This window comes from Dipteris shenzhenensis, chromosome 19 (genome assembly GCF_047967505.1).
Source record: "Dipteris shenzhenensis isolate YYH24624 ecotype China chromosome 19, Dip_SZ_1.0, whole genome shotgun sequence".
In the NCBI taxonomy this organism is placed as follows: Eukaryota; Viridiplantae; Streptophyta; class Polypodiopsida; order Gleicheniales; family Dipteridaceae; genus Dipteris; species Dipteris shenzhenensis.
The window spans coordinates 54175924-54320102 of NC_141614.1; the positions used below are offsets into that span (position 1 = coordinate 54175924).

The window sequence follows — 144179 nt, forward strand, 5'->3', positions numbered from 1 at the left end:
GAGCTACTGAACAATACAATGGAGAAGAATGGTTTTAAAAAACCTGAATTCTGTGGATTCATGGCAGATGGAGCAGGAGCAAATTGGCTGGCTGTCCACACTATTTACAATGGTGGACCTGAAAATGTGATGGATGGTAGAGAAAGAACTTGTGTTTTCCATTGGGAGATGAGCATGGTTGAGCACACCAGATGATGCATTAAGCCACAATTTGAGGAGGAGAATAAAGTTCTATGTCGGAAGTGGAGAGAGGCATTAACTTCAACTTCTGCAGACCAATGCAAACAAACATTGAATTTGTATTGGTCCCCGACTCATGTGAAGGAGGGTGAGCTACCAACATTGCATACGTGGCTTGCTTGGTGGGATGTTAGAATCAACCAGTGGGGGGGAATGTTCTTGCGGCAAGAAGAGCACTCTGGATTTGTTCCTACAGTGAACCTTTCAGAGACAAAACATTCTAGCATGAGAGTAGCACATGGATATGCAAAACACATAACATTGTATGATGCTTGTGCAGCAGATCTTGCAATGAGTGTCCTTCAGAGTGCCCACTACAATGCCTTTATGAATGGAAGACACTTGGGTACAGGACCAAATTTGGATGCTCTCCGGCGAAGAATACTTGATGGTAGTGGATCTGGTAAAGGGGACAGAAATAGGCTTGTGGATTTATCACACACAGTGATTGAAGAGGCTGGGATACAATCTCCTGAGATGAATAGGCCAATAACAGGACCGATGAGCATAAGAAGAAAGAGGGGTTCAAAATGTTCAACATCGGTCCATGGAAATGATAGTCATCGACCAGAATACATGATAGTGACAACAAGGAGAGTGATAGGAAAAAGAAGACAAATTGATTTTAAAAGTCCATCACAGGACGTGGTTTGTAGAGAGATACATATTCATGAAGCCAATTGGGCAATTAGGAGAACCGAACCACATAGCGTTGTCACATGCTTTGGCTACTTGGTAGAGAGCTGGAGACGATGTGGGGCACTAATCAATTCACTTGGTAGAAGTGCAAGTTATGGTGTGCCAGCCCCTTGTTTTAAGGGAAGAAGGCAACATTCTCATGGAGTGATAGAGTAGTTTGTATGGTTTTGTAATACTTCTATCACCCATACATGGAATGTGGATAAATCCATTCAAGCTGTTCCTGGGGTCTCTCCAGGTGTATGGAAGGTTGCAAGTGGGACATCAATGCCTGTAGATGAGAGGGGTGCCGTTGTAAGGGCAGGGTTCGTATTTAATAGTGATGATTCTATTGGTGTGATGGGACCTCCTTATGCACAGCAAATCCATACACCTAGCCATGTGCGCCCTTCTTAACGTGATGGTAAGCTTGTTTCATGGAGAAGTAAGTTAAATAAAGATTTCAAGGAAAGGATACACAAGGCAGTTACAGAAAATGGGGAGGTGGTGAGAGAGAACATCATTATTCCACATGAGGTGCATGTATTCCATGTTCGTACAACAGGATCAATGTCTAAGGGGCTAACATATAGTGTCTTGATTTCAGAGTCTCCACGTTACATATGCCTTGATTTCACAGAAAGGGAAGCAAGAAAAAGTCCCTACATGCCTTGCAAGCACATATACTTTGTGCTTATTGTTGTCTTGGGCTTAACTGAAATGGTGCATCAGTTTATGCATCAAGCTGCATTGACAAAAGTTGAATTGTTTCAAGCTCTGGGTGGTAGAAGAAACCCATCAAGTATGTAGTGTATGGCTTGGATGCCCTTTTTTTGCATTTCCTTTAGAATCGGATAATATATGTAGGTGTGCTTCCTTGCATGAAGCTGCACTAAGTTGTATTTTTTGAAGGTGGAAGAAACCCATCAAGCATTTAGTAGGTAGCCTAGATGTCCCTTTTTTATATTTCCTTTGGAAGCGGATGATATACATAGGTGTGCTTCCATGTTTTGGCAATGCATGAAAAAACATTTTGTACAATCATTCCAAGGGTTGGAAGATATTTTGAAGCATCAAATTTTTATATTAATTTTTTTTTGTATGACATATGCTTTTTGTGCTATGGAGTTAATAACTTTTAGAAAAAAGGTGTCTTCTGACAACATGAAGAGCAGTTAATGTAACATGTTACCATTCTCATTATTGAAAGCATTCAATGTTTTATTTTATCATTACTTTTTCACAACAAAGGAAACATGATTTGAACATGTACTTTTGGAAACATGCCAGCCAAGATGCAGGCGAGTGGGTAAGCTTTCTTGGAGCATAAATTGTGGTAATTGGCTGTCCTGGATGAATATGATGTGGCTGTTATTAAACAGATAACATCTTGCATTGTTGTTTGTCCACGCTCGCTTATTTGGCCTCGCTCGCTTTTCTTCGCTCACTTTTTGGTAATCCTCCTTCTAACCCTGGAATCTCCTTCTAAACGTTAAAACTCCTTCTAACCTTGGAACCTCCTAAACTTTGGAACTCCTAACCCTGGAACCCATTCTGAACCTTGGAACTCCTTCTAACCCTGGAACCTCCTTCTAACCCTTAAACTCCTCCTAAACTCTGCAACGCCCAATGAAGGCAAAAGCCTTCACTACCTCAACCATGATGATGCACCTTCCTTTTACACATGCATGCACTATGTTTGCTTAGCACACTTAATCCTATGTCTCTCAATGGAACATGACTCGAGGTCCTAAGGTACACGTATACTACAAACGACAACCCCAATATATCTGTAGGTGATAAAAAGCCTTGGAATCTTGCACACTGAGAAAACCCTACTCTTCCTATGGAAGCCATAGGCCTTGAACTATCGTTGCCTCGCCCGTTGTGGACCATGCAATAGGTTCTTGTGACACCACTCCCTTTCTAGGAGTAGGTACTTGGGTAACTACTACCGATGCATTCTTTGTCGGTGTTGTAGAATCAAACTTTTAGGGTCTCCACTCTAACTATTGTGGCTATAGATGGATGAAGTTTCCCTTGAGGCAAACAAGAGAAGGTGGGATGTTGTATTTGTTTCACTTGGGGATCCACATTGCTATTGTAATATCCTTGAGCTTGCAGTAGTTTCACCTGATCCCAACTTCTTGTACCCTTATCAACAAGTACATCCTATCCCATATCCCACTTCCACTATGTCACTGTAAATGTAAAGTGGCATATGTTCTTTGTAGCAAATGTGAGTAAGACCGCAATGTGTTAGAAATCTTCTAATTTTGTTGAGTTACCAGGAAGGTAATTCCTCATTCACATTGGAAGCTTCTTGTGTGACTTCCACGATATCTAGCATGGTTGGTGTGATAGGTTTTTGTGTAGATGCCATGATGAGTGATGTTGAATTTTCTACTAAGCAAGGTTCTTGTGTATCTTCCAAAGTAGATTCGATTCTTATTGAGGTAGATTCTTGTGTTATTGTCTCTATTTTCGAGACAGGTTCTTGCGTAACTATTGTTTGCCTTAAAGATTATGCAATGAATTCAATGGTGTTTCAATAGCCTTTTCATCAAACAAGTAATTGTGTTACTGTATCTTTTTTTTAAGACAGGTTCTTGTGTACTACTCTATAGGAGGTAGAGTATGTTCTTTTTGTGTGGCACTTTTTCCTTGTCCTTGCGAGCATGTTTTTGTGGTTCTACCTTTTTCAAGGTAGGCACTTGTGGTTCTATTCTCCAATGTTTTCCTTGATTCTACAAAATCTGTATGCCTAAATTCGATGGTTTCCTCTCATTTGTTAATGATGATGATTTTAGGGCTTTGGCATCCATTCTTTCACATTCCTAATAGTGATGAGCAGCATTAGATATAACCTTGTTCTCATTGTCGCACTTGTTAGTATCATAGACCTTCAATCTAGATTCCATCTCACCCTCTAGAATGTCCTAGAACAAGTTGTCTAGTATGAGTCTAGTACACGGTAGAGCTATGACGCGTGCAAGCTAGACCATATTCTATCAATCTTATATAAAGTATAGTGCGTACACGTTGCGCCAAGATTCTAATTAAATAAAAAGGGGAGAAAAAATCTCTTCGAAATCTCATTACCTCCCACTCCTCCATAATCTCTATCACATTCATTGACTTGCAGTTGTGATGAACCCTTGCTCCAATACGCTAGATATTGGAGCTATGGACTACAATCTTGCTGAATGAAGAGCGCTCACAGCTTTTGCACACTTTTTATAAGGAAAAATAAGGTAGTCCATATTACGATCAATGAATTCTATAATACCACGGTATTTATCATAATTTCTTTACTAACGGAAAAATATTGAACAATGCTAATGCAAGTAGCAATAAGATTGACATAGTATCTTTACTTAAAAAATGTTGAACAATGGCACAATGATGTGGTCATATTAGATTGCACGGGCATGCTAAAGTTTTTTATACCGAGATGGTTATTACGAAACATTTCACAATTCATAGATTTTTTAACTTACCATGCTCTAAATCCTTTTTGTTTCCAAGGTGCATATGATTATGCTAGCTTTTGAAATCCATGAGACTTTGCACATCACTTCTAAAATCTAATGGGGCATTGCTCGAGCTTGTAGCCCAAGTGGCTAAAATCCTCACGTCTCTTTTGGAGGTCTTAGGTTCAAGTCTTAATGGACACCCAATGGTCAATGTGTCTTAGGTTCAAGTCTCAATGGACACCCAATGTGCCTTATAGGTTATATGGATGCTTGCAGGCCACCATGCCCATATGTAGGTCTTCGTCAACAATTGCACAAGGTTTCATCTCGTCTGCCTTGTTAAACATCAATTGCTTGATGACTTCCAAGCTACATATGCCTTAAATCACAGTCTTTGAGCTCCCAAGGGACATTTGACTTCGACATCAAACCTCTATGGACACGACGTTTTGATTGGATAGCTAACATGTCATGTAGGGGGTGTGCCAGACATTGGTAATGGTCTTGATACATCGCTTGGCTAATTGGCAATAATTTGGAGGGGGATACCACTCTAGTGGTATCATGAGTGATTGATGGGTGTGCATGTATGAGTGGTTGTGAAGAGAGATCGCTTGAAGTTGTTGGGAAAAAGAAACACCAAAGAGAGCACATGCAATCTTCTAGTTTACGCTTTGTGTACGCTTCAATGAAATGCCAAGGGGGTGATTGTTGTCATAATCCTTGGTAGACAAGCCTCATGTTATAGGAGCACCTACTAAGTGCTCTTTTGGCATCCTCCACTTTTGTTGGGAATAGGTGCCCACGACATTGGAAATGGGCATTCATATTAGTCACGATGCCGAGTTGTCCAATTAACCTAAGCCAAGGAGCGTTAATTAGCATAAGGCCGAATTATCCTAAGGTCGTAGGCTCGATTGAGATTAGGAGAGATTAACAATATATATTTATAGCTATTAGAAAATATTTCAAGTATGCAAAGCTTGGACGAAACAATCTTCGTAAGTTGATTTTGTGTTATCAAGACTTGGGAACACAAATTTTAATAAGTCAATTTTGTGCTATCGTGCGAGTAGCATGGAGCTTTATTGCCATGGACGATTGGATCTATGAGTCGATAGAGATTACATCTCCAAACAGAAGTAGCCTCTCTAGATTAATGATAGTGAATATATTGATGTGAACATATGGGAGAGGGCATAACATATTGATCTCTCCACCTTAAATCATTCTCGTACTTCGAGTTTTGTTGGCGAGAGTGGCCTTTGATGAAGTTCCTATTGTCGTCGTTAATATAGGCACCCCTATCATCCCTGCATTGCATTTTCCTTTGAGATCATCTTTCTTTGGGGTTTCAAATTGGTTGGCTCCATCGATCGAGTTAGCAGCTATAAGGGCTCTAGCTGTAGTCCATGTGATTGGCCATTAATCCCCTCAAAGATGATTGACCCTTCACTCCTTAATTGGTGGATCTTTGTGAGTTTAGATTTGGAGACTAGGATCTTGTCTGAGGTTTTGTTGATTTGTGCTTTAACATGTCGATGTGGGCTTTCAATTTGGTATCCTTGCTCTATACAACTACTGTATGCATGTACTGCTTTGGTGTTGTTCTTTTCACTGCTTGCTCTAATGTTTGGTCTTTTTGAGCTCATCCTTCAGTGCCTTGGTCCTCTTTCTTGCTTTGTCTTCTTTGCAAATGGCTAGAGCACGTTCCTTGATTGCCCATATTGCTTCCACCTGCCATAGCTTTCGATTATCCTCATAGGAGACTTTTGTTGCTCATAGCTATTTGTTTTCCTTGATCATTTGCCTTGCCTTATATTCTATCACTCCACGAGGAAGGAAGCTCTTTTAGACATTGAAAAGTAAGTTAAGTGCTTATCGAATGGCGAGGCCAAATTTATCGCAATACTTGCTAAACTCCTCTTCCATTGCAATCATCACATTGATTCTCCTTTGATTTTGTATAAATTGCACTGTCAATCTCGATTTTATGTGTAACAGTTCTTTGTTATTGGTTCCCATGAGTGTCTCTTCATGGATATCTCGATGAATTCTATGCCAACGAGCTACACTTGTGGCCAAAACAATTTGATCTGCATCCCATTGATTTGTTTTGGTAGGTTCATTTCTTGCTAGGTCTTCCAAAGTGATGGTCCCATTCTCGGAGCACTTCTTGATTTGATATGGCCCTATCAACATCAAATGGAGGCTTTGCTTCATCCCCCAATGGGGACTTGTGTATTGGGATTTTGTTGATGCCATGATGCCAGCGGCAATAGTAGTTACGATATAGCAAGCCATTGAGTATTATTGGTGGTGGAAACAACATTGAGAAGAGTGAGTTCTTTAAGACCCAACTCGAATATTTGGGACATGATCTCCAACTTATTTATTGTGTCACCTTATAACTAAGGACAAATTTTTACATTTCATTGTCAGGACAAATAAAAGTCATCTCCATCATCTAGCTGGCCTTCCCAAAAGTATGTGAGTAAAGCTTTGCATCCTTGAAGCTACCCCCAACTAAGTCTACAATTCCAAAGCTAAATGACACCTTACAACAAATCATGTAATACATGGGTAATTCAGAATTCCTACAAATTAGTGTCAATTTATTGCACCTTGGCAAGGCACAGCACATAAAAACTCGAATGATGCCATACCATGCAGCTCGTATATGTCCCTCCGTTGATGACATTGTGCTAATACCAAATCCTCAACTTCATGAGTACATACCACTCAATCCTTTTATATAGACCTATGCAAGTTCCATAAACAATTCGGCATGCAATTGAGAGCATGATGGGCAATATAAATGACTATGGGCCATCACACTAGAAGTACAGTACAAAAAATCATGCCTGGCTTTGCCCTCTTCGAACCCACTCACCTAAAGACTAATGCTCTATGCTTGTTTTCAGAGACACCTGAGATAATTCGAAAGATACAAAGCAGATAGCATGGCTTCTGCACAAGAATGAGACACAGAAATAGAGAGAGCGTGTAGCCTATGACCGATCATATAGATATTAAAGCAGCCGGAAAACAAATTGAGATGATGTCAGCCACAGCACACAAAAAAATCGTGTTCCCTGTTCAAGGAACTCAGCTGCTCGTTCTTGACCGATTCATTAAGTACGTGAAGATTACTCTTTGAAATAACAACTTCGTACAACCACAACGCCTACCTACAAATACCTGAAGCAGAATACGCAATCTGCCTAGCTTAATCCATACCCATACTCCATGTGACACATCTCCAAAACCTGTTTAAATGGTTAACCCTATTGATGGGATTAGAAGTCATCACCATATTTCTATACATTGTAGCCTGAGCTCTACCCTCTAAACTTGTCAATGTTGATCCTTACATTGTCCTGCTCCTCAGTTAGCAAAGAGTCTTAGAAGCAGAAGCACCTTTCAACAAGAAAATCTCAACGAAACGTTGGCACCAGTGTAAGACCACTTACGATCCAGACAAGACATAATCAATAAATGATATCCTAGATGTGTAAGGCCATTTAAAACAAGGCAGCCCTCAAATCTCACAGGAGATGTTCCACTCATACCAGGAATTAAATATAAGATAACCTCGAATGTTGACAATCTAATGAAAATTGGATTGCACATAGTTTCCACAGCTGAAAATAAGGTATTCACATCGCTATTAACAACTCTTGAGAACAATATAGTACAACATTTGCCAACATGCACGGGTTAAGTCACCTTCAGCATCTTGAGACTTTCCAATCATGTAAGAGAATACATTCACCAAAGACCAGGTGAATTGTTACAATATTGAATGTACTCTACACTTCATCGAGAAGATGAATTCAAAACCCAAGAATGGGCTTCTTCTGATAGAAAGTCACTCCTTAGTGTAAGGACCTTTTCAAACTGGAAATACGTAGGCAGAAAACTTAGGTTTTCCTAAGACTCCATTGTCAAGTGCACATACCGACCATCCTGAAGAGTGTAGTTCCAATACCAAGTTCCACGAGGCAATGAATCTGCAGGCAGAGGATCTAAAACACAGGACACACCTGCACACAGGGACATACATTAAGATTACAAGGTGATTTGGTAAATGAAAGAACAAATGCTACAAAACACCAAATGATACAGGAGCAACAATGAAATAATACAAAAATTCCTTTCAGCACATTCCTCATCCCAAATCTGGTGAGGTCATTTGCCCGCCAGCTCTTTCCACAAGTAGCACCTCCTGGAGGATAGCCCTTGGCAAGTAGTCCATTTGCCTTGTCATTTGCCTGGAGGTCATTTGCCTGCCAACTCTTTCCACAAGTAGTCTATCCCCTTCTGCTGAGAATAGTCCTTGACAACCAATCTTGCCTTGTACCTGTCAGTGGTATTTGTGTTCCTAGCTAGGCATCTGAAAAACAATAGGCTGACTCCACTTCTTCATGCAAATCCTCATGAAGAAAGGCTGCTCTTATTTCCAGCTAATGTACTTTCCAACCAAAATGAACAGCCAATGAAACAACACACCTCATGGTGGTCATCTTCGCAGTGGGGGCAAAGGCTTCATCACAGTCTATCCCCTTCTGCTGAGAATAGCTCTTGGCAACTAATCTTGCCTTGTACCTGTCAATGGTACCATCAGATCTTCTCTTGATCGTGTACATCCACATTGTCCCAATAGCGTTATTCCCTATGGGCAAATCCACTAGTCCCCATGTATGGTTCTTCATGATAGAATCCAATACTAACTACATCGCCCTCATTCAATGCTCTTTGTCTTAAGCATCCTTAAAAGTGCTTAATTCTTATGTACCATACAATGAGCTTAACGCAAGCTGAATCAACAAAGTTTGCTCCACCTTTCCCTCTTGCGCCAGCCCTTATCCTACTGGAGAAAGGCTGAAAGTCTGTTGTCCTGCAGTTTCAACCTGCTGTCCTGCAGAGTTTGTAACAGCCGTCTAGGGACTGTTCTAGCTTCTTATGAAGCAGACCCTCACCTCTCTGACAACCTCGTACACATCCTCATGTGTGATAGGCACAATTTTCTCCATACGTGTTACCATACAGAAAACACATACGGGTACGGAAGTATGATTGGAAAATGGTTCAGCCCCTGGGGCCAAATCATACCTGATCCTAATTTAACGACAGACAAAAAACAAAGAAAATATACATGTTATATCTTAAATTGACATAGAGTTACAGAACTTTCAATTTCAAACTTGTATCAATTTTAAAGTCATGAAAGAGTCCAGACTCATCTGATACATAGTGATAGATCAATTATCAAAGTAGCACAATGCAGTGGTGCACTACGGAGTCAAGTAGTCTCTCATCATCCTTCTCCCGATTGATCATATTCAAGGTTCCTTCTATTTTCTCAAATTCCATTTCCTGTTTTGGAGATGAGATGCAAACTAATACGGATGTACACTAATTTCTCTGTAGAAGAATCCTAATCCTTCTTTAGTATGGATAAGAGAGCATGTGCTCCATTTCCTCTCACAAGTCGAAGCCCATGTACCTTGCGAGAGTACTCGAAGAGCCAACTACTACATTGGTGGTGTGTGAATGTCTCCCACCATTTCACCCCTTGGTGCATCCTCTTTTCATCCTTTACAATTGCACGAGCAAATGTGCCTTACATGGTCTCATAAATATCCAACTCATCACATAAGGTGCCTTGGTTCTCTACATCATACTTCATATATTGCTCTATACCATCCATCCACCCATCATGCATCTCCTTGTCACCAGTTGGATTTTTCTCTCTGAAAATAGGATGGAGAGCAAAATCTCTTGCATGCTTTTGAGAGTGCATAATATCCCACCTATCAACACACAAGGCTTTGACATCTGCCAACTTTGAGGAGTCAACCCCAAGTACACTTTATTCACACACATTGGCTCCATGTGTGGTAACCTCGTCCATTTGATCATGCATCTAGCCACCTCCTTCAAAGACCTATCTTCATCTCAACAACACCATTTTACTGAGTGTATGAGCCTGTATATTGACGCGTAATTCATCTTTCCTTCAAGAATTATTTTAAGGCATCTGACATATATTTCCTCCCCTCTGTCCATTCTCAAAGTCTGCACTTTGCAATAAAACTCATTCTCAGCCATAGGAACAAACTATTTGCCACAATGAAAAAAAAGTGATTTTTCTTTTGGGAGATATACCCATGAAAAGCTGGAAAAATCATCTATGAAGGTAACAAAATATAGATGGTGTCCTCATAGGACCCCACACATCACCATGTATGAGCTGCATTTTACTCTCAGCTCTAACATATCCATCTCTACGAAAGGCATTCCTGCACATTTTCCCCAATCGCACCCTTCATAGACATGCCTTAGAGGACTGGAAGGCATATCACCTACCATCTCGTGTCTCTGCAACAGCTGCAAACTGCCATAGTTCACATGGCCAGATCTTGCATGCCATAATTCTGCATTTTTTATTCTGCAGTCACTGTTGCCACACCTGATTCAAAGTGCATGTTGTGACTATTTGATAATCATTTTCTCTATTCCTGACAATACACTTCTCATCTACAAAAATGACAGCAAATCCTCTTTTCCCAAAAGAGGACACAGAAATTAATTCTTCTTAAGCCCTACCACATATAGGACATCTCGAATGCATAAATCAGTCCCATGAACTCATGACAACAAAATCCTCCTAACTCTTTTCACAAGATACAAAGAAATGTTGGCACAAGACACTCTTTGCCATAGAAGCAAGCTGCAGATCTGCAACTAAACCATTCCTGGAAGTAATGTGACTAGAAGTATCACTATCAAAGTGTTGGAATGGTCACCTCCCCATCTGTAAGCCCCCAATCGAGGAGTGCATCGGGGGGGTGAACCATAGGTGGAATGGCCTGCCACATGGACAGCATCATGGCTGTCATGTGGGCAGGAGACTCATGGTGGAGAGGGGGCCCCCAGGGAAAGGGCTAAGGGGTCGCCACATGGGCAGCACAGCAGCCTGGCAGAGGTAGGCTGGTACGGGCCGCTAACAAAGGCACACAGGAGGCCGGGCTGAGGCGGCATGTGGCGCAGCAAAGGCGCACACATGTTGGCAATACAGGGTGCCGGAAAGGGGCGCAGCAGAGGCGGGTGTACCAGCAGGGTCGGCCATGTTGGAGGGGCTGGTTGGGCTGGTTGGAGCCAGCCAACCTAGCCTTTTATAGGCAGACAGAAGGGGCTGGGACCCTGCCTTGAAGTGAGGGCCAAAGCCCTAGTTTTGCGGGCCAGGGACCCTTGTTATGACTCATGAGAGCCCTTTTAGGGCGGTTTTGCAGCAGCCTAGTCGGCCTGAATGGGTCAGCCAGATTGAGGCTGCTGGTCGGTTTTTTAAGCAAGGCCTTGGGCCTATAAAAGGAGAGGCTCTAGGCCTCATTCATCATCCAACTATCCAGCAAGAAAAGGAGCAGACAGGAGCAGCCAGAAGACACCCCCTTCGGCCTCACACTGGAGGTGAAGGAGAGTGGAAGGTGAGCTGCAGACTGAGTTCCCTAGAGGCCGGACCTAGGGCAGCAAGGTGTTGTGATCATATCTTCTGGAGCAGCAAAAGACAGGCAGACAAGAGCAGCAGGAGACCTACTCTTGGAGCCTATTCCCAGAGGACCAAGAGAGAAGGAAGAGCTGCAGACTGAGCTTGGAGGGCTGCCTACCTAGGCTGACATTAAGGGCGGCAAGGTTGAGGAGAACACTCTAGACAGAAAGTCTACATACGCTCGAGGTGGAGCACGCGGGCTCAGAGATCTAGAAGTGCTTGACATCTAGTAGGAGAACTTGTTGGTATTGTATCTTGCCCTACTTTGTGGACCGACGGAAATATAAAGAGTTGCTTCTATATTTGTTTCTAAGCATTGTCTATTTACTGGCTTGCACATCTATGCACAAAGTTTAAGAAGTTTGTGATTCCACACCCCACACCACACTGTGTGAGCTCCTAGGCATCACACCTAGCATTCATAACTAAAAACCCAAAAAGACCAATCTTCAGTAGCAAGGTGTGTTAAAGAGCTACTCTTGTTTGCATTTTATGCATTGCAATTTCATTGTCATTCCAGCTTCCTTCTTTTTCCTTTCTTTCTTTTTGATGCTGAGCTGAATCAATCCTCGACTCAAAAACCACCAAAATTAGGCTTATTTCTACCTTTAGCCAACAAGTCTTGATCACCATCATGCATATTGACAAACATATTTTTCCTTGTTCATTCTCCTTAAAATAAGAGCCCCACAAATTCCTAAAGAGTAGGTGAACTTATACTACCCCTCATGGATGAATTCAAAGAAGTGTAAGAAGACAAGTCTTTTGCAAAGAATTTAGAGTTGTGGATAAGCTAATTGTCATGTATAACTTCATCAATGTTCAACAGCAATTGTTCTCTAAGATCCTGGATCTTTAGTCAAATGATCTGAGGGTTGCCCTCGTTCTACGTACGGAACGTTCCGTATTGTTTTGTAACGTCCAGTATGTTCTGTTTGAAGATCTGCGAATTCGATCATTGGGTGCCAAAACAGACCATTATGTGATCGTCTTTTGCGGATTTTTTCACAGTTTGTTGCCCGTTTTGGGCCTCCCTCTCCACCAAATTTGAATTCTGTACCAAGAATAAATCTCTGATCCAGGGCAGCAAAACCCGTCTAAAGATGACTGTATTTGCTGATTCCTTGACTGAAACTGATCCAACACCTCTAACTACAGTCAACCTAGTCAAAACAGTTGATATCAGTTTTGAACTGAAAAATGCACTGTTTGATCAATATAGAATGAAATCTGTCCCAAATAAGGCAATGCTTGGCTCAAACAAAACACAACCCCTCAGAATTCTGTGTGTACCAAGAGTAAATCTCTGATAGGGCAAAACACCTCAAAAGGTCATTGTATTTGCTGATTTCGAACTGTTTTCTTGACTGAAATTGAGGCAACACCTCTGACTGAGATCACACAGTCAAAACACTAATTCAAAAACCAAAAATCGTGCCCAAACCAGAAAGCTGTTTTCAGAAGGAAACCAAGTCCAGCAAGTAGGCAGCTTGTTGTAGCTGAGGGGCGAACCCCAAAAATCAATCAAAAGCCACTCCAATTTCAAATCAAAGGTGTCCTGCTAAGGACAGCAAGTACAGACTTGAAACTGTTGGAAATGATGACTGTATTTGCTGATTCCTTGACTGAAACTGATCCAAAACCTCTAACTACGGTCGACCTAGTCAAAACAGTTGAGTTATTTAAACTGAAGAATGCACTGCTTGAACAATATAGAATGAAATCTGTCCCAAATAAGGCAATGCTTGGCTCAAACAAAACACAACCCCTCAGAATTCTGTGTACCAAGAGTAAAATCTCTGATCTAGGGCAGCAAAACACCTCAAAAGGTCATTGTATTTGCTGATTTCGAACTGTTTTCTTGACTGAAATTGAGGCAACACCTCTGACTAGAAGTATTAAGCTGTTTTCTGAAGGAAAATTAAGCTGTTTCCTGAAGGAAACCAAGTCCAGCACGTAGGCAACTTGTTGTAGCTGAGGGGCAAACCCCAAAAAACAATCAAAAGCCACTCAAAAACTGGTAGGCCAACTTTAAATCAAAGGCGTCCTGCTAAGGACAGCAAGTACAGACTTGAAACTGTTGGAAATGATGACTATACCGGCCTTGAATGCTCCCAAGAAGCTGTACGGTAGGCAACCAGTAAAAACAGCTGACAGAAACCCGAATCAGTAAAAACTCTGTCAAGTCTTGGTCGACCACCTGTATGGAAGCTGCAGATGAAGGCGGCCAGGTCCAGAATAGGAGCATCAACCAAAAACAGGTTGAAACTAAACTGCAACAACTCGAAAGCAGACAAAAACCCTTCAAAAACAGGTCATCTAGTCACAAAACAGCTCCAACGGCTTATAGACAGTTGGTAGCTGAAAAAAACGAGCTGTCCAACAAGGTTTCTCGCGACGAAATTGAAGTTCTCCATGACAAAAGAGGGCAGGGGAGGGAAGGGGGAGCAAGGGACAGCCTGCTTTGATAGAAGTGGAGGCAAAGGGGTAATCAAACCGTGGAGCTATCCTGAATTGAAGTTGCAAGAATGAAGTACAAAGGGGCTGTCAACATGACAAACCCTAGATAAACCCTAGGGTGAGTTAAAACTCACTGAACCACTAACCGTGGTTGGGGGGAAACCTTACAAGGAAAAAGTGCCCCGAGCAACCACTTAATACATTGGCCACCACCTTAAATGTTACAATATTTTCCACAACACTAAAGTACCAAACAGCATTAAACATAAAATAATCGTAGACCTCAATACATCAAATTGCAAGGTCTAGTACTGCTGAATTTATCCTACCAAAGGGAATATCTTTATTACGAAACCTTTTTTTTTTTTAGACATTTACCTGAGCTGCCCTTTGTCACGCACATCTTATATCCATCAGGCACCTCAAATGTGTGAGACCCCTGGAAACAAAGCATGTGAATGAAAAGCAACCAAGAATTACATTCACACTAAGGCACCCTAAACACATTGACTCATCTTGCAAGACGTATTCACTGAATGCAAAGCTATAATTTAAACATTTTAAGAAAACCTAAGGCAGTATTGAACATAAAAAATCCTACCTCCAACACCACGTCATAAGCCTCAAACTCTGAATTCCCACGCAATATGATTTTTAATGTTTCTAATCTGTGCACTTTATGCTGCCAATACACATTCTCCTTGCAGCTCCAGTCAACACCTTGGTTGCTAATTTGCACTCTTTCCAGCCTACACCGTCCACAACTAATAAAAAGAATACAAGGGTCACGTTGGCACTTGTGAAACATGCTAAGAAAAGAAATAAATCATTACATTGAAGCCACAACAGTTTCCAAAAATGTTACCCTTCTCCATAATAAAGAATATTCTCGCCATTCTCGCACTTCTTAAAAGACCCTACTGCATTTTCAGCAAGGATCAACATGCTGCCATCTAGCTGAGGGGATACATAAGCTATCACCCATTAGAATACTCCTAAAGCAACTACATCTTAAATTCATAATGCCAAATACTGTAACATGCAGTTGAACAAGCAGACAGAAAACTGACAGACTGGATAGCCATTAAACCTGCACATCTCGCCAACATATTTCAGCAATCTCAAGCTGCAGCTCTGATCCTTTACTGATGGAGCCACCACATATCTGCAATCAAAACGATTGGCCTTCTAAATAACGTTACAGGATGTTTGAAAACCTACCGACTGTTCCAGATCTTAACACTGCAGACACTTGACACTTGAGGGTCAAGACTGTCAATACCTTCTGTCTCACAACATCCCAGATGGGACCAATGGCTGGATGCAATAACACAATGAAGGGAGGCCCTGAATCAATATAGCACTCTTTGCTTTCCATCTGAAAAGAAAATAAGTGGACGCTTCATATGAAAATGTGGAATGCAGAATAACAAGCAAAGTAAAATTCCAGAGTCTCAATGAAACATCATTCAAACGAAGAGCTTCAATTCTCAGAAGTCAATCACATCGCCCTATCAATAAAGCCATAGCTGCCCTTGCAAGTTTTGGAACTGAGTCACTGATGTGCCTTCCCTTCAGGCCTCTTCCAAATTGCTACATAAGGTGATCCTGGCTTTGCAGCCTGCCCTCTAGTATTTAATATAACAAGGAAAACGCCTTGTATTATGATTTTTAGGTCTTTCTTTGTCAGCAAAGGCTAGCCAAGTCTGAGATATGATGTGACTGCTGTTCCAGGCACAGGCATGAGGCTGACTGAATCCAGAATCTTACTGCTAAGGATCGTCTAGTTTCATTAAGGGACTTAAGATATTTAATCCATGATGCACCAGCCTGGGTGTGCGTATTTCTTCCCTAGACTTTGATTCAGAATAGCGATTGGAACGCAAGATATTTAGAGTGGTTGACATCATTTGGCTTCACAGGGACTTCAAATGATAGTGTTCATGGAGTTTTAGTTCATGAAAAAAGACACTCGATCAAAATAGCTCTTGGAATTTTGATAAAGCCTTGATAGATAGCATGCATGAACAGTGAACTTTGGACAGTGAAATTTAACAAAATCTCATTATTTGAATTTTGAAATCAAAATAAGAGCAAAACTGACATCTAGCATTACCTCAGGCATATCTACCATACAGGATAAAAGCAGGTCGTGGGCGTTCCATGTAATATCAAAGAAGGATCCATCTGGTGTCTGCCAAATCAAGTATTTTATTAGCTTTCTACATAACGATTGAACATTTTGATTTGATGAATTCATTGGAATCTTTGCTCCCACTCAACTTTATAACCACAAAAAAGGCCTAATAAATCCTTAAGTTTCCTCCAAATTGCCCATTAGAAATCTTCTAATGCAAAAAAAGTTAAGTAGTCCATGACACAATCTGGCAGGACCAGCTCATATGATCGTGAAGACAGAAATGCGCAGATAGTGGAACTCAACTAGAGGAGAGACTTTTGTACATATTGTCAAACAGGTGAAGAAAAGATGAGGCTCACAATTTCTCTGATTTTGTGCCTACTAGCACATCGTATAGACACACAACTCCCACATCTTGAAACTCAAAGACTTGCACAACAAACCAAACAGACTAGCCTACTGAAACATCTTAAGATAGGTAACTACCTTGGTCCGACTAGCCCTAAACTCATAGACACTTTCTGTCTATATTCTAGATACAACCATGGCTGCGATTTCAATGATCTAGACCAGCTAACACAGACCTGTGTGGTTGCAATTGAGAATTTGACTGTAAGAAAGGGAAATGTTCAGCCAAGTTAGCAAGGGCTAGAAATATTTTGGCTGAATTTTCGTAGATTCACTTGTATAGTGTGTTGTGTTTGCAATGTTGTTTTTGTTTGACTCAGACTTCCTTCTTCTCATGTCTGCCATTTTCCTACGACGTTCCAATGCAAACTGACCAAGTTTCCACAGTAATAACAAGGACCCTTCTTCTTGGGCTTTTTGTGTTCATGATTATCCTTGTAATTCTGTTGACTTTTGGAATTACTATGTTCTTTCGACTTTGGACAATTGAAAATTTCATGACAGCTTTGTACGGCCTCCTGCAGATTTCAAAGCTGTATGAACTCCTGCAGATTTCAAAGTAGATTTTGCACAGCTGCAGAATCACAAGTTCTAAACCAATTAGATCTCATCGATGTACATTGCCCTACACACCTCAGCAAAACAGTGGCGCTGAAAGAAAGAATAGACCTCTCATGGAGATGGCAAGATGCATGGTGAAGGGTCAAGTTTTGCCTAACAAGTTTTGGTTGAAGGTAATGATGTGTGTAGATTATGTGCTGAACAGATGCCCTACTAAAGCTTTCCAAACAATCACTCCTTAGGAAGCTTGGTTTGGTATGAAGCCCTCAGTGGCACATTTCCAAGTGTTTGGTTGCCTTCCATATGCTCTTGTGCCTGAGCAACAAAGGAACAAGCTCAACACAAAGCGGTCTAATGCCTACAGACTCTACCATCCGGCCAACAAGCAGATTTTAGTCGATAGAATATTGTATTTGTCGATAAATATATTCAGCCTTTGCTGTCGTGCATAAAACAGCAAGTGGTATGCCCCTAAGATGTGTTTGATTCTTTTCTGCATCTGTACAAGATGAGTCAACCAATTGATGAGACTTCAGGTGTCAATCAGGGTGTTGCAACAGCAGAAAATTGGCCTATTTTGACTGATGTTCAGCCAGCTCTTATGCTCACACACCAGCCTACTTTCAACATCTCTACCACCCGTCTCACAGCACCACACACCCCGCCGACCACATACACCACTTATCATGACATACACTTTGATCATGACTTATCATCCACTTAATCTGCACGGCTATACACACTATTCACATACTATCATGTGCATGGTGTACCTAGGGTTGGATATCAGGTGAACATGGGTTACGGGATAGCATAGGGCTGGATGGCTATTTTTAGCCGAGATTGCTATATATAGAGATTGATTCATATATAGTGCTCGCTTTATATGGAGGGAGCTATTCATAGCATTGTGCTATCTATAGCAGGTTTCCTTCTATATAGAGGGAGGGCCAGTGCTATTGTGTAGATCAGTTGAGCGCTCCTCAATTGATGGATGGGGCTTGGACCCAGGCCGGGACTCTGGCCATCTACATGGCGGATCATAGGTGGTGTATCGAAGGTCCTCTGGACGGGCTCAGGTGGTATGGGACGCCTGGGTTAGATACGTGCCTATGGATGAGTCCAGCTGTAGCCCACGTGCTCGGGGGTGGTCCGGAGGATCGAGGCACTTGCGCTATGATTCTGGTTGTATCGAGGACGAGATTCTAGGTCAGTGATAGGGTCAGATCCTGCAAGGTCGTGTCATCTGGTATCACAGCCGTCCTATCACAATTGAATTCAACGCGAGGTATGCAGAAAAGATGTCTTCCAGGTACGCTTTTTGAGATTGCTTTTGCAAATTTGAATTTCCGCTCATGTATGGGCTAAATCGTTGGCTGATGATGTACGCTCATGATTGGGAGAGTTGTGGAGGATATAGAAGTCCATAGGCTGTGTGCTCTCTCTCGGTTGCTACGTGTTTGGAAATCATGATTCCTTGAGAAGGGTAGGCGATGAGAAGACTTGCTGCTTTCAGCAAGAGATATGAGGATGGATCGTTTCTGACCTATAACTACCCACGCTTGGGTTGTTGATGTGATTGGCTGTGTGGGGACGCGTGACAGTAGGCTGGTTAGGGAAATAATTCGCTTTTAATGGCCCTTCCTGGCTATTTATATACCCAAGATTTCTATCTCTTTCTCACTTCAGCACTTCAGCGCATGAAGGCAAATTTCCCACCCTCTTTCCATCTGAGATCAGCCTATCAGATTCCGCCATCTTTCTTGCTGTCCTCTACTCGCCTTCTTCCTTGATTCCACGCAGCCCCAAATTCTCTTTTTGTTAGTGTGAAGAGCATGCGTTTGGACGCAGTCCCTCTCCCGTGCGAGATATTTTCCAGCCATGGAAGGACATCAAAGTAATGAGATACCTACGTTGGATTACTGTTTTATTGAGATGGAGGATGAGGCTACATCGGAGATTAATCCTCGTAGACCTCATGACCTGCTACGAGAGATGGATTCCTTGATGGATGAACTCTAGGCAGTTCTTCACTACTATAAAACCCCTCAGTACTAGAAATATATTGAAGGAGGCTCATGCTGTTCTAAATGTAGACAGCTTGTTTTAGAGTCTTTATACTGCTTCCGAGTTATTGAGAAGCGATGAAGAAGTTGAAATCCTCAGTTTTGACCGACACCTAACTATTTTTTGGCTCGACTGGATCTTTTGAACCACTCTTGGTTCAAGAAGCTCCCCAATTTTGTATGAATTGTAAACTGTCTTGTTATTAAATTGACCAAGTTTTGGTTAATTTGGGTTTGATTTGTAACTAGTGGCATTTATAATTTGATTGGTTTTTCAAATTATATAACGTGCACTTTTGTTCCATATATCTTGCAGTTTTTTAGATATATGGTACATTGAGGATGCCTAAGACTTTGTTACATCTTAAATTGGACTTAACTAAGACAATTGGATTTCCCTTTCTCGAATCTTGGTGCATAAATCCTGTTTGGTTTCTATTTAAAGTTTTGATCTCGATGTGATTGTGAGTTATGGTGTTTCTTTGAGTTACCGTTTGGACATATGAAGGTTCTTATTGATTAGACCAGGATGAGTCTTGTTGGATACCTTCTTTGAATATGTCCAAAGGCGGGGATTCTTATTCTCACTCTTTTAGCCCGAGGTCATGGATAGTCAGGATTCAAGAGTTGTTAGGGATACTACCTACTGGGTTTTCTTCTTTGACCTATTGGTTGGGGTATTGTAACACAAGGGGGTGATAAAACCACATTAAGAAAAGGATTGAGAACGGATTTGCCACCCTAACTCAATCTAGGATGGTCTGAGTAAAGAGGGATTGGCTACCCTAATTCACTCATATTGTCCACCGAGTTTTTTATTTGCAGTATACTTTGGTCATATGGGACACTAAGGTATGTTATACTTAAGATTCTTTGATGTGGTGGTATAATCTAGCGTGAAATAATACCCGAGGACCTCTAGGGTGAAGTACAAGTAGGCTGAATTGAATTGGGGGTAACCTGATTAGATTTTTTACGAGGGCTGACTAAGATTCTTTACCCTGAGAGAAGCCATGTATTTTTTGGGTTCAACCCTGGAGCTCCATAGTCTAGACTCAATCTCAGCGAGGGTTACCACATCTCTTCTGATGATGGTCTGTCAATGCCTTGTTTGGAACTTGATGTTCCTAGATAAGAGATCCTAAGAACTGGATGATCCTGTGATCGGAGTGGATTATTGTGCACAAGTTTATATAGGATCTTCGATAGTGGATCTTATTTTTAGAGATTTCGGATTGTATATTTCCGTAGTCTTTGGATCACACAGGATGCTATTCCTATGATGGTTGCCTATATACATGTCTAGAACAGTATCATTGACTAGATATAGCCAACTGAATTTTTACTATTTATCCTCATATAGGGGCATTTCGAGGATAGATCAAGGGGCCATATCTTTGGTCAGGATTTTGCCCATTGAGACTTCCGTGAAGATTCTTCCATCATGAGTTATGAACGGACACCTAATTGTTCTGCGATGGAAAGTCTGTCATGTATTTCAACCCAAGAATTTGAATTACAAGGGTATTCCGTTGAGGGATTTTTTTAATACTAAGTAATTCAAGAATTAGGGTTGATAGAAATTGCAGCCCAAAAATTGGCCTCGAGGGGTTCAACTGATGGGGATGTTTGAACAATGATTCCTCGATCTTAAACTAAGATTTTGACTTCAAGGATACTCAATAGATAAGGTTGATACACTCATTACCATGCTTGTGTATGGATATGTCAACGGAACTAACTCTGTGGATTCAAGCGTTACTTGATTTCTCGAGGAGAATACTCGATGATACGTAACCTTGTTTAGATTGAGAGATTTACTTTCCTTGGGTTAGTTACTAAATATGGAGGGAGCTATTCATAGCATTGTGCTATCTATAGCAGGTTTCCTTCTATATAGATTGAGGGCCAGTGCTATTGTGTAGATCAGTTGAGCGCTCCTCAACTGATGGATGGGGCTTGGACCCAAGCCGGGACTCTGGCCATCTACATGGCGGATCATAGGTGGTGTATCGAAGGTCCTCTGGACGGGCTCAGGTGGTATGGGGCGCCTGGGTTAGATACGGGCCTTTGGATGAGTCGAGCTGTAGCCCACGTGCTCGGGGGTGGTCGGGAGGATCGAGGCACCTACGCTATGATTCTGGTTGTATCGAGGACGAGATTCTAGGTCAGTGATAGGGTTAGATCTTGCGGGGTCGTGTCACATACAATGATCACATACCCCTACTAGAGGACAGCGCCACCCTAGTTAGCCGCTCACTCCACAAGGCTTCCCTATACGCCTTTCCATACACCACACGTTCCACTAGACCTCCATCTCTTGGTTCTGTGCCCTGCAATAGTTGGTACGATGAAGAGTTAAGGCTTTTCACTGACATCTTTGACTCAAGGCCACATATAGCCTTCCACGTAAACTTGACACGATACGCGAATATCGTCATCTAGTACACCCGAAGAAACAGGCATTTGTCCGCCAAAATGAGGAGGAACTACTGAACACTCTGTTCAACAACAACTCCCAAGGATTTTTTGTGCAAGTTCTTTGAGCGAAACTCACCCTTACCCCTCACTAACACTCGAGTCTGGCACACCTACGCACATATATTGTATGACGTTCCCAACCAGCCCGCCCCGGACTTGTCACTCACCTGCCCTACCACTTGCACTCTATTCACCAGCGGCGATGTCAAGGATGAGACATTGAAGCTCCACGACGATCGAGTGAAAGATCACAAGGGGCTATGCTTGACTTTATTGCATATAGGATTGCTGTCCTTGCCTTGATCTTAGCAAATCTTTTCAATGACGCAGTTTGCCTTGGCTTCCCACACACATGGAACCTTAACACTATCACACCCATTCACAAAGCAGGAGATCCCATGAGCCCGAAAAACTACAGGGCCATTATGATTGGGCATGTCATGTCCAAGATCTATGCATCAATACTCGGCACAGAGGTCAGCATATTTGCAAAGATGCAGGGACTTAGGGCCGACAGCCAAGCAAGATTTCGGCGCGACCACGAAACCATGGATCACGTACTTTCACTCAGGGTGTCATAGAGGAGGCCAGAACACAGAATCAGAAAGTATACTGTTGCTTTGTGAATTTCCGCAAAGCCTTTGACATGGTCTCACAAGCTTGCCTCATCAAACACCTGCAGACGTTGGGATATGACCAGGAGATCATATGGGTTGTTATGGCACTCTATGAGAGAGTCTCAAGCTGAGTTCGGACAGGTGCCGCATGGACGAAGGAGATTATATAAGCACCATTGGGATCAAACAAGGTTGCCCACTATCACCAACCTTGTTTGGCCTCTACATAGACGAGCTCGAGAACTTCAAGGGATCACGAGGGGAGGCATGTTGCTCTCTTGCCGGTACTCTGCTTCAAATTATGCACTACAGGCTTTTTGTGAGTCACATGATTTGAAGCAGGGTTGCCTACGTTTGACGTACAGAACGTTCCGTACGTTTTGTTCCGTACGGTCGACTGTTTTTTTAGGATTTCGGCCAATTAGGGTTTTCATTTTCTACCTGTTTTTGACCGTTTGGGGCCGGCGTCTTCTCCAAACCTGCATATATACCCCTCTCACCCCTCCTCTCCACCAAGCACTCTTCCTTCTCCATCTCCCTAGCCATCAAGCAGCCCGCTACCCACCTTTCCATCTCTCTTTCCCTCCCCCTCCCTCTCTCTCTCCATCTCCATCTCCCTCTCTCCTCTCCATCTACATCTCCCTCTCCCTCTCCATCAGCCTCCCTCTCCATCTCCATCAAGCTCCCTCTTCATCCCGCTCCTCCATCACTTCTCCATCTCCATCAAGCTCCCTCTTCTTCAAGCTCTATCTCCATCAAGCTCTCTCTCCATCTCCCTCCCGCCTCGCCATCAAGCTCTCCCTCCATCTCCATCTCCCTCTCTCTCTCCATCAAGCTCCACCTCCATCTCCATCTCCCTCTCCCTCTCCATCAAGCTTCTCTCCACTCCTATCACACAAGGCCAACCAGGTTATCCGTGAGGATCTACTACAGCTACACACATTCTGAACTTGGTTGGACCCAAGTGATCTTCCAGTGAAGCTGGGCTTCTACAGAGATCACTTCTTACATATCACAACGGAGGGTTTCATTGATCCACCAGGATACACGCAGATTCACCTACCCCACTCGCTGAGGATCTCTCTTGGGCAGCTCTGAGTCTCTTCACAAAGACTTCGTATCGAGAGTGGTAGAGAAGAGTGCTTACCCAAGAAGAGGCGCATATGCACACTGTGTGACATGCAGAAGGTTGAGACAGAGGAGCATTTCATCACGGAGTTCTTTCAACCAGATCACATACACCCCCACAAGACGAGACCTCGACATGACCGTGACTCAGCCTGTGACCCGACACCTCAGACAAAGGGTTGACACACAGATCATACTTGGGGACATCCCCTCCTTGTTAAGGATCAAAGCCCGACCGGCGAAGGTCACAGTGGCCCTGGTTACCGTGGCCTTGGTTAGACGCAAAGCTACGACAAGGAGACGTACCAGCACTGCACCCTTGAGGGGCCGACAGTGCTCTATTGCTGACCTCATGCCTCCACTGCCTCATTCATCCTGATGTCCTACTGCTGATGATGAGGATGAGGATGAGGATGAGGATGATGATGATGATTATGATTATGATGATGATGGTGATGACGATGATGCTGAGATTGATATATAGTCGACTATTGACATGACTATGTTATACTATGTTCTACTAAGGACTTCGTACTGCCATTTTACATTTTTTGCATTCTGCATTGGTGTGGATGCTCATTTAGTAGCTCCACTACCATAACTCATTGTATCAAGTTTTTCACAGTCTCATAGACCCATCGGTCTTTCGAAGACTTTAATAATCTTTCTTTCTTTCTTTCTTTCTTTCTTTCTTTCTCCATCTCCCTTGGGCCTCTCCATCAAGCTTCCTCTCCATCTCTCTCTCTCTCCCTCTCCATCAAGCTCCCTCTCCATCTCCCTCTTCCTCCCTCTCCATCAAGCTCCCTCTCCATCTCTCTCTTCCTCCCTCTCCATCAAGCTCCTCTCCATCTCCATCTCCATCTCTCTCCCTTTCTCCAAGCATCAAGATTCAAGCCTCTTCGTCCTTCTCTCTCTCTCTCTCTCTCTCTCTCTCTCTCTCTCTCCCCCCCGCTGCCTGTAATGCCACCAAATATTCATGAAGCCTTTTCCTTGCATTGTGGTTACTTTGAGAGAGTAAAAGAGAAGTCCAATGTTTACAAGGAGTTGCAAGTATTACCCAAGGTCCAAACTAGTAGTGTGACCCGCCTTCTTATCCATTTATCCATTTGTGTAAGTTGGGTGGGCAATGCGGACCATGCACGGGGATTCCGATGACATTTTTCAAGATTGATGTGAAAAGTACTTACCCTTGAAGCGAAGGAAGAAGATCTCTATGGCACGAGAGGAGATGGTGTGCCCGGACATTTCCTCATCCGAAGCGGAGGATGAGACCTCTCAATCCGTCTCCGTTGCCTCTGTTGGGGTTGCTATGTCCTCCGATACCGCATCAAAGAGAACGAAGACAAGTGATGCACCAAGGAGGAGGCTTGTCCATGAGTGGCCTCTCCGGTCCATTGTCATTATTGAAGGAGCGGCAAAGACAAGCTGAAATAGAGATTGACCGCACCGTCATTGAGTGCAATCTCTCTTTCCATGTGCTCCGATTAGAACGGTGGCGAAGAATGGTGAAAGCCATAGCCTCGGTTAGTCCATATGAAGGGTGGGATGGAGTTAGCTACAACGACATGCGTACCAAGAAGCTAGATGAAGAGAGGGAGAGAATCAACAGGTCTCTTGAGCCCGTGTGTGCCGGGTGGGCCAAGTATGGATGCTCCATTCTCTCCGACGGATCGTGTGATAGAAAGAAGAGACGCATCATCAACATTCTTGTCTCTTGCCCTCTTGGCACATACTTCTTGCGGGCTGTGGATGCGGGAGAGAAGGATAAAAAAACCACCACCTCCTTTATCTATCGTCACATTCGGGATGATATACTTAAGGTAAGTTAAGACTCGAGAGTCATGTAGCAGCTAGCTTCTTTCTATTTTTTGATCTCTATAAGCAAATCTACTTCTTCTTCTTGAATCTTACAAGCTGAAACTTGTCATGTAGGTCAGTCCTCCAAATGTAGTGCAAGTCGTGACGAACAATGCCTCCAATTGTAGGTCCATGGGTCACATGCTTGAAGGGGAGTTTCTCTCAATAGTGTGGACTCCATGTGCTAGTCATTGCCTTGACCTTCTCATGGAGAACATTGGTAAATTGCCGTGGGTAAAGACCATTCTGAGTGACGCTTGCTCCATTGTGAGCTTCATCAACTCCAAAAACAAGCTTCTTGCCATCTTTCGTATCTACTCCAACTTGGAGCTCAAGAAGCCATCAAAGACACGATTTGCTGCTATGTGGCTACTTCTTGAGCGGTTCTATGATGTTCAAAACAAGCTCCAAAAGACGATCGTGTCCGATGAATATAAAGAATGGCTTGAAGGAGAGTCGAATGCAACTCAACAAGATGCTAAAGACATTCAACAGCTTTGCTTGAGAGAGTCTTTTTGGCAAGGGGTATTACGCATGTCGGACATGGAGGGAGTTACTGGGGCTTCTCCATCACTTCATGAAAGAAGCCATTGCAGAGATTAGCACCTCCACCGTTCTAGATACGGCTATTAGTCGGTCATGGTAGCTTATAAACCTACAATCCTAATATCGAATCTTGTTTCGTTGATTTGGAATTTTAATAAATAATCTCTCGAGTCCAAACTCTAACTTATCGTTATTCTTTGAACATTAGTAATATCTTGGATACCACATCAAAGCGGGATGATATACTCTTTCATGTCAACAAGAGGTAGAAGTGGATGAAACGACCCATCCATAGTTTTGATGCCCTCATGCATCCCGCTTTCAAGGCCCCCTCTCTCTTTACGGACTCGGAGTTGGCCTCCGATAGAGATGCATATCTTCCTAAAGCATTGCATGAGGACAAGCACGGCGCATTTCTTCAAGAACTTATTAACTACAATGACCAAAGGGAAACCGCATTTGCTTATTGTATCTGTGTTCTTTTTGTTGGAAAGGTCACCTCCCCATCTGTAAGCCCCCATATGAGGAGAGCATGGGGGAGGTAGACCAGGGGATATTGGGGCTGCCACATGGGCAGCACGCAGAAAGGGCAGAGGCTGCCACATGGACAGCACACAGTCTGCCATGTGGGCAGCTGTCAAAACAGGAATCCATGGGTCTGCAAAAGAGGCGCACAGGTGGCGGCATAGGCAGGCTGAAGGCGCCTGCATGGCGGGCTGACCGGCAGAGGAGATGGCGCAGAAGCGCGGGGCAGACCAGCAGATTGGGTCAGCCACATGGAGGCCAGGTGGAGCAGCAAATGGGGCTGCTAGTGGGCAGTGGCATGCCCTATATAGGGCTGGGCCCTTGCCTAGATTGGAGGGCCAAAGGCCCTAGAAGTCTGGGCCCGGTTTTAGAGCCCTTAAAGGGCTGGACCAGCAGCAGACTGGTCGACCAGAATGAAGCTGACTGGTCGGTTTTTATGAAAGGCCCTTGGGGCCTATAAAAGCAGAGGCTCTTGGCCTCATTTATCATCACTTGCAGCAGCAGTTCAGGGAGCAGAACAAGCAGCAGAACAAGCACCTGTAGGCCTCTATCCAGAAGGATTCAAGTGGGCTGTAGAGCTGCAGACCTAGCTCAGAGTGCTGCCCACCTAGGCTGGTGCAAAGACAGCGAGGAGGAAGGGATCTAGACGGAAAGTCTACTTACGCTCGAGGTGGAGCACGCGGGCTCCAGTCTAGAGATAGCCAGCAGATGGGAGAAGTACCTTGTGGTAAGATCAGAGGACCACACCATTGGTGGGACTCTGGATCTATCTCTTTTGTATTGTGTCCATAGTTTTGGACGGAAATATATTATTTTGGTGGTTTCTCTATCTGGCTGGTTCATTGTCTATTGATGAGTCTGCACATCTATTCTATGCACATTAAGTTAAGAAGTTTGTGATTCCACACCCCACACGCACACTGTGTGAGCTCCTGGGCATTACTATAAGTCTTCCGCTGTGCGTACCCTCTGTTGGGTCATTTCTAACATGGTATCAGAGCCCAAATAGGAGGCTCATAGGTGTGGGAGCTTGAAGGCAGGACCTTCCTGAAGGACGACCCTGATTCAGAAGCTCTTGGGAATCGACTTCCACGACTAGAGGATTGTGCCCTTGCGAGAAGGAGGGTGACTCAAGTTCAGTCAGGTGCGTTCAGAGTTCTGGTCTACTGAAATTGAGTTTGGTTGACTTTCCTGTGTGGTATAAACAGCAGAGATGTCGACCTCAACAGCCTCCTCAGCCCCTGCTCTCCCTTCCTCCTCCCCCAATTTTCTCTCTTTCACTATCCCTAACTTTGGAGAGTCTGGGAAACTGGACGGGACCAACTACCCGATCTGGAAAGTGAAGATCCGGAGTCATTTAGTGGCTCGAAAGTTGTGGAAGCTGACCACGGGAGTGGAGGCGAGGCCGGAGGACATGGTGGACAAGCAAGGGGAGATAGTCATGGCAGTAGACAGAGAGAGCTCGAAGCTTGGGAAGACAAAGATGCCCATGCCCTCGCATTAATCATAGGGACTACGGCGGACTCTGTTCTTCCACATATCCAGATGGCCAAGATGTCAGTAGAGGCATGGGTCACTCTGAAGGATCTGTACGAGATGGACAACACCTCCCAGGTTTTGCTTCTTCAGCATCAACTCTACAATCTTGATATAGAAGAAGGAGATACGGTACATAGCCACTTGACAAAGGTCAAGGTGTTGAGGGATCAGCTGGCAGCAGTTGGTCAGAAGAAAAACTCATGCCATTTGGCCTTGATGGTACTGAGGAGACTACCTTGGAGTTTCAAGAGCATTGTTACGACTGTGACAGCAGGACAGAGGACCAAACCTCTGACGTTTGAGAAGTTGGGTCCATTACTGCCACAGAAGGAAGCTCGAGAGAAGCTCTACAATGAGGACAAAGATGACAAGGCGATGCTGGCGAAGGATTACGCTGGCAAAGGAAAGGGCAAGCCTAACAATGGCAAGTCCAAGAAAAACAACTCTGACAATGAGGAGACTTCGAAAAGGAAGCAGAAGAAGAAGTGCTTCTACTGTGATACGCCAGGACATTTTGCAAAGGACTACAGAAAGAAAAAGATGGATCGGAAAAACAAAAAGGAGTCCGACTCAGATTCAGAAGGAGAGGCCAAAGCAAATAAAGAGTTGTTCCTGGTGACATCACCGAGATGGACCTGCGCACCAAGATGGTGTGCGGAAGCAAAACCAGACCTAGTGGAACAAGAGCCACTGGATAAAAAGCCAGGAAAACATTTCGACATCAAAAAGTTCCAGAGGACTACTACGACCAGGGAGTTACTGGAGCATCGTCATCGACGTGTTGGCATTCGGCCTAGATGTGTCGGTGAGAGAGGGTGTTGGAAAGGTCACCTCCCCATCTGTAAGCCCCCATATGAGGAGAGCATGGGGGAGGTAGACCAGGGGATATTGGGGCTGCCACATGGGCAGCACACAGAAAGGGCAGAGGCTGCCACATGGGCAGCACACAGTCTACCATGTGGGGTGGGCAGCTGTCAAAACAGGAATCCATGGGTCTGCAAAAGAGGCGCACAGGTGGCGGCATAGGCAGGCTGAAGGCGCTGGCGGGCTGTCTGGCAGAGGAGATGGCGCAGAAGCACGGGGCAGACCAGCAGATTGGGTCAGCCACATGGAGGCCAGGTAGAGCAGCAAATGGGGCTGCTAGTGGGCAGTGGCATGCCTTATATAGGGCTGGGCCCTTGCCTAGATTGGAGGGCCAAAGGCCCTAGAAGTTTGGGCCCGGTTTTAGAGCCCTTAAAGGGCTGGACCAGCACCAGACTGGTCGGCCAGTATGAAGCTAACTGGTCGGTTTTTATGACAGGCCCTTGGGGCCTATAAAAGCAGAGGCTCTTGGCCTCATTTATCATCACTTGCAGCAGAACAGGCACCTGTAGGCCTCTATCCAGAAGGATTCAAGTGGCTGTAGAGCTGCAGACCTAGCTCAGAGTGCTGCCCACCTAGGCTGGTGCAAAGACAGCAAGGTGGAAGGGATCTAGACAGAAATACTTACGCTCGAGGTGGAGCACGCGGGCTCCAATCTAGAGATAGTCAGCAGATAGGAGAAGTACCTTGTGGTAAGATCAGAGGACCACACCATTGGTGGGACTCTGGACTCTGGATCTATCTCTTTTGTATTGTGTCCATAGTTTTGGACGGAAATATATTATTTTGGTGGTTTCTCTATCTGGCTGGTTCATTGTCTATTGATGAGTCTGCGCATCTATTCTATGCACATTAAGTTAAGAAGTTTGTGATTCCACACCCCACACGCACACTGTGTGAGCTCCTGGGCATTACTATAAGTCTTCCGCTGTGCGTACCCTCTGTTGGGTCATTTCTAACACTTTTAGTCTCATAGACCCTTTGGTCTTTTAAAGACGTTAATAAACTTTCTTTCTTTCTCCCCAAAATATGTATTGTGCCGTGACAAGCACCAAGCCAAGAAACTACAAGGTCATGATAACTGTTCTGGATCTGATCCCCAAAAACCAAAAACCTTGTTGAAGCATTAAAGAGAATCTCAGACATAATATGCGCATGTTACATACTTGATGTAAAGAAAAATCACTCGCTTTTCTTTTCCGTTTCGCAGAAGAAGTGACCTTGCGTCTTTGATTGTAAATCAAGAAGGTGTCCAAGTTTTCTGAAAAATCATGAGCAGATTGAAAGAAATCCATAACTGAACTACTAGCCAGATTCTTCAGAAAATGCCATAATCAAAACCAAACTAGTTGAAATCAATCATGAAAACATACCCAAACCATCACATGTACCAACAGCTACTTAAACATACCATATTCTGCAGAACATAATCTTGATTGAGTTTTGTTCAAAAGCAAATCTGCAACATTTTGCATCGTGCATTCAATTCTACCTGCATAAGTACTGCTCCAACTTGGGATCAGATCGTATCAATTTCTTGGCTAAGAATGTGTAGTTAGTACAACAACTTGACATTGTCAAAAAAGTCCAAACAGGTTACTTTTGTGATTCATCTGCTATTTTAATCTCACGAACAAGAACAAAAACTCATTGACAACTGTTCATCCTCATTACAAAATCTCTTATAAACAGATGAAACAAAATCAAGAACGTGTACTTCTACCTGTGTGTAACTCCAAGGTGATCTTCAAACACGATAGGCTTCTTCAAATTCAAGATCATGCCAGGGAGAGATGCTGAACTTTGAGCTGAAGCAATGTGTTCCACAGAAGGCAGATCAACATATAAAACATTTGTATTTGCTGGATACTGAGCCTGCATGCTGGCATAAACAATTCTTGAGTCAACTGTGCAAGTCATCTCTCAGAAAAATTGAAATAGAAGAGAATTAGATACGAGTTGTGGCAGTTTGGAAATGAAACGATATAATTAGTGGCTATGAATAGATAGCTTGTTTATCAGTTCAGGTTTTGGTATGGTTGCAAAACAGAACATAAAGAGAGAAGCACGTAAGATTAGCGAGCTTGCATCTATAATGAGAACTTTATAACTTTGTATACAAGTTGAAGTGAAACAAACGAAGATGTAATTGATTGGAGAACACCAGTTGCACAGCCAATAAAATAGCAGCGGAAAGCTTTACGATCTGGCAAGCTGGATGTGACAAATTACCCTATCTTAAAGGTGACAAGGAAGTTTTGAAGTATGGCCAAGAGCACAAAGTTGAAATCCAATGTCCAACTGAAGTCCACTACTAAGGTAGTGATACCAACTGACCCAGCAAAGGTGGACGTGAAGCCAGATTGCAGCAAAACACAGAGATAGGAGAAACAGGGTTCAATCAGTTTAATGAGAAGGAAGCTAAAAACATGCAAACCAAAAAGTAAAAACAAGTTGAACATCCAAAAGGCAGAAAGTTAAAAGGAGAGGTCAATCCACCACTCTGTAAAGCGCAATTCTGTATGAAATACTATTATCACAGGACATTCAGATAGAGAGATATGGAGAAAAGGACTGAGACGGAGATGAACAGGGAGAGAGGGAGAAGAATATCCATTTTTACCCTCTCTCTCTTCCTACAGTTTTGATGGCATGGGCTTGAGATAACTTGAAGGTTCAATGAACCAGTTTGTAATTGGCATGGTCCATAATTTAAAATTCCAAAGGTCAACCAGGCCCGAAAAGAATATTTAGATGAGCATAATTTCATCACCACTGAAGGTCTTTCATTAAACTCGACACTATTTTCAAGAGCGCACTATAGATCCTATAATGAGTATATATCCATATGACAAACAGAGTAAATGTAAACACACAAAAGCACACATGCACAGACTTTCCTCAAGATGTGAAACTGCCCAACATTTTCTTCCAAAGCTGCTATATTGAAAACATCAAGCTTACACGATATCATCCAGCAGCATCTGAATGACTCTAGAAATATAGAAATATGTCCAAATAAAGGGACAGTAAACGAGCTCAGGAAAAACTGAAGATTGACTTTGTTAGTGAGCAACATTACATAAGCACTCATATGTACCTGCCCGGAGAAACTGGAACATCAGGGATACCCAGCTTACTGAATTCAGTATACTCAATGCACGTCACACAATACTCCCAGCCATCCTTTGTGCTCTGCTCAACAAGGACATTGACGCCCTCGGCAGCCCCAACATTACGCTCACATGATGCAAAGCCAAACTTCTGGAAAACCCACAGGCAGTCGTGCCATTATAATTGTACCTCACCAATTTTATATTAGCTATAATGTGTCTGCTAGAGTTAGACTTGTACATGAAGTCAACATGATCCAAGCACTTCAATTTTTCTGGCAAAAGGAAAACCCTTGTACTACAAAATGTCACTCGACTCAGATTACATGCAGTATCACAAGACACACACATGGGTTACTGGTATCAAACTAGAATTCCTTATCAAATTCTCTTCTACTTTCAGGATAATTTCATTTCATAGGGTTAAATTGAGAGCTCAAAGAACAAATCCAACTCTGTGAAAATGTCATATTAAGTGTAGTATTAGCATAACGTCAAACATTATTCTGTTTTTAAATATTATATAATCACTGCCCCGTAATTTCCGATCTTAGGAATGTCAAGTTCTTGTTTACTGAGCATTGCCAGTTCCCAAGCCAGTTCCCAAATTCACAAATATTACAAAATTGCAACCTATGGGTCTCATGTATGCTTTCTGTCACTTCCATTTTTCTTTGCGCAGATGTAAGATTGTTTATAGCTTTACCACAACACCATTACTAACCTTGTTGTGCCGATGCCCCACCCCTGCTAATGCCAATAAAGTCACATCAGTGGCTGCGATGGGGTTGCTGCATACACATGCTACAGTCTATCAGAAGAGAAGTGAGAAGACATGGTGACAATATTGGTTTTGTTCTCATCCTATCAAATAAACACCACTGAGCAACACAAACGAGCTACAATATCAGTTTATACATCAACATCAACAGACAATGTGAAACAAAAGCGATGAAACCAAGTACATTTGGAAAGAATTCTAAGATGTCCCCCTCAAAAAGATGCTCACCTAATCTGGCGTACAATAGCAGCCTTGCGGCCTTTCCTGTAAAACCAATCAAACACTCCTTTGTCACAAGCCAGCTTCCATATAACACCATGACCTCCAGGCTTTAAAATTGGCAATAGAGGCTCTCTGATCAGCCAATGGCCATCTTCTGCTCCTACTGCTGGTATTAAAGGCTGAGAAAGTTGTCAAAGCACAAATTGAGGGAGGGTGCATTATAAGAATCAAACATTACTAAAAAGTAAAACATCCTGCTTTCAAGAGCCAATATAAACGTACGAATTCTCCTCAAAGAAACTTGCAGTTCACAGGGCTAGTTGTTCCTGCTCACCTGCTCAAAAAGACAGAAATTTGATTTGCCACGCCCAAACCAACCATGACTTTCACAAAGGCCCGTAACCCGTTCATTATTTTTTTTGGCAGCACTTGTCATGATGGCAACAGGAGTGATATGCTGGTGCCCAAAGACCTTGAAATGTAAGTATTCCCTTGCCTGAAGCACACACCTATCTTCATCAGGTGTAGGTAACAAAGTATGTACGTGTCAAAACAAAGGCCTTTATATTATTTCAACTCTTAAAACTTATGAACAGGAGCATCCACACAGTTTGGTTATTGAAAGGTCACCAGCCTCAATAAGTTGAGGTGTAGATACACTGATTACAGCAAGAGGTTTTCCAAAAAGCCTCCAACCAGGAACCCTTTGTAAAGTGCGCTTTTATTGCTAGAATGCTAGAGATTTAAAAAACATGTACCACATTAGATGTAGCAATTCCATGGACAGCAATATCTCCATTTCGAGCAACTTATAGTCACTTATTTGTTTTTTATCGTCTAATTTGTTCAGGAGCGGACTAAAGCAATTAGGTACTTCAAAAAGTGTTCTTGAGGCCTTGCCTCCAAGTATACATCGCCCCATTAAGGAAACTCTTCCTCTTCTAGCGCCTTAAGCATACATGTTTTTTGCAGCACCAATCTAGCATGGCATCATAGCACAGCAGCCAATGAGATTTTGAAGCATGGAGAGACCTCTCTAGCAAAAGAGGGCAGTCAGATTTTGGAGCATGGAGGAACAACTCTCTAGCAAAAGAGTCCAAGGGGAAGCCACCCTGTTAAACAGATGTACAAAGAAAATAAAGCACTCCGCATCACCACAAGCTACCAGACAAAGTGTGTATTGCAAGACTTGTATGCATAAAGGAACATCATTAACTAAACACCAAAAAAAGGTGTCATATCCAAGAGGGTTGCTGAGCACTAACACTCATTAATAATTAGACTCTATGCCCTTCTATAATAAGGAAATAACCCTAATTGCCCTAGGAGGTGGGTGACCACTCTCACATTTTAGGTCTTGAAAATCTTCAAAATTGCCCCACCTTCAAACATAAATTCAAACATGACCAAGACCAACGTCAAATTAACTCTTTCAAATCCTCATATCTAATAAACCCATGACATGATTCAAAAGACTTAAGATTCATCCTACTTATAGCACAAATCTCAGCATCCTTCAAATCAACTATTAGGATAACACACGGATTTGTTGAGGAACCCATCTCAACATCATATGTTTGATATGTGCATAGCACTAACCCAATAGAGTGCTATAAAGGAAAGGGTTAGATGCCCTAATCCTAGCCCTAAAAGGGTTTGTATATATCCTACATTTGCAACTAAATCTAGTGTACAGTTTAGTCATTTGTGGTGTGATCTCTAGCTGTGCCCTCTCTCATCTCCACTCTTCTCCTCTCCTCTCTCCATATTTGTTCATGGTATCAGAGCGCAAGGTTTTGCCTTCCGCTGAGGCGCCATTCTATTGAGAGTGTGAGAGGAATTGTGATTGAGAGTTTCTTGAGTGTTCTTGTGAGAGTTCACTTTCGTAGAGAAAAATTTTTTGGCCATGTGAGAGAGGTTTTCATTCTTTGTGAGAGTTTCTGTATTGAGAGTTGACTGATTTTCTCTTGTGGGAGATCCATAGAGAAAGGTATAGAGTGTTGTCTTCTTGAAAGAGAGAGTGTCTTCTTTTCTTTCCATTTCCTTCTTTTTTCGAAAGAGATAGAGAAAGTTTGTCAAGAGACAGCATCCTTCTTTTCTGAGAAAAAAATTGAGAGAAGTCTACCTACATACTCAAGGCGAAGAAGTAACACAACTCCACCTGAACGACTCTACAACAAGCTAGTAGCTTTTACAACTATGCCAAGCAAAGCTTTCAGCCAATACTCCAGCAAACTAAGGCTCATGCAAGTAGCCACAGCTTAGAAGCAACTACGCAACAGCAACAATGACCACTAGTTCCTACATGGTTACGCAGCTCTGGTCCTAGTGAGCCAAAAGGCGAGAGTCGACAACAAGGCTTCAACAGGAAGCAACCACGACAGCCCACTACAAACAACACTTAAACACCGGCCGAACAAGCTTCAGATTCGGTCTCACAATGGCTAACTCTTAGCACTGCACCTCTCTACATCACAACGACATGCACACCAGACGGCTCCACAACAGCCAACCGAGCTCCAACGGAACACAGCAAGGCGCATCAAGCGCCTCATCCCACAACACTCATGCGACACGCAGCTCCATAGCAACGACTTTGTACACATCAACGACAAAGCCTCGACTCTCCAGCCAAAACGGCTATCCAACCAACGTAGCCGCCGACCATCAGCAAACGCCACCAACTGAGCACCGCTCCACTGACAATACCGGCTCTCCAACCAACTGCGCCTCCTACAACAAACTCTACAGACGGCTTCTACCTCAATCCACGCTACAATTGATGACCCGCTCCAACCGCTCCTAGCCTCATAGTGCCACCGCAATCTCACAGTCCAATCGACCAAACAACCGACCCGGCACATACGAGCCAGAGACTCACAGCAACGACTCCACCATAAGAACGGCCAGCAACAGAATCCTGAAGATTCCATGCGGCATCTTCATGATTCCGATAGCATCTTTGTTAGATTCCATCCTCTCACAGCTTGGGTCACGTCTCACCCTGTGGCACCACCACATAGTTACACGTGGCACTCACAAGCTACACCTTATCTACACGTGGCAAACCCCATCTACCGTGCAAGCATTATTTGCCACGTAGGCACCGATGCCACGTCAGTGCGTTGAGCTGCCTCCCACGTCATTTTCCAGAGGCCACGTCACTCTATGTAGTCATCCTACCAACTCATCCATGCCACGTCTTTAGTGACAACTTAGCTGCCACATCAGCACTGCCACGTGAAAGTTCCCTGTCAAGCACACATCCCCTCTGCAGGCACAATGTGCACACTGCATGTGCACCCTCTTGACACCTCAACAGTGCCCTATAGGCACACCCCTTGGCAAGCACACCTCTGCATTCGAACACAGAGACCACATTACTACCACATTATCATTTGCAATCTTTTTTGCCCCTCCATCTAGATCAAGACATATCTCTTGATCCAAGAAGAATTTGAGACCGCTTTCAAAAAAAAAAAACACTCAATTTTTTGTGCTCTATGCGCTCGCCACATCACGCGCACATTTTGACGCAAGTATCACATACTTTTGAGCCTTGGCTAAAAATCCGCTTCTTGCATGCACATCAGCCTCTACATCGTGCATCTAACCCTACACCTAAAACGAACAAAGAAAAGGAATTATTTACTTCTTTTTCATCGCTCGACCGTTGCTCTAGATCTAGTTCAGAGTACATTAGATCATCCATAGCGGAGAGAACTCCAAACCAGTCAATCGTAACCATGCCCAAAAATTCCTAAATAGTTCCTATTTGGAGTCAGTCCCTACACTCACATGCCGTTTTTCATCATTACATTTCTTAAAACCTGACCTTTCACAATTCAGTTAGCATACTTCATAGTTTTTCAGAATATTGGCCGATTGATCAGAGAGCAGATTGCGCATGATTTGATTTTACACACACATGCCACCATTATAAAGCCTATTTGGCTATTTTTCGGCATTGTGCACATTATTTAAGCCTTGTAGAGCCTCTTGGCCATTCCCGACATCATTTGCCACAAGCCTTGTAACAGATTGGATTATATATTACAGTTCTATCTTCACCGACGGTTTAAATTACACTCGATATATTCAATGTATTGCAATTGATTCAGACAGTGATTTCAAAGGCACTTTGAGTACATTTCTTGCACCATGTCTACGACTAGCAACCTCAATTTAGAGGCATCTGCTAAGCTAGACAATTCCAATTACGGCAAAACATCAGCATCAGCATCCAAGAGGAAATCATTCCAACAGAGGAAGATTCTAAGGACGAGAGAATGCATCCACCAACGTGTCAAACAGTCACTACAATTATTGCCATAAGTTTGGACACTATGAAAGATATTTCCATAAGAAGTAGTACGAGCAAGGCGGTCAATCCAGCAGCAATCGAGAGAATTTCCATGGAATAGAAAATCATCACGGTGGATATTCAAGTCACAGTCATTATGCCAATGAATCTGAGAATGTGTTTCTTATAAGCCAGAAGCGATTGCCACTGCAAACTACTTACTTAATCAGCTTCCGACCGAACCGATTCAGGGTATGACACCTTATGAAACATTCACTGGACACAAGCCACGCATTGGGCATCTCCGCATATTTGGTTGCATAGCATATGTTCACATACATGACGATCATTGCAGTAAATTGGATGTAAAGTCACGTAAATGCATAATGATTGACTAAAGTGAAGAAAGCAAAGCAAACAAGTTGTATGATCCCATCAACCGAAAGGTCATCATCTCCAGATATGTAATCTTTGATGACGAATCAGAATGAAAAACCTCAAATACACAAGAGATAGATACTGTCATGGGGGCGTGAAATTCTAAGTACTTTAATGTACTACAAGACCGTGACAACTTTGGTCTTAAAAGCCCAAGCATGGGCTTAATAATGTGTAATTGAACGTGGCATGGTGCCTAGTATATAAGCGTAATTAATCCCTAGGTCCAAAGACATTCCAAGGAATTAAAAGAGTGGTTGTTGGGAAATGATGATGTGGCATTTTTAATGGGCCCCCTAGAGGGCCATGTACCTTTAGTGGCCCCCCTAGAGTTCCAGGTGGCTCTAGTGCCTTCTACATGCTCCTTTGTCATTCTTAGACCTTCCTAGGCCTTCTAAACTTCACATGTGTGGTTTTCTCTCTCATCTTCTCCCTTTGTTGAGATTTTGGACTGGTTTTTCAGCGTCCTTCGGTTGAATTCCGTTTTTCTTCATAACTCCTCACCCGTTTCGATTCCTCGACTTCCGTTTGGCCCGATGGCTTCCCCTCTGCCACCCCTTCGCAGTGATATGCTTTTCCCTCCGTACGTTTGGTAGAACGCACAGAGCTAAGCACTTCTTTTGCTGGTCGAATTTGCAAAAGTGGCTTTTTCTGGACCTTTTTGCTTCTACAGCCTCCTGGGCCTCTCCTCTTGCAAAGCTACAGCTTTCTGTTGAATTTAAGTGGTCCCACGCGCTGGTTGACTGGTTTTTCTCTCGTTTGGAGGACTTTCCGGCGATGAAACTTCTCCAAAACCTTCTCAATGCATTCCTCTCTGAAGCATGCTTCTTTTGAGCCCAAGAACTCCCACTTCTTCGCGACAAAAAAACTTCTTTTCGCATTTTTCAGTGGAATTCTTGCTGATCGGCTCTTGTAAATGCTCTTTCTTTATGCCTTTGTACTCCTCTTTGGCTGAGAATGCAATTGGGCATTGGCTACTATGTCCTCTTGGCGATTAAGGACTTGGTTCGAGTTTTCAAGGCCTGGTGAGTTGTGATTTTGCTGCTGCAATTTCTTTTTGCCATAAGCTATTGGTTGGCCTCCTGTGCCACCTCTTTCATGGTTCACAAGTGCCCAAGCAGTGCTACATGAGTCATTCTTTGGTTGGGTACTTTGCTGATTTTATTTTAGAGCTTTGAAAAGCTTTGTGAATGCCATCTGGAAACCACTCAAAGAGAGTGCGGCTGGGGTGCAGTGTGATTGCATCTGGACAATCAATGGAATTGCACTCGGAAAAGAGAATGCCTTTGGGTTAAGCCTATGGGTTAAGTGCACTTATGTGATGGTGTTCTATGCTTGGAAGCCTTGCGAAGGCTTAGTGAATTGGGGCTGCATGCTCAGTTGCAAGGAAGGTCTCCCAGATGCAACTTGTAATCATTTCACTGTGAAATATAAAGAAATACCGAAAGGGACGCCACGGTGTTTGGGGCCAATCGGGTGTACTTGTCTATGTTTGTTGAGCAGGGGCATTCTAGCCTCCATCCCTTTTTCAATGGTTTTGTTTGTGAACAAATGGGTAAATGCCAAATGGTGATCATGCAATGGTTAATGGTTGTGATATATGCTTTATGAGTTGTAAATAAGTGCTGAAGTGATTAAAGGAAGTGATTAAAGGTTTAGTTCCACTGCCCTACTCAGTCACCTAAAGAAAAGGTTGATGAAGAAGAGTAAGAATTGCCAGAGACACCCGAGAAGAGCAACAGCAACTCAGACGGTCTACTAGGGAAAGCAGACCACCAGCCAGATTGACATAAGCTCAGAAAGGCAAAGCACTTCAGGTTGAAACTACGGATTGCGCTCTTATGACAACCATCATGGTTACAAAAGATCCAATGTACTTCCAAGACGCAGTTGACAAGCCAGAATGGCAAAGTACTATGAATGAAGAAATGGAAGCTTTGTACAAAAACAACACTTGGGAGTTATGCGACCTCCACCAAGAAAGAAGGCCATAGCAAACAAATGGGTATACAAACCAGATGGAAGCATTGAAAGATACAAAGCCAGACTAGTTGCAAAAGGTTTTGCACAGCCATATGGTCAAGATTATGATCAGACTTATGCTCCAATAGCAAAGATAGATTCCATACGGTTCTTCATATCACTAGCGACACTCAGCAGATGGAATGTGTACCAGCTAGATGTTAAGAATGCTTTTCTCAATGGTTACCTAGACGAGGAAGTCTACGTGCAACAACCAGTAGGTTATGTCGAACCAAGGAAAGAGAATCAGGTTTGCCATCTCAAGAAAAGTCTCTACAGCTTAAAGCAAGCACCCAGAAGTTGGTATAGCAAAATCGATAAGTATTTTGCCAATATGAGACACATTGAATGCAATGCAGATCATACTCTCCAATACAAAGTTCATCACTATTGCAGTTTTGTATGTAGATGATATGATTGCAGCCTTTGAAGAGCCTGAGAAAAAGCTATGCTCCGATCTTGTCTTTATCTTGCCAAATCTATGCAGGCCCTTTGCTGTCCAATGTGATGCATGTAGGAACAGCATACGAGGAGTGCTTATGCAGGATGGAAGAGTGGTTGCATATCAGAGTAGGGTGCTTAGTGATGCTAAAATATATTTGCAGATTTATGAGAAAGAGACGTTGGCTGTCATATATGCTCTTTCTACTTAGAAACACTACCTTTTAGGTGCTGATTTTTATGTCCAGACAAATCACCAATCCTTGAGGTACTTTCACACTCAGAGAAAGATGTCAGAAAAACACATGCGCTGGGCAAACTTCCTTTCCATGTTTGTGCATGTGCTTGGCAAGAAAAATGTTGTTGCTGATGCACTTTCTAGGGAGTGAATGCCCGATGCGATATCCATAAAACAGCAAGTTTCAGCTATCAAGATTACACTGAGATTGATGCATGAAGGAAATGAAGTTGACATTGCAAGGATTTTTGATCAGCTGGCCAAGGGCCAAAGACATGAGCACTATATGCTTAAGAATGGTTTTATGGTGATGCATGGCAAGCTTTGTGTCACAAAGCAGCTTAGGCCAAAAGTTTTAACAGAGAGTCATGCCCCGCCATATGTAGGACACAGAGGCATAGATGCTACAGTCAAAGCAATGGAGCATTTCCTCTATTGGCCAGCTTTGAGGAAACATGTTGAGGCATATGTGAAAGCATGCATCAGTTGTCAGAAAGTGAAATATGATAGGCAAAAGGTACCTGGATTGCTACATCCACTACCTATCCCAGATAGGCCTTGGCAGAGCATTGCCATGGATTTTGTGTTTGATCTTCCTCGTACTCCAACTGGACATAATGGGATCTGGACAATCATGTGCAAATTCAGCAAGCAAGCCCACTTCATTCCACCCAGGGAGAAGATTTCAGCGGATCAGATGGCGAAAATATTCTTGCATAGTATCTTCAAGTATCATAGAATGCCTCAATCCATTGTCAGTGATAGAGATCTGCGTATGACCAGCCTTTTCTGGAGAGGTCTCTTTGAAAACATGGGCACTAAGCATCCTCTTTCCACCCACTGTCAGATGGACAGTTAGAAGAGGCAAATTTCTACTGTCTTGGATCTTCTTAAATGCTATGTCTCTGGACAAGAACAAAGAGCTTGAGGCTCTGATCCAGCTTTTCAGGTCGATCATAAACCGCCTTGACTGGAAGTTGCCTACACCGCCATGCAACCGCCTATTGCATGGTCCAATCACGTTCAAACTGCCAGCATCCATGATAGAAAAATCGTGTGCCACTAATGCCTCCCTGCGAGAGTCGACTCCAACATTTTTCCTGGACAAGCTCTGCTTTTCCTAGTCCACCGGATTTTAACCTCATCCATGATACCTCTAGTCTCAACCTTAGGTTCTTTCATCCCCCCTTTTATTCTCATACCCCCCATTATAGGTTTTTCTCACATGGTTTCTTTGCTCTTGATGACCACTTTTGCATGTGGATGTCGCAGCTCAACTATGTATGTCCTATGCTTCGCTACATGTCATGTAAATATTTTCTCTCCCCTTTTGTAAAATTTCAAATGTAATTTTTTCCCGAAGCTTGCACCTTCAAATTTTGATAATAAAATTCTTACAAAGCATGCACCTCGAATGCTATGCACCTAAAGACTTGTACAACCATGGATGCCACATGGGTAGATCTAGGTGGAAGGTATGATCCACATGGCTGCCACAGGATCCATTGTTGGAGGTGGGCAGCAAGGATAGCTTGGAAGACTGTCAGAAGTTGACAATGATGTCAGCACCAGCCTGGAGAAGTAGAGTCTGTAAGGACAGCAAGTTGGAGCTGTCTGGGTTATGGCAGAAGGCTGCAGACCTGCTCAGCAAACTAAGCCCTTGGAGATGTTCATGCAGCAGACAAGTGAGGACATCAGGGCTGCCCCACAGCTGAAAGGTGTCTGTTTTGGAGCAGGTGGGGTCCACAAAAGCAGGCCAGACCAGTCTGTAGAGTGATCGGCCAGTCTACAAATGGATAGGGCAGTTAGCTGGGCCTCCAGCTCTATAGGAAGGGCACCAAGCCCTTGTTCATTCTATCCATTTATTTGCCTCACAATAGGCTGTCCAGGAGTGCACCAAGGAGGTCAAAATCCATAGTTGGTGAGCCAGAGAATTCACAGCAGTCTGCAGATGCAAGAAAGGACACTGAAGGATCACGAGTTTGGATTTGAAACAACCCTTACCTGTAGGAGCAGTTCTTGGTGCATATCTCAGCTAGTAGGAGAACACACATCTCCGGGAGGGTGCTGTCCAAGGAACCAGCACTATATGAGGTCACTGAAGCTCACTGAGGAGCACACAACAAAGAGAGTGCAAGGACAAAAGTAAAAGCAAAGTTTGTGCTCACTACAGAGCAGTAAAGGCTGTGGTGCTTTTGGGATCTTTGGTGAAGCGTGTTTGACTCAGATTTCTGCAATATACTCTGAGGCATTTTGAGAACTGCTCTACCATTGTCTCTCTCACTTGAGTTTGGTGTTTTGCGAATTCTATCTTACGGACATATGAAGTCAAAAGTTTTGAATTTCAGCATTCCCTTCTTCTCTCAAGGGTCTTCCGTTGCACACACAATAATCACATGGAAAGACTAGCCACAAAGACTAAATTTTTCCTAACAACCAGATCCTAGCTTTAACCCAAGATCTGACAAAACAATAGAAAACCCTACGAATGTCCTGATATGATCCACAAAATAGGAGTCAGAAAAATTCCCTCTTGTGAACATGTATGCAAACGTAACCCCCTCCAAGAGGAACTTTTAACAGAAGTGCATGCCTTTTACAAGATGATACCTGTAAATCTCTAATAAGGCCTTCTAGCAGAGTCCGGCCACAATAAGGAAGCATCGCTACAGGCAGACATTCCCCAGTTGCATCATCCACAAGCCCAAGTCTGTCTCCAGCACCACCAAGAGGGTATATTTCACCCATCTCTGGCAAAGCCTGTAAAATATTCAATATCAACCGACAGTGAGCCGACCCTTCTCAGCTCTCCAGCCATCTGCAATCAAGGCAATTCTGCAACAAGGTCCATATGCAGCTCACCTCAAGTCCCCAAACTGCGGCCTGCGCAGCATACTCCTTGTCCTGTGACAAGTCGGGACCTGCTGGAACAAAGAACCGCTTGGAAGTAGGACCCTTGATAGAAGAGAATCTAGGCCTCTGTCTTAAGTGGGAAAAATGTTGCTCACTCTCTGAATCTTTGATTAGTTGCAAAGCTGCTGCTTGATACCTGTGCAGAAATTATAATCCACTTGTATGCCAGTATGCTTGACAAAGAGAGAACAAAGAATTCTAATTTCACAAAATATTCGAGCAGATAAAATATGCATGTAAGACCTCGTGAACAAAGATCAGAAAGTTCTTGATTTAATTTAAAAAATAAGGGATAGTATCTGATTTAGATTGTACCAATTTATGCACGCGCTATGAAGAAGTGCAATCGACCCTTAACCAAGTTATTGCCAACAGTCGTAATCAAATGGCAAGTGCTCCCAGAAAACTGGGAGCGTTAACAGAAACATGCGAAGGCAAACCAACGTCACTGACTGACAATTCAAGGACGTAGGATGTACCATGTCAGAACGTTAGCAATGAATGACTCTGTTCAACTCCTGATTTTCATTGAACCAAGAAAAAGACCAACGCCCATCAGGTGCACAAAGCCAGGACAGGCATGGTGCTAGCATCAACAAGAAAAGCAAAGCTGGATAACACTCAACACAAACTAAACACTGGTGACTCAGGCTTCCTGGTTCCAACACATTACTATTGACTTAACATAGCTAAGCAACCAATGGGTTGAGTATCTCAAACGTTTCAACCTGCTCTGGCGAGTCAATAAAGTACCTCATATGACGAAGTCATTGACAGTTGTTGAGTATGGCAAGTACGCATTCATTCATTCATCAGTGTATGCATGTGTAAGCGTGCTTGTTGATCTTCATGGTCTCACACTCAAATCACAAAACAGTAGGGAATATTCCTCACCCAATAATGCCACCGATGCTGTCATAGAATGTCTCCATTTCGCGAAGTATCTTGATCAACCTTTCCAGGATGCTACTAAAAATTTGACGAAGTAGCTCTTCGTGAAAAGCTCTGCTCACTTCGTATGGTTTGGCATGTCCATCACTGGTTGATCCATTCCCCGTGCTCCCTAATTCTTTGACGATCAATCCATTACTGTGTGGAATGTGGTGAGGTGGCGACTCCTTATCTGAGACCTTCATTTGCTGCAGTCCGACAACATCGATGCCTCCTATTAGGTTGAGAAGATTGGAGGACGCATGCCTTAACGTGTTTTTGTCACTAGGTTTAACACCGTTTTGCAAGAGTGTTTCTTTCTCCAATGATTTCTCCAAATGCTCAAACCAGGCTGGTGCTACGTCGAGTACGTGCTCTTGACCTCCAGCCACTAAGCACTTTAGCAAGTAAATGTCGCCATCTCCCATGGTTTCCAATGCTGATGCAATGATCGGTTTGGAGAAAAGGCCAACCTTCCCTATGTTTCCAAATACTGCCCTTACTCGGGGGTTGTTATTTAATATCTCAAGTTTCTGGTCCGAACTCTCTGCGTGATTGAGGGCATCCCTCAGTATCTTGAGCTCGCGCAGCTTGTCTTCGAGCCGCCAGGGCTTAACCTCTTCCTCATCAAAAGCAAGGCGTGCAGCCGTTGATACGGCTGCGGAAGTGGAGACATTGCTACGCTTCGGTGTAATGCGCTGAACCCAAGATAAAGTATGGAGTTCCTCCGGCCCACCATCCTGAGTCAGATTCCCGACACCATCGCTTGTAGATTGATGGCAGGCGGCAATGCCCTTCCAGCATGAGCTTTTTTGTTTACCAAACACTCTAAGTTGCTCTAATTGATGACCGCAGCTAGCAAGTTTGGAGTGAAAGGGCTCCTTGCAAAAGCTGCCACTGTCAAGTACAGCGGCGTCCGAAGGAAAGTGCAGTGCCATGATTGGAGCCAAGTGCAGTAAGCGCTACTGCAAGAGCAGGTGGGGGGGAACCAAACCACATTCCCGTTTCTAGAGCAAGGGAAACGGAGTGCAAGGCATCAATGCGAAAAATGCAGACCTGGAGATGAGCTGCGGGAAGGCAAATACTGTTGGGAGAGCGATCTGTGGATGCGAAAAAAGCTTCGATCGAAAGCTCCGAGTGATTGGAGATGGCGATGGAGTCAGGAGGAAACCCTAGCTCAGAGGAAGCAGAGTGACAGGACGAAGCTGAAACAAAGCATTTGATCAGACTCAACAAAAAAGCTTTGAAGAAGATGGCCACGTCATTTACGTACACGTGGAATATCCATCACGTGCTTGCCAGGCTTGCCAGCTCAGCCTTACAACCCACCCGTGTAGCATATGCCTCCTCTACCCCTTGGTATATCCTTGGGCTTTATTTTTGTTGGTCAGCCCTCTTTATAATTTCCTATGCCTTTCTTTGCTATACATGCGTGTAAATGTGTAAAGTAACTCTTATGGTTGCTAACATAGACACACGCCTACTTTGCAACATTGTACAATTGTGTCAACAGCTTTTAGGCCATGCGGTGCGTATGTGTCAATGCAAGCCCTAGGGCACTCACGGTTCTATCTTGGTCACCCCATCTGGGGGCGCTATTGGCACTTCCGATTTCAGGACAACGTTTTTTAGCCTAACCCCTAGGGGTAGCCTTCGCAACATTGCAATTTGGGCAAAGCAGAAATTAGGCATTTTTAGAATTTTTGGAAGTGCATTTTTCCTATTGGACAATATGTTATATGTGGCTTCTCTTGTTCATTGGACTTGAATGCATACTTTAAAGTGGTTGACTCTCTCTCTCTCTCTCTCTCTCTCTCTCTCTCTCTCTCTCTCTCTCTCTCTCTCTATCTATCTATCTATCTATCTCCTCAAGTCTTCCTACACACCATCTCCACCTTTTCTGCCTCCCCTCCCAACACCTCTCCCCCCCCCCCCCCCCCTCTCTCTCTCTCTCTCTCTCTCTCTCTCTCTCTCTCTCTCTCTCCTCCTTTATCTCATGCATTCTTCCTCCACACCATTTCCAGTGGATTCCTTTTTGTTTGCTTTTTTGGCCTGCCCTTTGGGTAGCCTTAACAACGGTTCGATTTTTAAAAATCCTAATTATCTATATTTGTTGGGGTGAGAATTTCCTATTGGTTGCTAGCAGCTTTGGCAGGCTGATATTTATGACTTTGGTACAAAGCTGATTGTAAGAGGCTTTAATGCATGCATTTAGTGACTTCGTCCTCTCTCTCTCTCTCTCTCTCTCTCTCTCTCTCTATCTTCTTTCTCCCCTCTCCCCTTTCTCTTCTCCTTTTCTCTCTCCTTTCTTTCTCCTCTCTCTCTCTCTCTCTCTCTCTCTCTCTTCTTCTTCTCTCTAGGCAACCCCCCCCCCCTCTCTCTCTCTCTCTCTCTCTCTCTCTCTCAATGAAATTCATCTTGTTGACTTTTGGACCATTTGCATTTACTACTCTTCGTACACTCTTTCCTTTTCATGCCTTTTATGCTCTCTCTTAAGCATTTCACTTACCCACAAGCAGGCCTACTAAATGATAGATATATATCATTCACCTTGTTTAATCTTGGGTAGGCCTTATGAATGATTAAATATCATTCACCTTGTTTTCTTTTAAGTACAATTGTGGAGGTCTTTCGACTAGCATGGTTATAGCATTTTGTGTCCCAAGGTATCGAGGAGGCCTGTTAAAGATGAACTCTAGCATGATTATAGCATTTTGCATCCCAAGGTATTGAGGAGGCCTGTTAAAGACGATGAATTTTGGGAAAATCTTGCTGAAACAAGAAAGTAGATAACTACTTCCTTGAAATTTGATGCTCTTCTATCACCTATTTCCCTACTCCCATGATTATGTGCTCGATGAGAGATTTGTGCCCCTTTGGCTTGCCATTGTCCTTGATAATCTCGAGTCATCATCATTGGCTCTTGTAGGCTTTCATTGCCATGGGAACTGGCACAAGAACATGCTCTAATGAAGGCAAGATTGAATGTGTTTTAATGATGTTTTCATGGATGTTCTCAGTTTGAAGAATTTGACTTTTGTTGACCAAATTTGAAATAATAATTCTCGATCTCTTGATTGTCCATACCAATTTCTTTAATAGTCAATCTTCTTTAGATAGAAGTAGATTGTTTATAGGGTGCATAACACCATGGAACATTACCATAGTTTTAAAAACTATCACAGTTGATTATAAAAGTCATCATAGCTCCATGATTTGTGAAAGCCTCCTCCCAATTTAATGATGTTCAACCCCTAGAGTAAAAAATTTTCAACTTGTCTTCTTTTTTGGGGGATTTGTATGCGAAAATGTTGTTTTTCAAGTTCATATACAAAATCATTCTTTGCATGAAACCAAAAACATCTCTTACTGAGTGGGTGATAAGTATTTAGAAAAAAACAAATTATAAATATAAACCTCTTTAGGAGGGAGGCCATGTTAGAAATTACCTAACAGAGGGTACGCACAGCAGAAGACTGATAGTAATGCCTAGAAGCTCACACATTGTGCGTGTGGGATGTGGAATCACAAACTTCTTTACTTAATGTGCGTCACATAGATGTGCAGACTCATCAATAGACAATGAACCAACCAGATAGAAAAACCACCAAAATAATATATTTCCATCCAAAACTATGGACACAATACAAAAGAGATAGATCCAGAGTCCCACCAATGGTGTGGTCCTCCGATCTTACCACAAGGTCCTTCTCCTATCTGCCGACTATCTCTAGACTCGAGCCCATGTGCTCCACCTCGAGCGTCTGTAGACTTTCCGTCCAGTGTGTTCTTCTCCACCTTACTGCTTGTGAATCAACCTAGGTGGGTAGCCCCTGCCAAGCTTTGTTTGCAGCACACAGGTCCCTGTTCCACTGCTCCAACCTGCTTGTGAATGGCTGCTCCAAAAGGTATGATGATCTCAACACCTTGCTGCCGTAGAAGACAGCCAAGATCCAGCCCCTTCCTGGCTAAGTCTGCAACCCTTCAAGCACCCTCTCACCTCCTGAATATAGGTCCAGAGGGTGGCTTCCTGCTGCTTCTTTCTGCCTCCTGGAATGCTGGCTGCTGGATATTAAATGAGGCCTGAGGCCTCTCCTTTTATAGGGCTCAAGGCCCTTTCAAATGAACCGACCAGCCAGCTCCAATTAGGCCGATTGGACAGACCTAGTTGGCTGGCCCAACCAACCTAGTTGGCTCAGCCCAACCAACCCTATATAAGGGCCCTAGCCAGCAGGCCCTTTTGGGCTGCTGCTAGGCTCCCCTTTGTTGCTGCTGGAGACCTGCTGCACGCTGTATACCTGCCCATAGACCCCCACTATGCTGCACTATTTCTTGGCTCCCTAATCTACCCACACGTGTGTGCCTCAGCTCCGTACCATTCCGTACTGTTGCCGACATCATCCATGAGCTAATGGCCTCTTCTCTTGGGTCCCTACTGTTGTCCTCTGCTCTGCCTTATGCTCCTGTAGATCAGCTAGGTACCCTCCTTCCTTGGAATACCCCACCAACCATGAATGCTCCAGATCTATCCCAGATCCACACATCCAGTTATTCTCTCTTTGGGCACATCCTGCCCTAGGTCTCCCTCCCCCACGCTCTCCTCATTTGGGGGCTTACACATGGGGAGGTGACCTTTCCAACACCCCCTCTCACCGACACATCCAGGCCTAATGCCAATCCCCCATGCTCTCCTCATTTGGGGGCTTACAGATGGGGAGGTGACCTTTCCAACACCCCCTCTCACCAACACATCTCGGCCCAATGCCAACATGTCGATGAAGATGCTCCAGTAACTCCCTTGTTGTAGTCCTCTGGAACTTTTCGATGTCAAAATCCTTTCATTCAGTGGCTCCTGCTCCACCAAGTCCGGTTCTGCTTTCGCACACCATCCTGGTACACAGGTCCATCTTTGGTAGCACCTCCTGGCACCACCTCCTTCAATCACGTTCCCACCTTCGAACTCGAGCAACCCAGCCTCCACGATCTTCCAATTGTCCCCCTCATAATGAGTGAACAACCTGGAGTCTTCCAAGCACCATGCTCTGAGGGTCTGTTTCAACCCTTCCTTCCTTTGGCAAGGTCTGCAACAAAAGTACATCTCCAGATAACTTGGACCGCAAACTTTAAATGCACTTGACTAAACCTGAGTCACCCTCCTTCTCGCAAGGGCACAATCCTCTAGTCGTGGAAGTTGATTCCCTAGAGCTTTTGAATCAGGGTCGTCCTCAGCAAGGTCCCTGCCTTTAGGCTCCCACACCTATGAGCCTCCTACTTGGGCTCTGATACCATGTTAGAAATGACCCAACAGAGGGTACACACAGCGGAAGCTTGGAAGTCATGCCCAGGAGCTTACACAGTGTGCGTGTGGGATGTGGAATCACAAACTTCTTTACTTAATGTGCGTCACATAGATGTGCAGACTCATCAATAGACAATGAACCAGCCAGATAGAGAAACCACCAAAATAATATATTTCCATCCAAAACTATAGACACAATACAAAAGAGATAGATCCAGAGTCCCACCAATGGTGTAGATCTCTGATCTTACCACAAGTTCCTTCTCCTATCTACCAGCTATCTCTAGACTCGAGCCTGTGTACTCCACCTCGAGCGTCTGTAGACTTTTCGTCTAGTGTATTCTTCTCCACCTTACTGCTTGTGAATTAGCCTAGGTGGGCAGCCCCTGCCAAGCTTTGTCTGCAGCACATAGGTCCCTGTTCCACTGCTCCAACCTGCTTGTGAATGGCTTCTCCAGAAGGTATGATGATCTCAGCACCTTGCTGCCCTAGAAGACAGCCAAGGTCCAGCCCCTTCCTGGCAAGTCTGTAGCCCTTCAAGCAACCTCTCACCTCCTGAATATAGGTCTAGAGGGTGGCTTCCTGCTGCTCCTTTTTGCCTCCTAGAATGATGGCTGCTGGATATTAAATAAGGCCTGAGGCCTCTTCTTTTATAGGGCTCAAGGCCCTTTCAAATGGACCGACTAGCCAGCCCCGATTGGGCCGACTAGACAAACCTGATTGGCTCAGCCCAACCGACTTGGTTGACTCAACCCAACCAGCCCTATATAAGGGCCCTAGCCAGGCCCTTTTGGGCTACTGTTAGGCTCCCCTTTGCTGCTACTGGAGACCCTGCTGCACGTTGTATACCTGCCCATAGACCCCCACTATGTTGCGCTATTTCTTGGCTCCCTGATCTGCCCACACGTGTGTGCCTCAGCTCCGTACTGTTTCGTACTGTTCTCATGGCCTCTTCTCTTGGATCCCTATTGCTATCCTCTGCTCTGCCTTATGCTCCTGCAAATCAACCAGGTACCCTCCTTCCTTGGGATGCCCCACCAACCATGAATGCTCCAGATATGTCCCAGATCCACACATCTAGGTATTCTCTCTTTGGGCACATCCTGCCCTAGGTCTCCCTCCCCCATGCTCTCCTCATTTGGGGGCTTATAGATGGGGAGGTAACCTTTCCAACAAGCCAACTACCTAAACCATTGACCAATTCTTCAAAGATTACACACCAAGATACCAAATTCAACCATTTCATTTTTAACAACAAAATCAAACCACCCTGTATCAAATTACCTCTTTTTTAACACACAAATCGCCCATATACACATTTGTTCTACCTCATGCACTCTTGTAGGATTATCAAAAAACACCAATTTGTAACATGTGTTCCACATCATAGCAAAATAGCTCCTCCCTACTACCATGTTAACTTTAGAGCAAAAGAAAAGAAAGAACACTAACACCAACCTTTTCCGTGTAGGCTCCAGCAGTGACTCGTGAGGGAAGGGGATCTTGGAGGAATGCCAAGGGAACTCTCCACCTGCTACTACTTGTGGGAGCAATGCAAGCCCATGTGGTCCATATCACATCAATGGATTCTGAAGTTGCAACAATGTGAATCCTCAAGAGGGAAGGGAGAGAGTGAGAGGTGAAGAAAGGGAAGGGATGAGGGAGAGGGGAAGGAAATGCATGGAGAGAGAAGTGGGAAGGGGTTGGAGGCATTCACAAAGGCTTCCGAAGTTGCAACAATGTGAATCCTTAAGAGGGAAGGGAGAGAGACTGAGAGGTGAAGAAAGGGAAGGGATGAAGGAGAGGGGAAGGGAATGCATGGAGAGAGAAGGGGGAAGGGGTTGAGAAGCATTCACAAAGGCAAGAGCATGAGAAACATAGACAACACCACTTTAAAAAAAGGAAGTTTTCTATTCCTCAAACTTGCACATTTACAACTAAAGACCATAGCTTTTATACATAGCACCTTTTGAACCCTACTCCTCCTCACCATTCTTCCTATTTCTTATGTTACAACCACTTGGCCATGCCAAGGCAAGATACCATTCCTATTCTATCCTTTCTTCTGCTCTTGCTCTTGGGGTGTAATGTGCCCCCCTTCCTGTAGTTGATCCATCCTTGGATTTGATGATGCATGGCCTACTGTGACCTCTCTGCCTCCTATCGGTATTGCTCAAGGGCACACTCCATTTCATTCATCAGGAGGAAGTTGGTATCGGCCGATTTGTTTCCATCAATAGCTTGTGTTCGAGGGCCTCATTCCTTTCTTGCAAGGTTGTAGCTAGATGTTGAGATTTGTCTGTTGCTTCCTCCAAGGTCTCGCCCACTACCTATAGACTTACAATGTGGCTCTAGGCTACTTGGAGCTCCTCAGTCAGCCTTTGGATCCACTTCTTGTCTTAGGCCCACATTGTCAAGGCTTCTTCATGCACTTCTTGCCGCCTTTTGTAGATATTGTGTGCAATGTTGACTCTGTGGACCAGGAAGTCCATGAAGCAGTCCTCTATAAGGTCGACATGTGCTGGTGCCTACACCTGTAACTATTTGTACTCTGATGGAGAGACATAGGTTGGGTTGGCATAGTGACCCAAGGCTTCCTGTACATCAATCCGGTTGTGGTAGCAGATGGGCTTGTTGCTGCTCCAACAGTTTGCTTGCCCTTGAGAGATGCTAGGAGGGAGAAATGTGCCTTAACAGGTCAGGGATGGGTTGTTGTGTCGACTTAGACGTGTGACCAGAACCTGGGTCATCGAAGTTCATTAGATCATCATAGATCTAATCTTTGGTTGTTCCCCTTGCTTATGCTCTTCATGGTCCTGCTCTCATTAGGGCTTTATGGCCATAAATGAGGGGGTGGTCGACTAGGGTGCCATAAGAGGCATTGTGACACCTTGTTGCCCTGTGCCCATGGTCTTTTGTTGCGCTCATTCTTGTATGATCTGCTGCCATTGTGAGGCTGCCCTCACCTCCTCTTCCTATCTACACATTTGTGCCTCTTCTTGGGTCGAGGATGCTTATGGAGCTGGGGCTGGTGGCATTCCCCGTATGGTGCGGTGTGCTACTCCAAAGTGCCCAGCCGACCAATGGGTGGTGGTCTTCATAACATCCTAAATAATCGGCATGAACAGCATGGGGTTGCTGAGTTTTGGTTGCATCTTGTGGCTCTGTAATTCTAGCTCTTTGTAGTAGTCGTCTGCCTAGTTTGTTTTAAATTGCACTGGCTCGAGAAGTTGGAGCAGGAGATCGGCCACTACCATGTTGTGGGTGATTTGACATTTTGACCTTGGTGAGCACGTGTAGTACTCGGGCAAGCTTGATATAGGCAGGGTTCTTTATGTCATCTAATGGAATACCCCCCTTGTGGCATGACGAATGCCATAGTTGACCCACTTGAGTAGCTTTTGCTCCATCTGCTAAACCTTGCTGAAGGGCTCGGACATCACTGGAAATCTATAAATTGCCTTGATGGCATTGAGGCTGAGTTGGAAGTGGTGCATGATCCCTCATTCATCAGTGAAGGACATGAGCCTCGTGGATGGAGTGTTGTTGTCAATGAACTGGGTCACCAGATTGAGGTCCATGTATTAAGGGAGTTTCTGGACCAACATGAGACCAACGGCTTCAAGGAAGGGTGAACTTTGGGGTCATAGCAGTAGGCTTCATAGCAAGTGTAGGTGTGGTAGGAGACATGAAAGTCAAGGTTGCGAGACGAACGAGTGGATAGCCAAGCCATTGAGCGCAGTGAGCCACTTATGACTGAGGGGGGAAGTGTTGACTGTGGTGATGGAGTACTTAGTATAGAGGGGAGCGGAGGTGACAACTTTGCGGTGCTTGGTGGGACGAGACGTGGAAGCTTGACTGCTCTCTTCAGGATAGGGCTAGCCATGGGTCTCTTCCACCAACTCTTGATGGGTTACATGACCCGGAAGGGGAAAACAAAGAGGGAGAGTGACGCAGCGAGTAGAAAGGGGAGAAGCGGTTGAGCTGTGGTGGCAGTGGACGGAGTGGTAGATGGGTTGGACAAGCTGGCAGTGGAGATGTGGGTCTACTGGTTATATTCCATGGGGTCAATGGAGTGGTAGATGGTGGCGAAAAGATTGCTCAAAGAGTCGTCAAAATTCTCAGAGGATGAATTCATGCAGATAGAACGAAATTGGCATGCGAGAAAGCAAGCAGGATGGCTCTAGGCAAAAATGCAAGAGTTTGGCTGCAACTGTTAACGCAACAGATTTTTACCCTGGGGCACTACATTTATAGTTTTTTATCATGACACACGTTGTGCTAATAACCCGGTAGATGTGGAGATAATAACCTGACGGAGGTGGAGATAATAACCCGATAGGCATGGAGATAATAACTTGGTAGACATGAGATAATAACTCGGCAGATGTGGAGATAATAGCCCGACGGACATGGAGATAATAACCCGACGAGCGCATTGACGTGCATTGTGTTGTCTGAGATGTCCTTGGTCTTGCAGATGGCAGGAGAGATGGGGTGATAAGCAAAGGGGGATGCGAGGCTGCACTTAGGAGTGGTTTACTATAGGGTACTGAGTGTTGACAAGAAGGGCTTCAATTTGGATACAATGGGCTTTTACTTTCTTTAGGAGGAAAATGGGAGGAAGGGCTACCGATGTAGAAGGTATGGTCAGGAGTATGGTATTCATGCTAAAAGATGCAGATTGGGACTTGCTAGTTGTAGAAGTGGATGAGGAAGCCTTGGTTGTATTCAAGGGGACGACTACCTTGTTTCTCGAAGCTAGCATGGGGTTGTAATTGCCAGTTGCCACCGGACTTGAGATATCAAAGCTAATCTAGATAGCTGAGGTGCGACCCTCATTGGTTAGTGTCACTGTGCATTTGCGCCAATCAATTTGGTAGTTGACCGGTTCTACTAAGAATGACCTACTCGTCCATGGCACCTGCAGGCATAACATAACATCTACTTGTTGCCATAGCATGGTTATTTACTTATATGGGTAATTCTACACAACCTATTGTGGGCAAGATCTTTCCATTCATAGCACGTACCATGATAGGCGTGGGCTCTAGTGTTACCTCAAATTTTAGGAGTTTACATATTTTCTAGGATATAAGGTTGTGGCTCACTCTAGAACAAATTGTCTCCTTGCACAAATGAAAATCCACTTGTACCCTAGTAGGGGCAATGGTGAGATCCTCCAGGGGATTTAATCCTTTTGCAGATGCCTCACAAATTGTTATTAACTTTGAGTTATTTGCTTTAGCCTGCCGAGCCCTAGCTTCCTCAATCACTTGTCGCTTCATATGAGCGACCTCCTTCTTAAGCTCCTTTTCATGATGGATGGTCTGTAGCCTCCGAAGAGTCAGGGGATCATGATAGTGTTTAAGCTTGCTACCATTGATATATCCATCAATCTCAGTACCTTCTAGGGTCGAGCTTCTGCATGACCCTTGTGGTGTTATTTCCATGACCCGATAAGGACCCATTCCTCAATATTTCAATTTGCACTTTGTGTTTCTCACACTATATAGTAGCACGAGATCACCTTCCTTTAAATCCTTGTTTTGTAGATTATGATTGAACACTAATTTCTCAACTTTTATGCCAGAGGCCACTCTTAATCTGGTTTCATCTAGCTTTTCTAACTCAATCAACCTTTTGGGAATCGCCTCCTCGGATAATCGATCTATAACCACAACTCCAAGGCTTGGAACAATAACTTCCATTGGCATGATCACCTCTACCCAAAATGCTAGGCTAAATGGTGTGCAGTTAGTGGCAACCTTTTGATAAGCCCATAGTGATATGGTAAGCTTATGTTCCTAGTCATACGACTCACCTCGATCGTGCATGTCATCATGCGGCTCAAGATTTTTTTCAAGCTCTCGGCTTGGCCATTTACTATGGGGTAATAAGGAGTGGATTTCCTATGAACAATGAGGAACTCGCTCATTAAAATGCAGATTGTATCATTGATAAAATGTTTTCCTCGATTGCTTACTATTTCCAATGGAAGGACAAAGCATGATATCACGTTCTCGTATAGGAACTTGGTGGTTTCTACCTTCCTGGTGGCCTTGGCCTCTACCCATTTGGTGAAGTAGTGTGTGGCAACCATTATGTATCGTGCCCGAGTCCCCTTAGCTGCCGTAATGATTGGTCCCACAAAATCAATGCCCCACTTTTCAAAGGGTTGATCTGTAAGGACTCCTATTAAAGGCATATAGTACTGATTGTGGGGAATGGAGGCCTTGATCCTTTCCTTCTTCGGTAGTTCACTTGGTCTGCTCAAGAAGTATCTTGCGGTCTTGGATTTTGTCTATGCCTTGAAATGATTGGGGACTTGGCCTAGATTAGTCTCCTCTTCCTCCTCATCTTCCAAGACCCTTGGTGATGGCTACTTCTCCATGGAAGGAATCTTGAGTGTTTTGGCCTTTGGAGCCTTATCCTTCCGTGGTGGACCAAGTTCCAGTGTGGGGGGGCTATGTGTAGAGGGGTTTCCTCTTAATCAAAAAATTCCTAAGGGAGCCTTGACTTTATCTAGCCTAGCTCTCCAATTAGTCAAGAACTCGTGGTGTGCAGTGATAGCACCCGCATACCTCAACCAATGGAGGTCCATCTGCACTTTTGGCACCTCGTAGATCCCTTTTGGTGCCTTGAGGATGTTAATCATATTTAGAGGGACTATTTTTCTAGATAGCTGGGGAATTTTTCGGACAACAATTTTCAGAATTGTTGGGCTATTTCATTGTAGTTTATGCCTCAAATGCTTTAGGAAAAGTTGGTGATTGGCAGTTTGTAGTCTTGTGACAGCAGTAAAAAGTGAGCAGGTGGCTGTTTTCAAAAGTGAATATAAGAGAATCCACGAGGAATTGTCTTCTAAGTTAAACTAAGAAGTTTTAGTTTTTTTAACAATCTACAATCTTGTTTTTGAAAGCGTTTCAATTTGAGATTTGGAGAAAAAGTTAGGATGCCTAGTATGCCCATGATTTACAGTTCTGACAGTTTATGACATCAGCTAGAAAAAGTGAGCAGGGGACTGCATTCAGCAGTGAATATCAAAAAATCCATAATGAATTTGGACCCGTAGTAAACTAGAAGTTTGTAGATCTATTGGTTGTCTACAACTTTGGTGTTTATAGAGAGGCAACCGAGTTACGGTTGGGAAGATATTGACAGTTCAAAATAGGCCAAAACTGTTGCAGACTGTTATTACAGCAGTAAAAGTTTACAGGTGGTGGTTTCCAACAACAGATATAAGGAAATATGTAAGGATTTTGGATCCACTATAAACCAAGAACTTGTAGATTTTTCTACAAGCTACACTTCTTATGTTTACACTTTTTGCATCAGAGATACCATGCAAAAGCTATTGGCTAGTTTTGGGATGCCCTGAGGTCACTTATAGTAGAACATGTATTTGTGACAGTGACAGTGTGGTTGTTGTCATTGCAGTTGATATTTTTTGGGCTTGAGTTTGGTACATTGGTGCAGTGTATCCAAGTTGTTCTGTCATCCATTGTGATGGCTTCGGCATCAGAGAATGCATTGTTTAAAATTGAGAACTTGGATGGCATAAACTTTTCCTATTGGAAGGAGCAAATCTACAATGTTCTGGTGCAAAAGAAGCAAGTAAAGCCCATAAAATGCAAAGGCGTAAAGCCAGAGGACTGGGAGGATAATGAAGAGTAGAAGGAATTAGATGAGCTTGCACGCTCCATGATCATGCTCACACTTTCAAAATCGGTGTATTTCGAAGTGAAAGATATTGCAGGTGGTGCCTATGGTGTGTGGACAAAGTTGCATGATCTTTATGAGAAGCAGAGTGCTGTTTGTCAAGTGTATTGGCTGAAGAATCTCATAGATCTTCACATGGAAGAAGGGACTTCAATGTTTAGCCATTTAAATGAGTTAAACACAATTCTCAGTCAACTTTCAGCTCAAAAAATTGCCTTTGATGACTCAGTTAAGGCAATGTTCTTATTGGTAACCCTTCCTGAAAGTTGGGACACTTTTATGACTGCTATAAGCAATTCAGCCCACGCAGGAGGCCTATCAAGCAACGATGTTGAGTGTAGTATCTGTCTAGATCACCATCTAAGCTCCACTGTGGGAGTGCACAGGTGGATGGAGCCATCATTTGTACTACATCAGTATTGCAGGAAAAGTTTGTTCCTCTCCAGTTTGCTGTGTACTCTCTATTCTTTATTCAGTTTCTATTCCGCTGTGCCATGTAATTTAACATGGTATCAGAGCCCAGGCGGCTCTAATGATCAAAGAATAAAAGAGAGGCGAGGGCTTCAACATCATACGGAGTGATGCCAATAGGAAGCGGCTCAATAGGAAGCAGCTCGAGTTCAGCAATTGCTGCTGCACCCATAATCCAGGCGTTGAGGATTCACCAACCAGCCTGAAGGCAAGCTAGATGGTACGAACTACACTCTGTGGAAGTTTAAAATTATTGCTATTCTGGATTCATATGAGCTTCTGGAGACAGTATTGGGGACTGACCCAGAACCACAAGGAACCCCCAACCTAGAAAATTCGAGGAGTATGATACCTCCTAATGCTGACCTTCTACGAGCTTGGAAACACAGGAACGCAAATGCTCTGTGTGCCCTGGTTACAAGTACTACTGATAGTGTATTGACCTTGATTCAGCATACATCTAAGGCAACTGTGGCGTGGAACATATTGAAGAGTTAGTATGAGATGCAGAATCAGACAAGGATCTAGAACCTGGAGAATCAACTCACGGCTAAGAAGTTTAATGGAGAGATAGCGGAGGTGTTCATAACCCGAATCCAAAATCTGCATGACTAGATGGCTAGTGCTGGGATACAAAAGACTAGCGAAGAGCTAGCTCGGTGGTGTCTCCGAATATGTCCACCAAGGTTTGATGGACTGGTAACATCGCTTAACACTCAGGTGAGACCCCAACCATTGTCATTTGAGGAGTTCTATACTTTACTTATGGAGGAGGAATTGAGGTTTAAAGATCGAGATGGAGGCAGCAATGGGGATGCTGCGTTCTCTGCCACTGCGAAAGGCAAAGGTGGTTCCTCCACCAAAGGTGAGTCCTCTACTAGTGGTGGAAAATAGAAAGAACAATGTTAGAACTAAAACTTCAAGTGCTCTCAATGTGAGAGGGAGGTCACATTCCAGGGGGAAATACTAGGATAGAAATACAAGCAAGTCTAGAAGCAAATCTAGAGGAAAATCCCATGCCAAAAAGGATTTGGAATGCTTCTATTATGGGAAGAAAGGCCATTTCAAAAAGGATTGCTACTAATGGAAGAATGATAAAGGCAAAGACAAAGCTAATGTGCAGCCCAAGAAAGAAGAGAAATCCACGGTCAATACAGAGGAAGTGAATGCCATAAGCAACAATAGTGATGAGGGTGACATTCTTTATGCCTCTATGTTTGAGCATGCTTTTCTTGTGACTAGTGATGATGCATTATCACAAAATTGGATACTAGACTCAAGAGCATCTTTCCATGTCACTCCACATAGGGAGTGATTTACCATTTATGATGTAGGTAGGAAAGGAACCGTGAGACTTGGAAATGATTATCCATGTGACATTGTTGGAGTGGGAGATATCCACTTATCTCTTCCTAATGGTTCTACTTTTGTACTCAAGAATGTTAGGCATGTTCCAAATCTAAAAAAGAGCTTGATAAGTAGGGATAGCTTGATGATGATGGCTATCATGTGTTTTTTGGCAACAATACATGGAAAATTAGCAAAGGGTCACTTGTGATTGCTAGAGGTTCCAAGCATGGAATGCTGTACTCAATGCATGTGTCAGGAATAAGAGATAATGTAATCAATGTGAACGAGCAGCCATGTCACATTGGGTGGTGCTTCTTACTTTGCTATTTTCATTGATGATGCTACATGGAAAATGTGGGTCTATCCTCTTCAAAAGAAGAGTGATGTCTTTGATGCATTTCAAAAGTTCTTAGCATTTGCTAAAAATTAGTCAGGCAAGAAGCTCAAATGCTTGCACACTAATAATGGAGGAGAGTATACCTCTCATGCATTTAAGAATTTTTGTGAGCTACGTGGCATCAAGCGAGAGCTGACTACTCGTGAGAATCCTTCTCAGAATGGGGTTGTTGAGAAGATGAATAGAACTATTCAATAAAGGAATATAAGCATGCTTTCTAATGCCAGTCGACCTCATGGCTTTGGGCTGTCTATCAAGACAACAGTACATCTTATCAATAGATTGCCTAGCAAGGCACTAGATGGGAAAGTGCCAGAAGAGGTTTGGTCAGGCAAGCCACCATCTTATGGGCATCTTCGTGTATTTGGCTATGAAGCTTATGTTCATATCCCTAAGGAAAAATGCAGCAAGCTTGATCCAAAGTCAAGGAAGTGCATTTTTCTTGGATATGGTGATTTAGGTGAGGTGGGATACTGATTGTAGGATCCAGAGGCCAAGAAGATAGTACGCAACCATGATATCATCTTTAACGAGGACAAGATGCACAAGAAGCTAGAGAAGACTGTTGAGATATGCAGAGTGGTGTTTCAGGAGGATGGAAAACCACCATATGAGAGGCATGCATAGCCTGTTCCACATGATGCAGGGTATGGACATCTGATAGATCGTGAGGTGGGAGAGCCACATCTAGGTAGAAAACCTCAGGTTATGCAGGAAAATCAGTTGGGACACCAAGATGCTCATGGTGAGTAAGTGTTGAGACGTTCCACTAGAGTCTCACGACCTCCACAAAGATATGCTCCCGTCTCTAGATTATGTCATGTTGACAGATTGTGGTGAGCCTTCATGCTTTGAGGATGCTATGTCTAGGGATGACAAGCATAAGTGGGAGAAGGCTATGCAGTTAGAGATGGATTCTTGAATGAAGAATGCTACTTGGGATTTGGTTTATTTTCCCAAAGGAAAGCATGCATTGCCATGCAAATGGGTTTACAAGTTGAAGATGCCTCCAATAGATGCATCGCCTAAGTATAAGGCAAGGTTGGTAACGAAGGGTTTTAAGCAGGAGAAGGGTATTGACTTTGATGAGATCTTTTCCCCACTGGTGAAGATGACTACCCTTCGTACAGTGCTTGCATTGGTTGCCAGAGAGGACATGGAGCTTGTCCAAATGGATGTAAAAACAACTTTTCTACATGGAGATCTTCATGAGGACATCTATATGCAATAGCCAGAGGGGTTTGTTGTGCAAGGCAAAGAACAGATGGTATGCAAGCTTCAGGAAAGTCTTTATGGGCTGAAGCAGACTCCTAGGGAGTGGTACCATAAGTTTGATGCATTTATGTGATCCCAAGGGTACACACGGAGTGAGACAAGTCATTGCCTCTACACAAAGAAGGCATGAGATGGTAGCCTTCTTATTTTGATTTAATATGTTGATGACATGCTTATTGCTGGGAAATCTACTTTGGATGTGGATGCCTTGAAGAAAAGGTTGCATGAGACCTTTGACATGAAGGATTTGGGTATTGCTAGTCACATACTTGGCATGAGGATTGTTTGGGATAGGAACAAGAAACTCCTTCATTTGTCACAGAAAGAGTACATTAGCAAGATACTTGAGCATTTCAATATGGAGGGGGGGAAGTCCATAAGTACCTCGTTGCCTCCATATGTGAAACTCAGCCAAGCAAACAGCCCTAAGTTAGATGAGGAGCAAGCTGAAATGGCAAAGATACCTTATGCATCTGCAGTAGGAAGCTTGATGTATGCCATTGTTGCTACACATCCAGATATTGCTTTTACAGTGGGAGTTGTTAACAGGTATATGGCAAATCTTGGCAAGAAGCATTAGGAGGCAGTGAAAGGTATCATGAGATACTTGAATGGTACAAAGAACATGTGCATTTTCTTTGGGAGGAAGGACACATCTATTTTTGGATATGCAGATGCTGATTTTGAAGGGAATGTAGACACCAGGAGGTCTACTACAGGATATGTTTTCTCATTTACTGGATGTGCAGTTTCATGGGTCTCTCATTTGCAGCCATGTATGGCTTTGTCTACCACTGAGGCAGAGTATGTTGCAGCCATTGAGGCATGCAAAGAAGCTATATGGCTTACTCGTCTAGTGGGAGACTTGAGCATTCTAGGAGAGGTTCCAGTTTTGCACTGTGATAGGCAGACTATGTTACAGCCACTGAGGCATGCAAAGAAGCTATATGGCTTAATCGTCTAGTGGGAGACTTGAGCATTGCAGGAGAGGTTCCAATTTTGCACTGTGATAGTCAGAGTGCCATCCAGTTGGCATGGAATCCTGTCTTCCATGCGAAGACAAAGCATATTGATATGAAGTATCATTTCATTAGAGAGGTGATTGAGGAAGCGCATCTAGCTTGTCAAGGTTCACACAGATGAGAACCTTGTAGATCTTCTTACAAAGAGTCTTTCCTCAGAGCAGTTTGCACATTGCAGAGTGTGGACGGTGTCAATTGACATTAGGATGCCCATCTTCTCCCTTAAAGGTGCATTGGGAGGTTGTTGGGGTAAAGGCCAATGGCCCAATCTATACCCATTTGTACCATACATACATAATAAGGGCTTACCTTGATCTGGGTGAGTTAGCACCCACCATTTTTTGGTGTTCTCTCTTTCTTTGTTGCTCTCCGATAAGACCTCCTCTCCATCACATTGTGCACCATCGAGCCTAAATTGTTTGTAATGGAGCACCATCTCCATTAACTGTCCCCCCATCATATTGGCATTTAGGGTTTTTTCCCTTTTAAAGGATTGAAAAAATGTTGAGGTATTTAAAGGTATTTTATGTCCTTATGGGCCATCTATCATGGGTTTTTTTTAAGAATTAGAACATTCTTCATGATAGTTTATCACTAGTGGCTCTTTCCCTAGATGGGCCATAATCTCCTTATCTCCTTGCCCCTCTTTCTTCTAATTAAAGTTTACACTGATCCATGATAGATGGTTCAAGACATGTATCTAGTGCTAGTGCATTCACATTTGATTTGAGTATGCAAAAGTAGATCAGCCCATGGTTGATGTGAATGCAGGTCACTCTTATGTGGATGGTAAATCCAGTGGCTCAGAATAGAGCCTTGATGATGAGTTGGGTATTCCTTCTATTGTTACACTTGGAGTAAGGAAGACAAGGGATGTTTTGAGAGCACTTGGTAGTGAGCCTATTTTGCACAGGTCTACCAGAGTTCAGTATTCTATGGATAGGCTGAAATATGATGGATTTACAGCCATTCACTATGCCTATATGGTCAAAGTGATACAAGAACCAGAACCCACTTCTTTTGAGCAAGCCATGGGAAAAGAAAAATGGGAGAAAGCCATGGATGAAGAAATGGATGCCTTGGAAGCAAATGCTACATGGGAATTGGTGCCTTTGCCTAAAGACAAGAATGCAATTGGCTGCAAGTGGGTTTATAAGGTGAAGCACAATGCAGATGGTTCTGTGAGTAGATATAAGGCAAGATTAGTTGTCAAAGGGTATGCACAGACATATGGCATTGATTATGAAGAAACATTCAGTTCGGTTGCAAGGATGGCAACCATAAGAGCAGTCATTGCTATGGCTGCATCAAAGGGATGGCCTTTACATCAGATGGATGTAAAGAATGCCTTCTTGCATGGTGATTTGCAAGAAGAGGTCTATATGGTGCAGCCACCAAGTTATGTTCATACTGTTCACCCTGAGTTTGTTTGTAGGTTGAAGAAAGCCTTGTATGGCTTGAAGCAAGCACCCAGAGCATGGTCTGACAAGATAGGATAGTATCTTGTCACTATTGGCTTTCAGATTTCCAAGGCAAATTTCTCACTTTATGTGAGAAAAACAGAGAAAGGCATTATGCTACTTGTCATTTATGTTAATGATTTGATCATCACAGGTGATAGTGATGAAGATATCCTTCATGTGAAAATGCTATTGAAGTAGAAGTTTGAGATGAAGGATTTGGGAGAGTTGCGTTACTTCTTGGGCATTGAAGTGATTAGATCCACAAGTGGGATATGGCTCTTGTAGAGGCAGTATGGATTGGATATGCTATCCAAATATGGGATGACAGGCTGTAAGCCTATTTTAGTTCCTTTGGAGCAGAATGTGAAGTTGAGCGCAGATGGAGGTGAGCTTTTGGAAGATCCTACTATGTACAGATGCATAGTAGGAAGTTTGATTTATATGACTATTACCAGGCCAGATTTGAGCTATGCTATTGGGTTGGTAAGTCAGTTTATGCAGGCTCCAAGGAAACTGCATTTGGATGCGGTTAGATGCATACTGAGGTATGTGAAGTCCACATTGCAGCATGGACTATTTTATGAGACTGGGGTTCAGATACAGTTGCATGGATACAATGATGCTGATTGGGCTGGTAGTATTTCTGATAGACGATCTACCAGTGGATATGTGTTCTCTTTTGGGAGTGTTGCAGTCACTTGGAACATTAAGAAATAGCCTACAGTTGCCTTGTCGAGCACAAAGGCTGAGTACAGGGGTGCAGCAATGGCTGCATGTGAGGTAGCTTGGTTGCATAAGCTACTTTATGATATGCATCAGTCTTCAGATGGGTCAGTTGTCATTTATTGTGACAACATAGCAGTATACACTTGGTAAATAACCTAGTCTATCATGCTAGAACAAAGCACATTGAGGTGCATTATCACTATGTGTGGGAGAAGGCTCTAGTAGGTTTTATTGATCTAATTTATGTCAGCACAGAGGATCAGGTAGCTGACATATTCACGAAGGCATTGGGTGTAGAGAAGTTGCACAAGTTCAGAGACCTGCTTGGTGTGCAAAAATTGGGATTGAGCTCGAGGGGGAGTGTTGAGATATCGAGCTCTACTCATGATATGCCAGGGTGACCATTGTGCATTTATGTCCCTGACTTGTTAGCTGCAGATGCGGTTGGTACACCGCCCATGAATAATAGCTATATGATAGATATCTTTATGTACTCTAGTTAGTGGCTCAGTTAGTATGCCACCTTAGTTAGCTGAGTTTGGTTGGAGACCCACATATAGGGTTCATCTATTTCTTTTGTACTAAGAGAGAGTTCTTTTGGCTTTCACAACTAAGAAGAGCTTTCACAACTAAGAAGAGGAAAACTGTTTTCAGCCTCCACCTTTGTGTGTATTCCCCCATTGTGTATGTGAGAAAGCTGCAAGTGAGACTCCTTACTTCTCTCCCACTCTCTTCACAATTTCATCAAGTCCTTTGGCATAGGGAGTGTGTACTCCCCTTATGCGACTGATCATGTTCTAGGACCAATTGACAAGTCCTCTCATGTAGAGAATTGGAACTACCCTTGTGATTAATCATGTTTTAGGACCAACCAAGTGAGTCCCTTGATGTGAAGAAAGGGTACTCCCATTGTAAATGATCATGTTCTAGGACCAATTGAGTGAGTGGTTTTGCCAAATAAGCATGCTCATAACTCTACCAGCACACCAAGCACACTTTCTTATAGATTTAGATTGTTGTTGAAGAGCCCTCTAATGAGATTTAAAATAATGAATAACCATTTGCAATTTTTTAAGCCAATCATGCTTAAGTCCAAGACAACATTAACTTGGCATTGGCCCTTGTGACTATGCATGATACTTCTTACATTGTGGTAGTCAATATTAATTGGGTGAATCTTCTAACTATGACATAGTAAATTAAATCTTTTGCATTAATATCATTTGATGAACAATTTCCCAAAAGATAGCTATAGTTTAGTTCAAATAAACCTATCGAGTCTAAGACCTAGTCTAAGGTATATCCCAAGCCTTTGTTACAATTTAGGAGAGCTTGATTTGCGAAGCTCCTAGGTCTGGTAGTCCAAGTATCTCTTTGCAAGCAAAGCAAACTGATCCAACCAAGGCTTGAGGTAGGGAAGTCCAATAAAGAGCTAGGTATGGTCCAAGTGTGATGCAAATGGATATACAAGGATGTATACGATATACAAGTGGGATACAAGTATGTAGTACTAACTCCAAGTCTATCTAGTCAAGGAGAGTACCATCCAACAAAGAGTGTGTAGTTCCATTTTGAGTCTTTCTACACTTGGTGGTTAGCCCAAAGCAAGGATAAACTCAAAGAAAGATACTACAAAGGACTTATGTTTTAAAAGCAAATGATTGATACTAGAATCGAGTAGCTCCTTCATCCCCCCCATTACCTTTTCTTCTACCCTACTCCTTCCTCTCATTCCTGCCTCTACCCTCACCCCTTTCCACCTCTATGATAGTTCTTTTCACCCTTGGTTCATGCCCTTTGCTAAGCCCTTCAAACCACTAAGCAATTTGTCTTAGACCTGGATCAGCTCAAGGATATAATTCACTTCTTAGAGCTCCTCTATAGCCAAGTACTTTGAGCTCCCAACAATTGAGTACTTGTTTGTAGGGCTTCCTTCATTAGTTCATAGGCTTGAACATCTCTTTAGCAGCTCAGAAGGATACCATGCATCCTTGTGCCAATCGTGGATCATTTTGGCCTAGTTTCTCTTCCCCAACATGCTAGTTCTAGGCCACCTTACAAAAGGTGTACTTCTTCGAGCCCCTTCTCAAATTGAGTTGGCCCCTTTGTAGTTCTTTGGCTATGGGACTACCTAATACAGCCCTCAAGATCCCTTGTGTACCATTTTCTTAGCTTTTAGAAGCCTAGTCACAAAGGGGGGCCATGCCTTCCACATTGATGAGGTCTCCTTGCCTATAGGATACATGGATGGAGCATTCATAGGAATTAAGTTACGTGGGGGGGTGATCCCACCCACTTGGCATTGTCCTCTCTCTTATCTAGAGGACGGCATGTGGGAGATAGTGGTGGCTCGCATCATGGTGTGGAACATCCAGGTTGTGTTCTGTAGTCTAATGGGCGAGCACCATGTTCCACCCATGGCCACTCTAGTCACCATTTGGCAGGATGTCATCTACAACCTATGTGCCACTTGGGAGCATGGGACATTGGGTTCTAGAGTGATTGTCAAATGGTGTCAGTGATTTTGTAAGGTTGCACAGAGGCATTTTTTATAGTTTCATGCTACAAGGAATTCATTGGCTATATAGTCCTCCTCTCTGGTTGTTAGCCCCTATTGCAGGGATTCGCTAGGTCATGAGCTGGGTTCTCTGCAAACATGCTAGCCTTATTTTCTTTCCAATGGTCAGTGCCTCAAGGATAACTGACTTGTATGTACCCTATACTAACACCCTTGTACAATCAATCTTTTCTCACTTGTATCCTATAGCGACACCCTTCAATGACATCGAAGAGATTGCTAGAACCCTCAATGCCGAATGGAAACTACTTGACAACAAGATCAAATGGCAAAGTAGGTTTATGTTTATTTGGATCAAAGACATATTAGAAAAATATGACACTCTCCTCTGGCTCATTCCACTTAATGCAGTGTGGACCAAGTGCAAAAGTGAGAGGATAGGGAGAGGGATAGGTTTTTGCAAAAAATTCCCCTTAAACAAAGAAGACCTCTCTTCATCACTTGCCCTGAGGCCATGAAAGTTTGGAAGTATGTACCAATGCAGGTTGGGGAGCCCATAAACTAGAAAGCAAGATTACTAGGAGACTCATGCAAAATCCATCAGTCTTCTTGGATGATCTTGAGAGCACATGCACTATGGGCCATTTGGACTACAAGGAATGTCTCCTAGTCTTAGAATGAATCTGTCAATGCCCTTGATTCTTTTTCACAATGGTTTGAAATAAATAGTTTTCTATTTCAAGAGTAATGATTACTAACATGTCTAATTATCATGTGAGTAGGCCAAGCACCTACTTGACACTACAATGATGCCTTGCCACTTGCAAGAGGAAGTAGAAGATCATTTCCAGTTAAAGAAGAAGTCCCTTGGAAGTCTCAATATGTGCTTGCTACTTAAATGTCTCTAGATACACTTGCCTCCCAAATGTCTCAAAATACACATGCTTGATGTTTGTATCGAGATTTACTTGTTGCTAGTTGCCCCAAGCTTTTTGTTCAGAGATCTGTTGTATGATCTGTATTTAGTCTCTCGGCTGGATTCCAAGGATATATGGATCATCTTTGTGAAAATTTTCTATGAATATATAACTAATTTGTTCAACCCAAAAAAAAAAAGAAATCATTTTTTTTGATGAGGTTTCATGCTAATTTCTAATGAATAGACAAATGTTTACCCTATTTGAGGACAAAGCAACCAAGGTTTTCATATGTATATGGAAGATGAATCCATTTTGGGTCTTGTAAAAATTGTTGAGCCAATCACATTCAAAGATTACCAAGTATATTTTCTCATATATTTAATTAATAATTCTTATAACCCTTTCATTAACTTCTAGCAAAAATTATTCCTATGGAAAGATTTGACATTACTTTCTCAAGGGCACTAGTAGCAAAGGTGATGAAGGAGCCAAAGGGTTCCAAAGTGAATCGCCATAGAGAACTCCATGACCCATAGTATTTGTAGCCAAGTACTTAAGGCAGAAAAGGGTTAGAAGTTGGTGTGAGTTGGCCTTCAATTTTACTTACATTTCTTAAGCCCAAATAGGTTGGCCTTCAATTTTGCTGACATTTCTCAAGCCCAAATAGAAGGATTATTAGTAAAGACTACTCAGTGCAACCCTAGTTCAACACCTCTGATGTAAACACAAAAGGCCACCAAGCAAAAGAAAGCATATGAGCTTAAAGGGATCAGAGAAGAAAGAAAGTTAGCCGAGGAAAGGACCAATTTTTTAATAGAGAAAGCTCCAAGATGGGTAAGTAAAAAGTGACTTCCATACTCAAGAGGATAGCAAATGAGGAAGCCCATGGATGACCTAGACCCACAAAGTGAAGAGAAAGTCCTAGATGAAAATCTAGACATGCCTCCCACCGTGACCTTTGAAGAAAAAGGATTAACAAAGTTTCGCATGATCCCTAAAGGAGGAAGTACAATTATATTAGGGAGAAATAGTAGTTAAACTGCACAAGGTTATCAATCTACAATGCAAAATACCTTATGAGTGGATGCCTCACCACCCATACTTCATGCATAAGAACACCCAACACCACATGAAGAAATTATGACGAAGCTACAGAATACAAAGGGGATCCCTATAAGATGGAAATCAATTGGAATAGTTTAGGAAAAAAAGAGAGAGTGAGGAAATAATCTACATGTAGAATGAAAGGGATGACCTAAAAAATGAAGTCTAGGCACTTAAGAAAATAGGCTATCCCCCATCCCCATGAAAAAGGTGCAACACCATTACAAGTACTAGTCTAAATTTCACTTTTGAGGCTCTAAAGGATCAAAGGTATTTGGAAGGCTTAATAAGGATGATGAGGACTCGTTTTGAGGCACATAGCCAAATCCCAAATGGCTATAGTACTTTAGGGATCAAGAGCCCAACCACGATGCAAAAGCTATGCAATGTGGATTACATGTGGTAGCCCTTGGGTGATAAAGGACGAGGTTGATCAAAGTGCCAAGCAAGCCTAATCAATCCAACCCTAATGCATGAGCTATGCAAGGCACATTAGGTGTGGTATTAAAGGATGTGAATGACCAAAGTGCCCACCAAGCCTAAGCTTGTGGAGACGGGTAAAGAAAAGGATTACTAGAAAACAAAAGACCTCTTGCTCATTGAAGAAGACGTATATCAAATCATTTGCTTTCTAGATGGGCAAGCTGTAGTAGTTGTAGTGAAGCAAAACCTAGACAAGCTAGGAAACATAAACAAGGAAGAGGCCAAGCAACCCATAGTAGTGCAAAAGACACGATAGGTGATGTGCCAGTACCCCTTGATATAGTTTCCATTGAAGTCATCAATACATAAAGAAGTACCAATCTTCAATGGCACCTCAAAAAAGTACCATAGTTAATATGGAGACCATTGTCTTAAGCCCCTGCTTATAGATGAACAAAGGAAACATTTTGTTAAACCAAGAACCAAAGTGGATGTAGCAGTTTCATAGGTGGTATAGGACAACGTCTTATTGTGTGTTGGTGTGATCATATCAATGTGCATGCATGGCAAAGGAACTAGAAAGAAGTTGAAGGGATTCACAAGCTCTTGGATGCATGTGGGTTTTAGAGAGGAAGTCAATAGGGATGCATGTTTATGAATATTGGTGTGCTATAAAGTTCACTCATTTTGAAATAGCTTATTATGCACACTATCTCACTTTTACATGTTAAGTTCTATCTACTCTAATGGATAGCCTATGGGGGTATGAGTAGTGCAATCCTTTATGTGTGTTAAAAGGTAGTCTTGGGTCTCTTGTATATAGTTTTCTTTTGATAGCAAAGGCATTAAATGCAACACACGTCCTATTGATCATCCAATTATGAGTGATTAAGTGTATTGCTTAAGGGCTTATAACCAATTGCCTTCATAAAAGTGATGTCCATTTAAATGAGTAAATGTAAGAAGAAAAATGACTTTTCTACCTTGTATGTGACAATCTTGAAAATTGATCACTTGAATGAAATAGCTTGAATGAAAGCTTAATTACAACTCCACAAGTAGTCACTTTGCAAAAAATCACATGCTTTATATTCCTCGTGGGTGAGAGGATGCTAAACCATTATAATTTAGGATGATATATCAAGTTAACTTTTTCATTCTTGAGGGATTCAAGGCATCCCTTTACTTATATCATGACAATGTTTCTCTTGACCATTCTTGAGTGATCACATCCACCCTTGTGCAATGTAAAGACATGAATATTAGTTGGCCTTTCCTATCCCCTACCATTGGAGCAGGAATAGCACTACGCCCACTAACTTGACTTGTCTGTTAATATCTCTTTGCAAAACACAATAGGTTTCCTCATGTACCTGAAAGAACCTTGAGGTTCACATCTCCTCCATGTATGATGGTTTGTGTGTCTCCCCATTCTCATGTCCTTCATCAACTTCAGATAAGATTAGGTCTTTTGTACGCTTGGGCTCTATTTGGGTCACCTTCATGGTAAAACTATCCACATCCTCGTTGTTCCTACTAATGATGGCATCATAAAATGAAACCTTTTTGACATTACTCCCTCAAGAGCCTTGATGCCAACCTTGATTCCATGCAATGAAGTAGGGGAAATAGGATTATGAGAAGCAAGGCTTGGAAGTATCCCTTTAACGTTACACATTTTCAATTAGGAAATTAATATTGACAAATAAACACTTTTTCATTGGTTTGGCCTTAGTTCAAGTTACACTCATGGAATAATTTGTTGAGATTAACGGCCTTTAGAGTAGGTCAATGGGAAGTATAGGTAAGGAAATTAATGGGGGAATTACCGTAAAGCCATGAGGGGGGGTAAGTTGGGTGGGAAAGGGGGATGGGCAAAAGGTTGGGAAACATGGGAAGAATTATGGGTGGGGGGCTAAGGTGTGTATGGTGGGAAAGGAAAGGACTCATGAAGAAATGTGCGTGAGGGGCAGAGAGAGTGTAAGCGTGTATGGTGGGGAAGAATACTCGTGAGGGGATGTTATGTGTGTGTGAGAGAGAGAGACACACAGAGTGTGTGTGTGTGTGTGTAGCAATGTAAGGTGCTCCTTTCTCCCCTTGCTGTCTGCGTGTGAATCAAATATCAAACCAAGCAGAACCAGAGCCTTTAGATTGTGGGATCTCCTACTGCAATCTGCACCATGCTTGTCTACAACAATCTGCACCACCACCACCACCACCACCACAATTTCATCCCCTCCCCCCCTCCCTCCTTAGTCATGCCTCCCTCCTCCCCCCACCCCTCTCGCTCCCTCCCCTTCCCCCCCTCTTGCTCCCCTTCCCTCCCCCCCGCTCTCCATTCCCTCTCCCTCCAACGTCAGTCCCTCAAACTCCAGCTCCTCTCCCTCCTTGACTCCCCTCTAGACTCCCTTACCGACGACTGCATGTCCCTCATCACCTCCCTCCAGCACCTCACCCCCTGCACCGACCTCTCCTCCTCCCCCCACCTCTTCTCCGGCTCCTTCGCCACCATCAAGAGCTGGTTCAAGGGCACCGGCCGCAAAGGCGAGGGAAATTCCAACGTGGGCTCTTCGGTTACCCTCGGCAGAGCTACCTTCAATTGCTTGAAGCCTCGCGATTTGGACATAACTATCCGCCAGACGTACAACCATGTCGCCGTGGAGGGCCCAGACAGTTACATTTTGATATTGCAATTCGAAGTGATCGATCCCGAAGCAGGGAAAGAGCAGATTGTCCGAGGTGAGCTCATAAACACGGCCAAATTCGGCATTGTTAGCGCATTAAGGATGGACGTAGTTTTCTCGACGTGCAATATGAGAATTCGCGGGCCGAGAGCTGAAGGGCAGCTGGTGAGATGGCTAAATCTATTCAAAGATGCTAACCCAGGAATGGATGAGAAGGGCTCAGTGACGATAGCGTTACCGCCGGCCAAGGGCTATCTCGACTATCTGTATATGGACGACGAGCTGAGAATAACTAGAGGTAACCGGGGTGGAATTGCAATCGTGAAAAGAATGCCTGAGCGTGTGGTGCACTTGTAAACACGTTGGCTCATTGTATGTGCGATACTTCAATGATTCTCTTGCTTACCTTCACTCAACTACATGCAAATCCTGAGAGTGCAATCCACAAGTGTAAAAAATCAAATGTCTCAAAATTGCCTATTTTTATTTGATCTTGTTCGTCTATAAGTCTTAAAATTGCCTCTTTTATTGCTTGTCCTTAAGTCTATCCCGCGCAAAGTTCTTTTTGGGCCCTACAAGAGGCCCTAAGGGACGTATGTGCTTATTTTTTGCTAATCAGGTCCAAGTTGCAAATGTTAGTTCATTTGGTCAAGTTGACCATCTTAAATGTTGCTTAATCTTAGGGTTAGTGGTTGTTTCAAATTAGGGCTTTCTAATGTGTTGTTAGTTAGTTTTTTGTCCTCTTGTGAAGATCCTAAATGCTTTAGTCTTATTGCTTGTCCTTAAGCCTATCTCGCGCAAAGTTCTTTTTGGGCCCTACAAGGGGCCCTAAGGGATGTATGTGCTTATTTTTTGCTAATCAGGTCCAAGTTGCAAATGTTAGTTCATTTAGTCAAGTTGACCATCTTAAATGTTGCTTAATCTTAGGGTTAGTGGTTGTTTCAAATTAGGGCTTTCTAATGTGTTGTTAGTTAGTTTTTTGTCCTCTTGTGAAGATCCTAAATGCTTTAGTCTTTTGCTGGGTATGTCTCTCTAGAGATGGTGGCTCTCTTTTGTCTTATTCCTACCCTTTCGTCAAGTTGACCATGTTAACAAGTGCTTAGTGTTAGGATTGGTGGTAACTAAGGTCATTGTAATGAGTTTTAAGTTTTGATTTTTCTCTCTTTGTGAGGGTCTTAAAAAAAAACAAAAACAAAAAAGAGAGAGTATTTATTATACACGAGGGGGTCAACCCCTTAAAACAGACTTTTTCACAAAGTTTGGCCTACAAAACTTGGGTATGAACCTTTGCATATAGAGACCCTTACACTAAAGACATGCATAATTCGAGAGAGACCAAGGCACGACTCACTACATTTTTGGACGAGATAATCTTGCTGAAATTCCTAAGGTGCTTTGGTAGCACGTGTATGACCCAAGGTATCCACATTGACTACCCTTCACTTCTTGAATATTTCCACAATCTGCAAATTGTCACCATGGCCCTAGGAACATCATCAAAAGAGAGAAGAGAGAATCAGCATAAATATTTTAATTGGAAAAACTTTGGTGCATCTTTAAAACTAGATGCACTAGAGCACATGCTTCATAAAGAGTTCCAGTGGGTTGGGGCCCTTGTGGGTTGATTTCCCAGTAAGATGTAAGCATGGTTGAACGGAAAAGATAGTAATCGCCTTTGCACTAGGTCCCATATCGCTTTGGAAGTAGGACAATTTAGGAAGAGGTGGAGAGTGTCCTCTTGAGCTCTATTGCAACATTTGCACCAGCCATCTCCTTGGTTGATTCTCCTAGCTTTGCAAGCCGTCCAAATTGCTTTGTGCAAGATCAACCACATTAGACATAATTTTTTCTCCAAGATACCCCTATCCCACACCTTTTCGAACCTTGGTGTCCATCTCTTTTCTGAATCTCCTGTGAACGACTTTTGATTAAGTTGACGTGTCATGGTTTGCGCATCCAAAAAAGAATGGGATCAGGAAGAGATTGTTTTGCCTTGCCCATCTAAATTCTAAAGTGGGTTGAAGTCTACCACCCATCCATGGTATGTTATCTCTGTTCTAGATGTTCTTTCTTTCTTGGAGCAAGAGTAGGTCAAATCTATTGAATCTATGCCTTTCTTGAAGAGCAGCTCCAAAGGTCCCCCCATGTTCTAAGGCCTTTTTTGTTGAGCCTTAATGCACCTTTGAGTGCATTGTCTAAGAGCTGTTTATCGCTGCTGATGATGGAGAACCAAATGGAGTCTTGGTTGCAAAAAGTTCCCATATTCTTTGGAGAACCCTTTCTAGATTAGAAATGGTTTCAAAGATTCCCAAGCCTTCCACATGCCCGTCCGAAGTTTGGATCCTTTAACCATGCAAGGCTCTTTCCCAAAAAGGGTTGTTCCTGTCGATAGATTCTTTCAATGTTTGCATCTTGTTATCTTTACCCTGGAAATAATCTTTATGATTAGTGAGGCCCAAACTAATCCCGAGTTCAAATAATCTTTCAAGATCCATTGGGCCATAAATCTAGCTGCAAACTTTTCTACAATTACAATGCCTAAACCTCCAGCTGCCCTTGAGAGAGTACAAACTTGCCACCTTACTTTAGCCATTTTTGTTTTTGACCCATAACTCCACCCCACAGGAAGATTTGAAAAAGAGTGTTTACTCGGTCAAATACTTCTTTGAGGGTAACCAAAAGGAGCTAAAGTAGATTAGAGAAGGATAGATATAGTGGTTGAGTACAAAATTTCTTATGGCAAGATAGGGTTTGAGACCTTGCCATCTTTGCATTTTTCCCTGAACCTGTCTAGCACCCACTCCCATCTGTCCTTATTAAAGCATTTAAACCCCATAGGAATTCTGAGAAGCCAAAGTATTTGTCCTTCTTTTAAGAGTTTACACCCTTTGCTAGTCATGACTTGAGGGGGAGGACTCATAGAGCTAGCTCCAAAGACACCTATCTTTTCGTGGTTAATTTTAGAGCTGGAGGCACTGCAAAATATTTCAAGGTACTTTATCGTATTGCCAACTGATTGCTCATCGTTTCATGGGAGTGATGTTGGTGTCATCCGCAAATTGCTGGCAAAGAATTTGATCTCCCCCTTCTACTTGCATGCCTAATATCATTCCGTTGTCAACTTCCTCTTGGGTAAGTGAACTGACAGAGTCTACCACAATGGCAATGAGCAAGGGAGTTAAGGGGCATCCCTGTCTAATTGACCTCTTCAGAGCAAAGGAGGGAGAGACTCTACCATTTATTTTGGGTTTTTTTCTCACTTGGAGAAGGAGGATTTTGACAAATTTTACAAATATGGGCCCCATCCCCATATCTTGTAGTCCCACTGCAGTGATAATAAGATAAATCCCCACTCCATTGTGTCTCGTAAGCTTTGTCAAAATTGACCTTGAGAAAGCAGATATCTTGGTTGGTTTCCTCTACGTGTTCTAACCCGTCCCAAAGAGAGAATTGCCTCTAAGATGTGCTTGCCTTTAATGAAACCCTTTTGGTTTTCCCAGATCCAATTTCGCATCTTGTCTCTGAGTCATAGTGCTAGTTCTTTTGCAAAGATTTTGTAGCTAGTGTTTAACATTGTAAGGGGGTGCCAGTTCTTTAGTTTCATCTTAGGACCACCTTTTCAGATTAGATTGATCATCTCAGTGTTTCTTCTTGGGTCTAAAAAGCCTTTGTCCATGGACTCTTCCTAGAGGTTTAACAAATAAGGGCCGATTGTGTTCTAGAAGGTTTGGTAGAATTCAATTGGAAGCCCATCTTCTTCGGGTGTTCTCCCTTTTACAATTTGGTTAACTGCACTTTTGAATTTTTCTAGTAAAGTGTAATCTTTGTGAAGGAAAAGGGCATCAAAGGTTGCTACAGCCTTCTTCCTAGCCATGTGACAGAGAGCTCTATTTATCTCATTCTATGTAGTGACCACTTTAGGTTCTCCTAGGATTCTCTGGAAATGTAAGGCTACAGTAATTAAAATCTCTCCGGGGTCCTCAATTAAAAGATCATCCTGAATGATGCAGTCCAAGGTTTCCTGAGCGTGTTTTTCCTTGAGAATTTGGAATGTATCCTCATTGACTCTATCTCCCTTGCCTACCCACCAGTCACTTGTGTATATCCTAACCTGGGATGCATCTATCGAGGCATCTACACAAGGCTCTTCTCTAAACTATTTGAGCCTTTTTTTCCTTGCCTCAGTGGTGTCACTTTCTAAGATTCTGATGTGATTTTCAAGATCTTGTCTTCTTTTATTTCTTGCTTTGTCATCCCTCTTTATTATTGCTTGGAGGAGATCTTTGTCCATTTCATTGCTCCATTTATCCATTATGTTAGTTGATCCTCCAAAGGCATTTTTCCAAATGTTGGTTACTTTGTTCCTGACATAGAAGAGCTGGAAGAAGAATGGGTTAGTTTTGAACCAAGACTTGGCTCTTTCTCCTTCTCCTTTGTCTAGGGGTTGGAGCAAGGTAAGGTGTCCAAAATAGTTGTGTCCTAGACACGAGTTATGAAAGCACAAAAAGCACAAAAGCAAATGATATTTTTTAAAAGTTCTGTTATGTGCAACCAGAATGTGGGCATCTATTATAACTGCAAATTGTGTCGACGGGACCCACCCAGTATTTTCTCAGTTCTCCCATGGTGTTTTGTTTTGTCTCACAATTTGAATCTGCTACAATCTTACATCTTATGTCTCTTGTTGTCTCTCTGAACCTTGACATTAGTCTTCTACGCTTCTTGTTTGCACATTCTCTTCTCTGCCCAAGCATAATATGGAACCATCCGTCAATCTTCCCCGCAACCATGGCTCCGTTGATGAGGTATGCATAGTTTCTAATATGTAATGTGGAAGATTTTACAGTATCTTCCCCTCTCTCCTAGTCTTCTACATCTATTCTTACATGCGCATCTGTAACTCAAACAATTTATGGAACCTGGCAATGTTCTAATGTATACTGTTCATTAAAATCAGAGCCAAGTTGTTGAAGATATCTCGCCAGAATCATAAATTATACGAAAATATGAAGCTAACAAGAGACGGGATCAAAGGAAAAGAAAACTAGCAGCACAAACCAGTGACCTTTCAATGGATGTTAAAGCAAAGAAGAAAGAGACTGCAGGTTAAATAGTCAATAGAATTTTCCAGTTGTCACTTGCTTTTGGTAGGAGAGATAGATCAGAAGTCATTCAATCACTGATGAATGATGAACGCATTCTAAAATGTCTTGATGGAGAGTAAAAGAGACAGAGTGAAAGAGAGAGAGGGAGAGATGCCTGTTTATGTATCAGTCAGGCGAGGAGATAATCCGCTTCGTCCGATCATATTTGCCTCGCCTGCACTGATGTTTGTAATAGTAAAGATCAAAGGCATGTGATGGCTCACATCTGCCAGTGGGTTCCCCCCACTTCGATCTTCTTATATATCATATCTATATATGTACATAGGTGTCAGTAGAGCTGGGTTTTATCTAGATAATGGCCTAGTTTTGCTGGTCGGCTCATCCCAATAAAACTCTTTCCAACCAGATGTGTGATTGGCAAAGCTAATCTAGATCATCTTGGTTAGGTGATGCTATTATATGTTCCTATTCTAGCCTCCACCAGCTGATAGATTGACACTCGATAGTGACTTTACGAAATTTTCTCTATAATAGTAGATCACGGAGTGAGCTATGGATTAATTGATGTAATATACTATTTGTCGAGATATGGTGCCATGTGCACATAGATTAGAGGCAAAGGTATGGTGTAGGAATGTATTAAAGTAGCCACCCTAGGATGTGGACTACATGATGTGAAGATGTGGATCAAGGACATCCACAAGGAGAGATGTGGATCAGAGGATCCCACAAGTGTCGACTATTCTAATGGCTCTCTCTGTATAAGAAGCCTTCTTGTATTGTTGAAATATACATACACTCAAGATTCTGTTTATGAGTTATCCAAGCTAATCTATCTTGGAACGTGATTGACTTGAGGTACATGGCATGAGCACTCTCTTCATCATGTTTCCACATAGGTTCCATCCACCTTAGAGTGCTCCATAGATCTTGAGACATGCATGTTTTAACACTATTTCCTTGGAAAGCCAAACATATTTAGTAGTTTATTATTCTAAGGATCGAAAGTTATGTGAAAGTTATTTAGAAACATTAATGATGTTTCATGTTACATGTTGCTTGTGAGTGGTTTAATTTACACTAGCATTGCAAATTTGCATGTCTATTTTGGGTGTTCTTTATTTTGAAGAAGTTTGAGCGCTTACAAAATGATTTTTGAATGCACTAGACAACTACATAGCCATCCTTGATGGCAATACAAGAGCAATTGAAGACTAATGTTCTGATTCTTGTCTGTAAGACAACGACTGAACACTTGACAGGATTGAGTGACGAAGAAATCTGTGCCCATGCGAGCTCAAAATTTTTATGCGATCAAATAGTATCCTGAATATTTGACCTTATGTACATGCTATGTACTGCACTTGCAATACACTTTCCATTGCAAGCACTAACCTTGCACGAACTGGTGGGCAAGGGAAGAGAAGGGAAGGTATTCCGGATACAAGTTGTGGGTGTCCTAGGTCTTAGACCAACATCGTGGTATGCTGTCAAGAAGAGTAATAGAGATGATGCCCATGCTCATGTAGCACTAAAGAATGAGCTAGCGATGACAGTGGTCCATAGAGCTATCTCTGGAGTGTTGGGGTACTCACACACCCAAGAGCTTTGGGTCATCACTCCATTTTTCAATGGTGGAAGTGTGCATGATATGCTAATGTGTCTCGCACAATGTTGCAAGACATATGTGAGCTGGGTTAATAAGACCACACATCCCAAAGAAGAACCCATCTTTGACAGGAACTCTCCACTAACCAGGTTGCGAGCAAGGTTGTTCTATCACCATGGATTGTCCACTGTTGCTACTATTGCCAGCGGTTTGAGAGAAGTTCATGAACAAATATATGCGCACACCGATTTGCAAGCAACCGACTACATGCTGGACTTCATGGGGGATGACAAGTCTATCCGAGTTGGTATCATTGATTGGGGAAGAAGCCTCCACTCGATCAAAAGTAGATATCTGCAATCCTCCATTAGCATTTCCATGGTTAGCACTAGAATTATATGCCAGTACAACTACACGGGAAAATCCCAGGGGCGCATGGGCACCAGTGATTGTTTTGCCATTGGTTGGATGTTTAGGGAAATTGCTAGCTTTCTCATAGATGTTGCAGAAGCTCTTAGTGAAAACTTAGTGAAGGGAGACATTGAAGTCAAGCTCTTAATTGATTGTGGAAACCACTATGAAGGACTGATCCAAAGGAGAGAACTACCATGGGAAAAATTTTGACAAAATGCATAGTTTCAATGTAAATGAGGATGTGGCAATGCAAGCCATTGAGGAAATGAAGACATGTTGTTGAACATAAGCTACATCTTTTTTGAGCTTGACCCATATGATCACAATTTTGATTGCCAAATTTGTAATGTCCTTGTATTGTACACATGGATTTAAAAATTACTATGACGTATCTTTAAAACAAATGTAACAATTTTCCAAAGTTTGCTTGTTCTATTTGTACAATTTAGTCGATCATGGTCAATCCACAATCAAAATAGTTGGGTAAATTATCAGAAGGTGTAATTTGTATGAGTATGTTATAATTAAATGCTTCAATAACACGTCTCTCAGTCGATTTTGGCATGGTTGTTAGATCTCCTCTCTCTCTCTCTCTCGCCATGGCATCCATGTCGCAACGATCAACACAAGCTGCATACGCCTCCCAAGACCCACACATCAGGGGAAAGCAAGCAATGAAAGCATTTGATGACAAAAAAGAAGTGTGAATTGCAATGTCTCATTTGTATTTAACCTCCATTTGCAACATTAATCAGACACAATGACATACATCACGGCAACACCTCTTCTTTTGAGTCGCTAGGATCGGTTCAAGGTGTAAGTAGAGGGGCATCATGTAAGGGACCTGGAAGATGTATGTGCACCCACTTTGGCATATCATCGTCACTGCACACCTTTTACATCATCCAGAACCCTACCATTTGCATAGAGGTAAACTAGTTTCTCTAATCTTTTCGATGTCAAGCGGTTCCTTGTGTGATGGAATGCACAAAGTTGTAGTTACTCGAGTTTCATTTGCTAGAGGAGTTGCTACAAGGTTGTGACAATACCTTCATGGCCAAGTCTTGCAAATGAGGCGTGGATGCTCCACACTCTTCCCAAAATGCCGGATTATTAACCAACGCCTTTAAGTCGATGAATTTGTTATGGGAGGCACTCGAGCATGGCTCAGCTATCTTGGGGGGTGCATTACTTAGAAACCATCTATATCACATGCGTTCAAGGGGCATTTAAAAAATCCCTCGACTAAAAACTTTCCCCCCAATAAAAACACCCCTCTTTACTTATGAAATACCCCTCCTTTTGAATGCACGTGGTATACTAAAATTTTGTGAGGTGAACCCCCTGAGTCGGCTATCGGCCTCTGCACTGAATAATGTCTTGGTTACAAGGGCCTTCTGCTTTAACAACCACTCCATCATTGTATAGTTTGTGCCAAAACTTGTCTCACTTGGCTTCAGAAGCTCCATCGGATGATTCACAGGCTGGTGATTCCTGAATATACACAGTAATCGCTCATGGTTAAGAAATTATAACATGACTTTCCGAGCCTCATCCACAACAACTTTGAAGAAGTCTGTCTCATATGTTTTGTACCAATCCTCCAAGACTACGTCCAGACAGTGGCAAAAGCATGGCCATGCCCAAATACGTCGATATCTTCAATTTATAATTTTCTTAGCCTTTCGACAATTCTTAGCATTATCAATAATCAGTTGAATATCAAGACCAATGTCTTCAATACATACATACTTAGCTTCTTTGCAACAATGAATTCTCCCATCTTGGCCTCATTGCTTGTATCAATCCCGGGGGATTCACTCTTCATTAAAGGGGGACATCACCTGCGTGCATGAACTTCAAAAAAACCCCCTATTTAAGATCCACGTAGGATGATAAAACACCCCTATTTAAGCTTATAAGATACCACCAAAATCCATTATGTCCCCCCCTTTCCTTAAATCTACATTCTCTCTCAAGCATTTAGATTACACAATAAGCAAATTTAGGTTACTTTCCCTATGACTATTTAAAACCATACACAAAATCAAACTTGTTTGGACTAGTTACCCAAGGTAACCTATATTATGTCCCCCCTTCTTAAATATGACATGGTCCCCCTAGCTTAAATTCAATATTGGGGGAAAAAAAAGGGCCCCCACCCCTAATGTATAAGCTTATGCCTCATTTCAAAAAAACCCCCTATTGTACACTCACGTAATATCATAAGTTTCCCCTTGTGAATCCCCCGGGGTATCAATCAATCGTCGGAAAGCCTCCCCTTTGAATGTCACAACCCCATGACATTGATCAAGGGCCTCTTGCTAACATTATTCCATCCATTTGATATGATGTTGTAAGCCACTTTGTCAATGCCATCGTAAACCATTTGCTACATCTCCTCCTTCATCCTATTGTAGTATGCATCCAACATGTTGTTATGGATGGCATCATAACTAGTCATTATGAAACTCGGGCCAGCTTTAGCGACAGAGGCCATGGCTTTTTTCCAATGTGGGCTTTGCACCATGCTCAATGGATATCCTGACAATGTGGGACAAATAGCTTTAAACACATTTTACGGCACCTTCTCGATATATTGTGCTTTGAAGGAAGCTTCCAAGCATTGTTGCTGCACATGTACATGGGCATTCAAATGAGGCATGTTACTGCATTGTTCTCTTTCCATATGCATGTTCGAGAAACTTGCGGTCTATGCAAGGGATCCTGTGCCACTACTATGTTCGGTTGCACTTTTAGAATAACTTTTCATAGTCGCTGATTGTTCACCCTTGGGATCCAAGACCCATGGTTCTTTCTTCAATAACAAGTTGAGACTGGTGGCGTGCGACTATGTCATCCACAATCTTGTCTGCACTTGCAGATGTTTAACCACCGAAATTGTATACCACCCTTTCCACTCCCAAACCCTTGCACTTTCCTATTTGTCTTTGAGGATCACTTAGGAAATGTTTGTGCATCCGAGTATCTGAACCCATGTACTCTTCATGGCAGATGTTACATGATTCTCCACTTTGTGGTGGCAGTTATGGGCGTAGCATAATCATGTGCTTTTGTAGGGTTTTAGCCTCATTTCCCTAGAGCCATGTTCACATTTGTATTGACATAATAATGGATCAATAATGTGCAAAAGTTTTAGAAGAAAATTTTCTATCTTGACACGTATAAAAAATATTTTTCCTGTCTTGATCGAATTTATTTGACAATGCGTCTTGCATGGAATAATCATTTCACTCAGTCTTATTCTGCCAGTGCTAGACTTCGAGAGGGAGCAACCATCCAATCGTCTTTCCCCCTACCAACATAATTGGATGGTTATAGACATGGTAATCTGCCTATGGACCTAGGCATGGGATGGAAAATTGCATGTTCCCACATCTCACTCTTTCTTGAGTAAGCATCTACTTGCATTATGATCTTTTGGGACATCATGCTCTATATGCAAAAGTCGATATTTCACACATGCAAGTGCAGTAGCTAGCAATGTTTACATGCACATGGCAGTTCTTTCTCTCGCACCCTCTACTTTCCAATACCAACCATATGACACAACTATTTGAATGTTTCAAAAGCATTTGTTCATGCTACAAGCAATCTTGAATATCTAGACTCAAACAAAATATGTAAGGAACTAGAAATTTATTGATTTAAATACCCACGATCCAAATCAATGTTAAATTCCATTGGAGTAGTTCCACATATTAAACATTCACTCATTTACACCTTTAGCTTGTACACAGTTTACTCTACTCTCTGCATGGTTAATGCCTTGTAGGATGCCCGCAATGGATTCGACACTTGGTCCCTCATATCTCTTTATTAGTTTTTCTTCATCGCCAAATCAAATTTTTTCTTATCCTCAAGGCAAATCCTGTGAAGACTTGGTTGCAAAAGTTGCACATCCACTTCTGACAACCTAACATTGTATCAAAATCATGTGGCTTCGCAACAATTTTCCCTCTTCCATGAGCCTCATTTTGCGGTTGATGTTGGCCTATCCTATCTTCTCTATTCGCCATGATTGTTGTCCATGTAAAAGAGATAAATCATCTCAGATCATTAATATGTTTTCAGCAAATCAAGACAATGTCAATAAGTTCATGTCATCGAAAAACAATGTAAGTTTGCGAGAGACCAATCATCCAATCATCTTGCCCCCTCCTAACATAATTTGATGGTAATAGACGTGGTAATATACCTATGGAAATAGGGATGGCAAGTTTCCTTTTCCCATGTCCCACTCTTTCTCGAATAAGCATCTATTTGCACTATGATCATTCACGACATCATGCTCTGTATGCGAATGCCAGTATTTCACACACACTAGTGCAATAGCCAGTAATACCTACATGTTCAATTATCAAGACTCTTTGTTTAAATCTATGAAGTAAAGAACACCTACCTAGGTTAGACATACCTAACATGAGTTTAGACGTCCAAATCATACTTGCATAAGTTCAACTAATTGTTCTAATAAGATAGTATTACAATCTACACATAGATGCATGGTATAGTATGCCAAAAATTTCATCTTACAAGTAAGCATACAAGTATAGTCTATAACATTATCTAGCATGTAATTTATGGGTTGATACAAGTTGGCAACTATGAGCTACACAACCGGCTAGAACTTTAATGGGTTGTTAGTGAATGCAAGCCACAACCGATGAAAGCCAAGTATTTTTATCGTTTACTATTTCACATCCATGTGCAAGTAGTTACCGGTTGGCATATGCGGACCACCCACTAGCACATGGTTCAAAGATATTATGTATCCGTATACGAGTAGTTATAAGTCAGCATACGCGGACTCCCCATAGACATGTAGATACTTGCTTCAAAACCATCTATATTTTTTACTATTTTTTTGTAATTTATATAGCTAATAACTTCTTTACATGTAATAGATATACCACACAATAGATATACCGTGCGGTGATAGATATACCGCACAATAGAGAGATCTAGCATAGGTCCCTTTTGCTGGCATCTTAGGAAAGGCTTTCCCCTCTACGCATTCTGGAGCATGTCGAGAGGCTTGAGGTCTCCATTTGTTTGTCAGTTTTGGCTCATAGAAGAAAAATACTACACTTTTAGAGTGTTTTGTATCTCGCTCTCCTTTTGTCTAAAGCTAGGAAATCCTTCAAGATATCTTATGCATCCTGCCAAAAGCCTTTTGAGTATGTCAGTTTCTCCAGTAGTTTTCTTCAATTCAAGGATGTCACTCTCCTCCAAGTGTAGGATGAATCCAGGGAGAGGGGCAGTGGGATAACCTTTGTATGGTAGTCTTTCTTTAGTCATTTGCATGCAGGGATTTGGGAGGGAATTAAAATGGGCATTTTAAATTGGCAAATTAAAAGGTTTTAAACGTTTTTTGGACCCCCCTGGAGTGATTTAAATTGGCCTCGCCACGTGTCTTTATCGGGACCGGTTGCAACCCATTACCACATGGTAAAACTACATACCGTACGGTAGCAAGATAGGTATACCACTGGATATTTATCTATACCGTGCAATGATAGATATACTGCACAATAGGAAGGTTATATAAGTCCCTCCAAATAGAATCTCGGGGATCAGGTGAGCTGGAAGCGCTTCCTGGCCACATGTTGAACTGGAAAAAAGAAAAAAAATCTATTACTGATGAGCTGAGAAGAAAGGGGAAGGGAAGAGAGGATTACTGTCGGAGCGCATCTATAGATGCGTCTGATTAGCGCATCTATTTTCGTGTATAACAACGCGTCTATAGATGCGGCTGCCTATTCTGCCTGCAAACAGGCTAGACACGCATTTAGACGCGCCTGTAGATGCGGTTTTAGACGCGCTCTGAGACGCACCTATAGACGTGCTCCAATAGAGTGCAGAAGAAAGTAATGATGTGTGGTATGTTGACTCAGGTGCATCAAACCACATGACAGGTCATGTGGAATGGATGCAGGATGCAAGGAAAATGGAAAGACCAGGATTTGTGGAGACTGGTGATGATACTACACATCCTATTGTGCAGATTGGTAAAATTCCTTTGTCTATGCAGGATGGGAAAAAGAAATACCTGTCTGATGTATTTCATGTCCCGAACATCACCAAGAACCTGGTTTCTATTGGTCAAATGGTTGAGCAGGGCTTGCAGGTCAGATTTAATCCTCATGGATGCTTTGTTGAGGATATGAAAAATAATGGTCGCTTGATAGCAAAAGGAAAGAAGAAGGGCAGGATGTTTATGTTGGATGCGGACATGCCTAAATTGAGTGCAGCAACATTTGCACATGGGACCGGTGTAGTTGCAGATATTGATATCTGGCATAAATGCATTGGTCATGTTAATGTACAACGACTTAAATCAATGCAGGCCCAAAATATTGTTGCAGGATTGCCAAAATTCAAGGTTGCAGCAATGCATAAGGTATGTGAACCCTGTCAATTTGGAAAACAGGCAAGGAAACCATTTCCTAGGCATGTTCAAGAGAGTAAGAAGCCATTGGAATTAATCCACTCTGATGTGTGGACTACTAAAGGTGCATCTATTGGAGGCTATCATTATTTTGTCATTTTTATTGATGACTACAGTGTTGGAAAACTGAAAGGAAAGCAAAGAGTGGACACAAACTCAGAATACTTGCATTACTTGGTTGTAGAATGAAGAAGAGTGAGGTCCTTAAGTAGGCACCTCATACATGCTCACTGACATCACTGATGACTTCAGAGCTCCACAATCATCTCCTCAATCTGCTCCTAGATTCTCTCAATCATCCTATGTGGCTCTCCACCACCTAACTGTGCTTGTGGGCACCTAACTGTGCCTCTAGCACTCACACATAGAAACATAAGGTGTGCCTGAGGCATACACCTTGAGATATCCCAACAAACCCCCCCTCAAGGGAATGCCTCAGGCTATGTCAAGGATACATCTAGTCTTATAGTTTCTCATGCCATCTCATGGTGGTCAAGGATAAATCTATGGCTAGGTTCTCATGCTAGCAAGGGTTCCCTTGGGTGTAAGGTAAACAAAAAGGGATACAAAAAGACCTTCCAATGGTTATCTCCCCTGCATGTACATGCACACAATGTCTGCAAGAGGTACCATGGAGCAAAACATACACATGGCCTACATCATAAGGTGACCAGAGGTGTTTACAAAACACACAAAACACAATAGTTTATTTTCATTCATTTTGGAGGACTATCTAGGCTGAGTACCTTGACATAAAAAGAGAGATCTGGAGCATACATAGAGATGTTTAAAATGCATAATCTTCATGGGATGCCTCATCTTGTGGAGGCTCAACTGAAAGTAGATTTGCATTTTCTTTCTTTGCTTTGGCTCTGCAAAACTTCTCATTATGGTTGTTCTTGCCACAGTGCTTGCATGGATTAATTTTGAAGCAGTCCTTTGAAAGGTGATTTGTCTTTCCATAGTGATTGCAAGGAGTATACTTGCCCTTCTGGACTTTTATAGCATAAGCAGTGTCATTGCCTTTCCTGAGCTCCATATGCCTTTCTTCTTCTTGGAGAGCAGAGATAATACCTTCAAGATTAGGATTAGGAAGATTTTTCAAAGTGGTAACTCTGTGATCATAATCTTCAGGCATGCTCTTAAGTAACACTGCCATAGCATCATCTGGAGAAATAGGAGAGTTGATAGAAGCTAATTGAGTCATAAGACTCCGCATATAGTTGACATGAGCTGCTAAAGTAGTACCACTAGTCATCTTCAATTCAAAGAAAGAGATTTTAAGTGATAGTTTAGAGATGTGAGAGCTTGCACCAAAAATCATGTCTAGCTTCTGACAAGCTTCCGAAGGAGACTCCAAGTCAGAGATATGGTGTATATAATCATCACCTAGAGCAAGAGCAATTATACCATATGCTTTTTCTTCTCTAGCTGGATCCCTTGCCGGTCGTGTCAGTGTTGAGGATTCTCCAGCATTGGAGGCTGTAGAAGAAGCGGTAGGAGTAGGTTTGACAAGTCCCCATAAGTTCTCCGTCATCAATGCAAATTTCACCTTCATCTGCCATGTATGGAAGCCCTTTCCATTGAACTTTTCTAGATTCAATAGGGTAGCCATGAGAGGGTCTAACCCAGATATTGGGCAGTGTCTATCTCTCTTACAAGGCAAAAATAACTGAAAGACTTCCAAAATATGAGCACTTGATGTAGCAAAGACTAGTGACCAAATTTCAAACAGTGATGCTTCTTCTTACATGCTTCACAGAGGTGGCTTAAAATGAGAACTTTCCAATGAAAACCAGGTCTAGTAATTCAAAACAAAACTGAATCCACACTTGTACTGAAGTTATTAAAGGCTTCAAAAAAACCAGAAATGCTAGAGTAGCATTTTATGTAGCATCATCTTCAAAAACTTGTCCAAAACTGTCAAAACTAAAAAGCTGAACTTGGAGGGCTTGTAGCTCACTCTTCAAAGCAAGGAAAAGAGGGCTTTCTGAAGCAAAAGAAAGCTCATATACTAGAGAAGGTCCAGCACAGAGGTTGGACGAAATGGTGCGCACTTTTGCTCGGGAGAGTTGCTACAGTCTGAAACTGAGTTTTAACGATTTCTTCCTCGTTATTGAGCCAAATGACCTGAAAAATGGCTCAAAATCTTCGTCTTGAGGTCGCCCATCTACTCCTAAGAGGGCTCAGGCAATGGCGGAGCAGGCAGGGAGTATTGAGCAATAGAAGAAATTCGCTTTTTGGAGAATGGCAGCCACCACAGACGTTTTTTCTTCAATTGCTTGCAGGTGGAAGTTCACCCATACTAGAGGAGTTTCCAACTCAGAGGGTTTGGGCAATGGTCGTTTGTAGATGGAGAACCAAGCTCTCAAAGATTTTGGGAAGAAAGAGGAAAATGGAGAAGAAGAAGATGAAGAAGAAGATGATGATGTGGCAGAAATGGGCTCAAGGGGGATCAAAGGGCTCTGATACCATGTTGGAAAACTGAAAGGAAAGCAAAGAGTGGACACAAACTCAGAATACTTGCATTACTTGGTTGTAGAATGAAGAAGAGTGAGGTCCTTAAGTAGGCACCTCATACATGCTCATTGACATCACTGATGACTTCAGAGCTCAACAATCATCTCCTCAATCTGCTCCTAGATTCTCTCAATCATCCTATGTGGCTCTCCACCACCTAACTGTGCTTGTGGGCACCTAATTGTGCCTCTAGCACTCACACATAGAAACATAAGGTGTGCCTGAGGCATACACCTTGAGATATCCCAACATATAGTAGAAAAGTTTGGGTGTATTTTATGAAAAAGAAAAGTGAAGTGTTTGGGCACTTCAAAGCTTTTAAAGCTATGGTTGAAAAAGAAACAGGCCTGTAAATAAAATGCCTAAGGTCAGATGGAGGGGGAGAGTACCTCTCAAATGAGTTTGCAAGGTTCTTGCAGGAGCATGGCATAAAGCAGCAATATTCATGCAGTCATACCTCACAGCAAAATGGACTTGCAGAAAGGAAAAACAGGCATATTGGAGAGGTATCTCGGGCCATGCTAGATGAAAAAGACCTACCAGATTATTATTGGGCTGAAGCAGTTGCTACATCAGTTTACATAATGAACAAGACTCCCACTACAACAATACATGGCATGATGCCAGAGGAGATGTATACTGGTAGGAAACCAGATATTTCTCATTTGAAAATTTTTGGTTGCATTGCCTATGTTCATGTGCCAGATGAGTTGAGGTCCAAGTTGGATCCAAAAGCTGAGAAGTGCATCTTTATTGGTTATTCTCTACAGCAGAAAGGGTATAGATGCTATAACCCTTCTACTGGTTAGTTTACAGTGAGCAGAGATGTTTTTGATGAGATGAGCAATTGGTATAAACCAGTAAATGTGATGATTGATGTAGATGTACAAAATGGTAATGTTGCACAGAATTCACAGCAGCAATCACAAAATATTAGTGGACCTATAGTGTCCTCTAGCAGTGGTTCACATACTTCGCCATGGACAGGCAGATTGAGATCAGGAGAATCTCCTCAAAGCAATGCAGATAGTGGTACGCAGGTATCACGAAAAGGAAAAGAGAAGGTAGATCAACCCATGTTTGATGTCAATGCAGGTCACTCTTATGTGGATGGTGAATCCAGTGGCTCAAAACGGAGCATTGATGATGAGTTGGGTATTCCTTCTGTTGTTACACCTATAGTAAGGAAGACCAAGGATGTTTTGAGAGCATCTGGAAGTGAGCCTATTTTGCGCAGGTCTACCAAAGCTAGATATCCTGTGGATAGGCTGAAATATGATGGATTTACAGCCATTCACTATGCCTATATGGTCAAAGTGATACAGGAACCAGAACCCACTTCTTTTGAGCAAGCCATGGGAAAAGAAAAATGGGAGAAAGCCATGGATGAAGAAATGGATGCCTTGGAAGCAAATGCTACATGGGAATTAGTGCCTTTGCCTAAAGACAAGAATGCAATTGGCTGTAAGTGGGTTTATAAGGTCAAGCACAATGCAAATGGTTCTGTGAACAGATACAAGGCAAGATTAGTTGTCAAGGGGTATGCACAGACATATGGAATTGATTATGAAGAAACATTCAGTCCGGTTGCAAGGATGGCAGCCGTAAGAGCAGTTATTGCTATGGCTGCATCAAAGGGATGGTCTTTACATCAGATGGATGTAAAGAATGCCTTCTTGCATGGTGATTTGCAAGAAGAGGTCTTTATGGAGCAGTCACCAGGTTATCTTCATGCTCTTCATCTTGAGTTTGTTTGCAGGTTGAAGAAAGCCTTGTATGGCTTGAAGCAAGCACCTAGAGCATGATCTGACAAGATAGGACAATATCTTGTCACTATTGGCTTTCAGATTTCCAAGGCAGATTTCTCACTTTATGTGAGAAAAACAGAGAGGTATTATGCTGCTCGTCATTTATGTTGATGATTTGATCATCACAGGTGATAGTGATGAAGATATCCTTCATGTGAAAATGCTATTGAGGCAGAAGTTTGAGATGAAGGATTTGGGAGAGTTGCGTTATTTCTTGGGCATTGAGGTGATTAGATCACCAAGTGGGATACGGCTCTTGTCTGCAGTATGGATTGGACATGCTGTTCAAATATGGGATGACAGGCTGTAAGCCTATTTTAGTTCCTTTGGAGCAGAATGTGAAGCTAAGCGCAGATGCATGTGGGCTTCTGGAAGACCCTACTATGTACAAACACATAGTAGGAAGTTTGATTTATATGACTATTACCAGGCCATATTTGAGCTATGCTGTTGGATTGGTAAGTCAGTTTATGCAGGCTTCAAGGAAACTGCATTTGGATGCGGCTAGACGCATACTCAGGTATGTGAAGTCCACATTGCAGTATGGACTATTTTATGAGACTGGGGTTCAGATACAGTTGCATGGATACATTGATGCTGATTGGGCTGGTAGTATTTCTGATAGACGATCTACTAGTGGATATGTGTTCTCTTTTGGGAGTGCTGCAGTCACTTGGAGCAGTAAGAAATAGCCTACAGTTGCCTTGTCGAGCACAGAGGCTGAGTACAGGGGTGCAGCAATGGCTGCATGTGAGGTAGCTTGGTTGCATAAGCTACTCTATGATATGCATCAGTCTACAGATGGGCCAGTTGTCATTTATTGTGACAACATGAGCAGTATACACTTGGCAAATAACCCAGTCTATCATGCTAGAACAAAGCACATTGACGTGCATTATCACTATGTGCGGGAGAAGGTTTTACTAGGTCTTATTGATCTAGTTTATGTCAGCACAGAGGATCAGGTAGCTAACATATTTACGAAGGCATTGGGCGCAGAGAAGTTGCACAAGTTCAGAGACCTGCTTGGTGTGCAGTAATTGGGATTGAGCTCAAGGGGGAGTGTTGAGATATCGAGCTCCACTCATGATATGCCAGGGTGACCGTTGTGCATTTATGTCACCGACGTGTTAGTTGCAGATGCAGTTGGTACACCGCCCACGAGTAATAGCTGGATGACAGCTATCCTTATGTACTCTAGTTCGTGGCTCAGTTAGTATGCCATCTTAGTTAGCTGAGTTTGGTTTGAGACCCACATATAGGGTTCTTCTATTTCTTTGTACTAGAGTTCTTTTGGCTTTCAACAACTAAGAAGAGGAAAACTGTTTTCAGCCTCTACCTTTGTGTGTATTCCCCCATTGTGTATGTGAGAAAGCCGCAAGTGAGACTCCTTCCCTCTCTCCCACTATCTTCACATCCGTATTCTAGATTGCCCCCATAAACGGAAGGGCGAGAGATCTAAACTCAATTGCTTGGAGAACCCCACTCCAGTGTTACACCTGCCAGGGTCCCAATAGAGCAAGTGAATGCCCCTATCGAGACACTTCAAACCCTCCGGTGTCCTGTTTCAAATGCCAAGGCCCACACTTCTTAAAGGACTATCCATACAAGGATCATACTCCCACTGCCCCAACCACAACCAATCCCACCCCTCTATGTGCGGGATGTCACTATCACCTGTGATGATCAACCCATCAACATAAATGACAAGCAGCATAATGCCTTTCTCTGTTTTTCTCACATAAAGTGAGAAATCTGGCTTGGTAATCTAAAAGCCAATAGTGACAAGATACTATCCTATCTTGTCAGACCATGCTCTAGGTGCTTGCCTCAAGCCATACAAGGCTTTCTTCAACCTGCAAACAAAATCAGGATGAATAGCATGAACATAACCTGGTGGCTACTCCATATAGACCTCTTCTTGCAAATCACCATGCAAAACCATTCTTTACATCCATCTGATGTAAAGACCATCCCTTTGATGCAGCCATAGCAATGACTTCTCTTACGGTTGCCATCCTTGCAACCGGACTGAATGTTTCTTCATAATCAATGCCATATTTCTGTTCATACCCCTTGACAATCAATCTTGCCTTGTATCTGTTCACAAGACCATCTGCATTGTGCTTCACCTTATAAACCCACTTGCAGCCAATTGAATTCTTCTCTTTAGGCAAAGGCAACAATTCCCATGTAGCATTTGCTTCCAAGGCATCCATTTCTTCATCCATGGCTTTCTCCCATTTTTCTTTTCCCATGGCTTGCTCAAAAGAAGTGGGTTTGGTTCATGTATCACTTTGACCATATAGGCATAGTGAATGGCTATAAATCCATCATATTTCAGCCTATCCACAGGATACCTAGCTCTGGTAGACCTGCGCAAAATAAGCTCACTACCAAGTGCTCTGAAAACATCCCTTGTCTTCCTTGCTCTAGGTGTAACAACAGAAGGAATACCCAACTCATCATCAAGGCTCTGTTTTATGCCACTGGATTCACCATCCACATAAGAGTGACCTGCATTCACATCGACCATAGGCTAATCTACTTTCTCTTTTCCTTTTCGTGATACTTGCATACCACTATCTGCATTGCTTTGAGGAGATCCTCCTGATCTCAATCTGCCTGTCCTTGGTGAAGTATGTGAACCACTGCTAGAGGACACTATAGGTCCACTAATATTTTGTGATTTCTACTGTGAATTCTGTGCAGCATTACCATTTTGTGCATCTACATCATCAATCACATTCACTAGTTTATACCAGCTACTCATCTCATCAAAAACATCTCTGCTCACTGTAAACTTACGAGTAGAAGGGTTATAGCATCTATACCCTTTCTGCTCCAAAGAATAACCAAGAAAGATGCACTTCTCAGCTTTTGGATCCAATTTGGATCTCAACTCATATGGCGCCTGGAGATACCCTGAGCATACCAACTGGGCCGCTGGGTGGGCGGGCGGCTCTGCATCCTCCTGAGAACTCTCCTGCCCAATGTCGTGCTGTAAGCAAAGAAAGGGGTCGCCCCTGGCCTGCCACAACCTTTGGCCATCTCCACTCACCTGGGTCCCAATCAAGCTCTGACAAGGCCCACCCCTCCCAAAGCCAGAGTCGCCATAACTGCAGCTAATCCTGCTCTATACTAGGATCAGTCCACCAAACCTTCCCCACGAGGCCTACGACCCGAACCCTCTGCCACGGGAGAAGGGGGTCGATGAGCACACCCTCTCTCCTGAGTCGGTCGTCCCCCAAAACCGCGAAGAAGGAAGCAGAGGTGTCGTCCATTCGGCCTGCAACCACTAGTGGGATACCACGGGGGTGAACTGTCCAAGCCAACGGTCATCACCAGGCATGAGGATCTGAATCTTGGATGGAGCCAACCAACCGGCAGGAATCGCTCCATCTATCTCTGTGCGTCTCGCCTGAGCTCCACGGACACCTCCAGCTGCGGCTACTAGAGCAACGGTCTCCAAGTGTCTGTAAGTGTCCCTCCAAACTCGAAGGGACTGGGCTGGCCCCCGCATCCAACCATCCCACATGATATGTGACCTCTCCCCCAGCTGAAGGCCCAAGGCATCTTTGACCTAATCGTTCCAGATGAGCGACTGGCGGTCGATCTCCTCCTGACAGCTAGGAGGGGACTGGATGAGACTGAGACGGAGTCGCCTCCAAACCATGAGAAGGCTACGAATGAGCGGGGAGCGGGGGTGAGTGAGCGGTGCAGAGGTGAAGATCCACCAGAGGAACGGTAGCCACTCTCCACCTCGGCACGGGATGCAAGAACCGATCCCCTGCTGGTGTAACATCTTCCACGTTTGCCCCCCCGGGGTCAAACTGCAAATAACTAACTTGCCCAGTAGGGCCTAACTCTAAAGCTCAGGATCAATGACCCCCAAGCCACCCTCAGCCTGTGGAAGAATGACTGTCTACCAGGCTACCCTGGCTCTGGTGTCTCTGAGACCATCCCCCCCAGACCACAGGAAATTCCGGACCAACCTCCTAAGTTGTGCCATGCTGGATCTCAAGAAGCACCAACAAGAGGCCACATACCAGGCCATGGCCAGGAGAACTTGGTTGACTACAAGAGCACAACTTGCAAGAGAGAGCTTAGCAGTGCTCCAGAAAGCCAGCTGCCGTCGAATGGAATCTAGCACCGGGAGAAACTGCTGAGCTGGCGTGATGTCCAGGCCGACCTGAAAGCTGAGATATCTAGCTGTCTGTCCCCGCGGGATCCATTTGAAACCCAAAAACCTCCCCCACTGTGAGCATGCCCCAGGGTTTGTGAGAAAACCAACCGATTTGTTCCAGTTGATTTTCACACCGGCTGCCGAGCAGAAGACCTCTAAGGCTAGCCTCACCCTCTCCAGCATCATCTCATCATCCTGAACGTACAACGCTGTGTCATCTGCATAATCCGAGTCCAGGAGCTCCGTGTCCTCCCTGATGGGAAGGCGAACACCTCGGATCCCGGTCGACCTCGCCCGAAGGTAGTATGTCATCACCTCGGCGAAGAAGAGAAACAGGTAAGGAGCGAGGGGGCAACCCTGACGCTCTGATCTCTCCAAACGAAATCGCTCTCCCATCCTGCCACCGATGATGACCCTGCTGGAAGCTGTCCTGTATAACGCTGAGATACCCTGAATCCATCCTACTGGGAATCCTAGTCTCACCAAAGTACCCTCCAGAAAGGACCAGTCCACTCGATCGTAGGCCTTCTCAAAGTCGAGAAGTAGGATGGCAAGGTGCGACCCACTGTGCTGAGCCCACTCCGTCGCCTCTGAGAAGGTAAAGACATTATCCAGGATACTGCGATCCTGGACAAAGCCTGTCCGAGTGTCATGAATGAGGTCAGGAAGTAGAGGCCGAACTCTGGTGCTGATCATCTTGGCAAGGATTAGGCAGTGGTGAGGAGAGTGATTGAGCGCCACTGACGGATCTCCTGCCGGTCTCCTCCCTTAAGGATGAGGCAAATCAATCCCGAGGAGAGGCTCTCTGGCATATGTCCGCTGCTGAAAATCCTCTGGAGGGCTGCTAGGAGGGGCTGATGGATCTGATCTCAGAAAGAGGTGAAGAAAGCGCGAGAGCCCATCCTCGCCAGGGCATTTTTGCCCCCATCGATGGCCATCAAGGCCTCCTGCATCTCGACAGTAGTGAACGGTGCCATCAACGTCGCCTGCATGCTGGGCTGAACAAGGGCTAGAATGTGCCTCCACACCTCCTCGTGAGAACGTCTGGTACGAGGGGCGAGCTGCTCCCGCTGGAAAAGAGTCCCGTAGAAGTCGGTAGCCAACCCCAAGACCTCTTCCGGATCAGTAACGATGTGCCCCTCCGCTGTCCTAAGACTCCGGAGCTGATCACCTGCTGCTGCCCTCTGGCCATGCGTCCTGAAGAACTCTCTGCTCATCCGGTCACCCTTCCGAGCCCAGTAGGAGAGGGAGGCGTGATAGGAAAACTTTGAGCGGCGCTGGAGAGTCTCCTCAAGAAGGGCTCTAGCTCGAAGGGCCTGGATCCGAAGCTCCTCCAAACCCAGAGCTGCCTGCTGGAGTCGCTGAATGGAGGCGAGGTCCCTACGAAGAGCTCTCTTTCTGCCCCACCACTCCTGGCGAATCTGAAGGGCTGCGAGCTGGAAAATCTGGCTGGACTCCTACAAAGCCTGCACCACCGACTCTACCAGATCCACGCACTCACCCCAATCTCTGTCCCAAAGGCTACCGATACTACTGCGCGCACCTCCTCCCTAGAGAAGATGGAATTGGGAATCCTGCATGAACGGGAGGAAGGGACCGAGCTGCCGAGTCTAGTGATAAGAGCACAGGCGCATGGTCGGAGAGTGTTGTCCCTGGAACTATACCCACCTGACCACCTCTGCTGAGGGCCCAATCACTGACATAAAATCTGTCCAGTCTCTCCAGGAGTCTGCCTCCTTCCCTGCGGAAGCCCCACGATAAGTCCAAGCTCCCATGCCATCGATGGAAGGATGGGTCTCTCCAGCTGTCCCTACCTCCTGTCGCGAAGATAAAGGAGTCCCAAGCGGACTGCTCTGCTTGAGCTATACCTGTAAACTCTGGTCCTTTGCCCTGCTGGTTCTCCAAAGTCTCCAGATTATTGAAGTCACCTCCAACAGTCCATGAATCCATGTCTGGGAGAATCTCTGTGAGTGTCCTCCAGAAAGTGGCTCTGCATCGGAGGTCTGTGGGTGCATAGAGGTTGAGGATTCCTAGTTGGGAGCCCTCCAACTCTAGGCCAACCCAAAGTGCACGGCCTGGGATCAACGTACCATGACCAAAAACTCCCTAGGAAAACGACTCGCAAACGGAAGTACAGACACCACCACTCCTCCCCTGTGCACCGATCGAGGGCTCCCAATAAGTGTAAGAGTGTCCAGGGAGGATCTTCCCGTAGCTACGGGAGTGAGCCACTGAAAGCTTATGCTCCTCGAGCAGGAGTATATCCAAGCGACCAATCACTGCTGGCTGAAGTTCCTGTCTCAAGATGAGCATCCTAGGACCACGAGTGCCAGAAGAATGAAACCCGTTCACATTCCAGGAGACAAGGTGTAAGCTCATGATGAGGACTAGTAGGCTGCGAACAACTGTCTGCTCGCGGTTGATGTCGATGAAGAAGCTGACATTTCGGAATGAAGGCACTAACGCTTTTGAGAGGGTTTGGAGGGGGAGGCAGGGTCGTCCTACCCGTGCTTCAAAACTTTTAGCAAAGGCGTGAGGCCTTTAGTGCCATGGACAAACACTTTCTCGAGCCAACTCGAGATCTCTGAGGTCGTCATCCCGTAGAAGGCTCGGAGTTTCTGAGGAGTCCAGGCTCTGACATCCTGGGGAAGGGGCCACGACAGAGGGGGCCTGAGGATCACAATCAATCTGAAGCGCTTGGCGGTGCAACACCACCGCAGGCGCACGTCACCCTCGGCGGACCACTGAGTCTCGAGAAGCTGTCCACCCGACGGGCCTATCCAGGAGCAAATCTGAGCGTGCGTCTGCTCTCTGAGAGCCTCCCAGACCAAGTTGTCTGTCCAAGTCTCGGTGCCGTCGCTGAGAAAGGTGAAAGCAAAGCTAGGGCCATCCCTCGGGGCCAAGGCTGCGATCTTCCCATCCACCCCTTTACAGAGCAGGAAGATACTGATGTCAAGGCAAGCAGGGAAGGTCCCAAGGTCGGCCACATCCAAGTAATCCCAGGGACCAGATCTGTAGAAGTCGCGAGGAAGCTCTCTCTCCTGAAGCTGAGGCTCGCCAGAGTCTGCAACTGAGGGGGTCGGGCTAGCAGACAGGGAAGACTGCTCCAGGGGTGGTGTAGACTCGGGGTGCCCTGCCTGGGGTGGGGAAGGGGAAGGAGGCTGAGGGGTAGGCAACTCAGACTCCACGGAAGCGACTGGGGGGGCGGAGGAGGGGGAGTGGGGGCTACCCACGGCTAAGGAACCATCGGTGCAGCTGACACTGTAGGAGAGCTGAGAGGGGCGGGGGAGGGGGGCTAGGGCTGAAACTGGGACTGGGGCTGAGTAGGAAGAGGAGGGGGCTGAAGAGGAAGAGGCGGGGGCTGATGCTGTGGGTCGGGAAGAGGGGGCTGCGGCTGGGGAAGGGGCTGGGGCTGAGTGGAAGGGGTCTGGGGAGTGGAAGAGAGGGGGACCTGATACTGTGGAGGGCGGGCTATAGTCGAAGAAGAGGCTCTCCCAGGACCCTGGGGCGGTGGCCTGTCAGGTCTCTGAGGCGCTGCTACAGGTTGGGTAACCTCTGCCTCCTTGCCTTTGTCAGAAATCTTCTTATTCTTTCCTCTTTTCCTTCTGACCTCGGTCCAGCCGCCGCTAGCCACCTCTGGACCGGACTCCGGCTACCTCTACTCCTCCTGACGTGGCTGCCCGGAGGGGGGGGAGGGGGTGGAGGGGGGCCGAGAGGAGCTAGAGAATCATGGACAAGCAGCAGCCAGGTGCCCAAAGCCGTGACACTTCAGGCACTGGCCTGGCTGTCCTGTGACTACCATGCTCTGAGTAATGCTGCTAGCATCTGTCACGATCTCAATCACTGCAGGGAGAGTCGCAGGGTCTGCCACAGCCACACGGACTTGGGGAGCTCCTGCTGCAGTAACCGCGTCGACGAAAGTGTCATGCATCACTTAGCCAAAGTGGGAACCCAGGTCCCTGACTATCGGCCGCAACAGCAGCAAGGCCTGGAAAAACTAGCGTCACTGGGTGGCGAGGTATGCGAAAACGAGCATCAAAGTCTGCTGCGCTGAATCCACGGTACCAAGGGACTATCATGATGATCTTTCCATCCACAGATGTGGGGGAACCAGCAATCAGGTTGCTCGCAGCTTTCGGAGTGGAGAGTTTAAGCCAGAAGATGCCCCTTCCCATAAGGGCCACCTCCTCGATGTGGCTGTCCTCTAGCATGAGAGTGGACTGGAGCCAGTCCCTGATGGCTGATCTGGAGGGAGAGTGTCCAATGACTCTGCCATAGACGGAAGTAAGGGCAAAGTCATTGGCAACCTATTGTACCCGAGACGACTGTTGCTCTATCAAGATCACGCGGTAGGCATCTAGAGAGGGAGGGTCCGGCTGGGCCTCCAGTTCCGGGCACGAAGTTGCCATACCGCCAAGACAAACTGCGAGACCTCCGATGAAGAAGAGGCTACCACCAAAAAAGGGGGGGAGATAGACGAGGGATGGAGTTTGGGTGTGACGGAAGAGGATGAGGCGAGACGAATCGAGGCAGGCGGGGGAAGCGAAGGCGAAGGCGGGGGCGGAGGCGGAAGGTGGAAGGGGGCGGAGGGCGGATGTCGGAGGCGAGAGCGGAGGGCGGAGGTCGAAGGCGAGGAAGAGGGACGGCGGCGGAGGCGAGGGCGGAGGGCAGAGGGGGGAGGGGCAAAGGCAAGGGGCGAGGGCGGGAGGGGGGGTGAAGGGCGAGGGCAGAGGGCGGGGGGGTGAAGGGCGAGGGGCGGGGCGGAAGGGCAGAGGGGCGAGGGGCAGGGGGCGAGGGGTGAGGTGAGGGGCAGGGGCGTGGCGAGGGGCGAGGCGAGGTGGAGGGGCAAGGCGAGGGGCGAAACGAGGGGCAGGCGGAAGGGCGAGGCGAGGGGCGGGGGGGTGAGGGCGAGGGGCGAGGTGGGAGGTGAGGCGAGGGACGAGGGGCAGAGGGGCGAGGGGTGAGGGTGTGGAGGCGGGATGAGGCGAGGGCCGAGGGGTGTGCAGCGAGGGCGAGGGGGGTAAGGAGAGGGCGAGGGCGGCGAGGGCGAGGGAGAGAGGCGAAGGAGGGTAGGGAGGTAGAGGCTGCGGAAGTGAGGGAGGGGGGCTCGCAGGAGCTCGGCACTTGGATTGAGAGCACTCCTTTTCTGGTAGTGCAACAACGTTTGCACATGGGACCGATGTAGTTGCAGATATTGATATCTTGCATAAACGCATTGGTCATGTTAATGTACAGCGACTTAAATCAATGCAGGCCCAAAAATTATTGCAAGATTGCCTAAATTCAAGGTTGTAGAAATGCATAAGGTATGTGAAGCCTGTCAATTTGGAAAACAGGCAAGGAGACCATTTCCTAGACATGTTCAAGAGAGTAAGAAGACATTGGAATTAATCCACTCTGATGTGTGGACTACTAAAGCTGCATCTATTAGAGGCTATCATTATTTTGTCACTTTTATTGATGACTATAGCAAAAAAGTTTGGGTGTATTCTATGAAAAAGAAAAGTGGTGTTTGGGCATGATATATTAATAGTTTTCAAATGGCAAGTGAGTAATGGGAAGTGGAAGTGAGAGAATGGGAGAGGGGGAGGTAATAGGGGAGTAGAAGAGCATGGCATAAAGCAGCAATATTCATGCAGTCATACCCCACATCAAAATGGACTTGCAGAAAGGAAAAACAGGCATATTGGAGAGGTATCTTGGGCCATGCTAAATGAAAAAGACCTACTAGATTATTATTGGGCTGAAGCAGTTGCTACAGCAATTTACATAATGAATAGGACTCCCACTGCAGCAATACATGGCATGACGCCAGAGGAGATGTATACTGGTAGGAAAGCAGATATTTCTCATTTAAAAATTTTTGGTTGCATTGCCTATGTTCATGTGCCAGATGAGTTGAGGTCCAAGTTGGATCCAAAGGCTGAGAAGTGCATCTTTATTCGTTATTCTCTGCAGCAAAAAGGGTATAGATGCTATAACCCTTCTACTCGTAAGTTTACAGTGAGCAAAGACGTTGTTTTTAATGAGATGAGCAGCTAGTATAAACTAGTAAATGTGATTGATGATGTAGATGCACAAAATGGTAATGCTGCATAGAATTCACAGTGTAGCAATCACAAAATATTAGTGGACCTGCAGTGTCCTCTAGAAGTGGTTCACATACTTTGCCATGGACAGGCAGATTGAGATCAGGAGAATCTCCTCAAAGCAATGTAGATAGTGGTATGCAGGTATCACGAAAAGGAAAAGAGAAGGTAGATCAGCCCATGTTTGATGTGAATGCAGGTCACTCTTATGTGGATGGTGAATCTAGTGGCTCAGAACAGAGCATTGATGATGAGTTGGGTATTCCTTCTGTTGTTACACCGGGAGTAAGGAAGACCAGGGATGTTTTGAGAGCACCTAGAAGTGAGCCTATTTTGCGCAGGTCTACCAGAGCTAGGTATCCTGTTAGGCTGAAATATGATGGATTTATAGCCATTCACTATGCCTATATGGTCAAAGTGATACTCGAACCAGAACCCACTTCTTTTGAGCAAGCCATGGGAAAAGAAAAATGGGAGAAAGCCATGGATGAAGAAATGGATGCCTTGGAAGCAAATGCTACATTGGAATTGGTGCCTTTACCTAAAGACAAGAATGCAATTGGCTTTAAGTGGGTTTATAAGGTGAAGCACAATGTAGATGGTTCTGTGAACAGATACAAGGCAAGATTAGTTGTCAAGGGATATGCACAGACATATGGCATTGATTATGAAGAAACATTCAATCCGGTTGCAAGGATGGCTACCATAAGAGCAGTCATTCTATGGCTGCATCAAAGGGATGGTCTTTACATCAGATGGATGTAAAGAATGCCTTCTTGCATGGTGATTTACAAGAAGAAGTCTTTATGGAGCAGCCATGAGGTTATGTTCATGCTGTTCATTCTGAGTTTGTTTGCAGGTTGAAGAAAGCATTGTATGGCTTGAAGCAAGCACCTAGAGCATGGTCTGACAAGATAAGATAGTATCTTGTCACTATTGGCTTTCAGATTTCCAAGGTAGATTTCTCACTTTATGTGAGAAAAACAAAGAAAGGTATTATGCTGCTTGTCATTTATGTGTTGATGATTTGATCATCACAGGTGATAGTGATGAAAATATCCTTCATGTGAAAATGCTATTGAAGCAGAAGTTTGAGATGAAGGATTTCGGAGAGCTGCATTATTTCTTGGGCATTGAGGTGATTAGATCACCAAGTGGGATACAACTCTTGCAGAGGCAGTATGGATTGGACATGCTGTCCAAATATGGGATGACAGGATGTAAGGCTATTTCAGTTCCTTTGGAGCAGAATGTGAAGCTGAGCGCAGATGCAGGTGAGCTTTTGGAAGACCCTACTATGTATAGACGCATAGTAGGAAGTTTGATTTATATGACTATTACCAGGCCAGATTGAAGCGATGCTGTTGGATTGGTAAGTCAGTTTATGCAGGCTCCAAGGAAACCGCATTTGGATGCGGCTAGACGCATACTCAGGTATGTGAAGTCCACATTGCAGTATGGGCTATTTTATGAGGCTGGGGTTCAGATACAGTTGCATGGATACAATGATTCTGATTGGGCTGGTAGTATTTCGGATAGACGATCTACCAGTGGATATGTGTTCTCTTTTGGGAGTGCTGCAGTCACTTGGAGCAGCAAGAAATAGCCTACAGTTGCCTTGTCGAGCATAGAGGCTAAGTACAGGGGTGTAGCGATGGTTGCATGTGAGGTAGCTTGGTTGCATAAGCTACTTTATGATATGCATCAGTCTACAGATGGGCCAGTTGTCATTTATTGTGACAACATGAGCAGTATACACTTGGCCAATAACCCAGTCTATCATGGTAGAACAAAGCACATTGAGGTGCATTATCACTATGTGCAAAAGGTTTTACTAGGTCTTATTGATCTAGTTTATGTCAGCACAGAGGATTAGGTAGCAGACATATTCACGAAGGCATTGGGTAAAGAGAAGCTGCGCAAGTTCAGAGACCTGCTTGGTACACAGGAATTGGGATTGAGATCGAGGGGGAGTGTTGAGATATCGAGCTCCACTCGTGATATGCTAGGGTGACCGTTGTGCATTTATGTCACCGACTTGTTAGCTACAGATGCGGTTGGTACATCGCCATGAATAATAGCTAGATGATAGCTATCCTTATGTACTCTAGTTCGTGGCTCAGTTAGTATGCCACCTTAGTTAGCTGAGTTTGGTTTGAGACCCACATATAGGGTTCTTCTATTTCTTTGTACAAGAGTTCTTTTGGCTTTCACAACTAAGAAGAGGAAAATTGTTTTCAGCCTCCACCTTTGTGTGTATTCGCCCATTGTGTATGTGAGAAAGCCGCAAGTGAGACTCCTTCCTTCTCTCCCACTATCTTTACAGTGTCTCTATAGGATCTTATTGCACCACCACCTTGTTTTCCCTCCTGACTCATCCCAATCAGCACCAAGACAAAGACCAAAGGCCACTCCTTCCACCTCACCCTCTGAGTTGGACTCCTCATGGAGCTACACCCTGTCTCTTCTTCTTCATTGGTTATTGAACTCTTTGATGTTGAAGAACTCCTTGACAACTTCCTTTTTGCGGCTTTTGATGTTGTAGCGCACCTTCTTATCATTTCCCTGCAAAATCAATTCTCCCGTATCCGACTTTTGAACAGCCTTCACCTTGTGTAGCCAAGGCTTTCCCAAAATCAATGGATAGGCACATGCATCTGGCTTGGTAGGGATCACCTAAAAAGTAGTCCGCACAAAAATTCCACATACATCCACTTTTAGATTCTTCACAACTCCCAAGGTCTTAACCCAAGTGTTGTCAACCAATTTGATGCGATAAGGAGAGGTAGTATTTTAAATCAGCATCTATCATGGTCTTCTCACTCATGACATTAATCGATGCACCTCCATCAATGTACACATTAGAAATCACTTGACCATCAATGATCACATCAACCACAGGTACATCATCACCAACATGTATATCTACCATTTGAATAACAGCAATGGCACTTTTCTTCTTTTTCTTCTTTGACACTCTTGTGCTTGCTAGCTTTCCCCATTCCTTCTGTAGTTTTGGAGACAAAGCAAGTAATTGACCAAAGGTGATATGAGCTTTCTTTTCTTTAATGTCGGACAACAAGTCATAGCTTCCAATTCCTTGTCCGAAAGGAAAGTTTGACTGGCTAATTCTCCTTCTAGATGCCTTCTTTTTTTACTAAGGTGTTCCTCTTCCTGATGTTCCTCATCTACTTCTTCCTTGCTTTCTTCTTCTTCTTTTGCTTTACCACGCCCCTGTTTAGCCATCATTACCTCTCTTTCCTCATCGCCTGAAGAAGCTTCTAACAAGGATACTTGACTTTCTCTTTCTTTCTCAATCTAGGACACTCGGGATGATAGTGACCTTTTTCATTACATTCATAGCAAGTGACCCCACTCTTATCTCGAGGCCTATCTTCACTCTTTGATGCTCTAGGTTGTCGTGCATTAACCAAATGCAACTTTAAATCAGCAAACTCTGCCATTAATTGGGAGATATTATGATCTAACTCAGAGGACTTTGGTACTTGAGGAGTGCCCATTACCTCCACCTTAGAAGTTCAAGCTATTGAAGACACAAAAGAGGATTCGATCTTTAGAGAAGCTTCTTTCTTGGTTGCAATGCGAAGTGCCTCCATGTATGTTGTTGGATCTTTACTCATTACTTTTGAGTGAAGACGAGGCTCCAAAGCCATAACATATTTGCTCATCGCTCCATCCCTGAGAGACTTTGAGGGGCCGATGATGCAGATGCCACAGCTCGCAAAGCTGCCCTTTCATACTTTGTCCATAAAGTTTCATATCGGATTGCCAACGTAGAGACCATCTCACCCTCTCCTTGATAGAACCGGTCCAACTGCAACATCAAAGCATTTGGCGACTCCACTGCCCCAAATCTCTGCTTCATTGCTGCCACCACTTGGTCCCAGTCCTCCTTGGTAGAGTCTGGCAAGGCCTCATGCCAACTCAAGGCTACACCTTCAAGAAAATTAGGCAAAATCTCTGCCCGATCCTTCATGGACCATCCAGAAAGCCGGCATCCTTGAACAAAATCCCGAAGATAAGACTCCGGGTCTTCCCCTTGGGTCCCTCAAAACACTATGTTGACTCTTTCCTACTGCTTTCATAGGAAGAGCTGGGTATACTATGTTGCAGAGTTCCGAGGCTTTTTGTCACCTACAGATATGTTGGGATTGTCGTTGTAGTATATGTGTAGCTTAGGACCTCGAGTCGTGTTCCGGTGAGAGACGTAGGCTTAAGTGTGGTAAGCAAACAAAGTGCAAGCATGTGTAAAAAGGCACGTATTTATCGTTGTTGGGGTAATGAAGGCTTTCGCCTTCATTGGGGGTTGTAGGGTTTAGGAGGAGTTTAAGGGTTCAGAAGGAGGTTCCAGGGTTTAGAAAGAGTTTAAGGGTTTAGGAGGAGTTTAAGGGTTCATAAGGAGGTTCCAGGGTTTAGAAAGAGTTCAAGGGTTTAGGAGAAGTTCCAGGGTTCAGAAGGAGGTTCCAGGGTTCAAAAAGAGTTCCAGGGTTTAGAAAGAGTTCCAGGGTTTAGAAGGAGGTTCCAAGGTTTAGAAGGAGTCCAGGGTTAGAGGGAGGATTCAAGGTTCAGAGTAGAATACATGGTGGAGAACTCGTCTCCCTCGTAGATCATGGAGTTTAAGGGTTTTAGGAAAGCATAGGAGTGGGAGAGGAAGAAGGTGTAAGAGCATGGGTGAAAGAAGAGAGAGGAGGAAGGAGGAGGAGGGAAGAGGAGGAGGGAGGGGGAGGAGAGAGGAGGAGGGGGAGGAGGGAGGAGGAGGAGGAGGAGGAGGAGGAGGGAGGAGGAGGAGAAGGAGGAAGGAGGAGGAGGGAGGAGGAGAGGGAAAGGGTGGGTTGCAGGGTTGGAGGAGAGGGGAGAAGGGTTGCAAGGTTAGGACATGCTTTTGGATGTGCAGTGCAAGGAAGCATGGACACTTGAGACAAATGCTTGGAATACCAATGTAGACTCAACACAATGCCCCAAGAGTGTGGGCTTCATTCCATTATGGGGTATTTATACAAGTTGGAGAGCTTCTCTCTCTGCATGTAACACAAAGTCGTATCACAAAGTTGTAACACAAAGTTGTATCACAAAGTTGTAACACAAAGTTGTAACACATTCTCTCTCTACATGTAGAAGTTGTAACACAAAGTTGTTACAGAAAGTTGTTACACAAAGTTGTTACACAAAGTTGTAACACAAAGTTGTGTCACAAAGTCGTAACACATTCTCACAAACTTATAACACAAAGTTGTTACACAAAGTCGTAACATAAAGTTGTGTCTAGAAGTTGTAACACAAAGTTGTAACACAAAGTTGTATCACAAAGTTGTATCACAAAGTTGTAACACCTTCTCTTTCTTCATAAGTTCATGTTGGCACAGAGTCAACATACTCCCGGATCCATTTTATTACCCGTCCTCGGGTTATGGCTTATTTTGATTCCAGAGTTGGGATGCCATGTGCGTAATTCAGTGGCTATTTAGCTTGTGGTATGCGAGTCATTCCTGCTGTAATGCTTTTGCACCACACAATATGTAGTCAATAGTCAAGAAACTTATCTCCTCTTAAGGAGGGGTAGATGACTATGAATGTCAGAGGGGATCTCGTTGCTGAGGTTGCGGACGCTGCCATCGAATCTTCTTGGGAAGAGGTTTAGCGGGGGTCTCGTTGTGGAGGATTGGTATAAAAGGATGTTGCAAGAAGCTTATCTCCACTTAAGGAGGGGTAGATGACTATGAATGTCAGAGGGGATCTTGTTGCTGAGGTTGCGGACGCTGCCATCGAATCTTCTTGGGAAGAGGTTTGGTGGGGGTCTCGTTGTTGAGGCTGTCATTTCTTGCTATCTTGCATACATGTTGGATGCGATTGCACCCGTAGCATTGAGCTTGTAGATAATTAGTATGCAAGTTTGATATTTTTGCATATAGGAGACGGCTGTGATGTTTGGCGGGGGTCTCGTTGCGGAGGCTGCAGACTCTGTTGCCAATTCATCTTGAGTTTTGGCATAGCTTCGTGTACTGCATGTGAATTCATTGCATGCTTTGAGAGTATGGAATGAAAGTGTGTGATACTATTTTTTATGCAATCTATTATGTGCCTATGCAAAATCATGTGAGTGCATGTGATGTGTCTAACTATATGCTTATTTGTGGGATTTGATAGGGAAAGTAAGACTCAAACATCCCTAATGTGCAAAAACGTGCGTATGCAGTGAGTGTGCGTGTAACAATCTAGTGCAAACTATATGTGCAAAAACGTGCATATGCGAGTGAGTGCTTGTGATACAATCTAATCCTAACTAAGGAAGACTTGGTTTCCCAAATTTTCATTTTTGTCGGGGATGGCTCGCGTGTTGATGTAGTAGCGCTTTAGTCGGCTCCCGTTTATTGTTGTGTTGAATTGGACTCCATCTAGTGTTTCAAGTAGCACAGCTCCGATGGGATTCATCTTTCGTACTCGGTAGGGTCCTTGACCTAGATACTTCAGTTTTCCCTTGTGGACTTTGGCATTGTATAACAGGACTAAGTCGCCTTCCTTGATGTCTTTAGCTTTCAGATTCCTGTCAAACCATGCCTTTCTTCGATGTTTTTCTGTTGTCATGGCATGATAAGCGACTAGTCTTGTCTCTGTATGCTTTTCCAACTGACAGAGCCTTTCTTTCAAGGACTCATGATCACCCATGCGTTCCTGTACTGCGATGCGTAGACTTGGAATTACAAATTCGAGTGGGACCACGGCTTCAAGGCCGTACACCAATTGAAAAGGTGTGTTCCCTGTACTGACCTTGAATGTGGTTTTGTATGCCCATAAGGCTGCATTCAGTTTCTCTGCCCAATCAGAACGCTGTGGTTCTACTACCTTGGTGAGGATATTGCATATGATTTTGTTTGTGGATTCTGCTAGTCCATTCCCTTGGGGGTAGTAGGGTGTGCTTTTTCTATGGATGACCATGAAGCCAGACAAGAGTTCTTGGATTACCTCATTGACAAAATGTGTGCCTCTATCCGACACAATTTCAAGGGGGCATCCGAATTGGGTGATCACATGTTCGTATAAGAATCTTGCTGTGCTTTTGGCATCTGCCTTTCTGACTGCTTTAGCTTCAGCCCATTTTGTAAAGTAATCAGTGGCCACAATGATGTAGCGTGCCTGTGTTCCTTTTGCTGCTGGATGTATGGGACCTACATAATCAATCCCCCATTTTTCAAATGGCTGTTGTGCAACAACTGTTGTTAGGGGATTGAAGTCTTTGTGTTGTGGTTTAATAGTTCGTTGGCAAACATCACAGCCTTTTACATATTCATAGGCATCTGCCCACAGTTTTGGCCACCACTAGCCTGTGAGGAGAACTTTTCTTGCTGTGGCTTCCCCTTGGAAGTGTCCTCCTGCAATGCCTTCATGGACTTCACTCAGGATTGGTAGGATCTCATGAGGCATTACACATCTTCTTAATATCTGGTCCTTGCCCATCTTGTATAGTTGTCCTGCAATGAGTTGATAGGGTGCAGCCTTTAGAATCAATTTTCTGGCATCTACTGCTTTCATGTCAGGGGGTGGTCTTCCTGCCATCAAGTACCCAATGATATCTCCACACCATTCTGGAACAGCATCTATTTGAAATAGTGTGGCATCTGGTAAGTCGTCTTCTACTCCAGTGGCTTCTTCTCCTGTCTTGACTCGAGATATGTGATCGGCAATGTAGTGTTGGGCACCTTTGCGGACCACGATTTTGAAGTTGAATTCTTGCAGCAAGAGGAGCCATCTGGTTATTCTTCCGGTGGTACACGGACGGTTCACAAGATAAAGCAATGCTTGATGGTCGGTGTAGAAGACAAAATCATTTGCGAGTAGATAGTGCCGAAATTTCTTTACACTATACACCATTGCTAGGGCTTCTCTTTCTGTGGTTGTATAGTTGATCTCTGCATCATTGAGTTGTCGACTGGCGAAGTAGATGGGGTAGTCTTTCTTATGTTCACCAGGTTGGCAAAGCACACTCCCAATTGCATACTTGGATCCATCAGTATGAACATGAAAATCAATATCCCAATTGGGAGATATAAGGATGGGTGCTGTGATTAGGCGCCACTTTAAAAGCTCAAAGGCTTGGTCGCACTCTTCGGTCCATAAGAACTCCACTAATAATTTGTAAAGTGGTCTAGCTATCATAGCATACCGCAATATAAATCTTCTATAATAGCCGGCATGTCCCATAAAGACCTGTACACCTTTGGAATTTGTAGGAGGAGGCAATTCCATGATGATTTTGATTTTGTCCATGTCAGTTGCAATCCCATGTTGAGAGACGATGTGTCCCAAAACAACTCCGTGGGTGACCATGAACTGGCATTTTGTTGGATTTAGGGAGATGCCATACTCCCTGCATTTGATTAGTACTTCTTCCAGACATTTGAAGTGGTCCTGTTTGGTTGAATGGATGCACAAATCATCCAAGAACACCTGTAAGAACTTATTCAAGAGTGACTTGAAAGCTGTGAACATGACTCGCTGGTTGGGGCATTACAAAGGCCGAATGGCATGACTCTATATGCAAAAATACCCCATTCTGTAGCAAATGCTATTTTTGATTGGTCTTGAGGAGCAATTTGCACTTGTTGGTTATAGCCACTGAAGCCATCCAAGAAGCTGTATATTTCGGATCCTGCCACCTTTTCCAACACTGTTTTTGTTAAGGGTAGGGGGTAGTGATCCCTAATTGTGGCGGCATTCACATTTTTCAAGTTTACGCATATTCTGAGCTTCTTGTTGCATTTAGGCACAATGACAATGGGTGAAACCCAATCAGTGTGCTCTATCTCGTAGATGAATCCGGCATCTAGGAGTCTTTCCAGCTCGTCATAAACCATGGTGCCATATTTAGGATTTGTGCGATAAGGTCCACATACCTTAGGGCGAGCACCTTCCCTTATAGGGATCGTGTGAACTGCCACTTCTGGTGAAATTCCTTTCATCTCTTTGTATGACCATGCTAGGCAGTCACGGTATTGCATTAGGAGGTCTTTGAGTTTGCTTTCATCTTCTTGACGGAGCTGTGTCCCAATGAAAACTAATTTTTCTTCCTCCCCTTCAAGGGTGAGGTTTATTGTGCGTGTTTTTGCTGGTCCCTCATAGATTGGAGTTTCTCCAATGCTATCGGTTTCTTGAACTTTAGATTCTCTGATTGGTCTTGGCATTGCTATTGGTGCACTGCCACTTGTATAATTCTTAAAGTATTCCGGCACTTCTCGAAGATCGGCCTCTGATGGGGTTGAACTAGCCTGAGATGTGTCATGAGTACTTGGTGGCATAGTTGCATTTAGTAATTTGTTAGGCTCTTCTTTCCTTTCTTTTTCTAAAGTCTCTTGATCGAGCTTCATCCGCACATGTGGCTTATATTTCCGAAACTTCTTACGTTGGGAACTGTGGGGTAACTTTTCCACTGGTAAGGTGTTTCCAAGTAAGGGTTCATGTGCTGCACATACTCCTTCCAGTCCCTCAGGGGACCATTCAAGAGGTGGTGGTTTTGATTTTGAGGGGACTGTCTTTGCAAGATACAATTCCACAATCCGTGTTTGGACTCGTTCGAATTCATTTAAGTGCTCTTGGCTCTTCTGCGATTTCCTCCCGTAGCTTTCTTGCGGGATCGTCTGCTGTTATGCAACTGTGGAGGTTCAACTTTTGGGAGCTCAACTGCCATTAGGGCATGCAGAATGGCTAGGTCATTATCAAAGATTTGATCTTCAATTGCAGCATTCGCAGCCTCTGTTTCAAGGTCCCAAGGAAAATCTGAGTCATCATTGGTATGGGTACCTTCTTTAGGTTCATTATCCCATTCGAGGTCAGCCATAAAGAAAGGCATCTCTAGATCGATTGGTTCTGCATGCGTCGGTGGAGGATCGACCTGTAGTGCGTTAACATCTATCTGTGAGAAGATGGGGTCTAATGAATGGCAGTTGTCGATGGTTGCCAATGTTTGTATCCAATTATTGACATTGCTTTGTGAGTCACCTGCTATGGCATGCTGTTGCAAGGGATCTGATTTGCTCGAGATTGTCGTGGAAGATGTGTCATCCAATGCTCTAGGAACAATTGGTTTAATAACTCCTGTCCCCACATTCACCCTGACTGTAGTGTCTCGATTCTGGATTGTCAATCTATCCATTCCCCAGTCATGGAGGACTGATGCTTCCCGTAACCAAGGACGTCCCAGTAAGATTTGATAGGATTTTTTGGGGAGATCCAAGATTGTGAATTGAAGGGAAAAGTAGACTCCTGTGATCTTTGTGGACACGCCATTTGTGAAGATTGTGGGAGAGAGGAAAGGAGTCTCACTTGCAGCTTTCTCACATGCACAATGGGGGAATACACACAAAGGTGCAGGCTGAAAAACAGTTTTCCTCTTCTTAGTTGTGAAAGCCAAAAGAACACACATACAAAGAAAAATAGAAGAACCCTATATGTGGGTCTCAAACCAAACTCAACTAACTAAGGTGGCATACTAACTGAGCCACGAACTAGTGTAGATAAGGATAGCTGTCATCCAGCTATTATTCGTGGGCGGTGTACCAACCGCATCTCCAGCTAACAAGTCGGTGACATAAGTACACAACGGTCACCCTGGCATATCTCGAGTGGAGCTCGATATCTCAACACCATTCACTATTCCCAAGGGTTTAGCCCGTGAATCATCGGCAAGGCATATGTTGAAATTAGCCTTTTGCATTGGTGGGAGACCCCATTCTTCGTAGAGCTCCTTTGATAGGACATTGACACCTGCTCCACCATCCACTATGGCTTGGACTTCATTATATGCCTTGTGGATCAAAGGCACAGTGATGTTGCGTATGTCATCTCTCTCACCCATCCGCACAGGGATATCTTCAATGTCATTCATAGGTGGAGGGGGATTTGCGAGTTCAATCCATCCTTTGAAACTCTCCCAGAGATTGGGACAATTCCGTAAGAGGATTCCGATGGGAATCGACACAGGGCAACTCAGGATGCTAGAGAGTGCAGCTCCTTCAAGTTGACGTGGCGGTACATTCTGTTGTGGAGTCTATTGTTGGAACAAAGGCTCGAGTACAGTATCAATACTTTGTGGGGCCAGGTCATGGAGTGGGTCTTGAGCTTGTTTCTGAGCCTCAAATTGAGCTTGTTCATTTTGGACCCATTGCTGAAGTGCCTGAAAACGAGCCTTCTCCACCTCTGCATTCGGGAATGGAGCTTCTTTTATTCGAGGCTCGGGAGTTGATGTGGATGAACTCGGCTGCTCATTGCTTGGCGGAGGTGGAGGCACTTGTGCTTTCTTTCTCAGAAGTCGCTTCGGTTGGATTGGAATGATAGGGTCCTTCGTGGCCGCTTTCTGTTGGCGTGTAATTACATTGATAGGTTGTGACCTTAGACTTGTCGGACCCAGACTTTGATGGTCCACCCCAATGATGCCGATGGGGATGTCAGGCTTAACCTCTGTTTGTTTTGGGACCTTATTTTTCATGGGACAATCCATACAGGCATGTCCTATGCCACAATCTCTGCAGAGCGGTTGGAAAGTAGCTGGGCTACCACGATGAGGGCACTCTGCAATCCTATGATTTTCTCCACAACCGTAACACTTGATTGGTGCTCAAAATGTGTTGGGTTGCACTTGATTTGCATAGACTGGTATTAGACCCTCTGCACCTCCTACATAGTACACTGGGTACTCTGCTTCATACTCAAATAGCGAGTCTACTTCCTTGGCTTGTAATTGATGTATGGGAACTGCTTGAGAGCTGGATTTGGTGCTCTTGGATACGGTCGTGGATTCGGATTCCTGAGTAGTTGTGGGACTTGTGTCCGAACGGGAACAGGATTTAGTCTCGGAGCTGGGGGCGCTTGTGCAAGTGCCGGTTGCCTGTATACTGGCATGGGTGCCGCTTGGTATTGTGGAGGTCGAGGCGGATTGTTGTGCATGTTGAAGATGCAACTGGTCTCATCATGGCCGCCGATGACACAGATATGGCACCACAACCATGGCGGTGGATTTGCTTGTGCAGTGATCCTTGCTCGTAGGACTGGGCATTCATTTGCTGTATGATTTGCCAAGCAGTGTGGGCACCAGACATTTTCTCGCCGTGGATATGTTTGAGTTGGCAGCTGAGACAAGTGAAGTTTTTGATCCATGGCCTGCATCATATCTTCTTTCAGCTTCAAGGTCATGGCCTCGAGGCGATCTTCATTGGATATTTCGGCAGTGTCCTTTGATTTACCTTTTTTCGAGCGCTTATCTCGTGTATTTGATCTGGCATCATCACTGCTAGTGTCTGAATCTATCATGCCATCTTCGATGTCAATGGCTGCTGCATGAGCAGCACTGAATGTTTCATAGCTACTTATCTTTTTCATATCCTTGTGGATTTTCTTTCGTAGACCTGCTATGAACCATGCCGTGAGGTACTTTGCATTTGGGCGTGGGTCACATTTGGCGATCAATCTCTTCATCTTTCCCAGGTATGTGCGTACATCTTCCCTCCAGCCTTGTTCGATCTTGCTGAGTTGGAGAGCGGGATCATCTTGTAGCCTCTCCGTTTGAAAGCGACGTTTGAATTCGGTTTGAAGTAGGTCCCATGTGGCACGTTCTTCCACAAGAAGGTCGAGGTACCATTTCGACGCCTCATCAGTTAAGGCCATTGGAAACCAAGCCACCTTGGTTTCATGGGATTGATCACCACCTGCTCGACATGCGGCATCAAAATGCTGGAGGAAGCGAGCTGGGTCTCCCCTACCATTATATTTGGGAAGTTCCAGTTTTCCCAAGGGGCGTCGGCCTTGATTGTTGTGATTTTGTCGATTGAAGAAGTTGTCAGCCTCTGCATCGAGCTCGATGTCCCCATCATGCTCATGATGGCGTCCAGCCATGTTGGGGCGTGGAGGAGTCAAAGGAAGTTGTTGAATCTCAGGGGGGGAGTCGGGGTAGAGGATTGGCGGGGGCGGTTGTTGCAGTGGAGTTAGTTGCGGATGGGGCGAGCGTTGGAGTCAAAGTCGTTGGCCGGAACGTAACTGCATGCAGATGGTGCGTGATTTGCCAAGGGTATCGCTACCCCAAGTGCGGGTGTGGAGGTGGTGCTTGTTAGGAGAATTAGAGTGGTGTTAGTTTGTGTAGGGACCGTCGTATTAATAATGTGCCTAAGATTGTCCTACGTGTGTAGGGAAATGTGCCTGTGCAGACGGATCGTTAATCGGAGGTCACGGTGTGAAAATACGAGTGAATTAATGCAAAATGAGGCCCACACGGGGGCGCGAATGAACGTGTGCGAGGGATGTTGAAATGGTGTGCAATGGGCTGGAAAAATACCCCGTAACGTGGTGTTTCCGTGTGTGAAATCTGGGTTCAAACGGGGTTCAATTTGGGTCCCAAACGGATGAGTTTCGACGAGGGGTTAAAGGAGGGGTAAATTTGGCGTTTTTGGGGGGTCCTAATGGTGGTGTGAATGGACTTTAAGTCCAACCGAGGGGTTCAAACCAAGTGACTCTAGTTAGACTAACTAACCAAGGTCCTCCCAGTTACTGTAATTGGGAGGTTAACTAACTGTAGTTAGTTACTGACGAAAGAGTTAGTCTAACCTAACTGAGGGTAATCTAACCGAACCTAGTCTAACTAACTGAGGGTTAACTAAACTAACCTAACTACAATTACTACTAACCTAACCTACGTGAACTAATCTAACTCAAGTTAACAAACTAACCTAGGGTTAACGAACCTAACCTAACCTAACCTAACCTAACCTAACTTTAGTTAATGCTAACCTAATTATGGTTAAATCTAACCCTAGAGTTAATTTTAGGTTAGGTTAAAAAAAAAAAAGTTTGAGAGGTTGCCCGACGGTGGCGCCCGGGGGGGGGGGGGGGGGGGGTGTTGTTTTGGCGCAGGGGGGTTGACGCGGCGGGGGAGGGCGAGAGGGGTGCGCGGGGGGCGGCGGGGGAGTGCGAGGGGGGTGCGCGGGGGGGCGAGGGAGTGGCGCGGGGGGTGCGAGGGGGGCGGCGAGGGGCGAAGGGTGGCACGGGGGGTGAGGGGTGGCGCGCGGGGGGGCGGCGGGGGAGGGTGAAGGGGGTGCGTGGGGGGGCGAGGGAGTGGGTTCGGGGCGGGCGGGTGAGGGGGCGCCGCCGCTGGCGGGGCAGGGGAGTGGGGCGGGGGTTGTGAGCGGGGGCGGGGCGGGGGTGGCACGGGGCGGGGCGGGGGTGGTGCGGGCGGGGGGCACGGGGCGGCGGCGGCTCTGCGGAGCGCCGCCGCGGGCGGGGGTGGCACGGGCGGGGGGTGCGGGGGGCGGGGCAGGGGTGGCACGAGCGGGGGGCGCGGGGCGGCGGCGACTCTGCGGAGTGCCACCGCGGGCGGGGTGGGGGGTGGGGTGGGGTCGCAGTGAGGGGAGAGGGGGGGTAAGGGGGAGGGGGTAAGCGGGAGAGAGAGGAGAGGGGGGGCGGGGTGAAGGGTGGAGGGGCAGGCGTAAGGGGGGAGAGGATGAGGGGGAGAGAGGAGAGAGTGAGAGAGAGAGAGGGGGTGGGGGAGAGAACGAGGGGGAGAGAGGAGAGAGGGAGTGAGAGAGGGGGTGGGGGAGAGAACGAGGGGGAAAGAGAAGAGAGGGAGTGAGAGAGGGGGTGGGAGAGAGAACGAGGGGGAGAGAGGAGAGAGGGAGTGAGAGAGGGGGTGGGGGAGAGAACGAGGGGGAGAGAGGAGAGAGGGAGTGAGAGAGGGGGTAGGAGAGAGAACGAGGGGGAGAGAGGAGAGAGCGGAGAGAGAGAAGAGAGAGAGAGAGGGGAAAAGAGGAGAGAGGAGAGAGAAAGGTGAGAGAGGGGGATGGGGGAGGGGGAGGGGGAGATGAAGGGGGAGGGGGAGGGGGAGGGGGGGGGGGGAAGATGGTGGTGGAAGGGGAGGGGGAGAGGGGGAGGGGGAGATGGAGGGGGTGTTAGAATCCAAGAGCATGTGCCTAGCGTGCCCCCCGCCAAGACCGCTAGCACCTCACGGAAGTGCACAACCTTCATGGCCACTACGGAGGCTCTGGCATGTGTGTATGGCAGGTCCCCACCCCTGCCATAAGGCACCCTTGCCTAGCCAGCCCTCCAACCTCCACAAAAGGCAAGCTTGGGGGAATTGAAGATAGGAGGGGCAACTTGGACTATTTATGTCCCTTCATCTTCCACACACCTTTGTATGTGGGATAATTCAACCCTTTCTCCTTCTTCTTATCCCCTTTGTCCATGAGAGATTTGCACCTCCAACACCCCCCTCCAATCGATCATGGAGAGAGGTGGCCGGGGATCAGACCCGGGCTTTGATACCATGTTAGAATCCAAGAGCATGTGCCTAGCGTGCCCCCCGCCAAGACCGCTAGCACCTCACGGAAGTGCACAACCTTCATGGCCACTACGGAGGCTCTGGCATGTGTGTATGGCAGGTCCCCACCCCTGCCATAAGGCACCCTTGCCTAGCCAGCCCTCCAACCTCCACAAAAGGCAAGCTTGGGGGAATTGAAGATAGGAGGGGCAACTTGGACTATTTATGTCCCTTCATCTTCCACACACCTTTGTATGTGGGATAATTCAACCCTTTCTCCTTCTTCTTATCCCCTTTGTCCATGAGAGATTTGCACCTCCAACAAACAATTCTGAGCGTATGGCACACAAAAGTAGAACACTTCATCAGGATGGATCAAGGGAAACACAGTTGGTGATACCGGATGTATACAAGCAGGTTGATATTCTCTATGAGGTTAACATGCACTTAAAGCATAGTTTGGGTTGTAAGGAGATGTCAACTTCCACCTTCAACCGCATATGGAACTCTGAATTCAAGCATGTAACTTTGTCAAAAACAAGTGAATTCTCTAAGTGTGGTTTATGTAGTGCAATCAAGGTTCAGCTTGCAGCCACAAAATGCCAAAATGAATGTAATCAGTTGATGGAAGATAGAAGAAAGCACATGTTACAACAAAAAAGTTGCAGAAATGTGTACTACACTTGGCGTAGATTTTCTGAAATGTATCCTTAGACATACTTGTGCATTATCCATGATAAGATGGACCAAAAAAAGACATCCATCCCTAGATTACGCAATCGTTCAAAGGATACAGACAAATCCTTTCAGCTCCCAGTGGCTTTGACTGGCATGATAACACATGGACATGGTCAAGGATGTTATGGTCACTTTTCTTTATCCTTGTGGCCGTCGGATCCTAATTTCACAATTGGTTCATTGGCTTTGTATTTGAGAAATCTTGAAAGATTTGATAACCATGCACTTGGAGATTTGGTACATAACAAATATCTGGCCATGTGATTGTCAGATATATAAGAGATCCAATGAGTTGCCTGTAGTATCTGTCATTGACTGTAGGTTTTTCTGAATCTTTAGTAAGTTTCAAACTCTATTCCATGGGAGTGGCTGCAATCTTCCAATCTGCCATATGAAACTTCTTCAGGAGACTATCAACATACTTGAGCTGACTCATGAATGTGCTATCTGAATCTCTCCAGAACTCAATTCCAAGACAATAGTGCATAAGTCCAAGATCTTTCATGTCGAACTCTGTAGATAAGTCTTGTTTTAGTTTTCTGATGAAGCTATCCTTGCTTCTTGTCACAATTAGATCATCTACGTACAAAAGTGCAATAGTAATGTCTTCCTTTTGAACTTTGTAGTAGAGAGTATGATCTGCATTGGACTTCATGTATCCCAGATCAGCAAAATACTTGTCAATTCTACTATACCAACTTCTGGGTGCTTGCTTTAAGCCGTAGAGACTTTTCTTGAGATGGCAAACCTTTTTCTCCTTTCCTGGTTCAACATAACCTGCTGGTTGTTGCATGTAGACTTCCTCGTCTAGATAACCATTGAGAAATGCATTCTTGACATCGAGCTGATACACATTCCATTTACTGAGTGTCGCTAGTGATATCAAGAACCGTATGGAATCCATCTTTGCTACTGGAGCATAAGTCTCATCATAATCTTGACCATATTGTTGTGCAAATCCTTTTGCAACTAATCTGGCTTTGTATCTTTGAATATTGCCATCTAGACTGTGCTTCACTTTGTATACCCATTTGTTGGCTGTGGCCTTCTTTCTTGGTGGAAGGTCGCATAATTCCCAAGTGTGATTTTTATACAAAGCATCCATTTCTTCATTCATAGCAGTTTGCCATTCGGGCTTGTCTACTGCATCTTTGAAGTACACTGGCTCTTCTATAGCCATGATGGTAGTCATAAGAGCATAGTTGGTGGTTTCCACCTGAATTGCTTTGCCTTTCTGAGCATATGTCAATCTGGCTGGTGGTCTGCTTTCCCTAGTAGACCGTCTGAGCTGCTGTGGCTCTGCTTGGGGTGTTGCTGGCAATTCTTGCTCTTCTTCATCAACCTGTTTTGTAGATGACTGTGAAGTCGATGCTTCTATCTCCTGTGTAGGTGAGGTTTTCCATTCTGATTCCTCATCGAAGATTACATCTCTAGAGATTATGACTTTGTGGTTGATGGGATCATAAAATTTGTATGCTTTGCTTTATTCACTGTATCCAACCATGATGCATTTGCGTGACTTCGCATCCAATTTCCTTTCGATGATCATCATGTATGTGGGCATATGTTATGCAACCAAATATACGGAGATGCCCAATGCGTGGCTTGTGTCCAAGGAATGCTTCATAAGGAGTCATACCTTGTATCGGTTCGGTAGGAAGCCGGTTAAGCAAATAGTTAGCTGTAGCTATTGCTTCTACCCAATACTGATTCGGAAGATGCTTTTCACTAAGCATTGCTCTAGCACCGTCTGCTAAAGTCCCATTCTTCCTTTCAGCTCTTGCATTCTGCTGAGGAGTATCTGCACATGTGAATTGTCTTCGTATGCCGTGATTTTTGCAAAAGTTCATGAATGCTGAAGACATGTATTCACCTCCTCTGTCTAATCTCATGACCTTGATCTTTCTGCCTGTCTAGTTTTCTACCATGGCTTTGAATTCTTGAAATCTGGAAAACACTTCAGATTTCTCTTTCAGAAAGTAGACCCAACAATATCTGCTGTAGTCGTCTATGAAGATCAAGTAATAAAGTGAACCATTGATGTTGCGGGTCTGGGCATAACCCCATACATCTGTATGAATCAAATCAAGAATACCTCGTGTGCGAGAGGTACTTCTGACAAAGTTGGTTCGCTTTTGTTTGCAGAAGCAGCATGCTTCACAAACTTTTCCAAGAAACTGTAGCTTCGGAATCCCAATTGCCATATTCTGATTCCTGAGATCTAACAAGTACTTGAAGTTGACATGACCATATCTCTTGTGCCATTTTGTAGATAGTGGCATTTGTTGCATTTGAGCTGACATGGCATGCTTATCTGGTACTATAGCTAGCATTCTGTATAAGCATCCTTCCTTGACACCTTTTGCTACTAGCTGACCTCGTTTGGATTTGTCTCTGATAGTGCATTCATCACCGTCGAAGATGACTTTGTAGTTGTGTTCCGTCATTTGACCTACTGACAAAAGGTTCTTGCTGAGCTTCGGAACATAGAGCACATCTTTGACTAATCCTTTTGTACCAGTGAAATTATTCATAGGGATAATACCTGTCCCTTGAATTGGATTCGGTGTATTGTCTGCTGTGTAGATGACATTTTTCTATCCTTCTAATGGCTTCATTTCTGTGAACCATTCCTAATGATTTTTCATATGAGATGATGCACCGCTATCGATGTACCAAGGATCCTGTTCCACTTGGTCAACTTGATAGCTGTAATCCTCTTTGGGATTGAAATCAGTGTCTAGGTGCATTGTATCAGTCTGATGCAATTCCTCACTTGCAAGAAACATATTTCCATGTTCATTTGCAAAATGACTGTGACTAAAATGTCCACCACGATGATTTCCTCTTCCTCGAGAATTCCCTCGATTACTGCTGGATTGACCGCCTTAGTCGTACTGCTTCTTGCGGCAATCTCTTTCATAGTGTCCAAACTTCTGACAGTAGTTGCATTGAATGTTTGACACATTGGTGGATGCATTCCCTCGTCCTTGGAATCTTCCTCGATTGGAATGATTTCCTCTTTGCTGATTTTGATGTTGCTGAGGATGTTGCTGATGCTGATGCTGATTCTAACTTTGATTTTGTTGATGATGACCACTTTTCTGATATGATCTACCTCTGTTTCTACCTTTGCCTCTGCTTTTGTCTGAAGCTGTGAATGCCTGGTCATTAGAATGACCTTTACGTGCTTGAATGGCCTGAATCCTGAGTTCTTCACCAAGTAGAAATGACTGAAGTTCTTCCAGTGTTGGAATTTGCCGTTGGATGGCAATACTCTGAACTAGATTCTCATATCCTTCTCCTAGTTCATTCAGGATTACTTGAACCATTTCTGTGGGATTCATAGTCTCTCCTGCTGCTGCAAATTGATTGTTGTAGTCTTTGATGCAGAGTACATAAGCATGACCGGTTTCACTGCTATTGCGGAAACTCTGGTTGATCTGGTTTCTCAGGGTGAGAATCCTGGATGTGTTCTTAGACTCGTAGAGAGCTGCGAACATATCCCATGCTTCTTTTGATGTCTTGACTGTTTTGAGCTGTCCTAGCATGACATCTTGCACATTCTGCTTGATCAGGTGATAGGCATACTTTTCTTTCTTATCCCATTCTGCTTGAGCTCGGGCAATGGCAGGATCTACTACTGGTGCGGAAACTGTTTGTGTAGATGTAGATCCCGATGTAGATCCCGTTGCTGGTGCTGTGACAACAGATGGAGTAGAGCTACTGGTGGCTGGATCGGCCAATGGTCTAGGTATAGATCCATCGACATACTCCCATTTGTCCTGAAGCACAAGAATGGTCTCCATTCGGTATTTCCATGTACCGTAATTGGAGTTGTCTAACTTAGCAGATGCCTCCAGATTGAGGTTGCTAGTCGACATGGTGCAAACAATGTACTCAAAAGTGTCCTGAAAAACTCTATATGAATCAACTGCAAATACACTAAAGATGCCAAGTGAATACTTTGTATCGTCGGTGAAGATAGAACTGCAGTATATAAAATCTGATCAGTGTTACAAGGCTTGTGGCAATGATGCCGGGAATAGCCAAGAGGCTTTACAAGGCTGAAAAATGATGTGCACAATGCCGTGAGATAGCCGAATAGGCTTTACAATGGTGGCATGTGTGTGTGAAATTAAGTGCTATCTGCCCACTAAACCAATCTGCAATGCCTCTGTACTCTGAAGTCTGCTCATTGAACTGATGAACGTAAGGTTTCAGGTAATGTAATGATGTGAAATCGGATGTGAGCGTATGGACTGACTCCGAGTAGGTACTAGTCGGGAATTTTGGGCATGGCTTAGATTGGCAACTTGGGGAAATTCAAAGCGTCCCCTCTATGGCGATCTAGTCTACTCTGATCTAGATCTAAACCAACCGTCGATCGATGAAAGAACAGCAAATAATTCCTTTTCTTTTGTTCTTTTTAAGTGCTGGGTCAGATGCGTCGATGTAGAGGCAAATGTGCGTGAAGGAAGTGGTTTTGTCAGCGAGGCTCAAATGTGAGTGTAACTTGCACCAAAATGTGCGCGTGATGTGACAAGCGCGTAGAGCATAAAAAAATGAGCAACTTTCCTTTTTAGAGCGCCCTCAAATTCTTCTTGGATCAAGAGATATGACTTGATCTAGGTGGAGGGGCAAAAGGAGTGCAAATGGTGCTCAATGATGATGTGTCACTGTGAGTCACATGCAGTGATGATGTGGCACTGTGCCTAGCAAGAGGTGTGCCAGTGAAGCTCTATGTTGAGGTGGCAGGAGTGTGCACATGCAGTGTGTGCACAGTGTGCCTGGCAAGGGACTGTGCCTGCAGAGGGTCAGTGCTGGCTGGACTGCTGAGGTGGCAGTGCTGAGGTGGCACAGATGATGTCAGCAAGGTGACGTGGCAATGCTGACATGGTATTGATGATGTGTCCTTGATGACGTGGTAGGTGATGTGGTAGTCGGTGATGATGTGGCAGTCGATGATGACATGGCAGTCAGTGATGATGTGGCCTGATGATGTGGCACTGATGATGTGGATTGCTAATGTGTCAGTGCTGACATGGCAGTGTGGATAGGCTGATGATGTGGCAATGGATAAGATAAGGTTGCCACGTGTTGGAACGCGAAGCACCAGAATCTATCAAAGATTCTGACGGAATCTTGGAGATTCCGTCGTCTTCTCCGTCGATGGAGCTTGGTGAGGCGGTCAAAACCCGTGAAGGAGAGCCGCTGTTCATTGGTCTTCACGTTGTCTTGTGGGAGCTTTGTGGCTGGATCGTCGATGGGCCGGTCGGCTGTCGTCCGTCGCTTAGTGTGGTTGCTGGGAGCAAGAAGCTGGAGCCGCGAAAGGAGGTTGCCCATCCATTGTAGGTGGTGTAGAAGATGCTTTGCAGGAGGCTAGGTACGTCGGTTGGAGTCCCTTGTCGATAGCGCAGCTGCGAGTTCAAGGCACCGATTGCCATGAGCACGGAGGCGGCTCCCAACGGCTGACTGTTGAAGGCCTTGTGTAGAAGGCATCGTAGAAGAGGCTGCTGACTAGTGAGCAGTCCGTGAAGGAGCACTGGCCTTTTTTTTTGGAGCTGCGCTATGAGAGCTAATGGCAGCCATTCGAGGCTATTGGGGTGTGACTATGGAGCAGAAGGCTCATGTGCAAGGAGCTTTCAGTGGGCTGCGCTGGCCTTTGATGGAGCCATCGGTGGGCTGTAGCATCCAGGTGTAGCTCAAATGGAAGAGCGCTCGCTTTGCATGCAGGGCATGCAAAGCGAGCGCTATGAGAGCTAATGGCAGCCATTCGGGGCTATTGGGGTGTGACTATGGAGTAGAAGGCTCATGTGCAAGGAGCTTTCGGTGGGCTGCGCTGGCCTTTGATGGAGCCATCAGTGGGCTGTAGCATCCAGGTGTAGCTCAAATGGAAGAGCGCTCGCTTTGCATGCAGGGCATCTTGTCATTTGGAGAAACAGGGGCTGCTTGGGCACCGTGTTGGAGAGGGCGGAGTTGTGCTTGCTAGTGCACGGAGCGGCTGTTAAAGATGATGCGGCTTCAAAGTGCTGCAGTTGTCGTCTGGGTGGATATGTTGAAGCCTTAGGTGAAGCCCAGTATTGGAACAGAGTCGATTGGGAGCTGTTGGAATGTAGCTAGAGCTCGATGAAGTAGAACTCTTTCACACTAGAGCTCAATGGAGAACTCTTTCACAATAGAACACTCTCAAGAAGAAACTTATCTCTCAAAGAAACCTCTTCTCTCCGAGATCGTTGTAGAGTCTAATAGATCTCTCTATCTCTCTCAATGCTTAGCCTCTTTCTCACAATAATAATGAACAGAATTCTCACACAGAAATGAATGCAAAGGAATTCACAATTCTCTCTCTCAATCACTAGATCTCTCACGAAATCTCGAAGGAGATGTACGGAAATCCTATGGACAGAAATTTCTCTATCACTCAATGGAAGTGAAAGAAGAAGTTCTCTCAACGGAAGAGAACACTCGATCTCTCAATCTCTCAATCACTCTCACTCTCTCAAGAATCACAATGCCTCAGCGGGAGGCAAGGGAGCTCTGATACCATGACAAAATATGAAGAGGGGAGAGGAGAAGAGTGGAGATGAGGAGAGAGGGCACAGCTAGAGAGCACACCACAAATGACTAACTGTACACTAGATTTAGTTGAAAATATAGAATATATACAAACCCTTTCAGGGTTAGGGTTAGGGGATCTAACCCTTTCCTTTATAGCACTCTATAAGGTTAGTGCTATGCACATATGATCACGTGATGGTGCTATGCACACATGATCACATGATGTTGAGCGTGAACTCTCAACATGATCTGCATTGGATTTCATGTATCCAGATTAGCAAAATACTTGTCAATTCTACTATACCAACTTTTGGGTCCTTGCTTTAGACTGTAGAGACTTTTCTTAAGATGGCAAACCTGCTTCTCTTTCCCTGGTTCAACGTAACCTAATGGTTGTTACATGTAGACCTAAGTAGAAAATTTTGAATTCATGATTTGAAAAATTTGAGAAAATCGCTCAAATGATTCGAATGAAAGAAAAAATCGATTAAAAAAATAGTGACACGTCACGTTTTTTATATAAATCACCACGTCATCACCACATATTCGTATGAATAACTTTTCTTCGTACGAATAAACTTGTATTAGGACGAATACGTTCCTTCGAAGGCCAACCAAAGTGCGCCCCTAGGTCCTTGATGATCGGGCGAATCTCGGTTGTGAGACCTGGGAAGATAAGGGTAACTGGGTGTCGAGGAATGCGAAAGCGGGAATCGAAGTCCGCTACACTGAATCCCCTGTACCAAGGGACCATGAGGATGATCTTCCCACCCACAGAAGTAGGGGATCGCCTGACTATGTCGCTCGTAGCCTGTGCTGAGGAGAGCTTAAGGCAGAAAATGCCACGTCCCATGAGTGCGACCTCCTCAATGTGACTGTCCTCGAGGTAGAGGGTGGACTGCAACAAATTCCTGATGTCTGCTCGTGAAGGAGAGAAGCCAATGACCCTCCCATAAACTGATGTTTGGGAGAAGTCCATGGCAGCCTGCTTCACCAAGGAGACCTGATGCTCTGTCAAAGTAACGCGATAGGTTGGTGGAGGGGGGGGTCCATCTGGGCCACCGGTTCCGGGCACGTAGCCGCCATATCGCTTGACTAACTGCGAACTCCCGAGGCAGGTGACTTTGTGCCAACATGAACTTATGTAGAAAGAGAATGTGATACAACTTTGTGTTACAACTTTGTGATACAACTTTGTGATACAACTTTGTGTTACAACTTTGTGTTATAACTTCTACATGTAGAAAGAGAATGTGTTACAACTTGGTATTACAACTTTGTGATACAACTTTCTGTTACAACTTTGTGTTAGAACTTCTACATATGACTTCTACATGTAGAAAGAGAATGTGTTACAACTTTGTGATACAAATGTTGACTCTTTCCTACTGCTTTTGTAGGAAGAGCGCGTTATCTCAGTATGCAGGGTTCTTAGGCTTTTTGTCACCTACAGATATATTGGGGTTGTCGGTTGTAGTATATGTGTAGCTTAGGATCTCGAGTCATGTTCCGGTGAGAGACGTAGGCTTAAGTGTGGTAAGCAAACAAAGTGCATGCATCTGTAAAAGGAACGTAAATCATCTTTGTTGAGGTAATGAAGGCTTTCACCTTCATTGGGGGTTGTAGGGTTTAGGAGGAGTTTAAGGGTTAGAAGGAGGTTCCAGGGTTAGAAGGAGGTTCCAGGGTTCAGAAGGAGGTTCCAGGGTTCAGAAGGAGTTCCAGGGTTCAGAAGGAGTCCAGGGTTAGAAGGAGGATCCAAGGTTCAAAAGGAGGTTCCAGGGTTTAGAAGAAGTTCCAGGGTTTAGAAGGAGGTTCCAGGGTTTAGAAAGAGTCTAGGGTTAGAAGGAGGTTCCAAGGTTTAGGGTAGAGTACATGGTGGATAACTCGTCTCCCTCGTAGATCATGGAGTTTTAAGAGTTGAGAAACAAAGGGTTTAGGGGGAGCATAGGAGTGGGAGAGGAAGAAGGTGTAAGAGCATGGGGGAAAGAAGAGAGAGGAGGGAGGAGGAGGAGGAGGGAGGAGGAGGAGAGAGGAGGAGGAGGAGGAGGGAGGAGGAGGAGGAGGGAGGAGGAGGGAGGAGGAGGCGGAAGTAGGAGGAGGGAGGAGGAGAGAGAGAGGATGGGTTGCAAGGTTGGAGGAGAGGGGAGGAGGAGTTGCAAGGTTAGGACATGCTTTTGGACGTGGAGTGCAAGGAAGCATGGACACTTGAGACAAATGCTTGGAATACCAAAGTAGACTCAACACAATGCCCCAAAGAGTGTGGGCTTCATTCCATTATGGGGTATTTATACAAGTTGGAGAGCTTCTCTCTCTGCATGTAACATAAAGTTGTAACACAAAGTTGTATCACAAAGCAAAGTTGTAACACAAAGTTGTATCACAAAGTTGTAACACAAAGTTGTAACACATTCTCTTTCTACATGTAGAAGTCGTATGTAGAAGTTGTAACATAAAGTTGTATCACAAAGTTGTAACACAAAGTTGTAACACAAAGTTATAACACAAAGTTGTATCACAAATTTGTAACACAAAGTTGTAACACATTCTCTTTCTACATGTAGAAGTTGTAACACAAAGCTGTAACACAAAGTTGTATCACAAAGTTGTATCACAAAGTTGTATCACATACTCTTTCTACATAAGTTCATGTTGGCATAGAGTCAACATACTCTCGGATCCATTTTATTACCTGTCCTCGGGTTATGGCTTATTTTGATTTCAGAGTTGGGATGCCATGTGTGTAATCTAGTGGCTGTTTAGCTTGTGGCATGCAAGTTGTTCCTACTGTAATGCTTTTGCACCATACAATTTGTAGTCTGTAGTCAAGAAGCTTATCTCCTCTTAAGGAGGGGTAGATGGCTGTGAATTTCAGAGGGGATCTCATTGCTGAGGTTGTGTACTCTGCCATCGAATCGTCTTGGGAAGAGGTTTGGCAGGGGTCTCGTTATTGAGGCTGGCATTTCTTGTTATCTTGCATACATGTTGGATGCGATTGCACCTGTATCATTGAGCTTGTAGATAATTAGTATGCAAGCCTGATATTTTTGCATATAGGAGATGGCTGTGATGTTTGGCAGGGGTCTCATTGCGGAGGCTACAGGCTCTTTTGCCAATTCATCTTGAGTTTTGGCATAGCTTCTTGTACTGCTTGTGAATTCATTACATGCTTTGAGAGTATGGAATGAAAGTGTGTGATACTATTATTGATGCAATCTATTATGTGCCTATGCAAAATCATGTGAGTGCATGTGATGTGTCTAACTAAATGCTTATTTTTGGGATTTAATAGGGAAACTAAGTCTCAAACATCCCTAATACGAAATTGATTAGGTCTTCCTAAATGTGCAAAAACCTGCATATGCCAGTGAGTGTGCGTGTAACAATCTAGTGCAAACTATATGTGCAAAAACGTGCATATGCAAGTGAGTGCTTGTGATACAATCTAATCCTAACTAAGGAAGACTTGGTTTCCCAAATCTTTGTTTTTGTCGAGGATGGCTTGCGTGTTAATGTAGTAGCAATTCTGTCAGCTCCCGTTTATTATTGTGTTGAATTGGACTCCGTCCAAGTTTTCTAGCGGCACAGCTTGAACTTTAGATTCTTTTCGTGCTCTTGGCATTGCCATGGGGACAATGCCACTTGTGTAATTCTTGAAGTACTCCAACACTTCTTGAAGATCAGCCTTTGATGGTGTTGAACTAGCCTGACATGTGCCATGTGTACGGGGTGACCCTTTGGCGCTTGAAGACCCTCTTTTTTTTTTTTCCTTTTTTTTTTGGGGGGGGAGGGGTGAATTCTCTTGATCGATCTTCATACGCACATGTGGCTTACACTTTCAAAACTTCTTACGTTGGGAACTGTGGGTTAACTTTTCCATTGGTAAGGTGTTTCCAAGTAAGGGTTCATTTGCTGCGCATACTCCTTCCAGTCCCTCAGGGGACCATGCAAGAGGCAGTGATTCTAATTTTGAGGGAGCTGACTTTGCAAGGTACAATTCGACGATCCTTTATTGGATTCGTTCAAATTCATTGAAGTGTTCGCGGCCTTGGCTTTTCTGCAATTTCCTCCTCCAGCTTTCTTGTGGGATCTTCTGCTGTTATTCAAGTTTGGAGGTTCAACTTTTGGGAGCTCGACTGCCATTAGGGCATGCAGAATGGCTAAGTCATTATCAAAGATTTGATCTTCAATTTCAGCATTCGCAGCCTCTGTTTTAAGGTCCCAAGGAAAATATGAGTCATCATTGTATTGGTACCTTCTTCAGGTTCATTATCCCATTCGAGGTCAACCATAAAGAATGGCATCTCTAGATTGATTGGTTCATGTGTCAGTGGAGGATCTACCTGTACTGCCTTAGCATCGATCTGTGAGAAGATGGGGTCTAATGAATGGTAGTTGTCAATGGTTGCCACCAATGTTTGTATCTAGTTATTGACATTTCTTTGTGAGTCACCCACTATGGCATGCTGTTGCAAGGGAGCTGATTTGCTTGAGATTGTTGTTGAAGATGTGTCATCCAATGCTCTAGGCACAATTTGTTTAATAGCTCCTGTCCCCACATTCACCCTGACTGCAGTGTCTCGATTTTGGATTGTCAGTCTACCAGTTCCCCAATCATGGAGGACTGATGCTTCCCGTAACGAAGGACGTCCTAGTAAGATTTGATAGGATTTTTTGGGGAGATCCAAGATTGTGAATTGAAGGGAAAAGCAGACTCCTGCGATCTTTGTGGACACGCCATTCACTATCCCCAAGGGTTTAGCCCGTGAATCATCGGCAAGGCATATGTTGAAATTAGCCTTTTGCATTGGTGGGAGACCCCATTCTTCATAGAGCTCCTTTGATAGGACATTTACACCTGCTCCACCATCCACTATGGCTTGGACTTCATTATATGCCTTGTGGATCAAAGGCATAGTAATGTTATGTATGTCATCTCTTTGACCCATCCGCATAGGGATATCTTCAATGTCATTCATAGGTGGAGGGGGATTTGCGAGTTCAATCCATCCTTTGAAACTCTCCTAGAGATTGGGACAGTTCCGTAGGAGGATTCCAATGGTAATTGACACAGGGCAACTCAGGATGCTAGAGAGTGTGGCTCCTTCAAGTTGACGTGTGTTAAGAGTTCACGCTCGACATCATGTGATCATGTGTGCATAGCACCATCACGTGATCATATGTGCATAGCACTAACCTTATAGAGTGCTATAAAGAAAAGGGTTAGATCCCCTAACCCTAACCCTAAAAGGGTTTGTATATATTCTATTTTTTCAACTAATTCTAGTGTACAGTTAGTCATTTGTGATGTGCTCTCTAGCTGTGCCCTCTCTCCTCATCTCCACTCTTCTCCTCTCCCCTCTTCATATTTTATCATGGTATCAGAGCTTCCTTGTCTTCCGCTGAGACATTGAGATTCTTGAGAGTACAAGAGAGATTATGAGATTGAGAGTTCTCGAGTGTTCTTGTGAGAGTTCACTTCCGTAGACAATTTCCATTCATTGGAAAGATTTCCGTCCATTCAACTCCACTACGAGAGTTCTTTGATTGAAAGTGAGAGAGAGTGATCTTCTTCAAGTGTATGTGAGAAAAATAGGTATAGAGATTTCTGCTGTGAGAGGGAGACATGTTGAGAGATATGCTTCATTGAGAGAGCTAGCAATGCATGAGCAACTCTCCAACTCTTGCTACAACACCAAGCACGGCCTACTACAAGGCAAGCAGCACTCGCAGTTCTCGTAGTTTGGAAAGCCAGACGGGTAGCTAGCTCCTTAACCGCCTCAACGATTGTCAGCAAGGCCTCTACTCCGCGCTCTCGACTCGCAAAATGATGGCTCCCCAGCAAAGGCGGCTTCTCAGCATCAATGGCTCCATGGATGACCCCCCGACAATAGCTTCACGGGCGACCCTCTGAAAAAGCGGGCTGTCTGCGGTGGTTGAGCATAGATTGCTGGGCTACCTTTGCAATCAGGACACGATGCTTTCAGTCCCAATCTCGTGAAACTCGAGGCCGCAAGGTAGGCATACGTCTGTCGTAGACAAGTCTTCCATAGGCGGTGTTTCGGGCGAATATCGCAGTCACGAGCGTCAAGAGCAGAAATCTGCAGCAAAGGATCACGAGAAGGATTGTTCGTCGCCCGAAATGTGTAAATCAAGCGCTATTAGCTGAGGCAATCCATTCACGGACCGAAGGGAAGGTGTTGTTGCTTCGGGACTGCCCACAGCTCTGTTGCAGAAAGGAGTGTGGTAGGACGGCCTATTGTCAGAGGGCTGGCTGTGCGCTACTGACCGGCCTCCCAAACGGGACTTCCAAAGGTCCTCCATAAGCTGCCTCTACAAGATGCTAAGGAGCCATCTACGTTCGACTCAACGCCTTGCAATAAGTCTACGCCTCTCCAATGACCCCCGGGGGATTCGCATGGGGGAACTTATGATATCACGTGAGTGTACACTAGGGGGTTTTTTTGAAATGAGGAATAAGCTTATACATTAGGGGTGGGGGCCCTTTTTATTTTTTCCCAATATTGAATTTAAGCTAGGGGGCCCATGCCATATTTAAGGGGGGGGGACATAGTATAGGCTACCTTGGGTAACTAGTCCGAATAAGTTTGGTTTTGTGTATGGTTTTAAATAGTGACAAGGAAAGTAATCTAAATTTTCTTATTGTGTAATCTAAATTCTTGAGAAAGAACGCAGATTTAAGGAAAGGGGCGGACATAATAGAATTTTGGTGGTATCTTATAAGCTTAAATAGGGGTGTTTTATCATCCTACGTGGATCTTAAATAGGGGGTTTTCTTGAAGTTCATGCACGCAGGTGACGTCCCCCTTTAATGAAGAGTGAATCCCCCGGGCAATGACCAAACCAGTAGCGAGCGCGACTTCTCCAAACCCACAAGCTCCATCAACGGCCTTCTCAACAAACCATCGTAGAAGACGACGGAATCCCGAGATTCCATCGGCATCTCCAAGATTCCGGTCGCTCTCGTAGCGCCACGTGGCAGCGAGGGAGGATATCTTATCCTCAACCTCACCACATTGAGGTGTGGTCAGCCAAGTGACACGTGGCAATCCTATCTGCCATGTCATCAGTGCCACATAAGCAGGCCACATCACTTGCCACATCATCAATGACACGTCAGCAATCCACATCAGCACTGCCACATCACCATCGACTGCCACATCACCTACCATGTCATCAATGACACGTCAGCACTGCCATGTCACCACCGATTGCCACGTCACCTGCCACATCATCAGTGACACATCATCAGCCACGTCACCTGCCACGATATCAGTGACACGTCATCAGTGACACATCATTAGCCACATCACCTGTGCCACGTCATCAGGGACACGTCATCAATGCCACATCAGCATTGCCACGTCACCCTGCTGACATCATCTGTGCCACCTCAGCACTGCCACCTCAGCAGTCCAGTCAGCACTGACCCCTGCAGGTACAGTCCCTTGCCAGGCACACTGTGCACACACTGCATGTGCACACTCCTGCCACCTCAGCACAGAGCTTCACTGGCACACCTCTTGCTAAGCACAGTGCCACATCATCACTGCATGTGACTCACAGTGACACATCATCATTGAGCATCATTTGCACTCCTTTTGCCCCTCCACCTAGATCAAGTCGTATCTCTTGATCCAGGAAGAATTTGAGGGTGCTCCAAAAAGGAAAGTCGCTCGTTTTTTCGTGCTCTACGCGCTCGTTACATCATGCGCACATTTCAGCGCAAGTTACACTCACATTTGTGCCTCGCCAACAAAACCACTTCCTTCACGCACATTTGCCTCTACATCGACGCATCTGACCCAGCACTTAAAAAGAACAAAAGAAAAGGAATTATTTGCTGTTCTTTCATCGATCGACGGTTGGTTTAGATCTAGATCAGAGTAGACTAGATTGCCATAGAGGGGACGCTTTGAATTCCCCAAGTTGCCAATCTAAGCCATGCCCGAAATTCCCGACTAGTACCTACTCGGAGTCAGTCCATACGCTCACATCTGATTTCACATCATTACATTACCTGAAACCTTACGTTCATCAGTTCAGTGAGCAGATTTCAGAGTTCAGAGGCATTGCAGATTGAGTCAGTGGGCAGATAGCACTTGATTTCACACACACATGCCACCATTGTAAAGCCTATTTGGCTATCTCACGGCATCGTGCACATCATTTTTCAGCCTTGTAAAGCCTCTTGGCTATTCTTGGCATCATTGCCACAAGCCTTGTAACACAGATCAGATCTTATATACTGCAATTCTATCTTCATCGACGGTACAGAGATTTCACTTGGCATCTTCAGTGTATTTGCAGTTGATTCATACAGAGTTTTTCAAGACACTTTTGAGTACATTGTTTGCACCATGTCGACTAGCAACCTCAATCTGGAGGCATCTGCTAAGTTAGACAACTCCAATTACAGTACATGGAAATACCGAATGGAGACCATTCTTGTGCTTCAGGACAAATGGGAGTATGTCGATGGATCTATACCTAGACCATTGGCCGATCCAGCCACCAGTAGCTCTACTCCATCTGTTGTCACAGTACCAGCAACGGGATCTACATCGGGATCTACATCTACACAAACAGTTTTCGCACCAGTAGCAGATCCTGCCATTGCCCGAGCTCAAGTAGAATGGGATAAGAAAGACAAGTATGCCTATCACCTGATCAAGCAGAACGTGCAAGATGTCATGCTAGGACAGCTCAACACAGTTAAGACATCAAAAGAAGCATGGGATATGTTCGCAGCTCTCTACGAGTCCAAGAACACATCCAGGATTCTCACCCTGAGAAACCAGATCAACCAGAGTTTCCGCAACAGCAGTGAAACCGGTCATGCTTATGTACTCCGCATCAAAGACTACAACAATCAACTTGCAGCAGCAGGAGAGACTATGAATCCCGCAGAAATGGTTCAAGTAATCCTGAATGGACTAGGAGAAGGATATGAGAATCTAGTCCAGAGTATTGCCATCCAACGGCAAATTCCAACACTGGAAGAACTTCAGTCAGTTCTACTTGGTGAAGAACTCAGGACTCAGGCCATTCAAGCACGTAAAGGTCATTCTAATGATCAGGCATTCACAGCTTCAGACAGAAGTAGAGGCAAAGGCAGAAACAGAGGTAGATCATATCAGAAAAGTGGTCATAATCAACAAAGTCAAAATCAGCATCAGCATCAGCATCATCCTCAGCAACATCAGAATCAGCAAAGAGGAAATCATTCCAACCGAGGAAGATTCCAAGGACGAGGGAATGCATCCACCAATGTGTCAAACATTCAATGCAACTACTATCACAAGTTTGGACACTATGAAAGAGATTGCCGCAAGAAGCAGTACGACCAAGGCGGTCAATCCGAGGGAATTCCCGAGGAAGAGGAAATCATCGTGGTGGACATTCTAGTCACAGTCATTTTGCAAATGAACATGGAAATATGTTTCTTGCAAGTGAGGAATTGCATCAGACTGATACAATGCATCTAGACACTGATTTCAATCCCAAAGAGGATTTCAGCTATCAAGTCGACCAAGTGGAACAGGATCCTTGGTACATCGACAGCGGTGCATCATCTCATATGACAAATCACCAGGAATGGTTCACAGAAATGAAGCCATTAGAAGGTCAAAAGAATGTCATCTACACAACAGATAATACACCGAATCCGGTTCAAGGGACAGGTGATATCCCTATGAACAATTTCACTGGTACAAAAGGATTAGTCAAAGATGTGCTCTATGTTCCGAAGCTCATCAAGAACCTTTTGTCAGTAGGTCAAATGACGGAACACAACTACAAAGTCATCTTCGACGGTGATGAATGCACTATCAGAGACAAATCCAAAAGATGATGAATGCACTATCGACGGTGATGAATGCACTATCAGAGACAAATCCAAAAGAGGTCAGCTAGTAGCAAAAGGTGTCAAGGAAGGACGCTTATACAGGATGCTAGCTACAGTACCAGATAAGCATGCCATGTCAGCTCAAATGCAACAGATGCCACTATCTTCAAAACGGCACAAGAGATATGGTCATCTCAACTTCAAGTACTTGTTAGATCTCAGGAATCAGAATATGGCAATTGGAATTCCGAAGCTACAGTTTCTTGGAAAGGTTTGTGAAGCATGCTGCTTCGGCAAACAAAAGCGAACCAACTTTGTCAGAAGTACCTCTCGTGCATGAGGCATTCTTGACTTGATTCATACAGATGTATGGGGTTATGCCCAGACCCAACATCAATGGTTCACTTTATTACTTGACCTTCATCGACGACTACAGCAGATATTGTTGGGTCTACTTTCTGAAAGAGAAATCTGAAGTGTTTGCCAGATTTCAAGAATTCAAAGCCATGGTAGAAAACCAGACAGGCAGAAAGATCAAGGTCATGAGATCAGACAGAGGAGGTGAATACATGTCTTCAACATTCATGAACTTTTGCAAAAATCACGGCATTCGAAGACAATTCACATGTGCAGATACTCCTCAGCAAAATGCAAGAGCTAAAAGGAAGAATGGGACTTTAGCAGACAGTGCTAGAGCAATGCTTAGTGAAAAGCATCTTCCGAATCAGTATTGGGCAGAAGCAATAGCTACAGCTAACTACTTGCTTAATCGGCTTCCTACCGAACCGATACAAGGTATGACTCCTTATGAAGCATTCACTGGACACAAGCCACGCATTGGGCATCTCCGCATGTTTGGTTGCATAGCATATGCCCACATACATGATGATCATCGCAGGAAATTGGATGCAAAGTCACGCAAATGCATCATGGTTGGCTACAGTGAAGAAGGCAAAGCATACAAATTGTATGATCCCATCAACCGCAAAGTCATTATCTCTAGAGATGTAATCTTTGATGAGGAATCAGAATGGAAAACCTCACCTACAAAGGAGATAGAAGCATCGACTTCACAGTCATCTACAGAACAGGTTGATGAAGAAGAGCAAGAATTGCCAGCAACACCCCAAGCAGTGCCACAGCAGCTCAGACGGTCTACTAGGGAAAGCAGACCACCAGCCAGATTGACATATGCTCAAAAAGGCAAAGAAATTCAGGTGGAAACCACCAACTATGCTCTTATGACTACCATCATGGCTACAGAAGAGCCAGTGTACTTCGAAGACACAGTAGATAAGCCAGAATGGCAAACTGCTATGAATGAAGAAATGGATGCTTTGTATAAAAATAACACTTGGGAATTATGCGACCTTCCACCAGGAAAGAAGGCCATAGCCAACAAATGGGTATACAAAGTGAAGTACAATCCAGATGGCAGTATTCAGAGATACAAAGCCAGATTAGTTGCAAAAGGATTTGCACAACAATATGGCCAAGATTATGATGAGACTTATGCTCCAGTAGCAAAGATGGATTCCATACGGTTCTTGATATCACTAGCGACACTCAATAAATGGAATGTGTATCAGCTCGATGTCAAGAATGCATTTCTCAATGGTTATCTAGACGAGGAAGTCTACATGCAACAACCAACCGGTTATGTTCACAAGGTTTGCCATCTCAAAAAAAGTCTCTATGGCTTAAAGCAAGCACCCAGAAGTTGGTACAGCAAAATTGACAAGTATTTTGCTGATCTGGGATACGTGAAGTCCAATGCAGATCATACTCTCTACTACAAAGTTCAAGGGGAAGATATTACTATTGCACTTTTGTACGTAGATGATCTGATTGTGACAGGAAGCAAGGATAGCTTCATCAAAAAATTAAAACAAGACTTATCTGCAGAGTTCGACATGAAAGATCTTGGACTTATGCACTATTGTCTTGGAATTGAGTTCTGGAGAGATTCAGATAGCACATTCATGAGTCAGCTCAAGTATGTTGACAGTCTCCTGAAGAAGTTTCATATGGCAGATTGCAAGAATGCAGCCACTCCCATGGAACAGAGTTTGAAACTTACTAAAGATTCAGAAAAGCCTACAGTCAATGACAGATACTACAGGCAACTCATTGGATCTCTTATATATCTGACAATCACACGGCCAGATATTTGTTATGCAGTAAGCTCACTAGCACAGTTTATGGCAAATCCAAAACAGTCTCACTGGAATGCAGCCAAAAGAGTCTTGAGATACATCAGAGGTACAAGACAGTTTGGGATAGAATACAGAGGAAGTCATCCACGGTTGCATGGATACTGTGACAATGACTATGCTGGAGATCATGAGACCAGGAGATCGACACAGGGATATGCATTTTTCCTTGGTCAAGGTGCTATATCATGGTTGTCAAACAAACAGCCAACTGTTTCTTTGTCTTCGACTGAAGCAGAATATAGAGCCTCTCTACAGGTGCATGTGAGGCTATATGGCTCAGAAGACTATTGTCAGAAACAGATTACTTTGATGAGTCAAAGCCAACAACAATATACTGTGATAATCAATCGGCTCAAGCATTGGCCAAAAATCCAGTATATCACTCCAGGACAAAGCACATTGATGTCAGAGAGCACTTCATCAGAGAAAGAGTGTTACTTGGTGACATCACACTGCAGCATTGTGATAGCAAAGAGAATGTTGCAGACATCTTTACCAAACCACTCGGTAAAGAGCTATTCGAGAAACACCGACTAGCTCTTGGTTTGATGCAGAGGAAGGACATTCCCATTAAAGGGGTGTGATGGAATGTAATGCTCAGTCCTTCTTCGATTCCCCAGAATCATCATCTTGAGGGAAGGCCTACTTCATGATGTTGATCTTGAGGGAAGGTGTTGAGAGTTCACGCTCAACATCATGTGATCATGTGTGCATAGCACCATCACGTGATCATATGTGCATAGCACTAACCTTATAGAGTGCTATAAAGGAAAGGGTTAGATCCCCTAACCCTAACCCTAAAAGGGTTTGTATATATTCTATTTTTTCAACTAATTCTAGTGTACAGTTAGTCATTTGTGGTGTGCTCTCTAGCTGTGCCTTCTCTCCTCATCTCCACTCTTCTCCTCTCCCCTCTTCATATTTTGTCAACGTGGTGGTACATTCTGTTGTGGAGTCTATTGTTGGAACAAAGGCTCGAGTATAGTATCAATACTTTGTGGGGCCAAGTCATGGATTGGGTCTTGAACTTGTTTCTCAACCTCAAATTGAGCTTGTTCATTTTGGACCCATTGTTGAAGTACTTGAAAACGAGCCTTCTCCACCTTTGCATTTGGGTATGGAGCTTCTTTCATGTGAGGCTCGGGAGTTGATGTGGATCTCGGGGGGGTCACTCATCATATGTAACCCTAACACGTGAGTTCAACAGAAGGATTTTTTTAATTTCTAAAATTTACATAAATAAATATACATAAGGGACTATTTAAAATAGTTTTGGAAAAAATTTACAGATTTGTATAGAAAAGGGGTACATTTTATTAATGAAATTTTTTACAGATAAGGGACTTTAAATATAGGCCTTGAACGCATGTGATATAGAGGGTTTATACATAGTGACCCCCCCGAGATGTGGATGAGCTCGGTAGCTCATTGCTTGGCGGAGGTGGAGGCACTTGTGCTTTCTTTTTCAGAAGTCGCTTTGGTTGGATTGGAATGTTAGGGTCCTTGGTGGCCTCTTTCTGTTGGCATGTAATTACATTTACAGGTTGTGATTTTACACTTGCCGGACCCAGCCTTTGATGGTCCACCCCAATGATGCCAATGGGGACATCAGGCTTAACCTCTATTTGTTCTAGGATCTTATTTTTCATGGGACAATCCATACACGCATGTCCTATGCCACAATCTCTGTAGAGTGGTTGTAAAGTAGCTGGGCTATCACGATGAGGACACTCTGCGATCCAGTGATTTTCTCCACAACCGTAGCACTTGATTGGTGCTCGGAATGTGTTGGGTCGTACTTGATTTGCATAAATTGGTATTAGATCCTCTGCACCTTCTACATAGTACATTGGGTACTCTGCTTCATACTCAAATAACAAGTCTACTTCCTCGGCTTGTAATTGATGTATTGGAACTGCCTGAGGAGCTGGATTTGGTGCTCTTGATATGGCCATGGATTCGGATTCCTGAGTAGTTGTGGGACTTGTGTCCAAACGGGAACAGGATTTAGCCTCAAAGCTGGGGGTGCTTGTGCAAGTGGCGGCCTGTATACTGGCATGGGTGCCGCTTGGTATTGTTGAGGTCGAGGCGGATTATTGCACATGTTGAAGAATCTGCAACTGTTCTCATCATGGCCGCCGACGATGCAGATATGGCACCACAACCGTGGCAGTGGATTTGCTTGTGCAGTAATCCTGGCTCTGAGGACCAGGCACTCATTTGCTGTATGATTTGCCATGCAGTGTGGACACCAGACATTTTCTCACTGTGGATATGTCTGAGTTGGCGGTTGAGACAAGTGAAGTTTTTGTTCCATGGCCTGCATCATGTCTTCTTTCAGCTTCATGGTCATGGCCTCTAGGTGATCTTCATTGGATGTTTCGGCAGTGTCCTTTGATTTACCCTTTTTCGAGCGCTTATCTCGTGCATTAGACTTGCCATCATCACTGCTAGTGTCTGAGTTGCTCATGCCATCCTCGATGTCAATGGCTGCCGCATGAGCAACATTGAACGTTGCATAGCTGCTTATCTTTTTCATATCCTTTCAGATTTTCTTTCTAAGTCCTGCAATGAACCATGCCGTGAGGTATTTTGCATCTGGGCGTGGGTCACATTTGGCAATTAATCTCTTCATCTTACCCAGGTACGTGCGCACATCTTCTCTCCGGCCTTGTTCGATCTTATTGAGTTGGAGAGCAAGATCATCTTGTAGCCTCTCCGTTTGAAAGCGTCTTTTAAATTCCGTCTGAAGTAGGTCCCATGTGGCATGTTCTTCCATGAGAAGGTCTAGGTACCATTTAGATGCTTCATCACTTAATGCCATTGGAAACCAAGCCACCTTGTTTTCATGGGATTGATCTCCACCTACGCGGCATGCAGCATCAAAATGCTGGAGGAATCGGGCTGGGTCTCCCCTACCATTATATTTGGGAAGTTCCAGTTTTCCCAAGGGGCGTCGGCCTTTATTGTTGTTATTTCTTCGATTGAAGAAATTGTCAGCCTCTACATCAAGCTCGATATCCCCATCATGGTCATGACGGCATCCAGCCATGTTGGGGTGTGGAGGAGTTAAAGGGAGTGGTTGAATCTCAGAGGGGGATTCGGGGTAGAGGAGTGGCAGGGGCAGTTGTTGCAATGGAGTTATATGCTGATGTGGTGAGCGTTGGAATCGCAGGCATTGGTCGGAACATAGCTACATGCAGATTGGGCTAGAGTTGCCAAGGGTGTCTCTGCCACAAGTGCGGGTGTGGATGTAGTGTTGTTGGGAAGGTTAGAGTGGTGTTAGTTTGTGTAGTGACCTTTGTGTTAATAAAGTGCCTAAGATTGTCCTACGTGTGTAGGTAAATGTGCTAGTTCAGACGAATCATTAATCGGAGGTTACGATGTGAAGATATGAGCAAATTTGTGCGAAACGGGGCCCACACGAGGGCACGAATGAGCGAATGCTCGGGATGCCGAAATGATGTGCAATGGATTTGAAAAATACCTTGTAGCGTGGTGTTTCCATGTGTGAAATTTGGGTTCAAACAGGGTTCAGTTTGGGTCCCAAACAGATGAGATACGAGGGGTTAATGTAGGGGTAAAATTGACCTTGGGGGGGGTATGTCCTAAGGGTGGTGTGAATGGACTTGAATTCCAACTGAGGGGTTGGAACCAAGTTAATCTAGTTAGGTTGACTAACTGAAGGTTAGTGAACCTAACCTAACTGTTAGTAACTAACCTAAGCTAACCAAACTAACCTAACCTAACCTAGTGTAACTAACCTAGGCTTAACTAAACTAACCTAACGTAACTAACCAACTGACTTAACCTAACCTAGGCTAACCAAGTAACCTAACCTCAGTTAATAACTAACCTTAGGTTAGTTTTTTTTTTCACTGTTAGGGGGGGGCTTCCCCGATGGCGGCGCGGGGGGGTGGGGCGGGGTTTTGAACAGGGGAGAGGGGGGTAGAGGGGAGAGGGTGAGAGGGGAGGGGGCGAGGGGGGAGAGGAGAGGGGGCAGGGAGGTGGGCGGGGGGTGAGGGCGGGTGAGAGGTGGGGGGGCGGGGCGGCAGGCAGTGAGCGGGGGGTGAGGGCGGGTGAGAGGTGGGGGGCGGGGCAGTGGGCGGCGGGGTGGGTGGGTGGGGGAGGTGGGGGGGCAGGGCGGGCGGTGGGGCGGGCAGGGTGGCGAGGCACGGCGGTGTTGCAGGACAGTGCCACGGGGCGAGCGGTGGGCGGGGTAGGCGGTGGGGTGGGTGCGCTAGGCGGGGGAGGTGTGGGGGCGGGGCAGCACTATGGGGCAGCACCGCGGGGCGGGGTGGGCGGTGGGGCAGGGCGGCGCTGCAGGGTAGCATCGCGGGGCGGGCGGTGGGTGAGCGGTGGGCAGGGCTGGCAGTGGGGCGGGTGTGCCAGGCAGGCGCCATTGGCGCTCTGCTACGAGCGGCTCTGCAGGGCGCCTGTGGGGGTTAAAGGTCACTGTGCCTTTACCCCGGTTATGTACAATACTCAAACACATATATAAATGAATGAAAAAGAAGATTAGGGTGGTTTTGCACCCACCAAAACTTGTGTGGCTCTCTGTTTCTCTCTCTCTCCCTCTTCCATTCTTGCTTCCGTTGAGAGCACTCTCAACTGGTATCAGAGCCCGGGTGATCTAGCTGAGCGTGCGTGAATGCTTGAAGCTCATCAGCTCTGTGGGAGGAAGGAGAAGCTCTGTGAGAAGCTTTGTGGGTGACTTTACTTGCATCCGAGTGTGTAGACCCCTTGGAGGAACCTTTGGAAAAGTCACTTTGGTTTTGCGAAGTGGTTTTGAGAGCCTGTTAAGTGTTTTCAAAGAAAAAGTCGTTTTTTGAGCTTTTCCCTGTTCCGTTTGATGACAGAGACTCCGTATTGACTTGTAGAGGCAACTATTGCTTGCTTTTGGTGTCCACTTCACTTCAAGAGCTTGGAAACACCTTCATTCTTGAATCTGGGATCATTTCATTGGATTTTTGACTCACTATGTCAGTTTCTGCGTTTTTTTGCCCGAGTGTTGGAACTCAAGTTTGGAGCAACCATTTGCAGATCTGTCAGTTTCGGTGGACTCAAGAGGTCCTAAAACTTCTATGTTGCTCATCATTTGTACTCCGATGGAGTTTACAAATAGCTCTGTTTCCAAAAACGTTTTTCAGTCCGTGTGTTGGACCCAGTGATTGAGACCATGGTGTCCAAAACCGTCTGTTCCATTGCATTTCAAACGCCCAAAAACCCCTACCTATCAGTTCTTACATGATTCGGTGGAGGATTTTCAGAGTTATAGATCTCTGTGTATTCGATTTCATCTCTCTGTTATGCATTTTTCATTCTAAGATTTTGAAACTTAGATTTATGCCACATGGCAGTGGATAAGTGTTGACTCCCATTTTTCACTCATTTGGGATTTTGGAGTTCCAGCAGAAGAGAGACATTTGCAGATTTTCTTGCTGAGTCCGATTATGCAATGGCGCCCATGTTTTGAGGCATCTCAGGTTCTATTTTCAGTAGCGGTCATTACTGTGGGACTATGATTTCTTGAGCATACCTTATGCAGATCACTCTGGTTGTAGTTTGAGCAGTGTGCGCTCATTCATGGTGTGCATTGGGTTGCAGTGGATGATTTATAGGCCATTTGGATGCATTGCGGTCCTTATTGGATGCGCTGATAGGCCTAAATTGCCTTGTGGGATGCTATTTTTTATGGACGCTTTGCACATGGATGCTATTTTATGCTGAGGGATAGCTTTGACACATTGCAGGTGATGCACTGATAGTGAGCCTATGCTCTCTTGGATGAGATATTATTGATGCATATGCCAGTGGTGTTTATGCTTGAGTCATTTGGCACTTATTGGCATTTTGGATTGCCATTGCAGTTGGCATTTTCTTTTGGGCTAGATTTGCTCATATGGATGCATAGTATATGCACATCAGTCAGATGCTTTGAGACATGAGTTTTGGTGATATTTCACTCTATTGTGGCATACACATTTGGGTGCACTTGATATTTGGTGTGATTCTCTCTTGTAGGCACTAGCATTTGGGATTTTGCTTTATTTGCATTATGGCATCCTCTTCCATGTCTGAAAAGGAGTTTTTCAACATTAAAAAGTTTGATGGGACAAACTTTTCTTTGTGGAAAGAACAGATAAGGGATGTGCTTATTCAAAAGAAGCAGATTAAGCCCTTGGCAGGGATTGAAGCTAAGCCTACAAATATGTCTGAAGATGATTGGAATGAGTTGGATGCATTCACAAAGTCTACTATTAGACTTCATCTTGCAGAGTCAGTTTATTTCACAGTAGTAAATGAGCAAACTACGAAAGATTTGTGGAAGAAACTGTGTGCCACTTATGAGAAGGAAATTGCCTCTAATAAAGTTTACCTCATGAAGATGTTGTTTGAACTGCAGATGAAGGAAGGGGTCTCCATTTCTTCTCACTTGAATGAATTCAATATTATTTTCAGCCAGATTGAGTCTCAGAAGATGACTTTTGATGTGGAGACTAAGGCAATATTTCTCTTATGTTCATTGCCATCCTCATGGGATACCTTCCGTACAGCTGTCAGTAACTCTGCACCTGGTGGAGTACTGAAATTTGATGATGTTGTGGGTAGCTTGTTGGCCGAGGAGATTAGATGGAAGTCTATGGATGGCAACAAGCAGGATGCAGCCTTAAATGTGCAAAGGGGTAGATCATAGTTCAGGGGGAAGTCCCAAGAAAGAGGGAAGTCTCGTAGCAAATCTAGGGCACGGAACATTGAGTGTTACCACTGTGGCAAGAAGGGCCATATGAAAAAGGATTGCTACAAGCTGAAAAGAGAGCAAAAGTATAAGAAAAAGAATGCAAATTGGGGTGCAAATCAAAAGGAAGAGAGTCTAAGGGAGGACAAAGGAAAAGTGAAGATCAAGGAGATCAATGCAGTCACACATGATAGTGACAATGACGTTCTCTTCATGTCTAGTTTATCTGCAAAGTTTCTTACCACTTCAGATGATGCATATTCCCAAGATTGGATTTTGGAATCTGGTGCTTCATTCCATGTTACTCCCCATAGGGAATGGTTCTCCACTTATGACAGTGGAAAGACAGGTTGTGTGCATCTTGGAAATGACTATGTATGTGACATAGTCGGAGCAGGTGACATAAAGTTTTCCTTTGCAAATGGGTCTACATTTATTTTAAAACATGTGAGACATGTGCCTAAGTTGACCAAGAGTCTTATTTCAGTGGGTCAGCTAGATGATGCTGGTTTTCACACCACTTTTGGCTTTCAAAGTTGGAAAATTCAGAAGGGCTCTATGCTTTTGGCCAGGGGTGCCAAGTGTGGGACTTTGTATCCCTTACATGTATTAGGGGTATTTGATCATGTTGTTGCAATAACCGAGCAGCCAAACACTTCTTTGTGGCATTGCAAGTTGGGGCACATGAGCCAGAATGGAATGAAACTCTTATGCCGTTTGGGTTATGTACCGCATTTGAGTTTCTTTGATTTTGAATTTTGTAGCATTGTCTCTATGGGAAGCAAACTAAATCAGCCCATAAAAGAAGGGGAAAGAAAGCGTTTGAAAATCTTGATTTGGTGCATTTAGACGTATGTGGTCCCATGCCTACACGGTCATTAGGCGGGGCTGAATACTATGTGAAATTCATTGATGATGCAACTAGGAAAGTGTGGGCTTATGCTATAGCTCGGAAGAGTTATGTGTTCCAGGTATTTCAGAAATGGCTGGCCTTGGTTGAGAATCAGTCAGGTAGAACGCTTAAATGCTTATGGACTGACAATGGTGGAGAGTATCTCTCTTATGACTTTCAGCATTTCTGTGATACATGTGGGATTAAGAGGGAGCTCACATCCCCTCATACTCCAGAGCAAAATCCAGTTGCAGAAAACATGAATCGTACCATTCAAGAAAGGTTGTAATGCATGCTTTCCAATGCAAGTCTTTCTGGTGGTTTTTGGGCTGAGGCAATGAAGACTGCAGTGCATGTGATCAATAGATCACCTAGTAAGAGTTTGGATGGCAGTATTCCTAAAGAGGCATGGAGTGGCAAGAAGCCCTCTTACTCTCATTTGCGTATATTTGGGTGTGAGGCATATGCACATGTGCCAAAAAAGCTTCAAAAGAAGCTAGATCCTAAGTCTAGGAAATGCATCTTTCTAGGTTATGGTGAAAGTGAAGAGATGGGCTATCGTCTCTGGGATCCAGAAGCAAAGAAGATCATACGCAGCCATGATGTAGTCTTCAATGAGAAGAAGATGCATAAGACACCCATGAGGGATGTGGAAATGAGGAGGATCACTTTCTAGGATGTGAATCTACCTGCATATGTTGATAGACAGCAAGCTATCCATGCACAAAATGTGCAAGAAATGGTACCACCAGGTACTCCCACAGGTATACAATCAAGGGTAGATGATGGATCATCTATTGGTGGAAATGATGAGCCAAATGTGTCTGATATGCAGTTGGGACAACAAGCTGAAATGCCCTTGAGAAGATCATCTAGAGTGTCTAGACCGCCTGATAGGTTTGTTCCAGGGGTAGACTATGTGATGCTTACTGATTGCGGGGAGCCTTCTTGCTACAAAGAGGCTATGATGCACGAGGATCAACACAAGTGGGAGTATGCTATGCAATCAGAGATGAGTTCACTTATGAAGAATAAGACTTGGGACTTGGTTTCTTTGCCACATGGAAAGAAAGCATTGCCATGTAAATGGGTCTACAAAATGAAGGTCACAGGTGATGATGTGCCTAGGTACAAGGCCCGTTTGGTTGCTAAAGGGTTCAAGCAAGAGAAGGGTGTGGACTTTGATGAGATATTCTCTCCGGTTGTGAAGATGACCACACTTAGATGCATGCTTGGACTAGTGGCATTAGAGGATATGGAGCTTATGCAGATGGATGTCAAGACAGCTTTCTTGCATGGGGATTTGCATGAGAAAATTTACATGGTGCAACTGCAAGGCTTTGAAGTAAAGGGCAAAGAGCATTTAGTAAATTGCAAGCTGAAGAAGAGTCTCTATGGTCTTAAGCAAGCGCCTAGAAAATGGTATCAGAATTTTGATGCTTTCATTCAGTCCCAGGGTTTTAGAAGGAGTGAAATTGATCACTGCCTCTACACTAAAAGGGCTAAGGATAATAGCCTGATAATCTTGGCATTATATGTGGATGATATGCTATTGGCTAGCAAGAATACTTATGAGCTAGATGCATTAAAGGCCAAGTTGCATGAGGCCTTTGATATGAAGGATTTGGGACTTGCATGTCATATTCTTGGTATGCGCATCATGTGTGATCGGAGTAGGAAACTCCTTTGGCTTTCACAAAAAGAGTATGTTACAAAAGTATTGCAGCGTTTCAATATGGAGGGGG

At 44.3% G+C, this 144179-nt stretch overlaps 1 protein-coding gene and 1 pseudogene across 1 annotated transcript; one reads left to right on the plus strand and one right to left on the minus strand.

The window, feature by feature from the left end:
* Positions 1 to 7988: 7988 nt before the first annotated feature.
* UGP3 (UDP-glucose pyrophosphorylase 3) lies at positions 7989 to 45735 on the minus strand. Its single transcript, XM_087390487.1, has 17 exons — positions 44501 to 45735; positions 43556 to 43742; positions 43304 to 43453; positions 33586 to 33747; positions 33258 to 33430; positions 32973 to 33039; positions 32236 to 32399; positions 30859 to 31017; positions 30547 to 30638; positions 30302 to 30396; positions 16523 to 16600; positions 15689 to 15784; positions 15497 to 15571; positions 15272 to 15363; positions 15008 to 15170; positions 14785 to 14845; positions 7989 to 8440 (listed from the first exon to the last, which is right to left on the minus strand). The coding sequence occupies exons 1-17, from the start codon at positions 45472 to 45474 to the stop codon at positions 8328 to 8330; spliced, it is 2901 nt and encodes a 966-aa protein (XP_087246613.1). The 5' UTR covers positions 45475 to 45735; the 3' UTR covers positions 7989 to 8327.
* On the plus strand, positions 24768 to 27278 carry LOC147890651 (uncharacterized; annotated as a pseudogene).
* Positions 45736 to 144179: the final 98444 nt, after the last annotated feature.

Coding starts and splice junctions, on each gene's coding strand:
- UGP3 (XM_087390487.1), bottom strand. CDS start 45,474: ATGGCACTGCACTTTCCTTCGGACGCCGCTGTACTTGACAGTGGCAGC. Junction 31,018..32,235: donor GTTCCAGTTTCTCCGGGCAG/GTACATATGAGT, acceptor TGTTTATGCCAG/CATGCAGGCTCAGTATCCAG. Junction 30,397..30,546: donor ATTATGTTCTGCAGAATATG/GTATGTTTAAGT, acceptor ATGATTTTTCAG/AAAACTTGGACACCTTCTTG.